This window comes from Hypomesus transpacificus, chromosome 9 (genome assembly GCF_021917145.1).
Source record: "Hypomesus transpacificus isolate Combined female chromosome 9, fHypTra1, whole genome shotgun sequence".
NCBI classification, from domain to species: Eukaryota; Metazoa; Chordata; class Actinopteri; order Osmeriformes; family Osmeridae; genus Hypomesus; species Hypomesus transpacificus.
In genome coordinates this window covers 17793795-17937973 of record NC_061068.1, presented here as the reverse complement: position 1 = coordinate 17937973, position 144179 = coordinate 17793795, and the positions used below count along the sequence as shown (strand labels likewise).

The window sequence follows — 144179 nt, the reverse complement described above, 5'->3', positions numbered from 1 at the left end:
GCTCCAAACACTCTAGTACATTCATCATTCTGTAATAAACATCTTTCACTCTTCCCAGGTCTCTCCTGATTGAACTTGAACTGTGCACTAGATGCGCCTGCACCTCCACATTTCCACCAGAATTCCATGATCAAAATATTACAATAACGAAACAATCGAAAACTACATTTTCCCTGTTTTTCCATTCTGGTTTTAAAACAGAAAAACCAAAAAACAAGTTTGTTTTTCCGATTTGGTTTTGAAACGGAAAAATGAAAGAACGAAGGGTACACGGATTCAGAAATCACTAGTTCTGTAGCGATTTTTCTGTTTCAAAACCCCCCCAAAAAAGTGGTACTGACGGAGTTAACCAAACTTTGATTCAATGTTTCCTTATCTGAGTAGTACGCTGGGCTGCAATAAAAATATTTCCACATGAAAACAAATTTTCTTCTCACAGTCATCTGCCACTTAAACTACTCTCAACCTACATGTTTAGTTTGATGCGCTCCTCTTCCAGTGACTGTGACTAACTGAGTCACTAACGCTGGCGGTATGTCTATGGCGGTAACAACATCAGCGTCCGACTTGTGTGTGGTGGTTACCATAGCGACTGTGCGTGCTGTTGACGCGCAGCACGTATGTCCAAACTCTCAAGCTCTTGGCTCTTCAAGTATAAAATCACGTTACGGTTTGTGGGAGACCAAGATCATCGTCCTGCAGTCAGTTTCACGTGTACTTTATTTTTAGTTTATATACCACAATTTAAACAACAAAAAAAATGAAATAAGAAAAAGAATACCGAGGACACGACCTCGGTGTCCTCAATGGTAGTTACGGCCATGACTTAGGTATTCATCAGGGAATTAAAGCACATCAAATCACATTCTTAAAATCGTCTCCCAGCGTATAACTAAGCAAATTTAATTTTGTTTGAGATTGCTCGGCTGAACCAGGAAATTATATGCCGTGTCTGCCAAAGCTATCGCGCTCATAAAGTGGGAGGGGATCGGTGGAAACGCAGAGTTTGGCATGGAAAACCTGCTAGCGAGCAAGTTAGTTTCACGGAATAAGTTACCATGGAACTTACCAAAAGGTTTCGTTACCTCTCTTTCTGGAACGTGGAACTCGGAGTATGCCCCTTTTCAGGGTAAAACAACTCAAAGTTTTCACTAAACCCGCTACCTGGAATACCCCCCTGTTCCGCACAGCAAGGAGTGTGTGAGAAGAGAAAGAACAACATGGCCCAACTTCTCCGACAGCCCTTTCTGATAGGTGTTCAATCATGGGAATTGGTTCCTACTCAACCCCCGCCCCCCCCATTGTTGAAGCAACCCAAGAAAGTTACTTCAACCACACAGTTTCTGCCTGAAGTCCATAAAAAGATAAATGGCAATTATGGGGAACATGATTGTCAACATGATCATCTGTTTGTTTGCAAACCAGTTCCAATAGCTGCATCACATTATATGGACTGCTGAGTGGTCCGTGATGGGATCATCTTCAAAACATATGCACGGTAGATTTAAAGGCATGTTAGAGTGCCCTGATCGATAACGCTATTGATCATCACAACACACAGCTCTATTCAAGTGAGGCTTGTCAGGGTCTGTGGTCTATGTGTGCTCATAAAAGAAAAAGTCAAGGGCAAGATGGGAGGAAGAGAGAAGAACAGAGCATTTGTCTTTGGAGCTGATCTTGTTGTACATGAAGACAACATAGAACTAATGCAGACTAATGAAAAGTATTTAAAATAAGACCCACTCACAGAAATGCAAATGACTATGACTTAGTTTTGATTTTACAAATGATTTATATAACACATAATAACACATACAAGCAGTTTATGGATCTGTTATGGATGGTGAAATAATATTTATCAAGGTATTATGAATTATTCAAGGTTTTATGTACTCTTATGCATACCCCTTTCAACAAGAGTGTTTTTACCCACCATGAAGATTAACAAAGCACATTGTAATCTCCATGATTTTACAACATCAACTACGTGGTGCATCAACTAAGAAAACGTGGAAAATTAAATCTCAAAGTTTTTACATTCATAAGCAGACAGACCATATCACGTTTGTATAATCTCAAAGGGGTGCATCTGTCAGCAACTAGTCAGTAACAGTGTTGTGTAACACTTATGAGCATTGGGGTTCTCTTATCTATTGATAGAAGGCAGTACAAAATGGTACCCACAATAAATGTGTTATAGCATATTTTCACGTAAAACTATTTGTCCCTTCCAGGCTTAATGTGCTCTACTTAAGAGGTAAAAGTGCAAGGCTGGAACAAGTTTGCCGTGTTGTCTGCCTTCATGGCTGCAACTGTACAGTAACTTTAAATGTGTAAGGTAGGCAGTGGGTATGTCAGTTTGTGCATGTGCGTGTGTTTGTACGTGTGTATATGACAAGTAACAGCATGCTGTGTATGACTCAGTCTACTAGCTGCACCAGCTGTGCCTAAGGCTAAAGATAAATAATACACACACACACGTCCTGATGTACAAGTCTTCACACACACATATTCATTGACCATTGAGTGTTCCGGGTGAGCCTAACACAGTTAAGCCAAACTCCCTTCATGTCCCTCCTCCACTCTCTTATTTGCTCCTTTCCCCTAATCAGCAGCTGATTGTTGCCACCCTTGTCTTGTCTGTTGTAGCGGGGTCTCGTCGTGTTAAAATAGAAATACTTAATTTATCATAAAGTTCGGGGCACCACCCTAATATTGGTTTAGGACATTAGGGAATCCTATATTTAACATGTAATAATCAGTCTCATCTTAAGGAATGAATTTGTTCTAAGTGTAGAGCCAATCGTAACATCAGTGAACACGCACGCCGAAATATCTTTACAATGAATTTATTCAAGTAAGGTAAACAGATCTTATGAACAAGTTAGATTATGGGTTTGATATGAGTTATTGGTTTCAATGAACAGAATGAAATGGACTAACTTAAAGAAAGACAGAAATGGTAAGTCAATGATTACTACATCCTTACAAATCATAAACAGAGCTCACGCCAATGCCAAGTCGGGGAGGAAAGAGCGTTAGCCATAGTTACGTTTGATCAGGGGTTGATCAATGAGGTTAAGGGCGGTTTGCGCCAAAGGTCCATTTGAAGAATCGGAAGTGAAAGCGCGGCTGCGCTGCCGGGTCGTGTGGCTGAATCTGCGGGATCTCAGTCAAGTCGCAATGATAATTGCGCTTTTGGTTCTTCTGTTGAAACGTCCAAATAGTGTTGCGATCACTATAAAGTTGAATCTCAGGAGAAGCTTGGAGACGTCCTTTGGATTGATGGTCCTTTCACATATTTATGCAGTTCAGAGTTCGAGGGAGGACCTGTCTGGGGTCAGACGTTGATTGGGGAAAGCTGGGTTCTCAACTCCCCCCTCCTTCCTTCACACCTACCCAAGGTGTGATCTGGTCTCTGGCTGGTTCAAAAGATCATTCAAATATTGTTCTGGACATCTTGGTACAGTTACAAAATATAGTTGAATGGATGTTTTATTATGAGAGCTTTGTATAGATACCAAGAATGACATGGTTATCTTTCAGGAAGAAGGATTAGTTAGAATCAAGATTTCAGTCAACACAACATTAAAACAAAGTAACAAACATAACAGAAATATCCCTCTCATAATTCTCCACCTTGTACTCTCGTGGTAAAGGTGAAGTCTGAAGAACTTTCCTCAAAAGTTCTGATTAAGGTATGTTCTTTGTTCAACTGCCGCCAAAACGGATGCAAATAGTTTCTGGAAACGTGTTGTCTCAAGCAGGCCCTTTGAAGCTTGCAAGCTAGCAGGAGGGCTGAGATTGGGGAGGTCCCCCCCAATTCTATGGTTCCTTTGCATCAGCGTTTGGTGGGTAATCAGCATACTGAGGGTCTCACAAAGGCTGATTAGGTTTGTCTGATGTGATTGAATCACTTTTCAGGTGTGGCAAGATGTTGGCTCTGTGTGGTCTTGCTGACCTCACTACACTGTTTTGCTGTCTGTGATGCTTGGATTCTCCCTTCTTACTCCCAGTTTGTCGCATTTCCTACTCCCCAGTAGAAAACCTAGGTCTCCCCAGACTTCCCACTAACAGGTGTCGTATCTTGATGTAGCGAGGTCTGCCAGACCACACCGAGCCGATATCCTTCCACACCTGTGGAGTATATGAACCTACCAAACGCCGATCCAAAGGAATCATAGAGAAGGGGGGTGGATCCCCCCACTCTGCATGTGATGCCCTCCTGCTAGTTTACAAGCTTCAAAGGGCTTGCTTGAGACAATGTGTCTCCAAGCAACCATTTGTCTCTCTGTTTGTGGCGGGAATTCAAACAAAGAACATACACTGTAAAAAAAAAACTGGAACAATCTCGCAGCTAGGACGCCAGATTACACCCATTAAATTACGGTAAATTTTCATTAACATTAATTAACCGTAAAATAATTGTAATTTTCTAGTACCAAAGGTACAAGATATATCTGTAATATCACATTACAGGCTGTTGTTTGCCGGTAAATATGACTTTTATTTATTAAACTTCTCTGTTAAAAAAAGCATTTTCAATAAATAAAAATAATCAATAAAGCTTAAATAAATGATCTTGATTTAACCCTGTAAGACCCCTTGGTGCAACATTACAACGTCATTTATATAGCTCCAAAAACACATTTTCTAAAAGGTTTTTGGGGAAAAGACCACATTTACATAGTCAATGGGTCCTATTGCATTGCCTTGCAATGCCATTGGATTGTAAATGTGTATATAGGTCTGGCCAGAAGGCCATGAACTCAAGGCTGATATATGCTTCTGCGTTTTTCGAAAAACGGACACATGGGAACGCCCTCGTCTCCATGGAACGCCCTCTACAAGCTCTCCGTCAGCCCTCGTAGAGCCTCGGAGAGCTTGACGTGCACCTCCTTAATTTTGTAACTCTCCGTCGTAGCTACGGAGAGCTACGGAGAGCTACGGAGACCCCCTTGGCTGTGATTGGTCAGTATTAAGTACCGCTTGCGTCAGGGGTAGGGGCGGGGTTGCCGTGATAGCAGGACAAACAGAATCCTTTGACCGCCATTGCTTGTAAAGTTTTTACAATTCATATTTCAGCTAAACGGTACATGTAAATCAGAATCTGAATTAAATGTGATGAGAAATGGGCAGTGTAGTTGCTGAAAATGTGCGTATTTTATTGATGGAACGGCTAATTTGTAAATTTGCTCCGACTTTTCGGTAACCTAGGTAAATAAACACTCAACGACGTCTTAACAAAAAACCGTTACGCCACCTACTCTTCTGGCGGTGAATTGTTTTCAGCACCCACAGCCTACGGAGAACCATAAACGCAGTCTTATCCGTCCGTATCCGTGCGCCCGCCCATCCGTAAACGGAGACGCAGAAGCATATTTCGGCCTTGACTCTACCTGCCAACTTTCCTGGAAGTGCATCTCCTTGTTTCATTTAACTGTATATCTCAACATTGAAGTAAGTACATTTCATGAAATATTTTTTGGGGTGATTGTTATAATATGTAGTTTATTTAAATATTAAGTTATTTTGAAATTAATGTATCACATTAGATTTTTAGCTTGTTATGTCATTCTTGTAATTTTGCAACATTGGGTGAAAAGGGTAGCTAAAATACCATGTGCACCTTGCACACTACAGGCACATTGCACACAACATTTCACTTCTCAAATGTTCAGATATAGGATAAATACTTACAGAAAATATAATGCATTTGATGATTCACACTTTATAAATGGGTTATTTGTTATAATTTCAAGTGTAGACCAGATTTGAATAATTCTATTCAATGTTATTTCTATGTTAGCAGTGAAATATACGGTTTTATATCTGGACTTTATTTGTTTGCCCAAATATGTCCTTGTTACACAAGCCAGATAATGTTTGTGGAATGCTTTGGAGGATGGTTGTTCAGGGACAAGTGTAAATGTTTTGGAATGTGGGGGTTGCATGTATGGAATCTCTGGCATGGTCTGTGACTTTGATGTGTACCAAGGCAGTGTCGATGGAAAACAAGCCAAATCCGAACTTGGAATGTCAGGTGACGTTGTGATGAAGCTCGCCTCCACGCTTCCAGGAGGTCAGAAATACAAGGTCTATGCAAACAACTTCTTCACGTGTCCCATTAGTAGTTCGGCTCCTTGATCGTGGAATTATGTGGGAACAGCCAGGCAAGTGTGCTTACCAACTGTAACCTTGAAGATGAGAAGATCTTGAAGAAAAAGGGCAGAGGAAGCTTTGACAACAGAGTGGAGGCAAACCACAACATATGCGCTGTCAAATGGTATGACAACAGGGCGGTCACACTTGTGTCATCCTTTTCTGGCACTGATCCTGTACAAAAGATTCAACGCTAGAACAAAGCCTCCAAATCCTACATTGAAGTTGAGAGACCTCATATTGTGGGAGTATACAACCAATACATGTGTGGTGTGGATTTGTTGGACTCTTTTGCAAACTCTTATGAAATCACGCCGCTGGTACAGTTACATCTTCTGGCACATCATCATCCTTGCCGTGATCAATGCCTGGCTCCTCTACCAACTGTACTGCAAAGCTCTCAATGTTCCAAAGAAAAACATGTTGGAGACTGTTTCAGGCACAACTAGCTTCTTCTCTCATCCTGACAAACACAGCTGTCACAACAAGGAGAGGGCGGTCATCTTCAGCCAGTAAGAGCCCTTCGATATCGATAAGAGTGACACCTCAGAGACCCGTGACTGCTCAGAGAAGACCATCCCTAGGAAATGGGAGTCCACCACATAGGGTCCCAGACAAGAAGGTATGTTAACCACCAACCGATGTGCTCAGGGACATGGTCGCACATCTCCCGGTAAAGACAACAAAAGGACGCGTGAAAGGATATTCCAGTGTGCTTTACAGAAAGTGCAATGTCTGTCTCTGCTTTTCGAAGGAAAGGAACTGTTTTTTGGACTACCATAATAGGCAAGTAAACACTTTTTTTTTCACAGTTTTTATAGATTTTTTATAAATTATGATTCATAAAAATTAGTGCTGTCAAACGATTAAAATATTTAATCGCGATTAATCGCATTGATGTCATAGTTAACTCGCGATTAATCAATTAATTGCGGAGTCGGATGGCTGAGCGGTGAGGGAGTTGGGCTAGTAATCAGAAGGTTGCTGGATCGATTCCCCGCCGCGTCAACTGATGTGTCCTTGGGCAAGGCACTTCACCCTACTTGCCTCAGGGGAATGTCCCTGTACTTACTGTAAGTCGCTCTGGAAAAGAGCGTCTGCTAAATGTAAATGTAATCGCACATTTTTATCTATTCTAAATGTCCCTTGATTTCTTTTTGTCCCATTCTTTTTTCAAATTTTAAAGCTCTTATCAACATGGAAAAGTGGTTTGGATCGCTTCGTGCAAATATTTTTTTATTGAAAACAACATTGCAATCGCCTGGCTTTGACGAGGGGGCGGAGAATTCGCATGAATCGCATCAGCTGTGTGCTTGGCCATCAAGTGGCATTTCAGACTGGACGTGCTGCGATGATAACTCAGTTTACAACGACAAAACACACAGATCACTTTGGTCTTGTCAATGGAACCATCTGGCAACTTTTTAAAAGTAAACTTTCCATTCAGAATCTTATTGGCATCCATTTCGGCGTCTCGTGCTCGCCATCCACTCAAAACGTAACATTAGCCTACTACCAGAGAATGTCTAATATCCGTAAATGGGCTCTGCTACTACTCTTTAGCCGGCTCGCAAGCCAAACAAGTGTGTGTGGCGTGCCTGTTGTTTTATTTCCGGTCTAGCTAGATCTGGTGTGGTGTTGTAGTCTTTCTAACGTCGGTAATTGTTGCAACAGCATGTGAAAAAAACTACAAAGTTTGCTAGGCCAAAAAGAGCGTTAATTGTGCGATAAAAAAATTGACGCCGTTAATTTGGGTTTGCGTTAACGCCGTTAATAACGCGTTAAACTGACAGCACTAATAAAAATATGACTGTTGGGTGATTATTATTAATGAAATGTACTGTTATAGTGCCAGTAAGCAATACACACTCCAAATTATCCAGCAGTTGTTTTGTGTATTTGTTCTGACAGTTTGAGAACAAATGCTGAAATTCTGCTCCCAACTAGGACCAAAGTTGCAATATTACAACGTTGCCCTAAAAACTTACATTTATTAATATTTTTTATAATCTTTCATTATCTTCATCAGTAGACTCTTACAACATCATCTCACTTAAAACAAATAGTTTTTTATATTATTTTCATGTTTGGGTCGTACAGGGTTAACATGTTCATTTAAACAACTCGTGTGCACTACACTCGGTATCCAGATGCTGTAAACAGTATCCAGACAGTAGAGATATTCCCTGTGCTTTAGATTTCACCTGTAGCGCCGGCTAACTGTATGAACAGAGGAAAATATCTCGCCACACGCAAATTTCAAAAGACAGTTTACATAACGATCTAACTGGACAACATTCACACTCAGGGTGAACACTTAATGTATTCAAACAACAGACCATCACATTACATATCAAAACAGAACAAACACAACAACAAAACTCCAAACACTGCTTATCTGACTAAGCTTAAACCTTTAACTCTGTAGCTTTTCAGCTTGCCGCAGGGCATTCTGGGTAACAGGCTTTTTCAGTTCCTCCTGGCATCTTTTCCCCACCCATTTTATTATTTTCGCACCAGATTAATCTTGCTAACTCCACAACAATAAATGATTGTTTAGGGTTGTATCCGTAGCAACAAACTTGGTACACGCACTTGTGTTTGAGAAAGAGAACATGCGCGTCAACTAAAACTATTAGCTTACTTATCAGTCGCACAGTAATTTAACACATCGTTTTATTCGGTTTGTGAAAAAAACTAAGAGGAAGCAGGCGATCTGCTGGACCAATTTAGGAGCGGGCAGAGCGGCTCACCGTGAATTCTCCCGATGGCCACAATATTTTTGGGGGTGCTATCGGGGTGCTTTGGTCTTTCTTGGGGGTGCTAAAGCACATGCTAGCCCCTCCCTAGCGCCGCCCATGCTCATCAACGGATCTGAAGTGGAAAAGGTCAGCTGCTTCAAGACCTCACCTGGTCTGTTCACACGGACAAGGTGGTCAAAGTGGCCCGTAAACGCCACTTCTTCTTGGGGAGACTGAAGAAGTTTGGTATGGACTCAGTCATCCTCCAGTGTTTCCCACACATGAGACTAATTTGAGGCGGTGCGCCACAGAATCAACACCGGCCACCACATATTGCGTTTTGTAAAAATATATTTTTTAACACTATTTGGATAAAAACACGCAGCGTATTCGTTCAGCTACATTTCCTTTCCCTGCTCTCCCTCCGTCTCTCTATGACTCGCGCGTCTTTCTCACATAAACACACAATCACTACGTCAGAACACGTTAGCAACGATGCATACATACGCCGTTCTAGTAAGACCGACAGCTATATCAGCATTAGTGCCGTAGCTAAAGGTCTTGGAAAGTTGAGGCTACTTTTTTGTATGTACCTGCGGACATGTCTTAATCGAAGGTTCCCTTTCGTTCTTTTGGTGAGAAGTCTCATTAGCTAGCTACCCAGCATCATGGAGCCGACCAGATAAATAGTTATTTAGCACTAGCGTCGCTACGTGCATATGCAGAAATGATTTGGTTGTTGTTGTTGATTTTGTGAATTTTTTCGACCCCCCCGGTCTGACATGAACCCCCCCCCCCCCGCCACAGATAGCTTTCTAATCTGTGGGAAACGCTGTCCTCACTAACTTTTACAGATGTCAGTGTCCAGTCTGACCTTGTGGTGTTCTATGTACCTGACAATTAAAGACTTGAACTTGAACTTGGTCTGGATTTTAGCATTGACGAAACTGAAAGTGTCAGAATAATTACAAAACACGTGTCAAAGTTGTCGTGTGTGAGTCTGGCCAATCATGAAATAGCTGTGTCGTCACTAGAACCCGTGCAGTTGTTCTTGAGAAAATGTGCTGGGCTACACAGCCAGCAGTTCTTGAATTGATCTCACGGTACTTTGATGGCAACGTCACAGTGACCTATCCTCGGCGCCGTCTCAAGTCGGACAAAAAGTCTAACCAGAATTCACTGTTTCAAGTCAGCCACCTGCAGCCGGCTGCAGCGCTGCATGAAGTCAGTCCATGTCGAACGCACCTTTTGACATTGACTGGTGCATGCTGGGATTGCATGACGTCAACTACCCGGGCTCAGTTCACAATTCACCGTTCCTATGTCTAAACCCAAAATTATGTTATTCAGTTATTTGTCCTGAAGGATTCAAAATCTTTGTGTCTAATCCAATATGTAATGATGGTAATCAATGACACAAATATGTGTTCTAGAAAGAGTGGTCTGGAGTCGCAGAGGTCCGATAATATCAGCTTTAATGCAGCAGTTGGAAATCAACAAGTACAGAGCTCTGGGGTTGTCTACATTTTCCTACCCGCAACAGAGTTTGGGCTGGTTCACGAAGTCCAACTGGCTATCTGTCCCTGCCCCAGCATATATTATACAGTGCAATTGAAACAGAAACATTAAAAAAAGGGTTGAGCTTGTTCTCTCGTGTATCAGGGAGTTTGTTCTTCCCCACGCATCCCACCTGCTCGGGTGCTGTCTCAGCCCGGTTTCAAGGTTGCTTCTGAAATGGAGAGATAACGACACAAAATACAGCCTGTTTCCCACACCCTGTGTGAGACACAATGTTTAAGCCTGAGCACACTTCTAAGTTCATAAGACATCAATTTAACAAGCACAATACATAACTTTAATACATGCATCCTTTATAAAGTCGTGCGAGCATTGTTCCCGTTGCTATATTCACTACGGCACAGTGCCCGTGATGCAGCCAGGGGCGGATCTAGAGATTTTCATTTGGGGTGGCAATGGAGTGGCAGAAATAAGTTGTTGGGTGGCCTCCTGGAGGCAAATCAAAATTCAAAATTAGGTTACAACATTGTAGTTTCAATTAAACACTAATATTATATTATTTATTGAATTGTACAAATTATATTTTTCCATGGTAAGATTGGGGTGGCAAGTATCCGCCACTGGATGCAGCTAATGATAACAGTTCTAGAATTGTATTGTCATGTATTATAAATTCTTTAGTACATGGGATGAAAGTTAATTTCTCAAAAATAACTAAATAAATGAAAAGAAAATTATAGCTAGTTTTGATGAGTTCTGAAGTGAAGTTATGTGTTTTAACAAACATTTTTGTGAACATTTTATTAACATTTGTAAAAAAACTGTCATTTTACTGTATTTTTAAGTAACAACATTTGGCTGTAATTCTTATGTAAAATAAAAAATGTACAGTTTGCCATTGTCTTTTTCTGTAGTACCTGTAATTCAGAAATAAACACGTATAATGTACAGAAAAAGTCTGGTAATTATTATTTAAAAAATTACAGTGTACCTTAGTAGAACTTTAAGGAAACTTCTTCAAGACTTTACCTTTACTACAAGAGTAGAAGGTTGAGAATTATAAGAGGAATATTTGTGGAGGAGTGGGGAGTTGAGAACCCAACCTGACTGAAATCACGCAGTCTCAGCACAGCGGCATTTTGACTTTGGATATTCTTCAAATGGACCTCGGATGCAAACAGCCCTCATTGATCAACCCTGATCAAGCGTAACTATGGATAATGCTCTTTCCTCCCCTTAGCATTGGAGTGAGCTATGTTTATGATTTGTGTCACGCTCTGGTGAAAAGCTTCAATTATGCTCTTAAACTCTTCGTATTTGTTTAAAATTAAAGTCTGCTCTTTTTGTGTGAAGTATGGCGCTCTAGACTTGTCCATGTTTGTAATTGGTTATATTTTTCAATCCCCCCTTTTTTTCAAACGCGCTCATCGCTCAATTGTGGAAACTTGGGTTGAGTTAAAGGGGTCATTGATTGCAAAACCAATTTTACCTTGCCATAATTGAATAACGACAGTTTGGTGGGTAAAATGGACATACAGTTAACCTCAAAGACCATTAGCATAGATTTAAATCATGTTGTGTGTACTTATATGTTATGACAGGTGCTTGCGTTGTCTTTTCTTAAGAATATCAGTGCCCAGTCTGACTTTGTGTTTTTCTGTGTACCTGACAATAAAAGACTTGGGGCCCGTTCGTCGTAAGGGTTTAAGCTAAGTTAAAACCTCTTCTTGTTCTTGTTAAATGTGCCTAAAAACGCTTAAACAGCATACCCAAAGTAAATTGACAGCTGTTCTTGAACCATTTGGAGTACATGCATGTAAATTGACTTGTTTGAAAGCTGACACTCTGAAGTTATGTTCCTTGTTGTCAGGACCCCTGTCAGTCCTACTGGTGTTGAGTAATAGAAGCTTGAACACAAGGAAAGTGAAAGTTTCTATTTCCGCCTAGATTTTGTTTTGAAAACAGAGGCCTGAAGTACCTACAGGTGGTAGGTATTAGCTGGAAGACAGAATTGGACCACAGGTTGAAGCCTTACCCAATTCATATCAAAAGTCAAACAAAATACCACAATATATTCATATTTGACACATGTTTTTATAAGAGTACATCCAGGCGTTTTCTAAAAGGGCCTTTTGGAGTTAAGAATTTATAATACATGACAATACAATTCTAGAACTGTTATCATTAGCTGCATCGCGGGCACTGTGCCCTAGTGAATATAGCAACGGGAACAATGCTTGCACGACTTTATAAAGGGTGCATGTATTAAAGTTATGTATTGTGCTTATTAAATTGATGTCTTATGAACTTAGAAGTGTGCTCAGGCTTAAACATTGTGTCTCACACAGGGTGTGGGAAACAGGCTGTATTTTGTGTCGTTATCTCTCCATTTCGGAAGCAACCTTGAAACCGGGCTGAGACAGCACCCGAGCAGGTGAGATGCGTGGGGAAGAACAAACTCCCTGATACATGAGAGAACAAGCTCAACCCTTTTTTTAATGTTTCTGTTTTAATTGCACTGTATAATATATGCTGGGGCAGGGACAGATAGCCAGTTGGACTTCGTGAACCAGCCCAAACTCTGTTGCGGGTAGGGAAACGTAGACAACCCCAGAGCTCTGTACTTGTTGATTTCCAACTGCTGCATTAAAGCTGATATTATCGGACCTCTGCGACTCCAGACCACTCTTTCTAGAACACATATTTGTGTCATTGATTACCATCATTACATATTGGATTAGACACAACAATTTTGAATCCTTCAGAGTCAGACCCTTGTAAACAAGGTCAAATTCTTAGGATAAAAAGGTATAATGTTTATCTCTAATGAAAGGTGGTACTTAGAACTATCATATATAATAGCTAAATCCCTCATTTGTATTACTGAAACACAAAAACTGAAGCATTGGAGTGCTTTATCTGATTCTCAGGATTGGCGCACAAAGAACACTGATTCTGTCAACCATATTGCACAATCGACTTTTATTTTGAAGGCTCCACAACACCTAGCAAATGGGGTATCGCCATTTACAGCTAGCGCTAAGCTACAAGGATAACTAGCTCATTTCAGAGCTAGTCGAAGCCAGTTCGAAAAAATTGTGTAGAGGGGGCGGGGGGGGGGGGACCCAGACCTAGTTGGCTTTGGAGGGCTGTCAACAGGGCATGGAAGCTCCTATTGGGTCAAACAGGGTGTCAATCGAAAGGTCAGAGTGTAGCGGCCATTTTAAGACTACCCCAGCGTTTGTGCCCGACATACATCTCCTCCTATGAGCGATAGTGCGTGAGAGACTGAAAAAAAAAATATTGACGAAGGAAGAATGAAGCAACAAGATCGTGGCTATGTGTGGATATAATTCATTATTTGGACAACTACTCGACATGGTTAGATACTTTGGACCTTTGGGAATGTAAGCAGATGAGGTTTTGATGAGTTGTGTGCATACCTGGAACATTCCAAAGTAATGGTAGGGAAGTAAAACTTTTTTCTCTGGCATTGTTGAAGGAACGGTCACCAGACAAAGACGTTGACGGTACTTGCTGTTGCGAGTTGAGCTTGAATTGGTTTATTTCAATGGAAGCACAAGAATCGTAGCTTTCCAACTATGTATCATATATTTTTTGTAAATTGAGTGCGTCCTCACTGAGGGAGGGGGGCGCAGTATTTCTATACCGCGGGCGCCTCAGGACCGAAAACAGGTTAATCAATTGTCCCCATAGCCCGCTAACTGAGAACCGCAAATATCGGTTCGTCGACGGCTGATCCGCATCCATTTTTTTTCTAGTCGATGTATGCAAAAAAAATGGAAGACGTTGAGGACCGGATACAAAAAAGAAAAAAATTGGGAGAAAGATCGGTGCAGGAGTGGAGCAGGTGCAGGGAGTGGTAGACCGTGGAAGTACGCTGCGGTCATGAGCTTCCTAGCTCCATTTATTGAATTTAGGGAGACAAGTGGCAACTTCCCCAGCGAGCCAGAGCCCCCAGCCAGCCAGAGCCCCCAGCCAGCCAAGATGGGCAAGACACCCAGGCCAGTGATGAGCCTGCCAGTGAGGCTGGAGTTTCCCTTGTGATTAGGGGCCAGCCTCCAGCATCCTCTCACAGTCAGGCTAGGAAGAGGGTGCAGAAGGAGAGGTTCACTAATTTTGAGTAGAGGATGCTTGAAGCTTTTCAAGCACCAGCACCTCAACCACCACAACAGGTGGACGAGGATGAGCTGTTTTTTTAAAGCCTCCTCCTTTCATTAAAGAGAATACCACCAGCCAAGCGTTCAGAGCTGAAATTTAACATCCACCGTTTGTTTTTTGAGGCAGAGGCTGAGCTGAGGGCCACAGAGTGACAGGCTTACTAAATAAAATAAAATGTCACTGACAGAACCGTGTGTCCATTTTATGTAATTGGTACTATGAATGGTTAGTATAATTTTAGTTTAAACATACACAAAGGATCTGTAATGATTGGACTGGAGGGTGTTCCGTATTGTTGTTCAGTATTTAACTATTTAGGAGCACATGTTCGCTACTACTTTTGTAACTGTCTTTAGAAGTGCAAATTAGATCATAAGAAACTACACAACCATACACTGATTTTATGAAAATAAAATTTAACAACTGAAGAAAAGAACCTTTGGTTTTCAATGTCACTGTCTATATGACATGTTAATGCCAGGGCACTGCAACCTCTGCATTGAAGTATGCAGTGAATGCATCTCTCAAACGAATGGCTGCACACGCAGCATTGTTGCTGCCCACTCGTTGACCCTCCTGAAGAGCAACAGACCCCTCCTGGCCAGGACTGGCTGCAGGAGATCCCCTGGCACGTCTCCTGGACCTCCGGATGTAATTGTGGAGGATGCAAGTGGCCTTCACACAAACCTCTGCTTTTGCTGGGTTGACACCAACGACACGCTAATACATTCTCCACTGGCTGGAGAGTATACCAAACGCCCACTCGACTGTCAACCTGGCACGGCTGAGGCGGTAGTTGAAAAGCCTCTTCTCCCTGGAGAGGTTCGTCCCAGGGAAGGTGCGCAGGAGGTTGCTCCGCAGAGGAAAGGCCTCATCATCCACAATGACTTGTGGCAGTGGTCCACGTGGCTCTGCTCCAGGGATGATGCAGTTCTCTGGGAGGTCAAGGGTTCCATCCTTCAGGGCCAAACCAAACGCAGAGTTTCCCAGGGTCCCACCGTCACTGTTGTGACCGTAACCCCCCACATCGATGACCCGGAACATGCTGTCGGCGTCCACAACCGCAAGGAGAACGATGGAAAATGTCCCCTTATAGTTGTGGTACAGTGACCCTGAGCTGTGAGGGGCCTGGATGACAACGTCCTTGCCATCGATGGAACCCAGGCAGTTTGGGAAGTTCCACCTCTGAAGGAAGCCTTCATCAATGTCCCTCCAGTCCTGTTTGGTCGGCACAGGCATGTACTCCTCCACCAGGCAGTCCCAAATGGCCTGAGACACAGCCCCAACAATACCTGCCACAGTGCTTGAGCCCACATGATAGCTGAAGTTGATCGTCATGAATGAATCCCCCGTGGCAAGGTATCTACAAAGAAATACCATACATTTAAAATAATGCATAGAAAATAACTACACTATATTTTAGTCTGAGAATACTGAAATAATAATAATAATTAAAGCTTACCGTAGACAAATAGCTAGGCGTTCAGCTGGGCTGATCGCCTCGCGGAACGAGGTGTTTAGCCTCGCTATCCGGGGTCCCACTCTGGTCAGCAGGTCATCAAACTTGGCCCGGTTCAGCCTGAAGTACCGCTGGAACAAGCCGTCGTCCATTCGCAGCTCCTGGAGCAGCCGGTGATGAGCTCCATTGTCTACGAATGGGAATAACCCAAAAGCATCGGCGGTGTCTTCTCTGACAGTAGAGCAAGGCGATGACAGCAATCTTCTGACGGTTGTTCATGATGAATAATAGAATATTGATGGAGAGCCACTATATTTATACCAATGTATTCCCTCCAATAATATATAATGAGCGGGAGGGAAAAAGATAACCTATTGTGTGCTGTAGATAAGATCATGTCAGATCTAGAAAGCGTATCGGATTTTTGCTTACAGTTTTTCTCAATTGGTTTGGCTCATTTCACGAAACAGAAATGACATTCTCAAAACAACACGTGCAAACCTCCAAACCGCTGGGCACTTGTTCACAACAGATTGGAATTGTTCATTCCTTTAATCAAATTGCAATTGTATTAGCACATCCTTGTAAATGACAAGTGCAATTGCCTACAGTTTGCACACATTTCAAATGATTTTGCACATCTTTGAAATGGTTAGGTATAATTGACTTCAATTAGGCCAACTATCAATTGAAAATATCTTGCTGGTCTAAACTGACTGTTATTTCTCAGTCAAGTGGTTGTTCTCTGCAAAACATATTGGCATAATTTCCTTGTGTACATCATCAGCTGCACAATAGTTCACTCCACTGTCAAAATCTTTCAGGCACATAATACCATGAAAAACATAATAGTATATACTGTAATATGGATCTCTTGGATCATCAACTTACAGTCATTGTCAGGTGCAACTAGAACTTTACTAAACAAGGGGACACATCCGATCACCAATCACACAGTAAGTTTAGTTAGCTGACAGGAGCTATCCAGGAGTATAAATCCTTCCATCAAATATTTAGAGCTTGTCCCAGGCCAGCTCGGGGGAAACATCACTGTTTTTGCTGCCATTTCAGAGAATGGTGTAGTCACCCACATTCCCAGTCTTGGCCCATACAATACCCAGACACTCCTGGTGTCCTTGGACTGCCTGCACTCTGATCTTATCCCTCTACATGAGACCACTTTCTTACATTTGTCATTGTGTGGGACAATGTAAGCTTCCACCGTCACCCGCTCATCAGGATTCACTGCCCATCAAAGAATGCTAATGGTGCTCATATCACCTAACTCCCCATTCCTTAAACCTATCCAGGAGGTTTTTTCTGCATGAAGGTGGAGGGTTTATGAGCATCGGGCTCAAAACCAGAGGTCCCTGCTCCAGGCAATGGATGCTGCTTGTGATGATGTCACAGCAGATCAGTGTAGGGGATTGTTGCGGCATGAACAACAATTCTTCCCCTGTTGCATCGTAAGGGAGAACATCAGATGTGATGTCAATGAAATCTGTGGCCAGACAGACAGTGAGGACGACAACTAGTGAAACTCCAGCTTTGCTTTACTTTCTTACTGTATTTGTTTCCTTCTTGCCATGAAATGCACCCTCTGCAACTCTGACTAGGAGGGGGTCACTTGCCTGAAACTTACTGTGGTTACTCATACTACTAGTGTAGGTTATACATAATGTTAGTTTTGATGTGCTTATTGTATGAAAGTATATTGTGCTGTACACATTTCCTGTAACAGTAACCATGATGTATGGCAATTACAGTAACAATTTCCATGGCAGTGTAAGTGCAATATGTGATGTGAAACCTTGTAGGTTACTCTTGAATTACTGTAATCTTTTTTCTGTTTGATACACATTTACATTTTACATGTATTCATTTAGCAGACGCTTTTATCCAAAGCGACTTCCAAGCTGTCTGCTTTACAAAAGTGCATAGGTCAATGGTCCTAAACAATGAGATAGCCACAAAAACATTGTGGTTAGCCAAAACATGAAGCATACATTACAGTATTGTTGCTTGCTTTTCTACAGGTGCACTCTTGCACTTTTGAGGTTCATTTTGTTTAGTTGTAACTTGTTTGGCTACATGCTCTTATGGTTCTTCTCTTTGGCACTTTCTGTATTTGGGTTTTTCACAATGTATGCTTCATGTTTTGGCTACCCGAAATGTTTGGGGCTATCGCGTTGTTACTGTATGATCAGTGACCTATGCACTCTTGTAAAGCTCTCTTGGAAGTCGCTTTGGATGAAAGCATCTGCTAAATGAATAAATTTACACTGTAAATGCAGATTGAGACACATTGTATTCTGGAAAGAAAACATCTACTACAGTAACTGTAGCACAGTGCACATGAGGGATATTTCTAAGGTCCACTGCCATACTGACAAAACATCTAAACATTTTGACCTGCAGTGTTTACACAATGCCAAAGGGACTTTTCATTTTGGGGGCACTGACTATTTGTATGAGAGAAGGATTTAGTTTTGACTGATAAGTTGTCTGTTTTAGGAAAGAGATGACCCTTTGCAGGTGTTCCATGGTGTTTTGCTGAACCATCTGGGTTATTTTGGCAAATGTATTTAAAGGTTTGAGAATGTTCAATTTTTTCGAGCGATGAGCCAAAGCAATCGAGAAGGAACTTTTCATTTTGAGGGCACTGACTATTTATATGAGAAAATGATTTGGTTTTGAAGCATGAGTTAACTGTTTTGGGTGAGATATGACCTTTTGAAGGTGATCTATGTAGTTGTGCTGAACCATATAGGCTATTTTGCTAAATGCACGTGGAGCTTTGAGAATGTCATTTCTGTTTCAAGAATTGAGCCAAAGCAATCGAGAAAAACTGTAATTTGTGTAAGAGTTGTATTTTGTCTGCACATTGGCCATGACATTATACGAACTACAACAGTGATTTAAGAGAACTACAGCTCTGAATTAAACTGTCTGACAATAAGCGTGGTGCACTGTGGGAAGGCCAGCGGTGCAGAGTGGTAAAAAACGCTGCAGTGTGAACGCACCGTAAGGCAGAAGTCATAGAGTGAGAGGACACTTCTCGCTCAGTATTCGTTTGTACAATTGGCTGTCAACTGTCGATGCTGCTGATTGGCGGCTCACTGGCATGTCCCGCCTCCTGCCAGTGGCATGTACTTCCGATGCCACATGCTATGTGTTGGGAAAGTTTACTAGTTCAGTTCAGAGTTCACACACTTTAAAATGAACTGGTTCAGTTCATAGGTCATAATTCAAGATTTTGAACTAAATTCACAGCTCCAAAAAATGAACTAGTTCAGTTGCAAGCTATAATTTTTCTAAATTATTTCCACAGCCAATATAGAACCACAGACAGCAATTATTTTTTTGTTTAAGGCTGAAACTATGTGTCAGATTTCATCTTCATATCCAATTTAAATCCTTATCCAACCAGGATACATTCGCATACAAATTCTTTATTCAACATCAAAAAGGTACTTAACAGAGGCCTGTTGGAGGACACTTAAGTGTCATTCAGCCGAGTGATAAAAACCCTTTAGACAAGACTTTAAATTCAAACAAAACGTTATACCAACGTAACCATCATCGACACACAAACAAAAGACAATAACACAATACCACCTGCCCATGAATCAGATGTCATCAGAAGTAGTGCACGCCCAAACAGCGTCTCACAAGTTCTGACCATGAATCCGATGGGATCAGAACCGGAGAGCAACTTGCAGAAGAAATTGATGCCGCTGAGGTACACGTGGACTGTGGAAGTGCGGATGGAGAGGTGCGTGTGGGCATGGGAAATTAAGCTGGTAATGGAAAACAGGTTTGTACAAGGGGAAGGTGAGGTTGTGAGCAGTGTGGAAAGACTTTGAGCACTTCCAGGCTGTCCAGTAGGTAAAGAGTGTGAGGGGGGCCAGACCTTGGAGAATGGCGTCTTGGGTGTATAGTGGGAAGGTGAGTCCGCCTCCGGTGCCAAGCATCTGAATTTCTGGAGGGAGAGACGGGAGAGGGAGTCAGCAATGGTGTTGTGGTGACCGGGGATGTTAGCGGCTCTGATTATATACTGGTGTGTCACGGAAAGCCAAGTGAGGCATGAAGGGCATGGCGGAGAGTCTGAACGGACTTTGATGATCCAAGAAACAACGGCAGTGTTGTCAGAGTGAATGAGGATAGATTGGCTTGTCCATTCGTGGCCCCAGCATAGACTTTGTTGAGTGCAGATGAGGGGGTTTGTGAGGGAGAAGGGTAGAAAGGGAGCTCGGGAGGCCATGGGGAAGCGAATCAGTGGCCGTTGTAGTTGCAACCGAAACCAGAGGAGGGGGTGGCGTCTTTGAACATTTGCATGTAGTGGGGATTGGATACCATTTGTTTGTAGAAGAAAGTGATGCCGTTACAGTGTGACAAAAGGTGGTGCCATAGCTCCAATTCCATGAGCAAGGAGGTGTCCAGTGTGATGGTTTGGTGGAGAGACAGATAGAAGGGGCTGCAGGGTTGGTAGGGGCAGAGGAAGGGAGGCGGGAGAAGGCGAAGTGTGTGTGGGGGGGGGGGGGGGGGCGGGGGGCAGGCGCGGTCCCATTAATGTACCATATTACATTTCAGCCAAACATGTCAAACCCGGCCGTGCCTTTAGTTTTCCCCACTGTTCCTCCATTGGTCCTTGCCTACTTCCCCTGCCTGTCCTCCTGCCCTACCCTGCCTACCTCCCCTGCCTGTCCACCTCCCCTACCCCGTCATTAAATACCCATTAAATACCTTTTAGATCCCTTCATCCTGAGTGCCTTCTCCTGCATTTTGGGACCACTTACTGCTACTCCATAACAAAAATGTTTGGTCTTTGTCATGTACTGAATATGATGCTGTACCTTTAAGGGATAGTGGTTATAGGAGAGCAATAAAGACATTCAAGTGCGTGTTTGTGATACAACGTAGATAAAGCCTAATTTATGGAATAAGGTGAATGAGAACTATGAAAGAAAGCACAAACATGACAGTCTTGTTTACAGATAGCTCGTCTCCAGAAATGTTTCCCTCCTCACAGCTGATGAATTGTTACAGAAGTGCATCCATGGAGGAAAATAGATATACACAACACTGTAGTGTGTTTGTCTCATGACCTTCGACTGGAAATGCAGACAATGTGACTAGAATTTCACACTGTTTCTGCTGTTGTGTAGTCCCCCTGTGGGGTGAATATCTCCATGCAGACAGACAAGCTGTTGGTGTGTTAATGTAATTATTGTTTGAGCTTACTGCTTGTTTTTCTGTGTGGTTTGTAATGTTGGTTGAATCTCCATGTTTGTTTGTCTTCATCTGTCTGCCTGTCTGTCTGTCTACCACTCTGTCAGTATATCTCTTCCTCATAAATCCCCCCCCCCCCCCTTTGAACCTATCTGTCAATCTCTATCGGTCTAGCTGACAGTTTATCCATCTATCCATCCACCCAATATCTTATTATTATTAATTTATTGACCCACCCATCAACCATACCGCCCAAATTTAGTAGTTTAGGGTAGGCAAATCAAATTACCCTAGACAACAGTATAGATTCTTCATAATTACAAATGCTTCTCTCCACCTTTAACAATTAATCTGTGTTATTTGCTGTTGATATTAGTAGAGGAGTAGGAATAATAAAGTGGAGGGGAGGGCACCGTGTAATGTAATTACTGTTCATTTGTCAAGGGTGGGGAATGTCATGCAGCTTTAGCCGAGCCTAAAAGCCACGACTGAGGCCACAGTCACTATCTATCAAGGAGGGGCCTGAATAATTAATGTCACTTAAAGTGTCTGACCAGAGAGGAAAGGGTGGCGGGGGGTGAAGAAAAGAAAAAGGAGACATAGATGAAGAGGGAGAGAGGCAGACAGAAACAGATCCAAGGGAAGGAAAGAAGCTCAGAGGCACCTTGGGAGAGAGGGAGAGGTACACAGACACACAAAGAGAGGTAGAGGTGCACAGAGAGAGGTACAGAGAAAGTCTCAAGAATGTAAGAAAAAGAAAAAAAACTACCCTTACGCATTAAGTAAATTAAATTAAACGTACAAATAAAGAGGGTACAGTTTCAGGGTAAATTGTGAGGTGTGCTTGCATCGGTTGTAGATGGGTCCGTTTTTTCACTTACATTTTAAAACGGATATTTCTGTATATTTTAACCCTTAGTTCTACCGTGAGTTCTAAATATTTCTAAATACTCACCCCAGAGTGTGAGTTATTTTTCCAAAAACAGGAGCTAGCTAGCTTTCGTTAGCTTCTGGAATAACATACATAGCATTATACTCGTAGCAACCTCTTCATTGGTACAAGCCATACTAAACCGTTTGTCCCATAGTATTTGTCTATTGGAAAATATTCAATTGGAATGTGAATAAAATTGCATATGTGTGACGTTAATTCCACTATTGGAATTCACACTGGGTGTAACCCTGGTACCTAGTCCATCCTCACTAAAAATCCACCACACACACATCGGACATTAATATTTTCATTTTGAATCACAGTATATCATTAGTTACCATGCAGAGGAGCTGTTATCTGGAATAGCAATTCAAACAGGACCATCTGCAAATAAAAATTATGCCCCCCAAAACGTTAATCTTGAAATATATTCTATAACAAGTTTACTAGAAGTGATCATTATGTGTCAGTATCAACACCCCTGTCTGAAGACGTGGGGTCATGTAACCCGGCTATCTGCGCTGTAGGAAAGGTAGGGAAAACCGCCTGGCGCGTTTTCTTGGGTAACAGCTAGCAGACATAGTACCATTATTTATGCTCACCTGGATGACACTGACTGCAATTGAACGAAGTTATATAGTTTTGCCATTGTACCTGCCACTCGTAGACTGATAATACAGTACCTCCAGGAAGCGGTCTGGAATGGAAGACTAAGCTGGCTAACAAAAAGCTGAAAAATATCTGAAAAAACTAACAGGGGCACAGCGGATGAATATCCTTGAGTGGCCCAGACTTGAACCCAACTGAACATCTCTGGAGAGATCTGAAAATGGTTGTGCACCGATGCATCCAAGCTGATGGAGCTTGAGAGGGCCTGCAGAGAAAAAATGGAAAACCTGCCCAAAAATAGGTGTGCCATCAGTAGCATCATACTCAAAAAGACTTGAGTCTGTAATTGCTGCCAAAAGTGCTTCAACAAAGTATTAAGCAAAGGCTGAAAATACTTAAGTACACGTTATATTTTCGTTCTTGATTTTTGTTAATCTATTAAAACCCTTTTTTACTTTGTCTTACTATGTGGTATTGTGTGTAGAATGTTGCGGAAAAAAAATATTAATTATGCACTGTAGGTAGATTGCATTTCCATTTGAGTTTTGAAATCAAAAGAGTGTGATGGTGACAAGTGTTAATGCGATTGACTTGAGGGTGCTGTTTCACTGCCACATTGAATTTCCAACAATATTGTTTCATTTGAAACAATAGGTTTGGAGGTGACATAGTAGAAAACTACCCCAACTGCAGCAGCTGCAGGCATACTTCAAATTTTCTCCAGAATTTCACCCCCTTTCATTTGTATTACTTTATATTATTATAGGCACCCTAACTCCTCCCACAGTTTTTACATTACCGCACAAAAGATGTAAAAATCTGTTTTGCATCAGGGCACACCTTCCTAATAGGGCGGGGTATATAGCAGGGATCCCAGCACTTGCATTGCTAGTGCAACACAGACGCTCTCGGTGTCCTGCAGCCTCCGCCTCCCCGGCCTCCACCCTTTGTCTGTGTCCTTCTCTTTTCTTCTTTCTCAGGGGGTATGCGTTCACTGCTCTCTGCCCGGATGTCGGGACGGTGTCTCAGGAGACGTTGTCTCCGTTGGGTGCGGCAGGGAGCCGCTGCAAGCACAACCATATGCCAAATCAAATATTACAATAATGTATTGTATCCTGTTAAATAAAGTATCAAGTAAACAACACTACTGAATCCTCCTGCCTGAACTTTATATTGTTTTCTCCAAGGCTCTGTTGCACTATTCAGGAAATATTTAAGTTTTTTGGCCAAAACATTTATCATGTACGAAGAAAGATGAAGTGGAGCTGGGGGGGCTTCCTGAGTTGGAGACTCCTTGTCATTATTCATAACTCAGCTTTCCTTAGTCCATCTCTTTCTACACCTTCTTTCCTCCTCTTCTGATTTCATTCTTCCTATATATTTTTTTGTCTAAAAAAATGTAACTACTCTGTCATCTCTGCTCTTCCATCCATCCCATTCTCCATCTGTTCCGTCCATCCATCCCTTCTTCCTCCTGCTCCCCATCTGCCCCCCTCTCTTCTCTTTCCTTTGTTTGTCCCTTTAGCTTCTCTGGTTCCCTTCACATTGACACAGTAGTTGAGAAGCTGAAATTCTGGGGCGGAACAACACATGTTGGTGCTGGTTGAAAGATAGTAAAGTTAAAAAAGGACTATTGTAAAAGCTATAATATGATATGACACCACATGCAGCTCTTTGTTGCTTGCTAAATGCTTTCCCCCCCTCTTTTACTCTTTCTTTCCTTTGCTCTTTCTTTCCATTGTTGTCAGTCCCACCTTTCTTTCTTGATTTTCAATCTCCTTTTGCTATTTCTATCTCTTTCTCTCTTCAACCATCTTTTCAGAGACCTCGGAAGAGTGACTATTTAATGAGCTTGCTTGAACACACAACACACACACTAATAAACACGCACACACACATATACATGACAGATGCCGACGGATGGTCATTAGCTCACTTGACAGAGATAGGAACCCCCTCCCTCTCTGTCTCAGCCCCCCTCCCTCTCTGCCTGGACCTGTCTCAGCCTCTCCTCCCCCCAGCCCCACGGTGCCGCATGGCTAGCGTGGCTCTTCTGAGGCTGGCCAGACAGACAGGCCCCCCTGCTGGGACCCCCTGCCTGTCCCACTGTTAGAGATGTGGATGCTGGCCTGCTAAAACAAGAACATATTTTATTCATTTGGAGAAGGGGGGAACTTAAAATGATCTTTATTAATCACACAAATATGCATATCGGCAATGCCCTTGTCACTATGACTTGATCAGTCTCGTCCAAGGGAGAGAATTGAGTGGATACTCAACAGCTTCATGCATCTGATGTCATTTGGAGTCCCATGTTAGTGTGAGGTTAAACAAAGATCATGGATCACTATGCTTATTCTTAATACAGGGTGGCCGAGGGGCCTTAAAAAGTCTTAAATCAGTTTTCCTAAAAACAAGGCCTTAAAAAGTATTAAATTGTCTTAAAATCAGATTGGATGGGTCTTGCATTTTTTTGTGTCATGTCACTGCAAAAATGCAGGCAATCTGTTCTGCCAGGTTGAATATTTTTTTTGTAAGCTATATGTGCTGCGTTGTCTATGGTTAGGTCAGGGCATAGCCTACAGCGCAGATTTTGATGACATAAAGCAACGGCAATACAGGTAATACAGCAATGGTTGATAGCCACTCAACTTAGAAACATGGGGAAATTAATGTTCAATTACAAATGGCTTGAAAATAACGAGTATTCTTGGTTAAGGTTGGTGCCTGGAGATGCTTATGAAGCGAACTGCGTGTCGGAAGAATTTCAAACTTGGGACAGTGGGGATCATACCTGTCAACATTTGAGTTCCAAAATCTGGGACCCCTCAGAACAGGGGGGGTTCAGAGACAAAGGATTCCAAAGGCAGGCTAAATACTCATAAATAAATACATCATTAATACAAATTATTACCGTATTTTTCTGAAAATACCCCACATTAAAGTTAAATAAGCCCCACCAGAATAGTAGATTTGTGTTTGTAAATCGGAGTACAGGCCGCACTGGAATATAGGCCGCACTGTAAACGGGCTAACGTTGGGTGGAACAATGCTCATGACTATTAATATACACTACACTACAACAAAAACAGACACTAGTCACCATATTCCCTCACGCCTACATCTCATTTTTATTCACTATCCATAGAAATTATCAAATAATTTGAATAAAAGGATAACTGCAGATTTTGTAAGGGGAATTGTTCTTCTTTGCATAATGCTAATGACATGCTGGATCCAATGTGGCTCAGGAGGGGTTGTATTTTCAATTCCGGCTCTGAATCAAAGTTAAGTTTAAAATGCCCTTCACAGAGGATAGGCGATGGGATCCCGCACTGGATGCAAGGCTGGGGCCAAGGGTGTTGGGGCCAGTGCAGGGCTGGAGGTTGCTGGGACCAGTGCAGGGCTGAAAGGTGCTGGGGCCAGTGCAGGGCTGGAGGGTGCTGGGGCCAGTGCAGGGTAGAAAGGACTGGGACCAGATATGGGTGATGACTGTTGAATATTTCACACTTGACCCTTTTCCAGAATACATTTATTGTAAATAAAACCACAAGGTGGAGATGTGAAAGTACACTAGTGAAAACGTGCCTCCAATGATCAAAGGCTCAAACTAGTAGGTTGTGCACGAGAAATGATGTTTGATAATTGAAAGCTTTGGTTTATCCTGTCAACAATAGGCCTGCTCATACATGTTCTTTAAAGTCTCTGTTAAGTACATTTCTTTATCAAGTAGTGCACAGGGTCGATGAAGTCAAGGAAGTTTATTACTTGCAGCATAGAGCATGTGGAGGCAGAAGTCTGTCACCTTTGAATGTAAGCTAGTGAGCGCCTTTTGAGCACTTTCAGCGTGAGAATTCTGTAACCTGAATGGGAATCATACATTCTAGCAATACATTCTCATCCGTTATTTTCCGTTGGTTCCTTATTGATAGCTAGCTACTATGGCGAATAAACATGCAATTACTTGCTTTAGTAAAAGCAAAGTAAATGTAAATGAGCAAATGTAAAAAAGCAAATAGTAAAAGTAAATGAAAGTTGTAGAAAAATATTTAAAAGTTTTACGATAAGTAGCCTATGCCTACAATTGTTGTAGGCATAGGCTACTTATCGCAAAACTTTTTTATATTTTTCTCATTTGCGTCATTGTGTAAAGTTACTGTAATGAGCTAGGTTTGAGGAACTTTATGCTACAAAGCTAGCGCAAAGGTACCCCAACCGGCTAGGCTAGTTCTGGTCAGACATTTTACAAAAATTTAGCTAATAGAGCAAAATAAACATAGACATGTTAGTCAAAGTGTTGTGTTGTAATAAGTAACCTAGGCCGACATACACATAGGGTACTACATTCTGGTTTAACAGTGATATTTTAGATTTATTTTCTTCTTATTTCGGCAGTTAACTAATGTAACCATGGCAGTCAAGACATTCAGACTGGGCTGCGGAGACCAATGGAAGACACAGAACTGTAGGCAAAGCTGTATATTTATGTTTTCTCTGTTCCATTGATCTCTCTTTTCTGTGTTGGAGTTCTTTTAAGAGCTTGATGGCATCAACATCCAGTCTGATAATAAAAGATCATTAACTTGAATTGTGTCTCTTCATTATACCACACACAGAAAATCCAGGTTGACTCAAGTAGCTAGCTACTGCGAATAGCCCATTGTATGCACACACCCCCTCACACACACCCCAACACACACCTCCACCGACCCTCACACATACCCCCACACACACCCTCACACACCCCCTCACATACCTCCACACACCCCCTCACACACACCTCCACACACCCCCTCACACACACCCCAACACACCCCTTCACACACACCCCCACACACACCCTCAGACACACCCCCACACACACCCCCTCACACAGTTCAAAAACTTTCTTCATGTTGTAAATTGTATACCCTTTTTGTCACTGCGATATCAGTGCTTTGTCGGCACAACGGCCAGCTAGCAAAACAAACCCAGCCCGCCAGAACGGAAGTGGATTGCATATAGGGGAGCAGTTCAGGAAGTAGAGCGGAAACGGCTCAAAACTTGTCTATAGACCAATTATCACCCTACGTCACACAACTGTCAAGCAGACTCAACTGTGCATGTCGGTTGCAAAAGACGAAGGTCTCCCCGGTCTATTACACTCGGAGTGTCGATCTGGTCATCATATATCTCTGGCCACTGGATTGCAGGGCTTGATATAAACTTTTTGAGGCTCTTGGCCTTTGGACAAAAACATTTACGTTTCACTTGTCTATGCACAAAAGTCACTTGACCCCGATACCCTTAAATAGAATAGAGTGAAATACAACATTGTGCACACTGCCAGTGAGCGAGTCTGACAGAGGCTAAAGTCAAAACTGTGTAACAGAGACGCAGTCTCACTCAGATTGCCAGTTTAAACGAATCAGAAAAATTATCGGACCAGCTGGCTAAAAGCAGAATTCCCATATCTCTTGAAAGCTGCCCTGCTCGACTTTTTAGATGTAGAATTGACTGTAAAACTGTAAAATTATGAACTTTGTGAAATGACTTGAAGACAAGGTTGCCACTCGACTATGCGGTCTGTACCGGGCAACATTCTCACTCAAATTTCAAGACTTTTGTGACCCAAATCAAAATTCTGATGCGACAGATCAATGGGTAATCGCTTTCTCTCAAAAGAGCGATTACAAAAGACACGGATAATACAAAAGAGCGATTACCGAGGAGGCTGTCGTCCTCAACCTTTTTGGTCTTTTTAAATCTAACTATTTGTATTATCCGTGTGGTCCTTTTGCCATTTAAAATGCTATCCTTTCCTGGTTTTCTGCAACCACATTGCTCGCGCATCCCGAATGTTTACAAACAAATAATTGGTCTATACGTCGGGCCGACGTGTGCTATGTGGGTACTCTCCTCGTCCTGATTGGTCAGCTGTCAGAAAGGCGCTTAAGGCCACCCAGCGCTTTTATGAAAAGTTGAGAAAATTGAACTCAAAAAGGCGTTGGGCGCTGCGCTTTTTTGGAAGTTTTTAAAAGGCGGCCGCTTTTTAAAAAGGCGTCCGCCTTTTTCCTTTTCCCATAGGGTTGCATGTAAAAAAAGTAAGATGAGTAGTGGAATTGTTCTCCACTGGATCTAACAGTATGCACACTAAACAAGGTTAATTATTATAATTATTTAAATCCGAGGATGTCTGTTATGGCAAGCCGTTTTATCATTTAACCAATGAATTGTTGATATCAAGAATTCAAATTGTTGATATAAAAAATACAATTCTAACTCTTTTTTAGTAAGTATGACAAGTCGTTTTATCATTTAACCAATGAATTCTTGATATCAAGTATTCAAATTGTTGATATCAAGAATTCAAATTGTTGATATCGAGAATTCAAATTGTTGATATCAATAATTCAAATTGTTGATATCAATAATTCAAATTGTTGATATCCAGAATTGAATTCTCGAAATCCAAAATTCGAATTCTTGAATTCGAATTTTGTATATCAACAATTCATTGGTTAAATGATCAAACGGCTTGCCATAGTCTGTAGAGTTGATGTGAACGCAATCACCAACGATTTCTCATAACTTCATTAACACTTCAAACACGGAGTGTTTGATCTTAAATGCGATTCCTCTGATCCTTGTGCTTTTTTAAGGAATCGCATTTGAGACAACTCTGGCCGACTTACGACTGCTATTTCGAGTTTGGAGATTAGCTGCTTGCTAGGAATGCTGAATTACTTATTCTAACTAGGTCAGAGGTTAACCAGATTAGCTGTTTGTTAGGGCCGGTCAGTCATTTAATGAATTGATAGGCCATGGCTTATCTGGCGCTGAACTATGACTGATTGTGACATCCTTATAATTCCTATTGAAAGCTGCTCCTATTGACTTGTCTAGAGAGTCAAAATATAGATTAATGTATTTTTGGTAGTTAATTAAGTCCTTAATTAGACTGGTTTACTTTCTGTACACACCCTAAGCATATTAGCATTTACTGAGCATGACTAGCAGTTTTTACACTACTGTATACTGTACAGTAAAGCGCATATCTTCCATTCTTTGTATTTTGTGGTATCCTGCTTTTGTAACAGTGCAATTTCCTTCTGTATTATACCGTCTACTTATTGCCCCCCTCTTTTCCTGAGTCACACTGTGTGCCTCAATTTCTACTTCTCTCCATTTCTGTTTCTCAAGGATCAAGCAGAGTTCTTTTTACTTCTAGCTGTAGGAAATACATTGTATGCTGTTTCGTCAGTTTGCCTGACGGCTCAAGTCCTCGTCCAACCTCTCCTTACTGAGAGGCACCAATGACGATCGCCTGTGATGCCATTGATGTATTCATTACCAAGTGTCGTTAGTCACATTGTTAAGCTTATGGAGCTATATCAGGGCCAAATGTTTTGTTAATTCGAAATAAAATCTAAGGTTGAAAGCTTGACATTGAAAATGTACGGTTTAGTCTAAAACGTGAAAAATAAAACCATGTATTCAAATAAAAATTAAGTGTAAGATTTTTTCTACGGCTTAATTTATGTATTTTATTTCAGTATTTCTTTTTTTAGTTTTTTTTTTTTTTTCAGTTTCAGACTTTTGGCCCCGATTTGCGTAGGGGGCGAGGTTTCAACTCAGAGGCGGGTTAGTGAGTGACAGCGTAACATAGAGGCATAAGACTAGGCAGTCGGCATGGCGTCCGCTCCGCCAACCCAGTAGGTGTGTTCGACTTCATGCAGCGCCGGCGTCGCCTGCAGCCGCCCGGCTGACTTGAAGCAGCCAATGGCATTCTCAGCTTCAAGTCAGCCAGGCTGCAGGCGCTGCATGAAGTCAGTCCATGTCGAACGCACCTAGTGTCATACTTCTGCGTATCTATGACACGGGTTCATTATTCAGACTCTGATTTTACGGATATCACTAATTAGATGTGTGTGGTAAATATTACATGAATAAATGTAAATGTAAATATTGAGATTATAGTTTTTTTATCTCCACAGCCCACCCTTCCATAGCTGGCAAGAACCTGGCCTGTATAGACTACACCTTATATTGCCTGTGTGCATAGCCGCAGGAACATATTTTATCAGGGGGTTGCTGAGGGGGTGAGGCTTAATGTTGCGGGAAGGCAACATTGGGAGTAAAAATAGGCCCTGGACTTTGATCCAGACCGGCCCACCAGAACTGGCCCCCGTCTACGAAACCACTGCTGCCCTGCTAATTCATGCACCTTCTGTGTTTGATGTGATGCTAGTTCGGGTGTTTGATACTTAATGCGAGCATGCGTAGAACAAGCTTTGGGCCTTTATTTAAGCGCAAAATAGTTGAGCTTAATGTAAAATAAACAGCCGTTTTTCAATTGGTAAAACCTTGTCTAGTGAAGGTGATGTCTTTTTGTGTCTTAATTGTTCAGCCCCACCCTTAAGTTTCTTAGCCTGGTTTTCCATCGTTATTCTTCTCCCAGTGCTCTCGATGGCCAGTCTGCTACTGCGGGGCTGTGCCGCGGCGGTGGATTTTTAAGTCATGTCATAATTTTTTATTCTCGTGCTGTCAGGGGGTGCTGCAGCACCCTCAGCACCCCTAGTTCCTGCGGCCATGCCTGTGTGTGATAGAGACGCATTTTCTGTTGATAGAAATGAATGGGAGGAATTTGCGTATTAACTGCATGCAAAACAGAGATTTGGCGTATATATATGGAACGCTAAATACATGTGTAAACTCGTGTCATAGATACGCAGAAGTATGAGGCTGGGTGGGCGGAGCGGACCACATGCCGACTGCCTAGGCTTCTGCCTCTTTGTTAAGGCCGATTTATACTTCTCCGACTCCGTTACGGACAGACGCACGGAGTCGGACGGATTGGTTGAATTTATACTACTCCGACGGCTCTGCGTGCTGAAAGCAATTCACTGCCTGAACAGTAGGTGGCACTGCACTGCGATGCTAGCTAGGTTATCAAAAAGTCGGAGCAAATGTACAAATTAGCCGTTCCATCAATAAAATAAGCACATTTTCAGCAACTACACTGCCCATTTCTCTTCACATTTTAATTCAGATGCTGATTTACATGTACTGTTTAGCTTAAATATGAATTGTAAAAACAATGGCAGTCAAAGGATTCTGTTCTCTTGTTGGTCACGGCAACCCCGCCCCTGACGCAAGCGGTTCTTAATACGGACCAATCACTGCCAAGGGGTGTCTGTAAAATGACGGACGGACGTATAGTCAGGAAAATAAATGATTTTACGGATTTTAAATGACGGACTGACGGACGGATAGTCAGGAAAATCAGGAGGTGCACGTAGAGCTCTCCGAGGGCTTTGGAGAGGGCACGGAGAGGGAGTTCCTTGAAGAAAAGGGCGTTCCCTGTGCGCGTGTCCGTAAAAACGTAGAAGTATAAATTGGCCTTAAGTCACTCACTAACCCGCCTCTGAGTTGAAGCCACGCCCCCAATGCAAAATGGGGACCAAAAGTTTAAAAAAAATGCTTTCAATCTGAAAACATGAACCGTGAAACTATGTGAAAATATGAAAGTGAAAAATGACAATTAATAACTTATTCAAAATAATTCCAGAATTGAATTAACATTTTATTCAACCTGAAAAAAATTGGTACACTTATTTTTTCTTTGAATACGTGGTTTTATTTTTCAAGTTTTAGACCAAAACTTACATTTTCAGTGTCAGGCTTTAGTTTTCAACCATAGATTTTATTTTCGAAATTAACAAAACATTTGGCCTTGATTTAGCTCCATATAAGGTCTGCTGTCAGAGTTCAAATGAAACCTTTCTCTGGAATAAAGGAGGTCTGTCGCGTGCTCTCCGACACGTGACCTTAGCTAATCGTCATGGCCATGAGTCTCTCTTTCATCTGATAATCAGACGCCAAGAAGTTTGGATACGCTTCTCCACGCTGCCTCCTCTCTTACGAAGAGGAGGTTGTGAGGATGTTTCATCTCTAGAGTTGGCGCTGTCAAACTTGCAGTCGAGGGTATGAGAAATACTCTCTCAAACAAAACCTTCTATGATTTAGACAGTGGAGAAGCTTGAATGATGATTAATATAGACTTTTTAGTAGGTCTTGGCTTGTTACCATTGGATACACTATGTATGTTCTTCAACAAAGCCATGTTAATTATTTGGTACCCCACACACAAACACACAAAGCAGTCTTGGTGAGATGAACCATTAGCTGTTCATTCCACAAGAATACCATCTCCCCCCTTCTTCCCCCTACTTTGATGGATTAATGGTACAGTTCCCCCATATTCTGTCTGTCCAGATAATGGAGTTAATGGGTCCAGTCCCTTGGGACCCATCCACCCTGAGTTAAAATGGGGAGGGGGATGGTTTTGAAGATGGACAGCTCTAGACGAGAGCCTCATCTGTTGCGGGCAGGTTTACCCCGTCCCCCCCCCTTGAAATTTAGATCCTGTACATAAGTAGGGCTCTGTGCGTCCCCCCCTCTCAACACGGACAAACACACACACACCAACATGGACATTTTAGGCTGGGAATTCAGGACTGGCTCTTGGCACTGCTTGAAATATTGCTGCCCACATCCTTAAGATACACAGCACTGCCCTCATCCTTAGTTAGGATTCACTGTACTTCCCTCATCCTTGGTTAACATGGAACTTGGAATTAACTAGAACAATAACACAATCAGTGTATGTAACATTCTAAGGAGCAAAACTTGAAAACTAACTGAAATCCCACCCACTTTCATGCTTGGCTCAGTGTAAATCCAGGGTACTGCTTCAAAAGTTTTTTGGGCTGTGGTTGCAGATTTTTTTTTAGGTGACAGAAAGAGACTTGTATTTGGAGAATGAGAAAAACAAGCACAAGCGACGTGCAATATTCTTGTATTCTTGCCTTCCATCAGGACACCTCTTGAAAAAAGGATGTAGATCATGAAGAGCATGAAAAAAAGACTATCTACACAGGGCATTCATGAAATCTCGGCAGTTCTCTATCTTTCGTGTGTGTTTGTGTGTGTGCAGTTGCATTTCAGTATGAAAGACAGCCCACACAGTGGGAAACTAAGGTGTTGGTGTTGTTTTTTTGTTCCGCATGGTTTGGCCCAGGTGTGTGCTGACTTGATACCACCCATCAGACCTGAAACACACACACACCCCCAACCATATGTCTCCTAGGCAGATGGCACGGTTGGCAGTGCCAGCGTATCCACACATGCAGCCCACTAAAGGAGGTTCGCTTCTCAGGGTGGAATAAGAGGTCGGACAGTGAGGATCTTTCTATTCTAGGTCTGCTTGTGACATACACACACTCTCTCTCACACATTAGTGCCAGTGTATGTAGGTTTTTTTTATATCGTTACAGACTTATGGTTTTAAATCTTATCTACTCTATCATGATTATTGTAAATTGTAGACAAAGGGAGAAAGAGGAGAGCAAGGATAAGTAGAAGCTGAGAAGGACCTCAGGAGAAGAATCTAGAGAACAATTCTTCACATTCCCTTTCTAACCACATTATTATCTATAATAACAACCAATCAGAACACATCTTGTTGAACACACTGAGGAGTGAGAATGATCATTAACCGTGCGTGTCCACTACAGCGGAGTGGCGCGGCGCGGAGCGTCGGCTTCCAATCCATTTTCAATGAAACCGGGCGTTGACGCTCGTGTAGGGCATTGTGGGAAGGCAAGCGGGGCGTCGACGCTCGCGTAGGGTATTGTGGGAAGGCGAGCGGGGCGTCGAAAGTTGGATTTTCTTAACTTTATGTAAATGAGGAGCGTGAAAACGCTAGCGTTGGCCAATCGGGTTGGTTTCTTGTTTCTTGTAACGTAGCAACTGTTGGTCATGGTAAACAGTTGTAGGTTTGACATTTCAAAATGGAAGAGCAACTCATCGTATGTGTGTCTACACACTCAGTCTTGTTTTATACGCCTCTGTACGATTAAAGAGACGTATACAAAAAATGTGTACCTGACGCAGGGTTGCCGAGGTTGTCGGTGTCCCTGGTGTGTTCAATTCAGTCTTGTCACTTTAGCTACCTACAGTACGTAACCCAGCTCTAACTTTCATCTGTGCTAGCTGCATACTGTACTACTACTAGTCAAGCTAGTAGTCTAGTTTACCTGGCACATGATTGACATTCAACGTTGAAATGCTGGTTGGCAGTCACTCGCTAGCAATACAGTAAATGTGTAGTGGCCATAACCTAGCGAATGTTACTGAAGTGCTGTACAGTAGCCTATAGCCTAGTTGACAAGATCATGCAACATCTAGTCAGCGTATCTGATTCCTTGCATCATGCAGTGTAAAAGCTGTATTTGATCGAGACAGGAGCACCTACTGTATATTATATCAATAATGATCGATATTGTAAGTGCATGAATCCAATTCTGCACACTTGTCCATGACACCGTTTTACACAAACTACAACAGTGATTGTAGAGAACTACAACTCTGTATTAACGTTTCCAACACACCCCAAGCGGTGCAAAGCGTTAAAAAACGCTGTAATGGACACGCACGGTAAGGTGCAGCGGCGCGGCGGGCGCGGAGCGGCGGCTTCCAATTCATTTTCAATGAAACCGTGCGTTGACGCTCGTGTAGGGCATTGTGGGACCGTACGCGAGCGTCAAAGCCCGGTTTCATTGAAAATGGATTGGAAGTCGACGCTCCGCGCCGCTCCGCTCCGCTCCGCTGTAGTGGACACGCACGGTAAGACTCGTATCACCAGTCCTGTTGTAACCGAATGCCGATGGTATTTAGTATCTCTTAGAATGTCCTACAAATTAAAAATATTGTTTGTTTAACATGCAAATCATCAGAGCGTGCTTATCACTGCCTGAAAACTTGCAGCATGCAAACTTACGTAGAAGCTGAGTGGGGAACGGTGCAACAGAGAAAGATGTTGTTGTCTTGACCGGAGAAGATAATGTTATACGATTTGGATGTGATTATTATAATAGGCATATTAATTTTTCAACCCGCGCGTTAGCATGAGCGAAGTAGGGCTAGGCCAACTTACGTTTTTCAGGTGGTAGGCTACATCATATTCAACGTCGAACTATGAAAAATAAACCGTTGTTGGCAGAGTTTGCATTCAACGTTTTTCGAGTCACCTGGTACTCTGTAAATCTACTTTAATGAAATGCTGCCATACAACAGATTTCTTTGCCATTTTGACTAATAACACCGACAAAGTTATCAAACCAAAACAAAGCGCAGATTAACGAAAGGGGAAAACAGTAACACCTTTTATTTTAAATTATATATTTTTAGAGTTGCTTTATTGTCTTAAATATTATAATCTACAATTTCTATTGAACATTTCGTTAATTCAGCAATGATGACTCAAACGGGAGTCAGATCTTGCACTGCAGCTCGACTAATAAAATATTAGTCGACCAAGAGCATATCGACCAGAAAATCGACTAGTCGACTGAGTGGGGACAATTCTGACACACATTTGTACTAGTGTGCACACTCACACACATTAGTATTAGTGTGTGGTTCTTTGTTGGGGTTCAGCTGTTAAATGTGAGGTAAAGAGGGAACAGTACCTTCTGAATTGTAATTGTTTTCTTTTTTCTATGATCTACTTCTTAAACATCCCTCAACAGTTGTTCAACAGTGTTAAATCAACTGAATGATTTTTCTAGGGCTTCCCTCTATCTTCCTAACTGTACCTGTGAAAGAACACAGTCTGTGACAGTGTTTTGCTGACATGTTTTTTGACAAAGACTGATACCTGCGGGGGCATTCAGCCCAGTGCTGCTTCTCATCCCTGCCCCAGGATCCAGAGGGGGCTGGGGCTGCTGGCCAGCCACGGGCTGTCATATTTTGGGCTCTGGAAGTCTGCGGCCCACTGTGGAGCTGCTGTGGGGATCCCTAGGTCTCTCCCATGTGGCCCGCTTGTAAACAGAGGTGAGTGACATTGAGGGAGGGAGGGATCCTCAAAGATCTAAGTTGTAGACATGTCTAGGAAAAAGGGTAGGAACAGAATAAAAACACAAACAAAAAAAACAGATATAATAATATATAGATAATTTGCATGCTTTGCAGGGCAGTATATTGCACAGGTATGGAATAAGGGAATGGAAGGGTGTGTATGTGTGTACGTGGTGTTTGTGTGTGTTGTGTGCTAGTTTTTTTTACTCATAGAATACACACACGCACACATTATAGATAAACCATTTATTGAATCTGACCAAACACAATTTAATTCTGCCCTGAAGGCACACGACAATCCTCCTGTATTTTTGTAGTCTGGGCTGTGGTCATTTCTTCATGAAATATTTTCCTTTCCTCTCAACCTAATTCCCTTTCCTCCACCTTTGTCTGGAAGTGAAAATGACATGTTCTCTTTTCCCAATCTTCTAGCCAGTGCTCAGAGGATAGCAAAACTTTATATTTTCCTAGATGGAAGCTTGCTAGTGATAGTAGCAAGTAGCAATCTCTTTAGTTAGCTACCACCAGGGCTTCAGATAACCAGTCCCAGACTGGTATCTATCATGGCCCCAAGTGAGTGAATATCTCTGTGATGAGTTGGCTTGAAAGGTGAGCAGGGTATGTGGGTCAACTGACTGTGTTGTTCAGTTGTAGTTAATATTTGGGAGGGGAGAGGGTCATGGAAAGGGGTTGTGTCTTGTCGGTCGCTTCCTGGTCAGTAAAGATAATGAAGCGAAGTTACAGGAAATTAGGTAGATAACTAATTTGGAAAGTGTTATGATAAAACAGTGATGACAGTGGTCCTCAGTCTAAGGTGTCCATGGTCCTCAGTGTCATTGGTCCTCTGTCTGAGTGTCCCCGGCCCTCAGTTTGAAAGTGTCCCTGGTCCTCAGTCTAAGGTGTTCCTGGTCCTCAGTGTACCTTGTCCTCTGTCCTCAGTGTCCCTGGTCCTCAGTGTTGCTGGTCTTCAGTGTCCTTGGTCCTCAGTATGAGTGATAGCCAGGGGGTGACAGCCTGGGCTGCCCCTAGGCAGGGAGACATCTCCAGTTTCTCCAGGCCTTTTAGAAATCATTAGGAATCACAACTATTGATCCCCTCTATCCCCTCCCCAGCAACAGATGGCTGCAGCCTCAGCACCAGCCCCAGGGGAGAAGTCTTTCCGCCAGCGCCCTGGGATTATCCATTGATTCCGTCCAGTATATTGTGATGTAGTCGTAGCATGCTGTGTATGCAATGGCAATATTTCATTCAGTGTGAAATGTCTCAGTAGTGTGGAAGGGTAAGCAGTGGCATTGTGATTCTCTGGTAAAACAGGATTCTGGTGACTAGTTTTCTATACCAACCTAACCAGAAGTAGTTTTTTAGTTTATAGTATGTTTTACTGTGATAGCAGTATTGCTATCACATGTTGAAGGCCATGTCAAGGGCAATCCTATTTACTGAGCCAAAAAGGCATTTATGTAGGTGAAATAAATCAATTCTGTTCAACCATTTGGATTTAACACTAGACAAGCGATAGAAGAACAAATTATATAAAATCTTATTAACTTCAATAAGTAAATTATTATACATTGATGCACATATAAAGTGCATATATTTGACTCTCCAAATGAATAGAGGTGTGGAGATGGTTATTTAGTGTGCAGCAGCTGAACACAACCTGCTCTCTAAGTAGTCTTTGTGCGATCTTCTTAATATAACCCATGGTAGCACGTTAAATGAGCTCTAGAAATTAAATTGCTGATAAAAATACATTATGGGAATGTACGTTAAAATTTCCCAACGTGGTTAGAATGGTGTATTCAGTACATTTGTTTTCAGTGCTTGAGTGCCTGTCAATGTTCGTGAGTGAGGAGAAAGGAGGAAGTGGGGAAGAGGGGGTATCTGGGCCACGTTCACGGAAGATTTAGGTGAACTTTAAAGAACAAAGCTTAGTACATTGGTTTGAAATTGTTCACCAAAAACACATTATTTGACATAGTTTGTTTGGTCATTTCATTTTGTGCGTTGTAACTTAATACATTACCTAACAGTTGAGATCATATGACAGTTGAAGGTCCAGCATGGGTCAGCCTTAAATCTATGAGAAATTCTGTTTCTTTTTTTATTCAATACACTTTAGAAGGATGATAAATTGAATTAACAATAACTTTAAAAAAAAAAATTCTAACCACATTCAATCTCTTTATTGTCTTTTTTGTTGATTTTGGTGAAGATTTATGATGGATGTTTAAGCATGTCTCCTCCAGAGAATTATATTGAGCTTGCAATTGCAGTAGTGTGAGTGCTTTGGGTGTGGCAAGAATATTGTTATCAGCGAAGCCAGTAAGCTTAGTATGTATGTAAACTACCACGAGCCATCTAAACAAACAGGGGCGGAATAGGGGGAAAAAGTGGGCCGGGAGTTTGACCGTTAGACCGTCCCACTCAATACAAGGCGCGTGGCCCACTCAGTACACGGCGCGTTGCCCACTCAATGCATCGCACGTATCGACCAGTCAGTGGCCTACCTGGAAAAATCCATACACTTAACATTATTTTGGATGATAACAAATAAATGACATCATATATATATTTTCTTACGTTGAACTTCCGAAGTCCGTAAGAACACATTTCAGAAGACACTTAAGATCATTTTCGAAAAATAGGCACCATGAGTGTGACTACAGATCACGAGGAGGAGTATAAAACTCAGTCAGTGATTCTAGACTCCTAATTATCTTAGAGCAAATTATACGTGTTCAAGCTGGGTAATATAGAAAATACTTGGAGGTGCCGGCAATGTCAGATGGCCGGTTGGTGATGGAGTTGGGCCGGTATTGGACCTTCCCAACCCCGTCGGCCCACCGTATCCCCGATGGCCAGTCCGCCCCTGTCAACAAAGTGTTAAGTCCAAAGTCATGTTTCTGAATAAACTGAAATAATATTTCCAGATATACTATTACACGTATTTACACATGAGAAGAGTACATTTTTAACAGACTATAAACAGGTTGTCAATACATCCCCCCCCCCCCCCCAAAATTTTTGCAAATTGTATTTTAGAAGAAGCACTCAGTATAAGTAAGGGATAATGCCCGACGAAGTGTACAATATCACCTGATAATGTACGATGCGGAGGCGTGAACCGTCCGATGCGCAGCGGAGGCTTCCGAGGAGTCCATGGTCCCGCTTATGGTCACTTCACTTGCCAAAATGTTTTTTTACAAACATTAATTTATGTTTTCAGGCGTTTGCAATTCAATGTTTTTTAACGTCAGCCAACTCTGATATTTTATAGTCCGCTCAGCTCATAGAACCAACACCGGCTTTCCCTTGGTTGAGCTTTTAGCCCGAAAGCTAACCTTATGCTAGCAAGATTCAAAGGCAATAAATAAAATAAGTGTACGGTTGACAAACAGTAAATATAATTTTACAGTAGCCTATGTTTGACAAGAAGATTAGCTAGCTAACCAGCCATGTCACTGTACCAAAATCAATATCAAGATTTTCACAAACAAAGTATCGGCCATATTGGCCTACTAGTAGCCTACTTGGCTACAGTAGTACGACCGCAGCCTGTGGAGCGAGTTGAATAGCTAGCAAATGGATGTGAGATGACCGCATCAAAGTTGACATATTCTCCAAACAGTAATTATAATTTGACAGTATGTTTAACAACAAGACTAGCCAGCTATCGAGCCATGTCATTGTCCCCAAATAAAATCAAGATTTTTAAGAAGAAAATAATCGTCCATATGTAGAGTTGCTGCTACTGTCCTGCTGGACGCAGCCTGTCTGAAGTAGATTGATTAGCGAGGTGAATAGTAGTGATGTGTCGTTCGTGAACGATTCGTTCATTTTGAACGAATCCTTATAAGGACTCGGGAGTAACGAGTCCTCTCAACGAGTGATTCGTTCATTTCCCGACTCGGTCTTTCTACGAGTCTTTGGATCATTTTTCACGTGACCTGCATAGGCTCTGTAGCTAGAGGAAACGAACGATTCGTTCCTTTCCCGACTCGGTCTTTCTACGAGTCTTTGGATCATTTTTCACGTGACCTGTATAGGCTGTAGCAAGAGGAAACGAACGATTCGTTCCTTTCCCGACTCGGTCTTTCTACGAGTCTTTGGATCATTTTTTACGTGACCTGCATAGGCTCTGTAGCTAGAGGAAACGAATGATTAGTTCCTTCCCCGACTCGGTCTTTCTACGAGTCTTTGGATCCTTTTTTCACGTGACCCGCATTGTATTTTTTAGTAGAGGAAACAGTTTCCTTATTCCCTTTCGCGTGGCCGCTGTTTTAGTAAGACGTGAATGAATGATATTCGCTCAAGTCATCATACTGACTGGTTTTGTTATTTTCACTTTACATTTACAGTTTAGTGCAGTGTAATTGTGATAGTGTGATACGTGATAATTAAATGCTAGTGTGATAATACATGACCAAATCATACAAACTCATGATACATTATTTTAATGCAGGAATTTATTTTGAAATAGTATTTGCTGGTGCACATGTCATGCACTAACCTACAGTGGACGTATAGGGGCTATACGTCCTTTGCAGTGGACGTATAGCCCCCAACCCCCCCCCCCCCCCCCCCCCCCCCCCCCTGAAATGAACAAATGACTCGAAAAAAGATTCGTTCATTTTACTGAACGAGATTCAAAGAACCGAATCAGTAAAAAGAACCGAACTTCCCATCACTAGTGAATAGCGAATGGGATTTGAGATGAGCGGTTACGTGAAACTGACAAAGTACATTCAGAAAAGTTAACATTTTCAAATAGGTCCAAATAAATATTGAAGTCACTCATTGTTGTAAATAGTCTATAAGTTAGCTTGTTAAAGTCTTTCAAAATTGTAAATGGAGCTTTTGACTCCGTCCCTGTTGTTATGGTTACTTATTTCAGACACTTTGTACAGGCTCATATACTATGTAGCCAGCGCAATAATTTAGAACGGTGAAAAGACAGTTTTGCTGCAATTACGTAGTAGGTGTCCGTATATAACCTGATAATGGACACCCCTGCGGCCAATCAGAATTGAGTATTCACCCAAACCATGGTATAATGTATAGCTGTATACCCCAAAAAACTTCAGCAAATCTCTCCTCTTTCTCTTTAATATTTGGAGTTTCATTCAAACGCAGCCACTCTTTACACCTAATAAGATTGAACAGCTTGCCCAGTCAGACACCCATAGAGTATAGTCTGCTCTGTTGCACTACCTGTTTAGTTATAGGTTTGAATCCCCCACACTAAAAATCTAATTGGCCACAGTAGCACCAAACATAATCTGCAAAGATTATATTTTTTTAACATGCATTTAGGTTTGGCACAGATATAGTCACATTTATTTAGTGTATTTACAGTATAAAGGTTTTACATATGGGGACACACCCTTTATTTATATACTTTTTTTCAAGCGCTGGAACTCAACCTAGCATGTCTAATTGGGGGCTGTGACATGCTGGTGAGGACCGGGGCCCTTTGTGTTGTGTCTGAGTTGTGCGTCTAGGAGCGCAGGTGCGCAAAGGGGGTGTAATCGCTGTAAGAGGAAATCATTAGGGAAGGTCGGCCGTGGTCCCGACGCGACAATGAGATTGTGTGCATATTGTGGCATGAGATGTTCATTAGTGGGGCGTGAAGGGGGGAGGGGAGCGTGCTCTGCCCACCCGTTCGGGAGGAGCAGAGAGAGATACACAGAGGGAGAGAGGGGGACGCTGATTCCCGAACTAAAATGAGCCACATCCGAGTAGAGAAGCAGGTCACAACAAAAGCAAGGCAAGCTGCTGCCGCTGTGGTTTGTCTGCTCCTTCACGAAGGACATTCATGAAGGAGCAGGTGCGTGTGAGAAAGGAAAGTGGGATGTTGTGTGTCGGTGTGTGTGTGTGTGTGTGTGTGAGAGAGAGAGAGAGAGAGAGAGAGAGAGAGAGAGAGAGAGAGAGAGAGAGAGAGAGAGAGAGAGAGAGAGAGAGAGAGAGAGAGAGAGAGTGTGGTAAAGCATATCTGAATGCGACAAGAGCTGCATGTGGTAGTGAATTGCGTTGCGCAGACGGGCCAGAAACTGTGCAAGGGGAGAGGGAGAGAGGGAGGGACAATGACAAAGATCCATCAGATGAGAGACGTTTCTGTTATCTGAAAATCCAGTGTACCTTCTCTCACAGGGGTAGCAGCATCAGTCTTGCTTCTTGCGCATGATCAGACGTCCACGCATCCCTTTAACCGGGAGTCAACACAGCATATTTCCTTCGGAAGGAGATCCGTTCTCTACCGCTATAGAGGTAAGAAAAAACGCGTTTTAATTCCTCTCCCTAAAAGTCTAGTATTTAAAAGGTCGAGTCCGCAACATTGGTATAAAGTGATGTTATGCTATTTATCCGTTGGAAGGTGAAACGATGTTGAATGCTCGGTGATTGCTTCATTGACCGTTATGAAAGGGATCCCCTCTTCCGTTAGCCTATTAATGTTGACGCACTAACTGGGATATAATTATTTGGGGATTATTTGGAGCCAGTATTGTTTGTGTAGGGGTTCACCCACACTTTAGTCTCCGGGACAAGGGCTGCGCTTCTTTCAAGCCCATGATTCAGGCTAATCTGTAAAAAGGCAGCTTGTGTTTTGGTATAGTGACGGGTCGTTCGCGAACGACTCGGTTGTTTTTGAACACATCTTTCAAGTGAACGAAATTATCTGAATCCTTCCCCCCCAAAAAAGATTTCTTCGGTTGAGTCTCCGTCTTCCGCCAAAAGCTAACACCTCTAGAAGTCTTTCGCAAACCGATGAACGAACCTAAAGAACTGACAGATTTTTGCCCACAATTCCTTTAGTTAAATCAGTTATTTTAGAGTTATTGTTACATTAGCCTATACGACATAATACATGCATGAATCGAATTAAAAGATAAGTAACCTATTTTAAAATATCTAATATGATCCCGCCTACAATTGTCTACAATTGACAATAGCAGTCGTGTCAAATAAAATGCACAATTATGCATATTGTCTGTTCAAATATTTTTTTTAAATATTTGGGCATTATCCTACTTTTCAAGTTTGCACACTAGTTTTCCTATAGGCATTGGCTGTGTTGTAAGTCCTGATGTATTGTGCGTAAAATCTTAACATCTGGGCTGTAAACACACGGTATTGCTTACCTGCCGAGTGCTGTTAAGGTAAGAAGTTAGACAGTACAGGGAAAAATCCATGCAGAAGTAAGACAGACATTCTGATCCTAAATGTATAATGTTGCACCTCTGTAAATGTCGTCCCTGGTTACAACCCTCAGTAGGCCATGTTTATAAACACCTTTAGTCACCCCTTCTTCTAACATTAGTTAGAAGGACACATGAATAGGTTGCAATTTGGTTATGTCTGTTGTTTTTATTCAAACTATTTTCATTCCAAGCTTTTAAAGGGCCCTCCCATCATTGGGGGCCTGCATAGTTTGTCCCATTTTTCCCCACACTTCGATGCTCCAGCAATCTATACTATAATGCAAGAAATCTGTGTCTGTGTGTATGTCTGCACGTTTTATAGTGGGACTTTAGAGGAATGATTAGTTCAAGAACCAGGCACTTTGCAAAGTTGTAATTTTGAGGGTATCTATCTCAGGTTGGCATTTATAATAAAATATAATAAATATAAAATATATATACAATTTCAAAGGAATTCCCATCACTATTTTTGTGTTGAACTCTTGGCTTTCAACTGACTAGTACCTTGCCATACTGCTCTGACCCAAAGTCTAGTTCACAGTCTATAGTGCACCCGAACAATGTCCGTCTAGCATTAAAGAAGACATGAAATGCTGTTTTTTGATGCTTTTATATAGGCCTTTGTGGGCCCCTAATACTGTATCTGAAGTCCCTTTCTCGAAATTCAGCCATGGTGCAGAATTATAGCCACTACGAGTAGTCCCACAATGACCTTTCCTCAGAACACGCTGTTTTGGTGTCTGTAGCTTTAAATGCTAATGAGGAGGAGAGGGGCGGCAACATGCGTTAATGTTTACAACGGATGTATCGCAATGGCTCGTAGCCCCCGTTGCTGTAAGATGCCTCAAATTGAGAAATTCTCATCTGATCACCCTGGTTTGCAGAGGTGCACACTCATAGTCATTTCAATGAAGAGAAAGGCGGATATCGCGCACCATAACACCAACAGCAGAACGGTTATCCAAATAACAAAGAAGTGTACAACACTGGCGTTACAGCGTTTGTATTCACACACACACTTGATGCCATCTACCTTTAAATTAGCAACAGTAACTCAGCTGTTAGCTGCAGAGCTAATGTTACAGCCACATTCTAAGGGTAGCAAGCTAGGTAACCATATACAGTAAAGCAACAAAATGATATAGCGTTAGTTAGCTTACTGTTCCAACATTTGTAGCTTGACCAAGGAGAGTTAGTAATGATCCAGAATTTTATTTCAGCAAGGCCAGTTTTGTATTGGCTCAAGTTGAGGAAACAGTTGAGGCTGAAATGTTTGGCGCAGACATACAAAACTTTGTGAAGTTGTGTCGGCGCAATTCCAGCGAAAATCTAATTAAGATACTGGTTGTGCAGAAGCTTGGATGAAGGAACTAAAAAAATACTTTTGATTTGATTTGCACATCCAAGCAATGAGCAACTGTTATGCTTCGTTTGTTTGCTCGCCATGATGTCTCTCCAGGAAAAAACGATATCGCACTCGCCCTTGCACGGTTGCAGCTCAGTTTCTCATGGGCGGGCCAGATGATCTGAGCGGGCAAAGCAGAGAAAGGGGAGGTAACCTTTCTTGTATCTACGTCACTTGGAGGAGATTTTCAAACAGAGCGTTTGAGCCTTCATTTTGTCAAAGGCGGAGAAGAACACGCAGGGCTTGGTTTACACTTATCGAAAATTCTAGCCACTGGGGGACCAAAGGCAGGCTAGGGGAACTCATATTAATGTTAAATAACCTCATAAAATGAAGTTTTCATGTCATGTCTCCTTTAAGCACGGGCAGGTGTTACATGCATTGCAGGTGGTGATTTGAGCTTATGGGCAGGTACTAAAGGCATGCATGTATGTTGTAGGGATTCCATAAAATAATACATTGCCCTGGGACCAGTGTGGGAGAAACAGAAAGGACACAACCGCAGAGCCACCACAAGAAACTGATTAGACAGCATGCACAAGCTTGCACTAGCTCGCTGATTTCTTGACAATCTTACTCTGCACATGCTTGTATCTGTTCCGTGTCCTTATTCAAATCCCAGCACTTAGTATAAGATACTCAGCTATACCCACATGATATCAATTTAACCCACATTGCATGCAAGTATTTTTAAATTACATTTAGTGGTTACTCTAGTCTAAATTGTGCTCTTAGGTGTCACAGTGTAGAACGTGCCTGTCGTCTCCTTAACATGTGGATCTGAGGGGTTCTGAGTTTTCTATACTCTCTGGCTGCTAAGGTGTATAGGCCCATGTATATCCACAGAGGAGCCTTCTGAAAATATGTTTAAAAAAAAGATCCTTTCTTTGGTAAAAATAAATAAATAAACGATTCAAAGTGCCACCCATGCTGAAAAGGGTCTTTCTGGAAACCTTTCCAGTAAGGCGCTTTTCCCGCTAACATTGTAAACGGTTCTACATTGTACCCTTTTGTTTTTGGAGAGCACCAGCTCTGGATTAAAGTTAAGGACATAATTTGTCATTACAGGCTTGTTTTTGTCTAGCTTTATCCATGTCTTATTTTTGCATTTTTGAATCATCTTCCTTTTGAATACTTCAAAGGTTAGCTTCCTTAGCAGCTTCAGCAACACAGTATCAACTTAGTAGTAACAGTTGCTGCCCTCCACACCCTCCCATTTATATTAAGTATGATCCATATTAGCAGAATAGAACTTGAAACCCTTTATCTGGATTTTCCTGTAGCATAGCCTCATTCACTGTTGGTTTCAGCTTCCTGTCCCCCAGGCCGTCAAGCTCAAAGACCTCCTTATCCTCCTTATCCTTACCATGGCTCAAACTGCCATGGTTGGAGCTTGTGTCAGATTGATAAGATGATAAATGGCAGATAGATTTGCTTGGAATTCCTTTGTTCCAGTCTGGATTCTCCCACGTCGATCTATGGGAGGGTTAGGGTTATAGGGAAAAGGGAACATATGTGAGATTTCCAGATAGGGAGATTACATAGTGTCCAGCTTTCAGGGACAGGCAGTACATTGGATAGTGGTTTTCTGTCAATGGGTCAGTGTTAGATGGAGAATGCCAAGATTTCCTGCCATATAAGCCTAATTGTGTTTTGCATAAAACAAGACCAAAGAAATGTAGAGAGAAAATACATGTTGTACTTTATATTAGCATTTCTGCTTAATGCTAGCAAAAGTAATGTGATTTGGATGGCCTTTCATTTGTTTGGAGTGCTTCACAGATTTGCTGTTCCGCTGTCTCTCTCCCTCCCTCTCTCCCCCCGTGTCTTATTACTCCTCTTGTGAGCTGCATCTACCGCAGCAGGGGCCCTGGCCAGAGGGAGCTCTGCATGGCCGATCCCACTCATTATCGCTGCTGTTGAGATGAATGGATCATGTGGATCCTCACTCCATCTTTTCTGCTCTTTTCACACACACACTCACACACACACACACACAGCATTTTTTTCTTCCCACACACATCTCTCTTATTAAAGCTGTCCCAAACTTTGCTAATGTGGTGTTGCCGAGCGGCCCAGTCCAGTTACACGTGTTCTGCAGAGCCAGCGAGGCGGCGGAGTAGAATAGTGGAGTGAGGCACGTCCCCGGATGATTGGCTGTGACCTGTCTAGCTCCCATCTGATTTAGGACTTCCAGGAAGTCCAGGCACATCCTGAAACATTACTGGATCCTGCATGTTGTGTGTGTGTAAGCATGTCATTTATGCGTTGATGTGTTTGTAAAAGTATGTATTTTGTAAGTATATGCAGGTCGAACAGAGTGTATGCAGGCTATTAATACATGTGTGTTGGCTTCAGAGTATGTGTGTGCATGAGTGAGTGTGTGTAGGACAGGGTTTTCTGGAAGGGCCTCCGAGTCAGGGGACTGTCAAGGTAGCTGATTGTGGCCCAGCAGCGTCCAAGTGCAAATTAAAACTCAGTGAAGCGCTAAAGGATAACATGTATCAGACTACTGATGTTGGGACAGAGCTATATGGGGACTGTCACACTGCTAACGTTGAGACAGCTAGCAGGGGATTGTAACACTGCTAATGTTGAGACAGCTAGCTGGGAATTGTAACACTACTAATGTTGAGACAGCTAGCTGGGGATTGTAACACTGCTCATGTTGAGACAGCTATCTAGGGATTGTAACACTATTAATGTTGAGACAGCTATCTAGGGATTGTAACACTATTAATGTTGAGACAGTTAACTGGGGACTGTAATACTGTTAATATTGAGACAACTATTTGGGAACTGTAAAGCTAATGTTGAGGCTAGCTCGGGACTGCTAATGTTGTTTTAGCCAGAAAACTCACGGCAAACAGATTACTAGCCCCAGCCAGCTAAGTGACTAACACTGGTGCTTTGCCAAGTCATTGAAAATAGAGGCATAGCTCTAGTCAGATAATCAGAATTTCCAAGGTAGAGCAAGCCAGCTAGGCTTTAAATACTGTTACTGTTAACTGTTACTTGCCAGCTGTTCATTGATTGGGGCAACGGTAGACAACATTTTCTTTGCGAAGGCCAATTCAGTGGCAGCCAGTTAATCATTGATAATTTTGGAGTAGCTCAAGCCAGGTAGTGGAGTGTCACTACAGGCCTACAGCTTCACATCAGGAAAAAACATCAACAACAATAGTGTGGTGAGGGATAGATAGAGATACACACATTCTGGTTCTGCCTCTTTCACAACAGAAACAGGCAGAACCAGAGAGAGGGATAGAAAGAGCCCAATGAGCAGAGAAACATACTATAAACGAAGCGAGCAGAAAAGAGATTCTGCCAATAAGTGAAAGAAAATGTGTATTTTAATACCTACATTAGGCCCACAGTCTAAAATGAGCTGACTTGCCCATGATTGTGAAGAGGACACAACATTCTCTTTCTGCGCTGTCTTATAAACACTTACAGTGCCCTCCAAAAGTATTGGAACAGTGAGGCCAATTCCTTTATTTTTGCTGTAGACTGAAAACATTTGGGCTTGACATCAAACGATGAATGTGAAACCAGAGATCAACGTTTCAGCTTTTATTTCCAGGTATTTACATCAGGATCTGATGCACAAATTAGAAAATATCACCTTTTTGTTCGAACCCACCCATTTGTCACGTGAGCAAAAGTATTGGAACATATGACTGACAGGTGTGTTTTGTTGCCCAGGTGTGTCCTATTACATACATTATTCAATCAATAAATACCACTGAATGTCTACACTCAGGTTCAGATTGGGTAAGATAGGTTTTGTCTATGCAGACTGTATTCAGAGGTGAAAACAACATGAAAACCGGAGCGCTGTCTTTGGGTGAAAAACAAGCAATTGTGAGTCTTAGAGAAGATGGAAAATCAATCAGAGCCATTGCAGAAACATTGGCCATAGCCAGTACAACCATTTGGAATGTCCTGAAGAAGAAGAAAACTACTGGTGTACTAAGTAACAGACGTCGAACAGGTAGACCAAGGAAAACATCAGCAGTTGATGACAGAAACATTGTGAGAGCTGTAAAGAAAGACCCTAAAACAACTGTTAGTGAGATCAGCAACAACCTCCAGATGGCAGGAGTGAAGGTATCACTATCTACTGTTCGCAGAAGACTTCATGAACAAAAGTACAAGGGCTACACCAGAAGATGCAAACCACTCATTAGCAAGAAGAATAGGAAGGCCAGGCTGGAATTTGCCAAAAAGTACAGAGATGAACCTCAAAAATTCTGGGACAAAGTTTTATGGACTGATGAGACAAAGATTAACTTTTACCAAAGTGATGGAAAGGCTAAAGTTTGGAGAAAGAAAGGAACTGCTCATGATCCCAAACACACAAGCTCATCTGTGAAACACGGTGGAGGTAATGTCATGGCTTGGGCTTGCATGGCTTCTTCTAGGACGGGCTCATTAATCTTCATTGAGGATGTAACACATGATGGCAGCAGCAAAATGAACTCGGAAGTCTACAGAAACATTTTGTCTGCCAATTTAAGGAAAGATGCAACCAAACTGATTGGCAGAGCCTTCATCATGCAGCAAGATAACGACCCAAAACACACTGCCAAAACAACAAAGGAGTTCATCAGGGGCAAGAAATGGAAGGTATTAGACTGGCCAAGTCAATCTCCAGACTTAAACCCTATAGAGCATGCATTTTACCTGCTTAAGAGGAGACTGAAGGGAGGAACCCCACAAAACAAACAACAACTGAAAGAGGCTGCAGTGAAAGCCTGGGAAAGCATCAAAAAGGAAGAATGCAAAAGTTTGGTGACGTCAATGGGTCACAGACTTGCTGCAGTTATTGAAAGCAAAGGATTTGCAACTAAATATTAAGTCTTATTCACTTAAATATGTTTTAAGTATATCTGTTCCAATACTTTTGCTCACATGACAAATGGGTGGATTCAAACAAAATGTGATATTTTCTTAGTTGTGCATCAGATCCTGATGTAAATACCTGGAAATAAAAGCTGAAACGTTGATCTCTGGTCTCACGTTCATTATTTGATGTCAAGCCCAAATGTTTTCAGTCTACAGCAAAAATAAAGGAATTCGCCTCACTGTTCCAATACTTTTGGAGGGCACTGTATATACACTGTTCCAATCACTCTCTCATCTGTGCAGCTCACCTGAAATCATTTAAAAATAATGTAGGCTGCAGGCCAAGCAAAGACAGGCCTTCAGCTTTATCAACACAACACCCTAACCTCAAGACCACTGATTGTACGAACCCTAACCCTATCTATAAAGAGGCATTCACACCAACAGCAACGCTAAGTGATGATTTTACGCTAGCATTAAATGAAATCTCATGTTAAATGTTACCTTTCTGTTCCTCATTCATAATTGTCCTTCTCAACTTTTTTAAAAGGAAAGAAAAAGGTGCAGTGGTCTCTAAATTAATTTCCAGAGTTGTATAATGTAATATAATATATGTATCTATTAAAAAATCTACAATATAGTGGAACCTGCCTATTTCAAGGGTGGTGGTCTACCTGGTAGTATGCCCGAAGATTCTGTGTGGTCCTCCACTGTCCTGTCTATCATTGTATGAGCATTTTCCTTCACCTCCTCCCTCTGAAGCTTCAATATGCTTGTTCCGTTTGACATCTAAAGTCTAAACCAAAGTCTAAAATCAAAGAGTTTGATATATAAACCATAGCTGCCTTGGCCAAGTAGTGGGCTCTATTCTTCAGACAAATCACTGGTCTGATAATTGCTTGCTTGTTGGACAGCCATAGCACTTATCTTCAACTCACTTCAATCCCACCTCAATGACAGTATCTCAAAGCTGCAGTTTGTCCTTGTCTAGGTCTGTGTGTGTGTGTGTGTGTGAGAGAGAGAGAGATAGTACACAGATAGACACCGAGGGTAGACAGTAGGGGTGCAACAATTCAACAAGCCCACGGTTTGGTTTGTTTTGCGGTTTATGGGTCACGGTTTTGGTTCGGTTTGTTTAGCAAATTACGGGGAAGAAAAAAACATTACCATCAGTGTTCTCTCTGTATTTTCTCTGCATGAATAACATTGTCTTAGCATCCAGAGATTTGATTAATCAACTTGATTTCTTAAGCAAATGTTACTCAGGCTATTTAAAGCAAACATAAATGTTCTTCATACTCCGGTTTTTCCTTCCATTAACCTTTAGACGCGTGAGTTATAAATATTTCCGACGTTCCCCTCAGCGTAAGTTATTTTTCTGAGAACGGTAGCTAGCTAGCTTTAGTTAGCTTCCGGGCTAAGTTAGCTAGCATAATACCCGTAGCAATGCTACTACCATGCTAGTGTTACTTGTTAGCCTTCTCATTAGAACATTTTTAATCCATACTAAAGCGTTTGTGGCATAGTTTTTGTCCATCGGAAAATATTAAATTGGAATGTTCGAAATCGCATAGATGCGACATTACGCTGTGAGACCCGCATTTGAACGATCACATATGTGCAACGCTACTCCTTAATTGCATAAATAACTTTCAAACTCTAACAAAATGATAAAATAACATAAAATAACAGATAATCTGAACACTTAGCTCTTTTAGTACTCTCCAGGAAAGGGTACGGGAAAGGGGAAGGACAAAGGGTGTTAGGTTGTGTTTCTCGTAGATCCGAAAAACCGCGGCTTACATGTAAAAACCGAACCATGGTGTTGAACAATTGATTTTTTTCCTGTTCGGTTTTGCACCCCTAGTAGACAGAGAAAGAAAACTAAGGTAGACAGAGAGCGAGCTAGGACAAAGAATGAGAGCTTTATGACTGTGACAGAGTCAGTTTTTGAGGTGTCTAGGCTTGAGCTTAGCAGGATATAACCAGAGCCCGTCTACGGAGAGTCTGACCACTCCCTGTTAAACCCCATGTACCGAATTTGGCTACAGTTCCACCAGAGTTCCACTGGGGGTGATCGCAAACAAGTGCAAAATGAATGGGAGTCTATGGAGTAAACGGCTATATTTGTCTTTTTCGTCTGATTGTCGTTGAGAAGTCTCAGATTTGATTGTAGTTTTTTGCATGTTCAACATGAATTATAAGTCGAAAGTTGAAAGAACGAGTACTTATGTCCTTTCGATTTCTTACAGATTGAGTCGTTTTTGCCCATAACATGCTAGCATTCTGCTAATGAATGCTGATTGGTTAGTGAAGGACTGATTACGACCAGAGATCCCGCTTGAAAGCATCCGAAGCGGAACCAGAATGTCAGAGCATTAATAACATTAGCAACAACATTAGCAAACCAAAACTCTTTCTAGCATGTGTATTTTCAGAGAGAGCCTAAACTGTCAGCTGTGTTATCGATGCCTCGAAAGAAAAAAGGAAGTGACCAGAGCTTGCCGTAAAGCAGTATCTCTGGTCGTACGATGTGTATGACGTCATTGACATTTTTTAAGTCTTAAGACAAAAAGGCGACTTTAAAAAAATCTACCATCCAGCAGTGTGTATTTTTTTGGCTCCCCTTTCGAATTCAACCTTCAAATTCCTGGACAAAAAATTCATACACCTCCATTCATTCTGCACTCGCCCGTTAGCACCCTCATATGGAACTATAGTGGAACTGCAACCAGTTCAGAACCCGGAAGTTTCCCGAGATGGGCAGTTCTCCCCATATTAGACATTCTCAGATACAACATAGCTCTTGGGTTTGATCTACATGTAAAGATGGACAACATGACCGCTCCCCGAAATTGAAGTCAAAACATCTCGATCGCTCCCTGGTGACTGGCTGCAGTATAGGTCATAAGATAAGTCACGCCCCCTGTTATCGGATAAGCCAAACTAAAAATGTGCACGTCTAAAACAAATCCCCAATAATAGTTTCTGTCATTTGAGGTGGTTCTTATCACACAATCGCACATTTGTACGGATCAGTTTGTATTTAATTAGTAATGTGACTATATCAAAAAGGAGTAAGACGTCATGAAGTGACTACTTCACTTCAGTCCGCGGAGGTACCTGCGGATTGTGTGTTGCATTGCTAACTACCAGTTGATAACATATTGAATGTATGTGATAACCATAGACTGTGATTCTAATTTAGCTAAAGCATAACCTATTAGCTAAAGATAGATGATTTGGCTGTTCACCAAGTTGTGACAGTTAGCCTATGTTTACATTTACATTTATTCATTTATCAGACGCTGTTATCCAAAGCGACTTCCAAGAGAGAGCTTTACAAAGTGCATAGGTCACTGATAATGGTGGGGAGTTGATTCCACCACTGGGGGGCCAGGCAGGAGAAGAGCTTATGTTTAAATTAAATCATAGTAAAATTACGCTACTTACTTTTTTAGAAATATAGTATGTTAAGATGTGTGTCTATACCTTATTTTAACAAGTCTTCTGTTGTGAAAGAAAATTCTAGCTGGACTGTGTAGATTTGAATAGTTGAAGATGGCGTTTCAATACAATTTATTTAGATTATACAATTACGTAAGATTAAACAAAGTACTTTGTGATCAGTCATTACGAAGGGTGCGCTAGTCACAAATCGTTCGCAGGAGTGATAGAGAACTATCACACATGCACTGCCTTATATCAACTTTAGATCAAATGGCATTCTATAAGGTCAATCAATCAATGTAGCAAACTCTGTGATTGGCTAACTCAACTCAGTGACAATTTGAAACAATACATTTCCATACCAATTGTCTCACAGTTCTTTGATGTGGCATCTCTTTCCAGGGCAGTAGATAATAAAGCCCTGGGAGTTGGCCAGCCAAATGGTCAACTGTCCTTTGTGTCCGGGGACGAGGGCCTGAGGGACATAAATCATGGGTTTCTTATCTAAAACCCTGCTGGCCACTGGAAATGTCAGTGAGTTGTCCAACTTTGAAATTGCTGTCTGCACACTTGACGCTGTCTGATTCATTTATTATTTTGAGACTATAAATGTCCTGAAGTTTGTACTGTATATCTGTGCAAGCTGTGCTGGAGAAACAGTATTTCTAAATGTTAAATGGTGCTGCAGATTTATCCATGTACCTTTGCAGAAATTGTTTTGACTTTTGGAATACATTCAACAATGTTTATTATAGGCCATCATCCAACAGTGGATCACAATCACCCTACAAAATGATGCCATGGTGTTAGATCGGTGGACTATGGCCCTGCTACACTCCAAAGTAAAGTGCTTACATGCTTCACCTTGCATTGGATTTATAATCACTAGAGGCTAGCGAAATAGCATCATAGATGGACAATGCTAATCCATTAACGAGAGACTTGGGAGGGAGTGCTGTCCAAGTGGTGGTAATATGGAGAGAAAAGGAGATTCACATATTTAAAAGGCAGAGGTAGTTTAAGATGCTATACAGTACAGTTGACTGTTATGTTTGTTGGTTCAGTAGATGAGCCTGACATAACCATCTTCCACAGCCTCAACAAGCTGGTTCTGGTTGATGATTATTGCAGTGTTACCTGTCATCTACAACTAAGAAACAACAGCACAGTGGGAGTATGAGGACGGAAGACAGCCCAGAGAAGGACACTCAAAGAAAGGGGATCTTTTTCACTGTCTGTAGTTCTGAAGTTTTGGTGTAGAGCAGGCATTCTTACAATTGTGTCATTGAAATGTCCTGAACTTCTGTCACCCCTTAAGAAGTGCAGATGCCATAGCCTTGGGTCAGCTGTAACTCATATCCCATCCACTGGCCTTCTGTGGAGCCCTGTTGTTCCTGAGTGGCGGAAAAGAAGCACTCCAGTCAGGGTGGGAGGTTTAATGGATAAAGGTCAGAGGTCAGGGGTCGCAGCATTTCACATTGATGATAAATGCACACAGACATCCTCACACACACACAGACACACACTCATTCACGCACTCACGCACTTAGACAGACACACACACGACCATGTCTATAAAGGTTGTCCTCCAGTAGAGCGGTTATGTGGAAGCAAGATGTTGAGTTAAAGAAAAAAAAGAGACATAACGTGTATGTGTGTGCAAGAGAGAGTGAGACTATATTTACGTTATCATAGATTTGTTCCATTAACGTGCATCCATTCAATGTTCCCTAGGTGTGTTAGTGTATGTTTGAGTGTGTTTGTGTTTGAGAGTTTGCCAAAATGCATGTGTCCTTGTGTGATTCCCTGCTATAAAAGCAGAGTGCTCTTCAGTAAAGAGCTCACTGTTTAACTGGAGCAGAAGGGCTCTCATATCATCTCTGTTGTTTCCCATTGAACTGTAAACACACACACACTTTCATGTCCCTCCTGCACACTCTCTATATTTCTCGCTGTCTCTCTTTCTTTCTCTCCCTCTCTCTCTATTTTGCAGTTTCACACTGTATATAATGGGTCTTTCACTGCAGCCCAAGTGTACTCCACAGATGAAGTCACACAGTTGGTATCTACCATCCAAGCCCTCAGTCATCTTCCACATCACTGTTATTTACTCCAGAAGTCACACACTACAAGGGCATTGTAAATAGCAAATAGCAAAAAATACTTGTTTTTACAGTAAGATGCCACAGGGGATGTCGCTTTTATGATGGACACGGACTATAGTTATTGTTTGATTGGCACTTCTCCCATAAAACTTCCATGATTCTCTATCTGTTTGTGTGTTTGTGTGCATGTTTAGTTTTTGTATCTCAATTATCTTGAGAACCGGGCACTGTATGAAGTCTTTGTCTTACACAGGACCCAAAAACTTAGTACGTGAAATTGTTTTGATGAGCTATTCACAAAAAATACATTTCACCAATACGCTGCCTGAATCAGTTTTTAATTCAACAGATCACTTCACAGCAGGGGCGGTTCTACATGGGGGCCTACAGGGGCCAGGGCCCCTGTTAAAATTTCCCTGGCCCCCCCTGTGGCCCCCCTGAGCTGACTGTAAAGAAAAATAAGTTACAAAAAAAAGTCTAAATTAAAAACGTTTTTCTTCTTCTAGTAGTCATTGTGAATGAGGAAGGGACATTGCAGCCTTTTTTGCCCTAGTAAATACAAAAGTTAGAGAAGCATATCAAGGTATTGAGAGAGCTGAAGAGCTGGAAGAGTGAGAGCCAGAGCCGTTTGTATGATTTTAATGTAAAGCAAAATTTAAGTATTTAATGTTTAAATATCATTTGTTTGTTTTTAATGTGCCCCCCTGATTAAACACTGGCCCCCCCCCCCCTTGGCCCCCCCAGTAAAATTTGTTTAGAACCACCACTGCTTCACAGTATTATTAATAGTTTTACGCAACCGTCCTAACTAAAAGCAATACAATATAAAGTGGATAAACATGTTTGTTAATAATCCAAGTGGATGTGCAGTAATGTCTCTAATTGAACTGTGAAAATGCGTGCGCACAAACTCCATCTAAGTTAATACCAATTCACTTATCCAACATCTTAATCACCAGCTGCATCATGGGCAGGGAAATCAATGGCACTGCACTAGTTGGGCAAATTAAATGTTTTCTGACTGGAAATCTGTTGACTCTGTGAAGGTCAACAAACAGTTATGAGCAAACACAGGCATGAGAGAGAGAAGAAGTGAGAGAAGAGGAGAGCAAAGAACAGATGACACACACACAATCACAGATGAATGCAATACGTTTGGTAAGCTACACCCACAAACACACATGCACAGACACATTAGCATACATACCCCTGGTTTGCCCTGTCCTCAACATCAAGCTTTAAAGGCCCAATGAGACAAAGCTTACCATTGTGATATTGACATTTTGAAGACATGAATATCAGACCTTGCCCCTTAGCAGTCACTCAAGTACCCCATAGACACTGTTTTTGTTTGTGTCATTTGCACTACCTTTCCTATCACACCCACTAAAAAGCAAACCCATGTCAAACTCAATAATGGGTACCACACTTGAAAGGTTTGGTCTAAATCAATCTCTAACAGAGAAAGAAAAAGCTTGTTATTCCCTTTCTTGCCAAGTTCAAACTGAGTCAATCCTGGAAGTAGCCCTCTCTCCCCTCTGAGCACGGCTTACTGGAAGAAGTTTGAGTATCTTTCCTTTGTTTTTACCTTGATGTGTGTCACTGTGTAGAAGGGTTTATGAACAGAATAGTTCGGATAACCACCATGACTATCTCCATGTCTACAATCTCAGATAGTGCTAGTTAGGCTTAGGGTTATCACAAGCTAGCAAGCTCAATGTACCTTAAGCATCAAGCTCACTGGTAAAAAAAATAAAATACAAATAATACATGAGTTTTTTAATGTAAAGTTTGTTAATAATAAAGGTCCAGAGTTTTATGCTGTGCTTTCTGAAGGGTATATTTAGAATAATGGATAAAGGATAGAATCCCCAGGTGAAGACAGCCACCCCTTTTAAAACCTGAATGTTTGCTCTGAATGCAAAATGATCTCTCACTTCGTCTGTTTTTAAAGGTCAAGACTATGAACAGCCTTTTTCTCACTCTCGTCTTTTCTGAAGGTCATCTTGGCATAACCGCCCTTCATGGAAGTTTTGGATACCTTACCTTGTTTTGGCCATCCATCAATCCATCCACACACAAACACACACACACACATACACACACTCACACACAGATACACAAACAGGCACACAAAAATCCAATTTACACATGCACATGCAGACACACAGACTAGCAACATTCAGAAGTCTGGACTTCAGTGTCTTTCATAGATGGCTGGACCGTAGCGGCTCAAAGAGGTTTGGACCGTGGTGTCTCCTAGACGTCTGAACCTCAGTGTTTGTCATAGACACCTGGGGCCTCATGTATAAACGTTGCGTACGCACAATAAGATAGCGTACCCTGGTTTTCACGCACACCTTGTGATGTATAAAGATTTACTTGACGTGAGAATGTGCGGGCCGTCACGGAAAGTTTTGAGCAGACTTGAGAATGTGTGGACCGTCCGCAAAGTATTGTCTGGCTCTGTAACATGGCGAACTCTAACTAAAAAGTGCCGAACTCACCAAACATTACAAAATGAAGTTTCCACTACTACGTTTATGACGTTGACTATTCAAAAAACATAAAAATAAAAGTCTTATCATTAATGTGGATGATCACATCAATATGCCAAAACCCAAAACGGGAAATGCTATAGTCTTCTGTTTAATCCACCACTACTTTATAACTTCTGTTAAACTTGAGGGTGTCAAACGAACGAATCACTTAGGAAATGCATGTTACGCTAACCCTAGAGCTGCCATGCTGTTACGATGCGCCACCACTCGTTTCTTCATTTAAAGTTTTACATCGGACCATTTCTTCTTAATTTCTGCCATGGTCCGGTTCTCTGAACCCATAGAATTTATGGCCCTATAATAATAATAATTTTATTTGTAATGCACTTTACATTTAGCTAAATCTCAAAGTGCTACAGGTTAAAAAGAAGAAAGGGCGCCAATAGTGACAGTTTTCCACTCCGCCGTCTTTCTTTGGTCGCTAATACCTGATGACAGGCTGCCAAACAGGAGACATTAGGTACGTTCGACTTCATGCAGCGCCGGCGTCGCCTGCAGCCCGGCTGATTTGAAGCAGCCAATGTCATTCTCAGCTTCAAGTCGGACAAATAAATGACTTCAGGAGCACATTTATAGTCCATCTGCATATTCATTTATGGGAGGAGGCAAGGCGGGGTCAGTGGCTCGTTCACGTGCGGTCAATCTCACGATGATTGTGATTTATAAAGGAAAGGTGCGCAGGACTAGCCTGGCTGCCAGCCCAACTTCTCCCCGCCCCCAAAAAATTTGGTCGGGAAGTTGGGTCTGGAGGGTCTCGTATTGTAGCCTGGCTGCCAGCCCAACTTCTCCCCGCCCAAAAAAAAATTTGTTCGGGAAGTTGGGTCTGGAGGGTCTCGTATTGGGGACCAACTACAGAAAACCAGAATCTGGGCGAACCAATTAAATTGCCGGGCGGGCTTTATAGGATGATGGACAGATGATCAACAGTAACGTAATCACCCACGTCACAAAAGAGCGTTTAAGTTGAATTCGTTTTGAACAAACATGGCTACTGCTGGAGATCTGGGATGTTATGATTCTGCCATCGAGTCTGTTTTAGAAGACATCAACAGCGCATTAATTTTGAAAGAGAAACAGAGAGACGCAATCAAGGCATTTGTCAATGGAAAATATGTTTTTGCCGTCCTTCCTACGGGATTCGGTAAAAGTTTAATTTATCAGCTGGCCCCGATGGAGTTGTAATCCTAAACGGAGAACTTGTTCGTATATGCATTGCCCTTTATTGTTTCGCTCAAAAAGGTTAACCGTGTGAACAACTACTCTCCCTACCGTTAAATTAATTTTACAACACCGGCAAAAATCGTTTGTATTCATTCTTCAAGCATACTTCAAGTCTGCTTGTAGTTTAGTTCTGTTGACAACAACTATGCGGTGCTTAACATACGTCACATACTCTGTTGCTCTGATTGGTTGTAGATCTATCCAATTGAGCGAAGAGGCATTTGTTTTCCAGGCTCGTTTGAAACACGCCCTGTAGTCAAAGCCCAACGGAGAGTTCTCAGACTCATATTCTGACTAGAATTATGAGTATGACAACGTCAGGCTAGAATTATGAGTATGACAACGTCAGGTTAGCGCAGGACCTGGCGTACAACCGGTTTTATACATGTGAACATTTCTGTGCGTAGGTACTTTTCGAGTTTTGGCCGTACCCCATCTTCTAGTATAAAAGCTGCGCAATCCTTAATACATGAGGCCCCTGGAATGTAGTCACTCCTCCTCCCTATGAAGGGTGTGGATGAAGCCTGCAGATGAGGCAGAAGATACTCAGCCATTCATTAATGCACACATGGCTGAACTTTGGCTCCTACACCAACTCTATTGTACTGCCGTGAAGACATTATTAGAATAGCCATATTTATTTGGTTTTGGTGTGGCTTCCACAATATGATTATTACTTCCAAGCTTTTCTTTCCTCTAGTCTTTAACTTTATAGTCGTATATGATCAATGGATGTGTAGTGGGCACTGAGTGTGTGTGCAAGTGTTTTTTGTTTAAACTGGTCAAATGCTTTAATTTTCAGCTGCTGTCCCGGTTCCTGACCTGTAAATAATGCATGGCTAGTTTTAGACTGTGTGGGTTTATGTGTGTGTGTGTTGCCTCACACTTGGCCAGGCCCCCGTGTCTGTCTGTACCAGGACTAGACTCATAGAGCATGACACACAGATGGCTTTGCCAACTGTGATGGCATCACCCAGCGTAACGCTTTATGAACCGACAGAGGTGAACTGAGGATTGCCTCTTAAGGGAGATTGTTGCATCAAGTACCTCTCTCAGTTTGTTTTAAAGGTCTTGAACATGATAGTATTGACTCTGCAAAGCAAAACTCTGTAATAAAGAAGGTGAGTAGAGGAGTTTTAGACAGTGTTAAGTCTCTGAGCAGCATACCTCCCTGCTTGTCAAACAAAACTGGTAACAACAACATAAGCTGGTGGGTGTGTGTGTGTGTGCAGATGTGTGTGGGTTTGTGTATGTGTTCAAGTGTGGGCGTGTGTATGCAAATTTGTGTTCGTGTAAGTGTTAAGTTGTGTTTGTGTGAGTGTGTGTGTTTAGGTGTTTGTGTGCAGGTGTGTCTTTTGTTATTCCAGTCATGGTGGTGTTCTTCCTTTTTCCTTCTCCAAGCTCTGTCTTCAAACGTCTCGATCATTGAATAAACAGAGGTGTGTGTGCTTGTGACTGTTTGTGTTTATGTATGTCTGCCACATGTATCTGTGTGTCTGTGAACAATAGAAAAAGATTCAGCTGGATGTTAATGTTTGGTGTGTGTGTGTGAATGTTTCCCCGTCTTCTGTTTGATGTACACACAAAGAATAGTCGGGCTGCCTCCCGCCCTCATCAACAGAGCAGATTAGGAGATGTCATTCTAATGCTGCGAGTGGCAAACTGTTCAGTTGGATACACACACACTCTCACATAGGTGTGTGTGTGCGTGTGGTTGTATGTGTGTTTCGGCCATCCTACTTCTGAGGGTCTCCTGCTGGTCAGGGTGTTAGCTGCTCAAAAATGTCATAGAAATATGAAGAGGATATGCAATTCCTCTGACACACACATACAAATAACCATACACACACATGCACGCACGCACACACAGGCACGCACACACATGCATACATGCACACACACAAGCACCAACATATATACGACTAAACACCCATACTTGTGGGCACTCACCACCTCCTCTTTCTGTGTGAGTGTGTGTGGGCCTGTAGGGAGTTAGGGTCCCATCGGCAGATGTCTGGGCAGTCCTAAAAGCACCATGGCCTCGGGCGCTGCTTTCCTCCATAATGGAGCGCGATGGCTGTGAGGTGTGTGTGTCTCAGAGCGTGTGTGTCTGTGTGTGTGTGTCTGTGTGTGTCTCTCTATGTGTCTGTGTGTCTCAGTGTGTGTGTCTTTGTGTGTGTGTGTCTCGTGTATGTGTGTGTGTGTTTTTGTGGCAATGGCAGTGAAAGCTGGAGATATGGATTTAGGGATGAGTTGGTGGACAAGGAAAGAGGGTTTTGAAGAACATCATTTTCTGCCTTGGTGTAAAACTACCCTCCAAAGATCTAAATGAGGAGGGGGAGGGGGAGGGGATTTTCATCCAATAATCAAACCCCTTCTTATCCACTTGACCACAGGGTCCACTCACACACATACACACACCCGGCAGGATTTATTTTGCCTTGATTTAAACCCACTCATCTGCACTGCTGGAGGAGTGTGTTGATAAATGTGGATAGATAAATGAGGGCTTTGTAGTTATACTAACACACTCATACACACACTACACAGCTGTAGATTAATCGCTGTTTGTGGTTGTTGTGTGCATAAGTAGCAGTCTCAGTATAAAGGATGTATGTGTCAGTATTCTACAGTGTCCTATGGTTTTAAAATGTATTGGTTAAAATACATTTGTATGATTATTAATCTAATACCACATTATGGTCCAAGCAGGTTACACCTACTGAACATGATCAAAAGCAGTGAAGAGAGTGTTTGTAGAGAGCTTGCAGCAGCTCTCTGGTCAGCTGTATGACCAGAGAACAATAGGATATTGTCCTCTGTTCTGTTCCTCCATAGTCCATTAAACTGGAAGATGATTTGATGAGCTGATCTGTCTTCTCTTTCTCCTTCTCTCACTTTATTTGTTTTGCATGCTTTCAGCTCACTCAGTCTCTCCCCCTCCTCTAACTCTCCTTTTAATTGCTTTACTCTATCTCGACTTCTCTTTCCCTCTGTTGCACCACTTAATTCAGTTCAGAGGGTTTTCTCTCTATCTATTTCTCCCTCTGCTCCCGCTTCTCTCCTTCCACCCCCTTTTCTCTCTCCCCTTCTTTTCTCCCTGCTCTCTCTTTCAGCCCCATCTCTCTTCCTCTACACCATTCTCTCTCTCTTTCTCACTCCTCTCTTTCAACCTACTCTCTCTGTCCCACTACCCCTCTGGTATATATAACAGTGTAACAGAGGGAGGGGTATGTACCCCCAGTGTAACCCTCAGAGGATGGTATTTACCCCCAGTAGACCCAGAGGAAGGAGTATTTTTCTGTCTCCTCTTTCTACGTAGGACTCTCTCTCTCTTGCCATACAGAGATCCCGCAAATCTGCCCAAAGGAAGACCCTCATTTTGCCGGCTTTGCTTGTGTGATCTTTACAAACAAGGCCAGTATAATGCTGGTGTGATTTTAGATACTGTAGCATTCCAGCATTCTAGAATCAGAGCTCTGACGTCAGCGTTGTTGCTGGTAGTCCTGCCATTCCGGCTCTCCTTTTACACAGGCGATGCTTTTGCTCTGTGACTACCTTTTCTGGTACAACAATGACCCCCCATTCCGTGTTTGTACCTTTTACACAAAACTGCGAGGCGGCATTAAGGCGCAAAATTCCCTGTGTGAAAGAATCTTGTGTCTCTCACTCTGCTCTCCCCCCTTCTCCAATCCCCTCGCAATTTCTCCCCTCTTTCTCTCTCTCTATTTCTTTCTCTCCATCAGCATCGCAACATGATTTAGGGATTCTATTGAAAAAGCCAATTGAAGCTGTATGTATGCACACACAATCATGAAATGAGGGAAGACTTCCAACAATACTGTTAACTCCACATGAATAGAAGTTGCAGTGGATGTTAGCAGTTAAAGAAGATAGTTTGTACTTGATTAAAGTTTGAGTTGAGGAATGGATACAGTATATAAATACTTTATGTCAAAAAACAACCACATACAATGACATACAATAGTTGGTGTTAAATAATAGAAAGAGAATAGGAAAGGTTTGTCTCTAACATGTTATTCTGTTTGGGTTCCACAGCCCTTTTTTGTGTCTGACCTCTGAAGGGGTTCTGATCCAGTCTCATCCAGTTCTAAAGTGGTTCTTATCCAGCTTGATCCGGTTCTGAAGTGGTTCGGATCCAGTTCTGGTTCTGAAGATGGGTCTGCTGTGCTTACTGGTCCTCAGTTCTGCCGCTCTCAGCTATGCTGTTGGTGAGTTATTTATTTCTTATACACACACATACACACACACACATATACAATGTGGCAAGCCACCAGAGAGACACAGGGTTGAGATGCACACAATTCAAACCCTTACTTCTTTAGGCATTGCTCCCTGCCTCACACCTTTCTCTGTCTCTGACCCCCGTCAGCTCAGCTTTAGTGGACCAGTCTACTGATTGGCAAATTAGTCGCAGCCATGCGGGCTGCTGTTAAATAAAAACTGTCCCTGGTACTGATAGGGCTAACCCTGGTGCTGGGAGGGCTAACCCTAATCCTCACTCTGGGGCTACCACAGTACACATACATGCAGACACATACAGACACACACAAACACTTAAAAAACACCCACACATGCACACACATGCAAACACCCAGACTCATACACACAAACAAACAGACAGATAGAAAAATACACGTACACACACAGGCAGACAGACAAACACACAGGCAGATAGACAGACAGACAGACATCATGCATAATTTTATTGTGGTTATCAGACTGAAGAGTTGAGGAGGGTTTTGGTGTAAGTAGGTGAAAGGGGTTGAGGATAGTGTTGGTGTGTGTGTGTGTGTGGTTGCAGTTGAGGAGCATGTTGGTGTGCCTGGAAAGACTAAGTGGGGTGCTTCACATTTAGGAGACTTGGAAGACTACGATGTAATGGTGTTATTTTTGTCCAGGTGGTGGAAGGGAATATAGATTTTGTGATTTTTTTCCACTCAATGTCTAAATTACAATAATTCAGCAATCTCATCGATGATTGATGGACATGTAGCCTTTGTTGGAATAAACAACCTCAAAAAGATTGAGGATTTTTCTCTTTTTTGTGGTGGGGAATTTTATTGGTGTGCTGGGATATCTGTCTTGTAAACTCATCTGACACTTAGACACACGCATGATAATTTGAATAGCCACTAATACATTTCTACAACAGTAAATTATACTATTTTAAAGCGACCCTTAGTCATTGTCACATTACTCACATTGATTGAAGTGAATCATTTCTGAATAAATTATCCTGTTTTTAACAACTATGTTTACCATTAAACTGAAGATGGTTATTTTTATGTTGAGCTCCATGCTTCCTGGGTGGAAGGCAGGTTGGAGACATAGAGCTGCTCACAATGAAGGGAGTCAGTTCTCTCTCAGTATACAGAAAGGATGGTCCAGTAACTGGAGTTTAATAGTAAATACACATCTACACACATACACGCACTTACACACATACACACACCCTGTGACAAACACACTGAGGGCCTCATTTACTAACAACGTTTACGCTGTGTCTCTTTTTGCGAGTTTGGTAATAGTGCCCGCTATGCTTCCTCATTTTTGCAGTATTTATCCAACCTGACACTCATCAGGCAATCAGCGCATACTCCGCCTTCAAGCGTAATTAGCGCGCCTCTAAAACAGTGGTTCCCAACCCTGGTCCTCAGGGACCCCCTGTCCTGCATGTTTTAGATGCTTCCCTGCTCCAAAACACCTGATTCAATTTAATGTTCATAGCAGGCTTCTGCAAAGCTGGATAACGACCCATTCATTTGAATCAGGTGTGTTGGAGCAGGGAAACATCTAAAACATGCAGGGTTAGGAACCCCTGCTCTAAAAGAACAATGGGCCCGCATGTTTCTATCATGGATCAATTCCTACAGGAAAAGAAAGCGGAAGTGTACATTTAGTGACGTGCATGAAGTAACAGCAAACTTGAACATATTACATGGCAGAACATTTACATTACATGTATTCATTTAGTAGACACTTTTATCCAAAGCAACTTCCAAGAGAGTTTTACAAAAGTGCATATGTCAATGATCATAAACAACAAGATTCCCCCCAAAACATTGCGGGTAACCAAAACATGAAGCACACAAACATGAAGAATGGCCTATGGCCTATGTCCTCGCCTTGCTCGGATCACTGCTGCCATTGAATAAGATAAATTTGTACACCCAGGAAAATGCGTTCCTGGTTAAGACCCGCAGAATAGAGGCGCACTCTTACTAGCAGTCTTTGTAAATCCAGCTGAATATATAATTAGGTGCACTTTACGCGTATCCTCCCACCTTTTTGGGTGGAACTCCCACTTTCCCCATGACCCTCCCACAAACGGATATTGAAAGCGCAACTTGCCTGTTCTCGCTCATGTGGCATGCAATCTGCGATTTTACCTAAGTGCGCCCTGTTTGTAAATAGCCTGCATCGGTTAAGTCAATCTTTGCGAACAATTAACGCCTGGGAACAGGCGTTAATCGGAGTCAGATGGCTGAGCGGTTAAGGAATGGGACTAGTAATCAGAAGGTTGCCAGATCGATTCGTGGCTATGCCAAATGACGTTGTGTCCTTGGGCAAGGCACTTCACCCTACTTGCCTCGGGGGGAATGTCCCTGTACTTACTGTAAGTCACTCTGGATGAGAGCGTCTCCTAAAATGACTAAAATGTAAACAAATGTAAAATGTACACGGCTTGATAAATGATGCCCTGAGACTCATAAGGGTGGCAGATAGGTAGACTGACCCTGGTAGACTGAGGGTGGGTTTGGCACCGCAGTACATTTAATGATTGTAAAGGTAGAACAAACGAACAAACTCAAGCAACCCAAAGCTCAGGGTCGACATTGCCTCTGAAAGTTGGGCTTCCCGGGGTTGGGTAGGTTATTCCTGTTTGGATCACTCACGCAGGTAGGAAAGGTTCATTTTGGCAGCCTCTGGGCTCCAGCTCTCACTCATCAGCATTACTGGTCGTGTTTCCCCTCCCGAGTTGCCTTGAATCTGCTGTCGTAGCCATTTAGGCCGATGACATTGGTCGAAACCGAAGTCATATTTTTTTCAAAACTCTTCACAGTCCTCTTCAACATGCAGGTGGGCCAAACAGTTAATCTCTCCTTCAAAACTCACTTAAACCACCAACACACTTTATACATGTCTCAGAAACAGTTCTCTCAGAAGCATACATTGTCACTCACAACACACTACAACGGCATGGAACGCGATATAGCCAATCACAATCGAGGATGGGAACAACCAGTTTTAGAATGATATTTATATAATATCAATGATATGTCAATTGCAAGAACAAAAAACAACTAGTATAGTGTAATCCTTTGCTGTACAGTAGGCTACTGTGATGGTTCAAGTTCTCCCTCTCTCCTGCCTTATCTCATCAGAGACCTTGTTCTTGGTATTTCGCTCCCTTGTCCTTCACACCTTCTCCCTCTCCATGCCTCTCTTCTTTCCCCACCAACCTGTCTTCCTTGATCCATGTTTCCACACTTCCAAAGCTGTCCTCTTTTGTCTGTTTGGTTATGACACTAAAAACTGCCAAAAATTGCAGTCAGCCTTGTTTGGAATCATTATACTGTATATTCTGCTAATACAATAGTATGTTTTATAATTCAATCTGGCTGCTGCAGAAATGCACAACATTTGCCATCATTTGTTTCTGAAATTGTTTTGAACAGTTGGTAAAAGTGTGTTAGCATTTGAAAAAAAATTCCACAAAAACATCGTGTTTTGAGGGTGGTGGGAGTTTGAATGAGAAAAGAGTTCATGGATTTTGGAGAATGTGGTCATTGAATGCATTTTGTGTGAAAGCAGTGAAAAATGAATCACAGTTTTGTCCACGTACACTTCTGTTTGAAAACGTGACTTCAGTTATGACCAAAGTATCGAAGCAATCGGAAAAAAACTGTACTTAGCTGCAGAGCCAGAACTCTATGGAGAGTGATTTGGATGTTGGCTGGTGGCGCTGTCCCTGGTGCTGAAAGACAGGTTGTTTGGGTGATGGCTGGTAGTACTGTCCCTGGTGCTGAAAGACAGGTTGTTTGGGTGATGGCTGGTAGTACTGTCCCTGGTGCTGAAAGACAGGTTGTTTGGGTGATGGCTGGTAGTACTGTCCCTGGTGCTGAAAGACAGGTTGTTTGGGTGATGGCTGGTAGTACTGTCCCTGGTGCTGAAAAACAGGTTGTTTGGGTGATGGCTGGTAGTACTGTCCCTGGTGCTGAAAGACAGGTTGTTTGGGTGATGGCTGGTAGTACTGTCCCTGGTGCTGAATGCACCAATGAGCCTCAATTTCAGTAGGGTTGCAACCCATTCACATACAGCTACTCACGCACACACACACATCTACACACACCTATAAATATACACACATATACACACATACCTACACACACACATACCAGTTATCACTCATCTCTCTCCATCTATATTTACTAGTTATTCTCTCTCTCTCTCTCTCTCTCTCTCTCTCTCTCTCTCTCTCTCTCTCTCTCTCTCTCTCTCTCTCTCTCTCTCTCTCTCTTTCTCTCAAATCACATTACATTACATCTAATTCAACTAGACACTCAGTGTTTCCCACACATAGACTAATTTGTGGCGGTGCGCCACAGAATCAACACCGGCCGCCACACATTGCGTTTCGTAAAACTTTTTTTTTTATCGCTATTTAGGTTAAAACACGCAGCGTATTCGTTCAGCTGCATTTCCTTTCCCCTGCTCTCCCTTCGTCTCTCTGTCACTCATGCGTTTTTCCCACATATGCACACAGTCACAACGTCAGCACACGTTAGCAACGATGCATACATATGCCGTTCTAGTAAGACCGACAGCTATATCAGCGAGCCTTCAGCATTAGTGCCGTAGCTAAAAGTCGAGGAAAGTTGAGGCTACTTTTCGCTAGGTACCTTACTCACATTTACATTTAGTCATTTAGCAGACGCTCTTATCCAGAGCGACTTACAGTACTTGAAGTTTCCCCTTCGTTCTTTTGGTGAGAAGTCTCAAGAGCTAGCTACTTACTCAGCGTCATGGAGCCGACCAGTTAAATAGTTGTTTAGCACTAGCGTTGCTACATGCATAATGCAGAAATGATATGTTAGTTGTTGTTAATTTGTGAAGGTGTGAATCATTTTGGATTAATATTTAATGTAACAAATTATTAACAAATTAACTGTGTAACGAATTATTAACGAAGGAATTATTACGCCCCCCCCCCCCCCCCCCCCCCCCCCCCCCCCCCCGGTCTGACAACCCCCACCCCTCCCCGCCACAATTAGATTTTTAATCTGTGGGAAACACTGAGACACTAATGCAACGGTTTGCAAACAGTCATATTAGTTTAGTAAATTCCACCCTTTCTAAATTTGAATTTATTTATGGTCAACTCCAAATTATGATCCATAAGACAGTTTTTGTTTGTCACAAAGTTTATAAATGTTGTTACTAGTGGTGGGCTGTTATCGGTGTTAACACGCTGCGTTAACATGAGACTCTTATCGGGCGATAAAAAAATATTGCCGTTAATCTATCCTCAAAGTTGGGTTGGGAGCTAGGTCTATACTACGCAAGCTATGATGACTTTCATCTTGATATTTTAGCGCGGATGTATACCTAGCCGAATTACAGTGTAGGGGGCAAGAACGAGTCTTTGAACGTGCCTTGTGTATGAAATTATCACATCAAACGTGACGTGCTAACATGGATGCAGCTATGAAACCGCCGGGTTTGCTTCAGGGAACATTTATTAATAAGAAGCTTCCCAATGGAAACCTCGACAAGAGTAAGGTTGTTTGCACCTTGTGCTAAGCGGAATTAGTTTACTGTAGGAGTTCTTCCAGTCTCAAATACCACCTTAGCGCAAAGCATCCCTTAGCTAATGCGGAAGATGCCGGGTCAAGTGTTCAGCAACTTATCGATAAGTCTTTTTTGTTTGTGCTATGTGTTTGGAAGCTTTTATTTATGTTTCAGGTAATCTTCAGGGCTAAATTTGGTTTGATGGTTGATGACTGGTTCCTGGCCTCTTTTATGTGATTGTGTGTGTGAGCAGGTGGGGACGTGTGTGTGTCGGGGCACGACAGTGGGCCAGTGTTCGAAGAGCAGCCCAGCAGTGTGGTCTACCCTGAAGGTCTGAAAGAGGTCTCTGTCACGCTCAGCTGTCGGGCCAGGGCCAGCCCCGCAGCCTCCTACAGGTAACTTAACACACATTCTATAATACAGCTCCATAACACACGCTCCATAAAACACATTCTATAACACACACTATAACACAGCTCTATAACACAAACTCTGTAGCACACACTATAACACTGCTATATAACACATAAAACAGCTTTATAACACACACATTACATTTACATTACATTTAGTCTTTTAGCTGACGCCCTTATCCAGAGCGACTTACAGTAAGTACAGGGACATTACCCCAGAGGCGAGTAGGGTGAAGTGCCTTGCCCAAGGACACAACATAATTTTGCACAGCCGGGAATCAAACCAACAACCTTTGGATTACAAGCCCAATTCCCTAACCGCTTAGCCACCTGACTCCCTGACACACTATAACGCATTTTATAACACACACTCTTTAACACACACAATCTATAGCATACACTATAAAACACTCCACAACACACAGCTCTATAACACACAGCTCTATAATATACAGTTCTGTAACATACTGTTCCATAACACACAGTTCTATACCACATACATGAGACATTTGTGCAATTTATGTCACCGTTATTTATATGCTGTAATGTAAACATGCTGTCAAACAACTGTCAAACACATGGTGGGATGGAAAACTAAGGCATAGAAACAGTACTGGCAGGGCATACTGTGGATAGGGACAAGAACATGATGAACATAGCTGTGACAAACACAATGTTGAAAAAACATGATATGACCTAGACATGTTTAGAGTAAGGCCCTGTAATCACTGCAATGTGAAGATGCACACATCATGACCACCCAGAGACAAGACACACAGACAGCACACACGTGCATGTTTCTTAACCATGAACAATGTGTGCCTCCTCTACCCACCAGGTGGCGTGTGAATGGTACAGAGGTGGAAGTGGGGGACCCCCACTTCAGGCTGGTAGCAGGGAACCTTGTGATCAGTGGGCCCCAGAGCGGCCGAGATGGGGGCTCCTACCAGTGTCTGGCAATCAACCGCTGTGGGACCATCGTCAGCCATGCCGCCAACCTCAAGTTTGGCTGTAAGTGAGGACCATGATCCATGTTTAAGGACCATGGCCCATTTATAAGAACCATGACCATGAAATGTGTAGAATATGTAGATAAAGTGAATTATATATAATTCACTTTTTCTTCAAGTTTTGAGAAAAGATGTCCCATAAATAAGGACTTTGACCCATTAGCTAGTAAATAAATATTTTAATAGAAATATCTTATTTTTCAATATAATATTTCTAACATTAATATTATAAATATGATTAGCATATTATTGTAGATAAAGAGTCTCTGTTTTCAGTGTGTGGATCTTTGTACTGTTTCCTCCCCAGACCTCCAAGACTTTCCTCCAGAGAGTAGAAGCCCTCAGACAGCTACCGAAGGGACGGGAGTCTTCCTGACCTGCCAGCCCCCGGCACACTACCCAGGTACACACACACATACATAGACACAGACACACCCTTCCTTAAAGTCCACCTCTCTTATACACACGTTTCTTCCTGTCTGGTTTTCAAGAATTCTGCAGAGTTCAACATTTGAAGCCTCACTGACGTCAACAATGGATAAACACATATTTCTTTCCTCCTTTCTCTCTCCTCTTTTTAGCATTGTCCTACCGCTGGTTTGTTAACGAGTTCCCCAGTTTTGTTCAGCCTGGGGGGGGCAGGGCATTCGTGTCCCAGGTAACGGGCAACCTTTACCTGGCCAGCTCCGTGCCAGCAGACTCCGGGAAATACTTCTGTTTCTCCACCATCACCATGGACATCAGCACCAAGAGCACTTTCAGCAGAGCCACCCAGCTCACCGTACTTCCTGACGGTACAGTACTGTGTGTGTGTGCGTGTTTGTGAGAGAGAGATGGTGTGTATTTGTGTTTTCGCATAACATATTTTCTTATTTCCATAATAACCTTTTGTGATAATAGATAACAGAAACGTCTGTGTGTGGGTGTGTGTGCGTGTATGTGTGTGTATGTGTGTGTACATGTGTGTGTGTGAATGTATTTGTGCCTGTGTATAACATTCTGTATCTGTCCCACAGTCAATTCCAGGAAGTCAGCCCCCAGCATCAAAGTCCGTTTCCCCACAGAGACGTACGCCCTCGCTCGCCACACTACACAGCTGGAATGCTTCGCCTACGGAAAGTAAGTTATTTTAAATGAGAACCTTACTGTTGAAGGACAGGGGCGGTTGCACAAAACACATATGTTTTGTCCTTACAGGACTCCAGACTAACTTTTTCCCTTGGTTGCACTGGTGCGCCTAACCTTTTTATTTAGGTGTACCAACACAAAATTTAGGTGCACCCCAATTTTTCCTTGCGTCGCCACAATTTCAAGGTCACCTTTTTATCACGCTCCATACACATTCATATATATTATGTAAATGATCTTAAACAAGAATAAGGTGTAGGTAAATATTGGTTTTATTTGAAGCACAATTAAACTGTATAAAAAAATAACAATCTTGTAATCAGTGCTTCACTGAGCTGCCAAACTAAAACATTGCAAGCAAAATAAAACATTTCAAAATAGAGTGCTACTGACCTAACATTTCATGGCTCAAAGTCTTATAGTGGGTCCCCCCTTGCTGTCGCATGCCCTTCAGATGGCCAACACCTGTAATTTGGCTTTCTTGCCCTTTGGCCTTGGCTAAACCAGCTTGCCACACTCGCATTAAAACCCAGCTCCATGGGTTACATTTACATTTACATTAAGTAGACACTCTTATCCAGAGCGACTTACAGTAAGTACAGGGACATTCCCCCGAGGCAAGCAGGGTGAAGTGCCTTGCCCAAGGACACAACGTCATTTTGACACGACTGGGAATCGAACTGGCGACCTTCTGATTACTAGCCCGATTCCCTAACCGCTCAGCCACCTGACTCCCAGGGTTAGCTCCATGGCCCAGCTCCGGAACTCAGGGGTAGACAATTAAGTTTGATATGGTGCCACATGAGAAACATGAAATGTGTTGGAGGGCCTCATCAACAATAACTTGAACTTAATTCTGCTCACTATTCATTTCCCCCCCATTGTAAAAAGCAGTAAAGTATATATTTTGATTAGTTGCTACTGGTTATCAGAAGAATAAGGATATTCTGTAAATGTTTATATAAATATTTTACATGTTGGTCAACTAGGAAAAGACTATCGAAGTAACAGTAAAAACGAAAATAATAATGACATCAGTGTTTCATTTGATTTGTAACTAGTTAATCTTCACAAACCATGAACAGTTGTTTTGCAGTATGTTAAAGATATGCAATTGATCAACTTAATACAAAAACCAATACTTTTTTTCCAGTTAATTTTGTTCTGTGAAAGGAATCCAGTGGGCTTTAACAAGTGACTCGAAATCTGGCTGAATGTCTGACATGGAAACCACGTCAGACCATGGTCCGTTTTTTCTGAAAGTCTGGTTCGTTTGGATAGGTGAGAACACGCATTCGAACTCTGGTACGGACCAAACAACCGAACCATGGTCCCCCTAAAAAGACGGGACTCGGTCTGGTTCCAAGTGAACCATGGTTCGGTTCGCTTTAGGTGTGAACGTAATCTGACATATTATTGACCTATTCCAGGAAGCAAACCAAAACGTAGTGCATTGTGAGAAAGGATGTTGACTTGACAGAGACAGCCGTGCCACAACACGGTACAGAGACAGTGACACGGAAAGCAAGCTTTTAAATATAGCTGCAAGCATTAATGGTGGATTCCTCCTTCAAAATGGCAAAATGTTGTAAAATGTACATAATAGAAAGTTACAGTGGGATGAAACAGAAGACTTTAAACTGTAATTTCTGTCAGAATAGAAAGAAAAAAAATTATACCCCTGACTGGATTAGAACCCACCACCTTTCACACATCAGCACTGTGTCTCATCCTACAAAACCATTCACAGACTTAATCATTTGAATGTTCAGTTTTTGTATCAGCCAATAAGACGTTTCTTCAATGGCAAGCATTATCAGATTTGGGTAAAGTTCAAACAGCTGTAATTTAGTCATATCATATATGGGACATAAGAACGGGACAACGGGATGACTGATACTGATTCTAATTCTACTCGTAGTGCTTTAAAAACATTGTTTGGGGTGCCATAACTTGCCATGGAAGGGAATTTTAAATCATGCCTAGCATCAGTGGCGATTTGTCCTGGCTTAGGTTACTGAAATGAATTTGCGCAACAGGCAAGGGATCCACCTGAACAATCAATATTCTTCATTAAAGCTAACTTGGTTGTGAATCTGACACTACCAAGCGTAGACTACAAGTAGCTAGCTACTGTGGTGAACCTGCCTTGTTTTTCAGTGGTTTACACAGTCGCGCTAAACAGATGATCGGAGTGTTGTGATAATAAAGCTCAAATAAACACTCATTGCCATATTTTACAACCGGAGGATTGACTGGAAGACTAGAAAACGTTCTGTCAAAAAAATTTTTTGCCTTTGAACCTATTACCCTTCAATTACCAGCACAACATCCCATCCAATTGAGCCATTCACAGATCTGGACTTTACCATGTTCAGTAATAAAATAAGAAGTTTCTCCGATGGCACGCATTGTCAGATTTGGTCCAAGCTCAAACAGCTGTAATTCAGTCATAATTTCACATATCAAGGTAAAACTTTGCAGGGTACTTCACAGGGGTGTCACTCTAAAGCCTGTTAGGTATGAAAAACCATAATTCTAAATGATAATTGATTTAGTGACACAAACATATTGAGGCAATGTGGACATTTACATAAATACACCCCTTTCAGCCATTTTGTATTTGATTCGACTGTCTTATGTAACATTTGTAAATATGTCAATAATACATGTCTGTACAAAATGTCACCTTTTTTGTAAGAGGAGATCGATTATGAAGGTTTTCCCAAATGATCACTGTACAGGAAAATCCATCATGGCGGACCTTATGGCTCCTTGAGGCTTTTTTGTTCCTCATGAAAAATGAGGCATGCACACCAAGTGTCAGAAGAATTGGAGCAATGGGGTGGAAATTCCATCACTTTGTAAATCAGACTTTTGGACGTTGCCTGTGATGCCTACCGGAGGAAACCTAAATACTAACAAAACAATAGGTTTCCTCCTACAGGAGCAACCCTAATAATAATACCAACTATTTCAATAGGGTTCCTCCTGACGGAGGAATCCTAATTAAAGCTCACGAGCTACCATTGTGGTGCCAAGAGTTGTAGGCTTACGAGGCTAGCTACTTGACGCATGGTCACTTAGGTTGTTTTTACTTATCAGCTGATCCTGTTACAAACCATTCGATTAGCTAACAAGAATTTACACAAGTTCTGGTTGGTTGGAGAGTTAGGTAGTTGAGAGAGACGATTGAAGTTACCAACTTTGAACTAAGCAAAATAATTTTTGGGGGAAGAATAGGATGTGCCAACAAACGAAAATGTTTTAAGAAAAAAAACGACGTTGATAATATCAAAAATCCAGCTCCCCTACCGATGGGGACAGGGCATTTCAAAAACGAAAGCAGATACGCAAGATCGGCCCACCCATAGCCTTTATATATATCCATGGGCCCACCACCTAAAAAAAAGAAAGCACACACTAAAACGTGAAATTTGACTGCAAACAAAAAATAACGAATGTAGGACGAAATTGCATCAAAAATAAACTGAAAAAGTTTGGTGAAGTGGTCAATTCAAGAAATAAAAATATAGCAACGCTAGCTATATGATAACTTGACTGTTATGTCCAAAAAGAGAACCAATTCCAGGAGAGTCCAATAAAACTGGTGATATCAACTTTACTTGTAGATGAGAGCTAGCTAGCCTACTTCTTAGGTAGCTCTAGATCAAAATGAGATCAACAGTTACACTGCATTTAGCGGCGTGAGTCTAGGCTAGCTACTTTATTTATATTTGTATGGTCATTGACAGTCACTGATCTGCAATTTTGCACCATTGTACTGTACTCCACCTAGGTTCGAATAGGTTATAGGGTTGTAATAGGTTTTATGTGCATTTAGGGTTCGTATAGTGTATTATTTATTGTTATCTGTATAGACCAATTATCACCCTACGTCACACAACTGTCAAGCAGGCTCAACTGCGCATGTCAGTTTCAAAAGACGAACTTCTCCACGGTCTATTACACTTGGAGTGTCGATCAGGTCATCATATATCTCTGGCCACTGGATTGCAGGGCTTAATATTAACCTTTTGAGGCTCTTGGCCTTTGGACAAATACATTTACGTTTCACTTGTCTATGCACAAAAGTCACTTGACCCAGGATACCCTTAAATAGGCTGTCCAAGTGATCGGGCAAAACTATCCTGGCTAACGGAGGTCGCTTTCTCAGGCAAATGACGAATAAAACAGGCTTGGTTAAAGAAATCCGAGATGCTGGCTATCTTCATCAGGCTCGTATCTACATTAGGCAGTCCTCCCTGACGTTTCTGGTGTAGAATGGAGTGAAATACTACATTGTGCACACTGCCAGTGAGCGAGTCTGACTGAAGCTAACGTCAAAACAGTGTAACGGGCAATCTCACTCAGATTGCCAGTTTAAACAAATCAGAAAAATAATCTGACCAGCTGGCTAAAAGCAGAATTCCCACATCTCTTGAAAGCTGCCCTGCTCAACTTTTTAGATGTACAATTGACTGTAAAACTGTAAAATTATGAACTTTGTGACATGAAGTGAAGACATGGTTGCCGCTCGACTATGCGGTCTGTACCGGGCGACATTCTCACTCATATTTCAAGACTTTCGTGACCCAAATAAAAATTCTGATGCGACAAATCAATGGGTAATCACTTTCTTTCTTAAAGGCTGTCCTCTTCTACCTTTTTGGTCTTTTTAAATCAAACAATTTGTATTATCCGTGTGGTCCTTTTGCCATTTTAAATGCTATCCTTTCCCGGTTTTCTGCAACCACGTTGCGCGCGCAATCCCGAATGTTTACAAACAAATATTTGGTCTATATTTAGGAAGTTTCACTTATTTAAGCTCAGCGTAGATGTAAATTTGTTCCGTGTACTTATATTTTATGTTATGCCAGGTGCTTGCGTTGTCTTCTCTTAAGAATTTCAGTGCCCAGTCTGACCTTGTGTTGTTCTGTGTACCTGACAAATAAAAGACTTGAACTTGAACTTTATTTACAGCGGTAGCCAACGCATAAATAGCCTTCATGTTTAGACTGCAGCACAGTAACCTAACAGAGTGCTATAGGTGTGGGATGGGTTCATTTATCTCCATAAACTCAGCCATATTGCGGTAAAGAATAAGACATAGGTACCTTAAGTTTTCTTCCTTACTTTGTTTGCTAAGGTCTTTTGTGCAACGCTTTAACAAACTTTAAGGGAATCCTTAAGTATACAACCAAGATAAGGAGAAAACCTTAAATACTTAAGGGACCATTTAAGGAAACCTTAAGGAGACTTAAGGGTGCTTTGTGCAACCGATTATATTTTTAAGGAAACCTTAAGTCTGACTTTAAGGAAAATCTTAACTTAAGGTGTTTTGTGCAACCGGCCCCAGGGAACCTAATTCCCATCATAGGCAATGCCAGACATAGCATTTTCACTATATCCTCATCTCATCTACCTCTCATCATATCCTCTCCATCTTTCTCTCGCCTCTCCTCCGCCTCTCCATCCTTCTCTCTCATATCCCTCTCTCTCTTCTTCTCTCCTCACCCACCACCTCCTCTCCCACTCCCCTAGTCCAGTGCCCAAGCTGCGCTGGAGGAAGGTGGACGGCCTGCTGCCTTCCAAGGCAGAGGAGAGCTCTGAGGGCCCTGTCCTCACGCTGCCAGACGTGGCCTTTGATGATGAGGGCATCTACGAGTGCGAGGCTTACAACTCTGAGGGCCTTGACACGCACCAGGGACGCGTCACCGTGCAGGGTGAGTGGACAGTCAGCACACACATGCAACACATACACGCGTGTATGCTGTCACAGTACACACACAATACACACAGCCACATCACCATCAAACACACACTCACTTACATGTGCACAGTCGTGGCCAAAAGTATTGGGAGCAACATACTTTTTTTGTTGGCAAAGGTTGCTGCGCCTTGGCATAAAATGACTGCTAACATAATTTCAGTAAGTCATATCATCAGCACAGGGGAAAGTTTGAACTAGTTCTAGCCAGGTGAAATCACTCCATCATTCTGATTGGATTTTAAGAGCAGATTGACTGCTGTAAAAGGAGGGACTATATGCATGTATTAAAAAGGTTCTTCCCAAAAAGGCTTACAAAATATGAAATGTGTCTTATGTATTCCAGTATTCTATAGTAACGTGAAACATTTTTCCTCAAATTCTGAACCAGCAAACTTTGCAAAACATAACATTTGCAGGGTTTCCCACAGAAAATGTGTTGGTTAAGGTGGTAGGGTGGGGTTTGCAGGTGGTGCGCGGGGGGGGAGGCGCAAACGTTTTTTCTCCAATGCGTTATGCAGAGAAGGGAGACTGGCGTTGGTTACAGTTTGGAATGGAAGGGAGAAAACAGGACAACTTTAATTTGTATGCCGTAGTTAAGGCGGCAGGTGTGTGTTGCTTAGCTGAAGGTGTCGCCTTAACTGAAACTATGGGAAACCCTGATTTGTCATTGCCAAAACGTATTGCAATGACTGTACATCAGTGTGTGTAAAAGTTGCACGCTGATCATGAACACAGTAGCAGACACACACCACAGATGTATTCTTGAACTTGGGAGCGTGTTCACACACACACACTAACTATGGCTTGTCATGTGTCCCAGCCCAACCAGAGTGGCTCCAGGTAATGAGCGACTCAGAGGTGGAGATCAGCTCAGAGCTGAGCTGGAGCTGTATTGCTTCAGGCAAGCCCAGACCTTCCATCCACTGGTTACGCAACGGGCAGCCTCTCAGCACACAGGTATGAACACTCCCTTAACACGTCAGCCACAATACCTTCAGCCCCTCCTGTACACAACTGAGCCTTATACAGTCAGGTCCATATTTGGACATTCACACAATTTTGATCATTTTGGCTCTGTACACCACCACATTGGATTTGAAATGAAACAATCAATATGTGCTTTAAGTACAGACTTTCAACTTTAATTTTAGGGTATTTACATCCAGGATGTAGGAATAATAAGAATTGTTGTAATGTAGGAATTACAACAACTTTTATATGTGCCCCCCCCCCCTTTTAAGTAAGTAAGTAAGTAAGACTTTATATATATAGCACATTTCATACAGGAATTGCAGCTCAAGGTGCTTTACATAAAATCAACAAAAACAATAATACAAGTGATAAAAGTAATAGATCAAAACATATAACAACCCAGACTAGCCGCACTCTATCTGCGGTCTCTCGAATCTGTCTTGGATCCGAGCTGCCTCGTGCAGTTTCCACACATATAACAACCCAGACAAGCCGCACTCTATCTGCAGTTTCTCGAATCCGTCTTGGATCCGAGCTGCCTCGTACAGTTTCCAAACATATAACAACCCAGACAAGCCGCACTCTATCTGCGGTCTCTCGAATCCGTCTTGGATCCAAGCTGCCTCGTGCAGTTTCCAAACATATAACAACCCAGACAAGCCACACTCTGTCTGCGGTCTCTCGAATCCGTCTTAGATCCGAGCTGCCACTTGCAGTTTCCACACACATAACAACCCAGACAAGCCGCACTCTATCTGCGGTCTCTCAAATCCGTTTTGGATCCGAGCTGCCTCGTGCAGTTTCCAAACATATAACAAACCAGACAAGCTGCACTCCATCTGCGGTTTCTAGAATCCGTCTTAGATCCGAGCTGCACTTGCAATTTACATTTACATTTATTCATTTAGCAGACGCTTTTATCCAAAGCGACTTCCAAGAGAGAGCTTTACAAAGTGCATAGGTCACTGATAATAACAACAAGATAGCCCCACAGCATTGCGGGTAGTCAAAAACAAGAAGTACATATTGTGAACAACCAAAAAATAGTGCTAAAGGGAAGAAACCATAAGAGCATGTAGTTAAACAAGTTAAAATTACACAACATTAATCTCTAAGTGCAGGTGTACCTGTAGGAAAGCAATAAAAATAGGATTAACTAAAATTGAATACAACAGTTTAAATCAGCTACCACTAACCAACAAGAGCAACAGTCTAAGCATGAGTCATTGTGATCCTTGAGGAAACTAGCGTTGGGTTCAGCAAACCATTTCTAAGTACCATTGTACTCCCGGAACAAGTGCGTCTTGAGCCTTCTCTTGAAGGTGGAGAGACAGTCCGTGTCTCTGATGGAGGTGGGGAGTTGATTCCACCACTGGGGTGCCAGGCAGGAGAAGAGCTTGTGCTGGGACCGGGCGGTCTTGAGAGGTGGGACCACCAGGCGGTTGTCTGAAGAAGACCGTAGGTGGCGGGTGGGGGTGTAAGGCTGCAGGAGAGACTTGATGTAGTCGGGCGCAGTCCCGTTCACTGCTCGGAAGGTCAGTACCAGGGTCTTAAATCTGATGCGGGCCGTTATGGGTAGCCAGTGGAGGGAGATGAGGAGCGGGGTAACGTGGGAGCGTCTGGGTAGATTGTAGACCAGACGGGCCGCTGCGTTCTGAATCCTCTGAAGAGGGCGGGTTGCGCATGATGGGAGACCGGCGAGCAGCGAGTTGCAGTAGTCCAACTTGGAGAGGACAAGTGCTTGGACAAGCAGCTGGGTGGAGTGCTCACCATATAAGAGTTTCCAACCATATAACAAAACACATGCACTTTTGCACAGTCTTTGTGGTTTCTCAATTAAATAAAATACTAAAATAAAGTACAATTATAATAATAATAATAAAAACTACAGAATAACAAAATACAATAACTCAACAAAATTGATAAAATGTAACACATAAGCAATAGTGCAAGTCAAACACAAGCCGCAATCTTTGCGGGAATACAAAGCAAATCTAAAAAAACAATAATATAACTACTACCAGTTGTAAGGCCCTTCTGAGATAAACATTAGTTAAATGTTTTGGTAAAAAGGTAGGTTTTAAGCTGTCTTTTAAAAATGTCTAGCGTATTTGCTTCTCTGATATTTATGGGTAATTTGTTCCATAGTTTTGGGGCGTAATTGGCAAAGGCAGCATCACCAATCTTCTTATGGCTGCTTCCGGCGACCTCTAATAGGCCTGCATTTGATGATCGCAGTGTTCTAGCTGGTGTGTAGTTTATAACAGAGTTAGCAATGTAGCTAGGTCCTTGTCCGTGTAGAGCTTTGTATGTGAGGAATAGGACCTTAAAGTCAATTCTGAAGGTAACAGGGAGCCAGTGTAAAGTAGCTAGGACAGGACTAATGTGTTCTCTCCTTTTAGTTATGGTTAATAATCTAGCTGCAGAATTTTGAATGAGCTGTAGTCTTTCAGTGGTTTTTTGGGGAAGACCAGCGAAAGTGCGTTACAGTAGTCCAGCCGGCTGGATATAAAAGCATGAATTAACTTCTCTGCATCATTTTGGTTTATAAATGGTCGTACCTTTGCTATATTCCTCAGGTGAAAGAAAGCAGTTTTGGTCACTTTATTAATGTGGGAGTTGAAATTCAAATCTCAGTCCAGGATTACACCAAGACTTGTCACCTCTGGTTTAAACCAGGGGGTTAAACTTCCCAGATTATTAGTAAGCATCTCTCTTTTGGATTTGGGGCCACATATTAGGACTTCAGTTTTGTCTTCATTTAATTTAAGAAAGTTATCATTCATCCATTTGTTTATTGCCAACAGGCAGCTGGTAATGGAATTGATGGCCGTTGCATCGTTGGGTTCAGTGGATATATATAGTTGTATGTCGTCCGCATAGCTATGGAAATTCATGTTATGTTCTCTGATTATGTCACCGAGTGGTAACATATAAAGAGAAAAAAGTAATGGAACTAGACAGCTTCCTTGAGCAACCCCGTAGCAATTCTCATGTTTCTTAGACCTATGGTCTCCTAAACTAACATAAAACTTCCTTCCTGTGATATATGATTTCATCCAGTTCAATACACTATCCCTGAACCCAATAAGCTTTTCAAGTCTATTGATTAGGATGTTGTGATCAATGGTATCAAATGCTGCACTGAGATCCAAAAGGATAAGGATAGAGACTTTATTTGCATCAAAGTTTAGTCTGAGGTCGCTAATTATTTTGGTGAGAGCAGTTTCAGTACTGTGATATTTCCTGAAACCTGACTGCGAGACTTCCAGAATGTTATTTTCTTCAAGAAAATAATTTAGTTGCACTGAAACTATCTTTTCCAGTACTTTACTAATAAATGGAAGGTTTGATATTGGTCTGTAATTTGCAAGTAGACTGTTATCCAATTTGGGTTTCTTTAATAGGGGCTTTACAACAGCTGTTTTGAAGGCATCTGGGAAGACGCCAGTTCTAAGGGATGTGTTTATAATCTCTAGCACCGGACCTGAGACACTATCAAACACTCGTTTAACGAATGTTGTGGGTATAGGATCAATATCCGAGGTTGTGGAGTTAGATTCACTGACAATTTTTGAAAGTTCACTAAGTGTGATACAGGTAAATGTGCTCATGGTTATGTTGCAGAATCTACTGATGTCAGTTTCGACCCCACTATTACTAGTACTAGCTCTGATCAAAGTTATTTTGTTCTTGAAGAACAAGGCAAGCTCTTCACATTTAACTGCTGAGGATGGCGGGGGGGCAGGGACAGTGTTTAGCAGCTGGTCAATGGTGGAGAAAAGAACTCTGGAGTTTCTGGCATTTTCTGTAATAATGTTGGAGAAATATTCTCTCCTCACTAGACGGATGGTTTTGTTATAGGTGGTTAGTGTATCTTTATAGATATTGTAGTGAATAGTGATCTTTGTTTTTCTAAATTTTCTCTCTGCTGCACGGCATTTTCTTTTAGTTTCACTATCATTTTTAATTCTCAGCCATGGGGAGGTTCTGCTTGTGGATTTCTTTTTGGTTTTCAGTGGTGCAACAGAGTCTAACACAGATAATAGTGCATCATTGAGGTTTTCTACCATTTCATTCAGAGAGCAATCATGATTAGTTGGTTCATATAGAGCAAATTGTTCAGAAAATGTCATCATAGCTGTATTGTCTAAATATCTTCTTTGGACTAAGAATTCTTTTGTGGTTTTTGTTAGGATAATTTCCACATTAAAAAGTATACAATGATGGTCTGAGAGGGGTAGATCAGATATTGAGATATTATTGATATTTAGTCCAGTTGTTATCACTAGATCTAGTGTGTTTCCGTGCCGGTGTTTTGGTACTGTTATGTGTTGAGTTAGGTTGAGACTGTCTAGGAGATTTAAGAGCTCAATAGTTCTTGGGTCGGCTTTTTTATTTACTTGGATATGTAAGTCTCCGTTTAAAACTACTTTGTCATATCTAGTGACACATAGTGATAATAGTTCAGAGAATTCTTGTATGAATATTGGCGAGTGCTTGGGTGGCCGATATATAATGACAAAAAGTATTGATTCGGTTTTGAGCTCTATAGCAAGATATTCATATGAGGTGAATTCACCTAGCTCTTTGAGCAATAGTTCAGAGGAGAAAATAGCTGCGACTCCTCCACCTTTTTTGGATTTCCTAGAAACTTGGTGGAAGCTGTAATCTGGCGGACACGCTTCTATCAACGTTGCTGTTGCCGTGTCGTGGTTTAGCCAGGTTTCTGTTAAACGAATGCAGTCTAATTTGTTTTCTTTGACCAAATCATTAACTAGAAATGTTTTGTTATTTAGTGATCTAACATTTAGAAGGGCCAGTTTCATCTGTGGGGTATTAACAGATAAAACAGGGGTTGATAAATCTGTTTGAAGAATATGGATAGTTCTGTGACTTCTAACACTAGTTTCAGGTTTGTAACCATGCATTTTACCATGCCATTTTCTGTTTGTGATGATGACCGATATGTCTAATGAAATAGCATGGTGGCTGTCCTAGCGTAGCTTTTCTTTGGGAAAGTCTATGTCACTGAGCTGTTCCATTACAAGGGAATTCATCCGGGGAGATCTGTGCAAGGCCCATGTCCTTGCAGGAGGCTGTTTGAATGTTCTGTTCTGTTCCATGGGAGGTTGTTTGGGATGCGTCAGTCAGCTTAGACACAACAGGGATAGGGGCAGCAACTTGATTTGTGGTCAGGAGCACGTGACTGATGTTTGCTGTTAGTAGTTGACATCCTCTACGGTTTGGGTGGAGTCCGTCAGCTTGAAAACGGTCTGCACAGTTCCAGAACACATTGAAATTATCGATAAATCTCAGTTTGTGTGCCAGACAGACAGATGCCAACCATGTGTTGAAAGATAGTAGGCGATTGAAGGCTTCTTTTCCTCTTCGAAAGCATGCAATTGGTCCACTGATGAATACATCTTGATATCTGTTGAGTGTGTTCAGTAGCTGGGTGAAATGTTTTTTAAGAATCTCAGTGCCTGTTTTCTTGTGTAGGATATCAAACGAGCCAATGTGGATGATAATCTTAGGGTTGTTTGGTTTGTTGTTGAAGATTGTTAGTACCTCTGACGACAGTTCCTCGACAGATGTATCGCTAAGACAAATATTTTCTGTCTTTGCCAGTTTAACATGTGCTGTCATGGCATCTCCAATCAAGATAGTGGCAATATGTGGTGTTGTGTTTGCATTTTTAACGTTTGCCTTATTTGTAGCTGCAGAGCCAGTTCTTATCTTATTTGGGTTAGCAATGATAGGACCTTGTGCTAGACCAAGGTCAGCCACTGTGTCAGTGCTAGCAATAGATTCTATAGTGCTAGCAGCGTTAGCTCCTCTAAGAGCTGATGGGCTATGGATAGTCTTAGCATACCTTGGATCTTTACAATCCTGTGATATTGTTGTCTGATTTGACTTGATAGGGGGTCGAACAGGGCCCCGAAAGGGGCTTGGAGTAAAATGGGGGACTCCCGGTCATAGCAGACGATGATATGTTGGATTTGCATGTGTGTAGTAGCTACCATCATGGTGTGTCGGCAATCCGGGCTCTTCATGTTGGTTAGCTGCGTGGCTAGCACTCCTGTGCCTCTTCGCCTTGGATTCCACACACAAGGGAGAGAAAGTCCCCAGTGGTTCAAATCTGTTCTGAGTGGGACAGGAGGAGAGGTGATGTGGGAAAAGTTTCTGCCTCGCTTTTTTGGCTTTTTATCCTTGACGCCAGTCCCATCTCCGATGAAGGTAGAAGCAGCGCTAGGCCTCTTTGGCTTAGCGCCGAGAGCAGGCCATGACTCATCTGGTCGATCGGCCGGTGGAGAGAAAGCTGGTTCCAAGGGTGGCTCATTAGCCGGTAGCTTAGCCTCCGGGCTAGGTAGCATGGAATCTATAAGGTGTTCGGTCTCTCTGATATCTAAGAGGGTTCTGACTCTTAACTCCAGTTCGACTATCGTCTGAGTAAGTTGTTTGCAGTCGTTGCAAGCCATAGTTCTACAGGGAACACGCTTTACCTTGCTTGCCTGTGGTCAGTCTAGGAGAGCAGCCCAAAATACTTCTGTTCTCCTTGGGCTTCAGTCCCTCAGGTTGTTCCTTTTTGTGGTTGTAGTCAATTCACTTGATTTTGAATAATATCATCGAAAACTATCCAAATTACTGAAACTTCAGAGGATTTCTCCGTGAAGCCAAGCAGGGAAGCAAGCAGGGAAGGTCAGGGGGAGGAAAGGGAACGAAAATGCGACTGCCTTCGTTGAGAGCAAAACTGAGAAAAAAGTAATTGGACCATTGGCTGCTCAGCTGTTCCATGGCCAGGTGTGTGTTATTCCCTAATTATGTAATGTACAAGGAGCAGACAAAAGGTCTAGAGTTCATTTCAAGTGTGGTATTTGTGTTTGGAATCTGTTGCTGTCAACTCTCAATATGAAGTCCAAAGAGCTGTCACTATCAGTGAAGCAAGCTATCATTAGGCTGCAAAATCTAAACAAACCCATCAGAGAGATAGCAGAAACATTAGATGTGGCCAAATCAACTGTTTGGTACATTCTTAAAAAGAAAGAACGCACTGGTGAGCTCAGCAACACCAAAAGACCCAGAAAACCATGGAAAACAACTGTGGTGGATGACAGAAGAATTATTTTCCTAGTGAAGAAAAACCCTTCACAACAGTTGTCCAGGGGTGCGTTTCCCGATAACGATGGATCGTAGCTGTTACGAGGGTTCTCTACGATCAAAATAACGATCCATTGTTATTTCTTACGTGCGTTTCCCAAACATGCTTGTAAGGAGAACCATCGTACATGTCTCTTAAGTTTCACTTAACAAGACGCTGTCCATTGTACTGAAATGTGATTCTTCTGACGCAACTTTAAGACTTTAAAATTTAAATGTTAACCAAAATAATTGACGAATTACGGTACACACATTTTTTTTTCTGTCGCTACAGAAAACGTTACATTTATTAGAGGCTACTTATTTTATTACTTACATTTATTATAGGCTATTTATTTTAGTACTTTTCAATGTAGGCTACATTGTATGGTGCTACATGAAGGCAAAGACAATGTGAACGTGCAAATATTCTGCATCTGAGTTCTACACCGGTGTCAGGACCCTGCAATCAGCGACACAGGACGCTAAATACCAAGAGGAGGTCTTGGAAATTAAGTGGGCTCGTCTCCAAATTGAGGTGAGGAAGCTCTTGTTTGAATAGATGAAGTTCACAAGGCCCTCCATTTCTGTGCCTTTTCTTCTGCCCAATCAACAAGGTACTGTCAAATTTAGGTTACCTATGCCGAAGCATACAATGTTTAATTAAATTAAGTAAAGGCTAAATTGTGTATTGTATCATATATTCAGTGTTGCCTGTCCAGTCTTTTCATGTTTACCTTATAGATTCATGTGAGGAGCAGGAGCAGGGAGAACAAACTCCCATAAAACAACTATTTCTCAAATTACTTGTGCCTTGGTTTTTAACTCTTCTTGGTACTCCACTTTCCAAAGTCAAATATATATATGAGTCCTATATTTACTTCTTGATTGAACTACAAGGTTAAAAACCATGCATATATATGGTATCACACATGGCATGTCCCAGCTAGCAGCCTTAATTATTCAATTAATTAATGTACAAGCATCTCAATTCTACATATTTACTGTCTTATTTTCTAGTGTTGACTATATCTACAATCTTGCATTGGCCATCAGCTTTCCAAGATCATGTTTGCAATCTCATGATTCTCACATATTGGTCACAAATGACATTGTGACAAATGAAAAACACAGTAAGTAAGTAAGTAATGAATACCCCATGTCTTCAACATGGAATCATTGTTTCTGACATGAATAATCAACTTTACTTTAATTGATGGTTGATCAATTATACTCATTATGAGTGTAAGATATGTCAGATGACATCATGATATCACGATGCTCCTGAACCTCATAGAACTTTCAGAACTTTGTATTGTATTGTGTTGTCTGTACATAGTCTGTGGTTGTTGTGGTATGAGAGCTGTGAGAGATACCTGAATTTTCCCATGGGATTAATAAAGTATCTATCTCTCTATCTATCTAGAAGCAGACCTGCAGAGGCTAACAAGGAGGTCATTTGCACTGACCCCTGAAACCCTACTGGCAGTGTTAGTTTTAGGCCACTGGAAGTTTTTTGGAGTTTCTTGGAGATAGATTTGGGCTCTCCAAGGCCTCAGTGTCAAGATATGTGCAGGCTGTCACAACTGCATTACTTTGCCACATCCCAGACCACATCCAATTCCCCACAACCAGAGGTGACAAGTGTGTGGTGCAGAACTCAGGCTATCTTCAATGGCTTTTATGATTTTTGTATGAGTTTTCACTCCCTCCCAGCCCCTTCACCATGTGTGACTTTCCAGTCAACACTGTGGAGTCCTTTCATTTTCTGGGCGCTACCATCTCCCAACATCAGGCTCGGCTCTGCCACCAGCCTCTTCATCCACCGGGCTTGGCGTACTACCAGCCCTATAATTCTAATAAACATGTTCAATTGTTGTTGTGTTATTGCACTCGTAATACCGTTGCGTTAATGCATTTCTAGTTACTATTGCACATTACAACCACCATATTTCAATTGTATAGTATTTCGAATAAGACTGACATTTGTTTGTTAAAGGGGCAATTGACTGCAAAACCGATTTTACCTTGTCATTGTTGAAAAACGACAGTTCGGAGGGTAAACTGAACATACCGTGAATATCAAAGTCCATTGACACCTCTTTCCTATTCAAATCTCAAAAAGAAAAAAATTGGCTGTAAAACGCTAGCTTTTCAATAAAGCCACCGGTCCTACGTAGGACCGGTGATCGCCCTCTTATTGGATCTGGTCTGTATCTTTGTCACGCCCCAGAATTTACATCCAGACCAGCCAGAGGTAGCGTCTATCTCCGATACTAGTTTAGCTGCGCGCTGCTCTGTGTAGGCTACTTATAAGGAATTACAAAGAAGAACGTTTTGAATTATAACAAGGATATTGATTATGGACCACGGTCGTAAATGCTGTGTTCCAGGCTGTACAGGGAAGGCTAACACTCACATTCTTCCCAAGGAGCCAAACATTCAACAGGCATGGCTGCTGTTGTCTATGAGAAGATCCCGGCGAAGTTCGACACTTAATGATTGAGTCAATCATTCATTTGCTCTGAACATTTCACCCAAGACAGTTTTGACAACCTTGGACAATTTCAAACAGGATATGCTAGGAAGCTGAACCTGGAAAGAGGTGCTGTTCCAACCGTATGCTCATTGCAACCGCAAGCTATAAGGACAGTATGATGTTGTGCTAACAGTTATTAGCAATGCTAACGTTTCCTGTATATAGCATACCAGGTAGAATGCTAAATACGTTTCTACACACATCAAATGACTCTAGCTAGACTAGCTGTAGTCGGCATTAGAAGGGAAGCTTCCGAAAAATAGCCAGAAAACGAACTGCAGTCTGGCTTATTGCTAACGCCTGTCTAGATAATCTATTTGAAAGAACTGGAGAAAGGCAGGTTTTAGATACAGGATACGTTAGCATTGCTAGTAACTGTTACTAGTAACACCTAGACTGTAGGCATGTAAACAAGTTTAGCTTGCTAGTTAATGCAAGAGCATAGAATGTGTGATAATTTAGCCTAGTTTATTGGCAATGGGGCTAACGTTGATTCATGTTCCTGACTGTGTTTCATTCAAATAAATAACCTGTGTAATGAAAATCTACAATTCACGATGCATGTTTGTCCAGATCTTTGTCATGTTATTTTACAGCAAGATATCTAGAGCTAGCCTAGCTAGCTAACTGAAGCCGAGTAGAATCACGATATGGTTTGGTTGCTAAGCTGTAGCCTAACGTTCTACCCACTTAAGTCAATCCAGTTTGCTTCAACAACAGAAGTGGAAACAAGTAATGTTATCATTTCAAATTATATATAGTCAATCTGTTGAAAACAGTGTTGTGTAGACACAATAGATTTATTTGCGCATTTTTATTTCAAGTCTCCAACTTCGGTGTTTCAGCGAGTGCTGCTATTGGCCTTGTTGCGTTTTTGCTCCCAGCTTCACTCGTTGATAACCAACCAATCAGCGCGCAGCTTATCTAAATATTAATGAGCATACCATAAAAGGAGAAAAGCTAGTGTTTTTTCCCGGGAACATTTTAGAGGATCTGTCAGAGGGCATAGAACAGCACCCGGGCCATTTTCAACCCAACCAATGTTACATACCCTATTCGGAGACCTTAAGGAACAGTGTGAAATACCCAAAAAACCCAGTCAATTGCCCCTTTAAATCTCCCGTCATAGCATGTGCCAAACCCACCAAAGTAAATTATTTTGTGTAACCAGAGGCGTTGTTAGACATAAAACTCTACTGGGGCACAGGCCCCTAATTCATATCCCTTTTTTTATTTCAAGCTTGCTGCGCTCAATGCATTACTACTAGGCTATAGAAACTCCCCTTGCTTAACCCTTGTGTTGTCTTAGGGGTCAAAAATGACCCGTCACTGTGTTTATCAGCAGAGAAAACCCCCTAAATGTTATTTTTTTTACCAGAAAATGTATGACTTTTCCTAGAATGACCCCAACATTAGAAAAAGTGAAACATTGTCTTTGTTCACATTTCCATGAAAGCTGTACACCACTAGGGTACAAAGATTGTCTTAGGGGTCATTTTTGTCCTGGCAGTTATAAAACCATTATACACACCACACAAAAAATAAATTGACACACATACACACACACACACACATACACTCACACACATACAGTCAGATAATTACATTATTTGTGCTACTGATTGAACTCAGACAAAGCTAAAACTTCCGTGTGCAGGTGCAGCATCTCCCCTCCCTACATGACTCAAGCTCACAGACAAAATAAAAACAATTTCAGACAAACTAAACCAAATTTCAGACAAAAAAAAAAGTATTCAAAGCATTGTTTACTAATGGGGAATGCAGTCAGAGGCTACAAAGGTCCTGCAAATGACAGTACCCCCAGTATTCTTTGCTGAAGCCATGACTGCATATTTCAGTGCCCAACAGGGTTAGGGTCTCAGCTCTCAGATCTACAGGTTGTAGATCTGATATTTTCAGATGTCCAGAAGGAACAACAGTACAATGATTTAGAAGAGGAGGTATCTGAAGAAGAACATGGGGAATAATACAACCCGGAGCATGAAGCAATAATACACCTCTACTTTAGTAAAGAAAACAGTTATGACAGGTCTGCTGTAATAAAAACGAATAGTTGTCCACTGATTAAATGTAGTCTTTCTGCAATGTGAAAAGGTCAAACCTGCATATTCACAAATGTTGTGATGAAGTACAGGTTGTTTCTTCATGCAAAATAGATTAGGAGTTTAAAATTCAATAAAGGTGCTTTATTTTAGGGGTTTGGTGAAGGTGGGTCATTTTTTACCCTTAGGACAAGGGGAGTGTACAGAATGTTAAGACAACACGAGGGTTAACCCTCTATACAACAGTTCAGGGACGCAAGTTTGATATCAGCTTTGGCAGGGACATCAATGGCTAATGCAAGCGCTCACATATTCTTCGCATTCATTTGAGGGCAAATACTTATTTTTTGCTTCATGTAATATTGTTTTGATGTTTTAGTCAAAATAAGATGATTGGTAGGCCTATCATTTAGAAACTCTCTTTAGTTTTGTAATGTTTTCTTAGCCTACCTCAATTCTGACTTGTGTGCTGAGTCCGAAGCAGGTTATGTGACATACCAGGGTAAGTTAACTCCCTAGCTGAAACCCAGCACAACATTGCAAACTTACCCAGTTATGTTGCATAACCTGCTTTCTGGAATACCCCCCTGGCGTTGATTGGGATACTGTGTTCATTTTTTCTGGATTATCAATCTAAATTAATGCACTGACTAATGAAGTAAATAGTTACAACTCAAACTTTAGATTTTACTGGGGCACAGCTGATTTAAACTGGGACACATGCCCCAGTACAAAGGGTCTAACGACGCCTCTATGTGTAACCTAAATTTACTTGAGAATAAACCGGATTCAGATATTTTGTAGGCACTTGAATTTCGATGTTTCACTAACAAATATCCCAGTTCCATCGTAACTGGTGTAAAAAGAGAACCAAAATAATCGTATTTTCCATTGGAAGTAACTTTCAGCATTAGTCTAATGTAATTTTCATGGTCGGCCTACGTGTGTCTCCACTGAGTCTCTGTGCTACGATACACTTAGCGTCTACGACTGGTCTGGAGCTCTCGTTAATTTACGAGGATTTTCAAGTGCCTCTTTAGCTACGACGCTTTCTGGAAATGCAGCCCAGATCAAGACACTCTCCAGGAGGTAGGCGTATCTATGTCAAAGTCAACAATCAAGAGAATACTTCACCAGCGTAAAAACAGAGGGTTCACCACAAGATGTAAACCATTGGTGAGCCTCAAAAACAGGATAACCAGATTATAGTTTGCCAAAAAACATCTAAAAGAGCCTGTACAATTCTGGAACAACATCCTATGGACAGATGAGACAAAGATAAACTTGATCTTGAATGATGGGAAGAGAAGAGTATGGAGAAGGGAAGGAATTGCTCATGATCCAAAGCTTACCACCTCATCAGTGAAGCATGGTGGAGGTAGTGTTATGGCGTGGGCATGTATGGTTGCCAATGGAACTGGTTCCCTTGTATTTATTGATGATGTGACTGCTGACAAAAGCAGCATAATGAATTCTGTGTTTCGGGCAATATTAACTGCGCTTCACAGTGCAGATGGACAATGACCCAAAGCATACTGCAAAAGCAACCAAAGAGTTTTTCAAGACAAAGAACTGGAATGTTCTGCAATGGCGAAACCAAGCGTCTGGTGATGTCTATGAGTTCCAGACTTCAGGCTGTCATTGACTGCAAAGGATTTGCAACCAAGTACTAAAAGTGACGATTAAGGTCTGCATTTAAAGCATACATTGATTGTTTCATTTCAAATCCATTGTGGTGGTGTACAGAGCCAAAATTATGAAAATGTTGTCAATGTCCAAATATTTATGGACCTGACTATAGGTAGACAGCTATAAACAGGTATAACTAAAGTCTCTTCAAATCAGTACAAATCAGGATTGTTGTGGAATCTGTAGATTCTGATCTTGTGATTGCAGGTACCAGGAATGAAAAACTACTTTTTAATAAGCAGATAAAAGTGAAACAATTGCACACAATTGGAGAGGATCTTCTAGCTCCTCTGAGTCCTCTGAGAGAACTTCAGAGAATGTTGATGTCCTGTTCCTTTTCTCCTCTTACATTGTTGACTGCGCCTTATCACAGTTGTGTACCTATGTTACAATCCTGACTTCTTTCAATTTTTCTCTGTCTCCTCTCTTTATCCTTTACCCTCCCCTTCCCTTCCACTCCAGGACAGAGTGGAGGTCAACGGAGGTCGTCTGAAAATCCTCAGCCTGTCCCTAGAGGATACTGGGATGTACCAGTGTGTTGCTGAGAACAAACATGGCACCATCTTCTCCAACGCCGAGCTCAGGGTGCAAGGTAAAAGTTCACACCCAGCAGAGAATCAATCGAATTTGGAACAATATATATAATTTCTTTGGCTAAATGGTTTTAATTGAATTCTGCTTTATTAGTTCAAGAAATTGCTTATTTTCTGTTTTCCTTCATTCTCACTACGTTTAATTAATTTCACTCAATCTTATTTTTCTCTCTATTTCATTCCTTTCCCTCCCTTCATCTTAAAATCTTCCAATCCCTTCTTTCTTCAATTCCTTCCGCTTTACTGTCTCCATACCTTTCCTCCTCTCCTCTCTTCTTCTCTCCTCATCCTCTCTTTTCTTCTGTTCTCCTTTTCCTTTGTCTCACTCCTCTCTCCTCATCCTCTTCTCCTCCTCTCTTCTCCCATTTTCTCCTCTCCCCTCCTTCTCATCTCCGGTCCTGCCTCCAGTCCAGGCCCCAGACTTCAGACGCCACCCGGTGAGAAAGCTTGTGCCGGCAGCCAGAGGGGGCCAGGTGATGATGGAGTGCAGGCCGCGCGCCGCCCCCAAGCCCACGCTGTTCTGGAGCAGAGGCACGGAGCTGCTCACCAACAGCAGCAGGTAAACATAAACACACACGCACCGCATCATACCCCACACACCATACCACTCACACCAAATACCACGCACACACACCACACTTGACAACACAGTGACACACACACACCACATCATACCACACACATGCACACCACACTTTACCACACACACACTCTCACACTCACACACACTTACCGTATCATACCAAACACACACACACACACACACACACTTCAACAATGCAATTACAAACCATAACATCAGTGTATGGAGGGTTTGATTCACAGAAAATGTAATATCACAAAGGAAAACATCAAACCCACAACCAGTGTCCTATCGGAATATTGCTGATATTGCCGACGTAGCTGTGTGTGTCTGTTTCCAAGCATTGTTGAACTGTCAGTAAAATAAGGTCTAAGATATTTTATCTGAAGGGAAGGTGTGTAACATTATACTTTCTTGATGATCCCCCTTCAGAAGCAAATGTAAAAGCATTAAGGATGTTTCACCAACAAACAAAAACAAGTACATTTGAAAAATGTCTCTGTTAGCCATGGTGAATTGAAAGTTTGATTATATTTATCAACCTCCTGAGACAGAACTTTGTTGTGCAACAATATCATCTGTCAACACTATATTTTCACACCAAAGACTAAGTACTTAACACAGTGTTGTCACACAGCTAACAGGTCGATCAATTCAATTTAAAACACCACAGACACATTTCATGTTTCCTCACTTAAAAACAATGAAGAAACAATGTCTTCCTACAAAGCCTTGTTGAAACATTATGTAGCAGGGTCAGGGTAAACCAGATAGAGTTAGCTAGTTAGCCAGATAGTTTTCTAGATAAGTCGGATAGAGTTTGTCAGGTAAAGTTTGTAGAGTTACCCAGATAGAGTTAAAAAGATGGAGTAAGTCAGAATGAGCTTGCCAGATATAATTAGCCACAAAATGACTGTCATGAATTCCAGTCTTCATTCTCAAACGTTCTTTCTCAGAGTGACAGTGACTCCAAATGGGCAACTGTGGATTCACAACATTAGCCGTGCCGACGAGGGAAAGTACACCTGCTTTGCTGAGAACTACCTGGGGAAAGCCAATAGCACTGGACACCTGTCTGTCAGAGGTAGGTACTTGCTTAGCCACTCATCTCCACTTCCTCCCCCTACCCTAACCCATCTTCACCTCTTCTTCTCTCACTCTCCCTCTCTTCCTGTAATTGTCCGACAGTGTCTCTATTCCCTATTCTTTGTTTCTCTCTTATCCTTTCAATCAGTTCTCTTTTTCTCACCCACTCCCCAGACGCCACTAAGATCACCCTGGCCCCTTCCAATGCTGACATTAACCAGGGGGACAATGTTACCCTGCAGTGCCATGCCTCGCACGACCCTACCATGGACCTGACCTTCACCTGGGCCCTGAATGGAGCCCTACTGGACCTGGAGGACCCTTCCGGGCCCTACCAACGCATAGAGGGAGTGAGTCAGTTCATAATGGACTGTACCAATATGAAAAAAGGGGGTAGTTATAGACGTACATTTTTCTGCGACTTAGTTATTGAAAGACCATTGAAGATTGGACAGAAGCAAGTTATGAAGTGATGATCTCCCTGTACTGACTAAAACAATTATTTCACGAGAAGATAATATACATTTTAGAGCCTGTTTCACAAACTGTGAGACTCACAACTGTCTCAACATCTTTATGGCTGCTTGTATTAAAGTTAGGATAGGTAAGATTTGCAAACATAGCAATTTTTGCTAGTTTGAAAGGATTCAAACCAAAATATCCCACCCCCTCCCTTAAAAGCCATTCCTTCAAAACACATGAACTGTCTTGCCTGACTACTGCCGGGTGGCAGACAGACTGAAGTATCCCGTTCAATCAATGGATTCAGTCAGAATGCCATCCAATATTTAGTGCCGGTCCGACCTTAATTATTGAACGTGTTTATTACAGTCTTCAACGCCCACAGATATTGGATTTATTTATTTTTTTATTTATGGTCAACCCTTTAGATTCTTTAGTTATTTCAGTAAATGTAAAAAATGCTTATCAACAACATCACCTACCCTGCCTTTAAAGGTGATATTTTCCATGGCTGGGACTTTTTGAAGCCCAACCATCCTTAAATGGGTAGTTAGTGCTTTCACTCAAATTTTATAATTAGATAAATGTTCAAAGTTAGCTTGGATAAAAATGCTATCTTATGAGCTGTCAAATGATAGGAATACCTATCTCTTTTTTCTCTCTTCCTCCTTTTTATTTATAATGCCCACCCTTGGTCTACCCTTCCCTATGGAACTTCTGTCTACCTATTTATCTTTCTATCTTAGTCACTATCTCATCCTCTCTCTCACACACAGAAGGAGACGATAGGAGACCTGTTGATAGTGAATGGTCAGCTTGGCCAAGCAGGCCTCTACTCCTGCACAGCCCAAACCGTAGTGGACAGTGCCTCTGCCTCTGCTAAACTGGTCATCCGAGGTAGGTCCAGGAGACACCACAGCTCCAACATGCTGCTTGTAGCATGTAGCATTATGACTAGCTCTATTTTTTGAGCAAGGCTACGGCTGATTATTGTACTCGGATTGCTATCACATCAATGCCTTAGCAGTGGGAAATACAAGGTACCAGAGCAGCAGCTAGTTAAGAAATGACTCAATGTTTTACTTGTATTTTATTTCACACAGGCTTAAAGCATTAAGGAAAGGATCATCTTGATGAAGGGTTGATTTTAATGACTGTTAGAACTGATGAGACAGTTTAAATGTGAAGCCAATGGCAAGGCAACTGTTTTAAACTGCACTTTTCTATGCATTGTACAAATTACGTGGGTATACTATCCCCATAGTGTCCATTGTCCCCAAAGGGCAAATTAGGTTCAGTTATAGTCATGATAGGCACCTTTGACAGGCATATTTGTATGAGAATGATCATGTTTTAGTTTCCTGTGACATAAATCTGTACGATGGTTCTAATCTGTGGGCTGACCAGGCCCCCCAGGCCCTCCTGGTGGTTTGATTGTGAAGAACGTGGCAGACACGTCGGTAGAACTCCGTTGGAGTCGTGGCTATGACAATCACAGCCCCATCGGCAAGTACGTCATTATGGGCCGTTCCGCCCTCACATCAGGATGGAAGAGGATGAGGACAGGTGAGTGTGCTACTGTGATTGGACTTGGATCTTTGACATCTTAAAAATACCAAATTTACCTTACTACCAGTTTGTCCTCTCAGAGCCAACCAACATCGAGGGAAACGCAGAGTCGGCTCGTGTGATTGGTCTGCTGCCCTGGATGGACTATGAGTTCCACGTCATTGCCAGCAACATCCTGGGAAGCGGCGAGCCCAGCATGGCCTCTCACACCGTCCGCACCCAGCAAGCAGGTCTGAGGGCACAGGTCACAGGGTCAAGCACACCTCCATATACAGTCATGGCCATAAGTTTTGGCAATGAAAAATGTTGTGTTTTGCAAAGTTTGCTGGTTCAGTATTTGAGGAAAATGTTTTCACATGTTTCTATAGAATACTGGAATACAATAAGGCACATTTATTTTTTTGCTTTTTTGGGAAGAACATTTTCAATATATGCAAATAGGGGACTCTTTTACAGCAGTCAATCTGCTCTTAAAATCCAATCAGGATGATGAGTGATTTCACCTGGCTAGAACTAGTTAAATCAGGAGAGACCTGGGATGAGTAAAGGGATGTTTATTTACCGAATGATAAATGTACTACAAGTGTTTGGAGCTTAGACCTCATGGGGAATTATTGATCAAAGGGCGCCTGCCCAACATCCGAAGAAGAATCCCCCATGGAGTCCAGTGGTGGCGGCATGGAGTCCAGTGGTGGCGGCAGCCGACGACTCAGCCAGAGGAGTCGAAGAACAGAGACAAGGCACTGGGTGGCGACAGGGAGGTGGAGGGTCGCGCATTGATAGCATGGACAAACTAAACAGGGAGAGAATTGTATTAAAGGCAACGGATCATAGTGATAGGCTGACAGCTACGAGGAAGAATTGACAGCGTTAATTGATAGACGGGAGCGCTAATCAAACTGAAACGCAGATGACAGCCTGACATAGGAAAGAGGGAAAGAAGAGCGTTCTTAGAGGGGGGAGTAAGTAGTGAAACATTATCGGGTATGCCCGAGTGCAGGGATCGGTCTTACCTGACAGAACTTGCGCTAAGCTTCATTTCACACTTTCACCTGTGCTGATGATGTGACTTACGGAAATTATGTTAGCAGTCATTTTATGCCAATGCCCAGCAACCTTTGCAAACACAAAATGTATGTCGCTCCCAATACTTTTGGCCACTGCTGTAGACCACTAGGGGGAGGCTGGGTAGTACAGGATGAATCACATCTCCATATAGGCCACTAGAGGGAGGCTTGGTAGTACACGGCATGATAATCTGCAATAAATATATGCCTATAATGTATGCACCCATGTCTTAAATCTGAGCAGCATTGGAAGGCAGAGAATTACCTTTAGCACCTCAAGGCGGCAGTGTCCTGTATATGCCAAAATATACAGAACCAAGGGCTTTGGTCTAAAGAGATAACAACAAGGGTCCAATGACTAAACCCTGAAGAAAACCAGTGGTTACAGTGTATGCTTTCGTCAGTAACTGAAATTGAAAAGAAAAAACAGAATGTGAGACGAGTAAAGGATACAAGGTTGTCCTCCATTTCTCCTCTGCTGCTTGAAACTGTTCTACAGGGCGGCAGAGACTGGAGCAGGTGGAGATAACAAAGCTGGCCTAGTAGCACGTAGGCAGATAAGGTTGTTCTGAGGGGGTAAGAAGAGAACGATACAAAAATAGATAAGAAAGATACAAAATTATGGTCAAAGACTGTGGCAACAATATAGGTGATTGTCTGCCTTGTGAGTAGGTGAAGACAGAACGAGGAGAAAAATGTCTCACCTAGGGAACCTGGCTGTATGCCTTCCTCAGGTATAGTGGGACCCGTGATGATTACCCAGGTGTAGTGGGATCAGGGAAGCTAACCAGTGATGATTAGCCAGCTGTAGTAGGACCAATGAGGATTACCCAGATGTAGTAGTTTATGCTACTCCCACAATTCAACAATTATCACTTAAACAAAAACACGAATAACACTGAAACTATGGAAATGGATCACAACAAGCAACAGGCAACTCTCAATTACTTTATGCTGGGTACACACCACAAGATAATCGGGCTGATTTTGGGCCAATTTCCCCCTTCCGACAATTCTAGGTAATGTCCCGACAATCCTAGGTTATGTCCCGATTATCTACAGATTATTTTATCAGATTTTCCCTTGGTGTGAGGTGTGTTAAGAGTGACCGAACTTGCTCGGAAGAACGTTGGAGCCTCCCCGATCGTGAACCGTGAATATTGAATATTTACGATCAGAAATCCTGATATGTGGGGGTAACCCCGAGGACAAACACCACACACTAGGAGCAAAAAGGTTAAATCTAGGATTTTTTTCTCCTCATGTTTCTCACATTTTGAAAATCTTAAAAGATTTTTATAAGATTTTGGTGTGTACTCAGCATTAGTTAAAATTATAAAGATGTTCAAGTTATCCACTCCTGAAATTAGACAGACATGTCAGTGTTGGAGACTAAATGTCCACTGTATAGTGTGCTAGAGATAATTCAGATGCTAGCGTGTGCTAGAGATAATTCAGATGCTAATTGGTACTAAGGAGAATTCAGATACTAGCTTGTACTAGAGAATTTAGATGTTTGTAGCAGTTTCCTTTGGTAAAGTGCTTGTGTGACTCTCTTGTTGTGATGCATCTGCTTTTCTAGCTCCCACAGTAGCCCCTAGTGGCCTAGGAGGAGGCGGAGGAGACCGCAACGAACTCATCATCACTTGGACTGTGAGTGTGTGGGATCATCGGCATAAGGAATTTGTTTTGCCGTTGTGTTGTAATGTGTTGTGTTGTATTGTGTTTGGTTGTGTTTGATGTATGTATGGTGTTAAACTTTCATGCTAATGAAACATTAAATTCTGCACAAAACATTCTGCTGTTAAATCCTCGTAAAATTTTCTTCTATGCATCCAATTCTAGCCAATGGCACGGGAGTACCAGAACGGAGATGGTTTTGGATACATCGTGGCCTTCAAGAGGCGGGATGCCGAGACGTGGACAATGGTGCGTGTGCCCAGTGTGGAGTCTTCTCGCTATGTTTACACCAACCAGAGCCTGTCCCCATACAGCCCCTTCGAGGTGAAGATCAAGGCCTATAACCGGAAAGGAGAAGGCCCTTTCAGCCAGATGGCCCTAGTGCACTCTGCAGAGGAAGGTAAGTCTTTTAGAAAGAGCTAAAAAAAGACAAGAGCTACACATTTGACCATACTTTTATTGTGGTTATTGAAAGTGTCTGATAAGATATTCAGGACCTATCACACACTGTGCAGTAGTGATGTGTGTTTGTGCACGTATCTCTACTGTGCTTACTCATGGCCCATGCCCTGCCTTTACCCTTCCCTCCTCCCTCGCTCCTTCATCCTCCCTCCTCCTCGCCTCTCCCTCCTGCCTCCAGAGCCCACAGTGGCACCATCTAGCATCAACGCCACGGCACTGACGGCCTTTGAGATCCAGGTGTCCTGGCACCCTGTTCACCACCACAGTTCTCATGGCATCCTGCGGGGCTACGAGGTAGCCCTTAGCCAACAGGAGCACCCATTTACACACACAAACATACACATTATCACACAGTGCATAATCATATACACACACATAAATATGCACACACATACTCACACACTGTGCACACACACACTCATATACACAAACACACACAACACATACACACAGTGCAGATACATACACACACACGCAACACACACAACCATATACTGAGACACACGCGTAGATACACATTCACACACATGCATACATATAGACACATATTCACACACACATGCGCACACATACACTTACACACACACATACACACTCATATAACTTTATACTTCCAGAGTTGCTACACTTCCGTAGGGTCACACTAACAGTAATACAATCTAAGTGGGCAGGTTGTCGTTATGTCTAGATCAATGAGAGGACTGACATCTCTTTTATCACCTGTCTGAGTCTTAAGCTGATAAAGTTATAAATGTTTGTTGCATGTTGCCACAAGGTAGGGCAAGACATTTATAGTTTTTTACAATCACTTTGACACTTATTTCAAACCTTGATTTGAAACCTTTTTCAAAACTCTAGATACAAAACTTGAAACAGTCATTACTTGTAACACAGACTGTCCTTATGTTCAAAGCATAGCATTGTATATTCATATCTTTAAAGACTCCTTGCGCATGTAGAATCATTAGTTCATATAACGAATTTATGATGAAATACCATAGGAACATTCACTTAGATGAGGGGTCCCCAAACTACGGCTCGCGGGACGAATACGGCTCGCCCACGCATTTGGACCGGCCCTCTAAACAATGCCAGACAGAAAAATATATATATATATATAAACATTTAAAAATCAGTTCACACTGATTAACATGCATAAGTAAGTAAATGAAAATGAAAAAAGGTCATGACGATGGTAATAATGCTCTTTTAATAGGCTAAATATATGTATGGATGTACGGTGCATAACAAAATTATAAACTTATATAGCATAATAAATACATTTAAAATCATAATAAAATCTCCACAATAATACTGGTCAGGGGCGGTTTTAGGCACGGGCAGACCGGGCAGCCGCCCAGGGTGGCATTTTTTCATGTCACGTGGGCAGCTCTGCCCCCCTCTCAGGCAGCTGCAGGCACCCCTGCTTGCTGAGACGGTGTCGTGCAGCATTTTCCGTCGTTTGTCCCGCCAGGTAGCGGTCCTCGTTCCGTGTACTGTCTGCGTGGTATGGGGCCCGCACAAGATTTCTTCGCCCCAGGGGGGTGCAAGTGATAAACTCGCCCAATGCGCCCAATGAGCTAGGACCGGCACTGATACTGGTAGTCACTATGGCTCATGTCATTTTTTGTCACAGACCAATCCGGCCCCACATTAAAAAAAGGAAAAATATCCTGGCCCTCGCAGAAAACTGTTTGGGGACCCCTGTCTTAGATTATCCACACACAAGATAGCCTACCTATAGTTTCACCATGTAGTTGTTTGTCCAATCATTAAATATTGTACTACAAACTAGAGAGGGTACAGTAGGGTGTGCTTGCTTGCGTCAGTTGCAGATAGGTCAGTTTATTAACTGTACTTTTTACAACTGATATTTCGATTCAAACAGTACAATCTTCTAACTGAAAATATGACCCCGAGAACGTAAATAAGCTTCACATTTATTTAGTGGGAAATGGCTAATTCAAAAGAAGTGTGCTGGAAGCGATGAGTTTAAATACATAATTTAATGTGACATCGTAAACCATGGCACGATACAATACTTGCTGTGCAACAGTCTTACTAGCACATCTATGCACGTCGTATCTATGCGTCGTAGCTAACGTGTGCTGAAGTTGTGACGTAGGGTTGCACTGAGTTTCCCATTGTGCACACAAGGCACTTTTTGCCACAAACACGTTGTAACCTCCTAAACCGTTCAACGGAATGTAAATAAAAATACAAGCAACACAATCGCTAACAAGATGAACCTTTTGACACCGGCATTGTCTATGTAGTCCAAATATTGAGGGATCCTTAGGGGTGGGAAAATAAAGAATAAAGAATACAATATATATGACAGAGAATAATGGTTGTGTTCGCCGAAGGCTTGAACACATCCAAATATGTGATACATGTTTGATAAGATACTACATCACCATAAATAGACTAAGAGAGAATACTACACCGTGGAATCATTGAGCAAAATCTGAAATTTCTTGATGAAATACAATCAAATTACAATATTTCTTTGTTTTTTGTATCAAAGCAAACATAAGTAGCTACAAAAGAAGTGTTCCTCACTTGGCTCAAAAAACAAACAAAGCAAAACAAAGGATTGCTTACTCTCTTACATTTCCATCAACCCTGTCTTGTGGATTTGGCAACAAGTTTTCATCCACATTGCAATAGATATTTTCATTTGACAAACATCTCTGAAAGAATCTCCAGGCATGGCGGATCCAGGCCTGACACTGGTCTGCCGCATGCCTCATCCATGGCCTGGAGAAGGGTAACTTGTTCATGAGGGTGCCTATCGTACACCTTCCACCTCCATGTGGAGAAAAATCCTCAATAGAGTTGAGAGAGGGAGAGTATGGGGCAAGTACAAGGCTGTAAATTGTGGATGGGCCTGAAATCATGCTTGCACCAATTGAGTATTTTGTCAATGAATCATGTTATACTGAAACTTTCATGTTCTAAACTTGGAATATTGTTTGTCAGTTTCTATAAAACTATGCATTGTAAGAGTAATGCAACAGTTACTTATAATTTTGAGCAGTAGTGTCAATTGACAATTACATCATTGTAATGTAAGGAAATTACAGACATTTCAGATATCAGTTGTGCTATTTTGAACAGATGATTATAGTTCAGTGTTAGCGTTGAAAAAAGTTTTGATCATCAGTTGTGAGTTTTGTGTCTAGAGTTTTGAAAAGGACATCAAGGTTCTGAAATTAGTGTCAAAGTGATTGTAAAAAGTAGGGCTGTGAAAAATAATGCGTTAACGCGTTATGATTAAATTACAGGATTAATTCGTTATTTTTGTTTAACGCATTTAACCTAATATAACCACAATTCCACCCAATCTTCTGGATGAAAAGTTTGTGTTCCAAAAAAACTAAGATGGAACCAAAGTGATATGCACACTCTGCGGCAGGGCTCCAGACTGCAACCAAATGGTCGCATTTTGCGACCAGTTTTTGAGACAGTGCGAGCATTTTTTACAAGCACTCGCGCATGTGCGAATTGATGAATTTAGAATTCATTGGGTGTGCACAATGTCAGCACACGTTAGCAACAACGCATAGATACGACGTTCTAGTAAGACAGCGATATCAGCTTTCCTTCTGCATTAGTACCGTAGCTTAAAGTCTAGGAAAGTTGAGGCAATTTTCGCTAGGTACCTATAAACCTAGCTAAAAGTCTTGGAAAGTTTAGGATATGTTTCGCTAGGTTCCTACGAACATGTCTTATTCTGCCAGACAAGTGGGTGCCCCTTCGTTCTTTTGGTGAGCAGTTTCACCAGCCCTTCTTACCCGGCGTCATGGAGCCTAGCAGCTGAATACTTATTTAGCACTAGCGTTGCTACTGTATCCCTGCCTGTGTTTGAGCTGTTGCGCTGTTATACTCGGCAAGTATCGTGTTGTGGTGTCGGAGGAGGACTGATCGAAAAGTGCATCATACATTTAAGTCATTTAGCTAAGACTTGCATGTACAGTACGCAATGTCACATTAAATAATGTATTTAAACTCAAGCTTGTGCGTCGCAGGGGCGATTCTAGGATCAGACCTTTAGGGGTGCTCAGCCCCCAATGAGAATTTGACATGAATACAGTGCCTTGCAAAAGTGCTAAATTTAAACTAGCCTGACGTTGTCATACTCATAATTCTAGTCAGAATATAAGTCTGAGAACTCTCCGTTGAGCTTTGACTACAGGGCGTGTTTCAAACGAGCCTGGAAAACAAAAGCCTCTTCGCTCAATTGGATAGATCTACAACCAATCAGAGCAACAGAGTATGTGACGTATGTTAAGCACCGCATAGTTGTTGTCAACAGAACTAAACTACAAGCAGACTTGAAGTATGCTTGAAGAATGAATACAAACTATTTTTGCCGGTGTTGTAAAATTAATTTAAGGGTAGGGGGAGTACTTGTTCACACGGTAACCTTTTTTGAGCGAAACAATAAAGGGCAATGCATATATGAACAAGTTCTCCGTTTAGGATTACAACTCCACAAAAGAAAAAGAGAAACCACAATGGCCACTGGGTTTTCATTGTGTCCCATCTTCTTCGCGACCATCGGGGCCAGCTGATAAATTAAACTTTTACCGAATCCCATAGGAAGGACGGCAAAAACATATTTTCCATCGACAAATGCCTTGATTGCGTCTCTCTGTTCCTCTTTTAAAATTAATGCGCTGTCGATGTCTTCTAAAACAGACTCGATGGCAGAATCATAACATCCCAGATCTCCAGCGGTAGCCATGTTTGTTCAAAACGAATTCAACTTAAGCGCTCTTTTGTGACGTGGGTGATTACGTTACTGTTGATCATCTGTCCATCATCGTATAAAGCCCGCCCTGGCAATTTCATTGGTTCGCCCAGATTCTGGTTTTCTGTAGTTGGTCCCCAATACGAGACCCTCCAGACCCAACTTTCCGACCAAATTTGTTTTGGGGCGGGGAGAAGTTGGGCTGGCAGCCAGGCTAAATTTAAACCCCCTTGCTAATATAAATCCCTAATTTCACTGGATAACAATTAATACATTTATGTATTATTATGCAAAATATTGAATGAAAAAACTAAGGATGTCCCTTCATGAACTACCAGCATCAAATGATAATAAACAATATATTTAAGAAAATATTTAAAAAATATTAGGAGTGCTTGAGCACACGCAAAATCAAAGACGCACACTAATGACAAAAATTCGGAAAATCGGTAATATATGTAATTAATCATGATTAATCCACAGAAACCTGTGATTAATTTGATAAAATGTTTTAATCATTTCACAGCCCTAGTAAAAAGCTGTAATAGGGAGCTTCATAGGAAGTTGATCAATATATTAGGGGTCTATCTTAGGGCACGTCAAATCAAAAGTGCATTTTATAAGATTATGGATGTGGAATAGAAGATCAGTTAACTTTTGTGCAAACTGTGTATGTGTGTGTGCATGCGTGCATGTGTGTGCGTATGTGTGTGCGTACATGCGTGTATATGTGTGCGTGTGTATGGATGCACACAGATTCGATACTGGAGGCAGCATGAGAGGGAGGCGGCGGCTGACCGAGTGCGGACGGCGGGGCTGGAGATGACAGCCCGTGTGGCGGGGCTCAGGCCCAGCACCCGCTACCATGTTGCTGTGCTGGCCTACAACAGCGCTGGGACGGGGCCAGCCTCGCCTCGGGCCACAGTCACCACCAAGAGACCTCGTATGTACCCTCACACATCACTATTACCAGAGTACTTTTTCCTCACACCACTAACAGCAGAGTACTTTATCCTCACACCACTATCACAGTATGATCCATACTGGAATGGAGTAGTGATTTGTCTCAATGACGTGAGCACAGCCCATGCAGTGTCACTCTTCCTGAGAAAAACAGGAAGAACCCTTTCAGCCAAGGGCCCCCGTAGGGTCACACCACTCCTGGGAGCGGGAGAGCACATTGCAGTTCCTCTGTCAGTTGGGCTTTAGGGTGTAAATAGATTCTCGAGCGCACAAGACACTGTATTTTATGTAATTCCAGCAGACCCCTCCCTGAAAGAAGTTGACAGTATTGTGAAAATATATTACCAGTAACCAACTAAAAACAACCTTAGTAACAGATACATTTCCAAATGAGTTCTCCTTACAGCCTACGATGGACCTTCGTGCATTTCCACACCAATGGTGGCTGGAGACTCAAAAAACTGGGTAGGACAGGAAGAAAAACAACCCATGGCGTGTCCCAATAATGCTCTGTAGATCCTATTTTATGATTGGATGGACAGCATGTGAACACATACTGTATAAGCATTGATTGGTTGTATCTTGGTCATAAATACCATGTGTGTCTATGGAAGGGGGTTAGTCCACCAGTCTCCAAAGTTTTGTATTGAAGTCAATATAACCAGAGGAGAGCGGAGGCTAGCTGTCCTCTGGCTGCACCATGGTGCTACCACTGTGCTGTTGAGTTACTTTAGCCCTTCTTTGCAAAACAGTTTTTTTTTATAACATTTGGTGACAAAATAACGTATTTAAAGTTTAGTTTTATCTTCTTTTTGTCACTACTTATATTTTATGAAATTTCCCTGAGGATGACAGTCCTCACCTTCCTCCTCTGAGAAGCCTCCACTGGTCCATAAGCGTATTGGGAACGTTCCTGAGGGATGTAGCCATGACTGTAGAAGGAGTGCTTGGGTTGATTCTCGCCAATCCAAAATCAGGTTGTTTCATCCTTGTAGCTCAACGTCATGGATGACCTGTGTGTATTTGCAGCCCCTAACCGGCCTCCAGGCAATGTGTCCTGGAAAACCGAGGGATCCTGGGTGACAGTGCGCTGGGACCCCGTCCGGGCCCTGCACAACGAGTCAGCCGTGTCAGGATACAAGGTATGTGAGTGTGTTTCTGTGTAGTGTTGTATGTGTGTTTATGTGTATCTGTGTAGTCATGTACAGTCAGGTTCATAAATATTTAGACATTTACACAATTTTCATCATTTTGGCTCAGTACACCACCATGGATTCGAAATGAAACAATCAAGATGTGCTTTAAGAGCAGACTTTCAGCTTTAATTTGAGGGTATTTACATCCAAATCAGGTGAACAGTGTAGGAATTACAACACATGTTATATGTGCCCCCCCCCCTTTTTAAGGGACCAAAAGTAATTGGACAATTGGCTGTTCAGCTGTTCTATGGCCAGGTGTGTGTTATTCCCTTGTTATTTACATTTATGCATTTAGCAGACGCTTTTATCCAAAGCGACTTCCAAGAGAGTTTTACAAAAATGCATAGGTCCTTGATCATAACAACAAGATAGCCCCAAACATTGCGGGTATCCAAACATGTAGAATACATTGTGAAACCAAATAAGTCCCAAAGGGAAGAACAATAAGAGCATGTAGTTAGACAAGTTACAATTAAACAGCAAAAACCTCAAAAGTGCAAAAGTGTACCTGTGGAAGAAGCAAGCAACAATAATATATTTAACAGCGAGTACAATAATTTTAAGATAGTTACAACAAACCAACAAGAGCAACAAGTCTCTCAATAAGAGTCATTGTGATCCTGGGGGAAAACTAACATCCAGCCTTGTTTCATTTACAAGAAGCAAATAAAAGGTCTGGAGTTCATTTTAAGTGTGGTATTTGTGTTTGGAATCTGTTACTGTCAACTCTCAATATGAAGTCCAAAGAGCTGTCACTATCAGTATCGAAACCCATCAGAGAGATAGCAGAAACATTAGGTGTGGCCAAATCAACTGTTTGGTACATTCTTAAAAAGAAATAACGCACTGGTGAGCTCAGCAACACCAAAACACCGGGAAGACCACATCTAAAAGAGCCTGTACAGTTCTGGAACAACATCCTATGGACAGATGAGACAAAGATCAACTTGTACCAGAATGATGAGAAGAGTATGGAGAAGGGAAGGAACTGCTCATGATCCAAAGCAAACCACCTCATCAGTGAAGCATAGTGGAGGTAGTGTTATGGCGTGGACATGTATGGCCAATGGAATTGGTTCCCTTGTATTTATGGATGACATGACTGCTGACAAAAGCAGCACAATTGAATTCTGAAGTGTTTCGGGCAATATTATCTGCTCATATTCAGCCAAATGCTTCAGAACCCATTGGACGGCGCTTCACAGTGCAGATGGACAATCACCCGAAGCATACTGCAAAAGCAAGTTAAATAGTTTAAGGTAAAGAGGTGGAATGTTCTGCAATGGCCAAGTCAATCACCTGACCTGAATCCAATTGAGCACGCATTTCACTTGCTGAAGACAAGACTGTGTAAAATGCCCCAAGAACAAGCAGGAACTGAATACAGTTGCAGTAGAGACCTGGCAGAGCATCACCAGGAATGAAACCCAGCATCTGGTGATGTCTATAGGTTCCGGCCTTCAGGCTGTCATTGACTTCAAAGGATTTGCAACCAAGTATTAAAAGTGACAATTTGATTTATGATTATTAATTTGTCCAATTACTTTTGGTCCCTTAAAAACGGGGGGCCACATATAATTGGGTGTGCTCACGCCTTCGGCGGGGACAACCATTGTTCTCTCACATATATATTATTTATTTTTGCCCCCTAAGGATCCGTCAATATTTGGACTACATAGACAACGTTGGTGTCAAAAGTTTAGTCTTGGTAGCGATTGAGTTGTTTGTATTTTCATTTACGTTCCGTTGCACGGTTTGGGCTGTAATCAAGTTTTTGTGGCAAAGAGTGCCTTCTGTCAACAAAGAAACTCAGTGCTAGCCTACGTCACAACGTCAGCACACGTTAGCAACGACGCATGGATACAACGTGCATAGATGTGCTGTTGCACAGCGAGTATCGTATCGTGTCGTGGTGTACTAGTATGGAGGATTCTAAGGGCCAAAACTAAATAAATAAATAATTGAATTGCAAAATACTTGAAATATTGAAAATAAATAAATAACTATATAATACAATTATTAAAAGAAACACTAAATATATAAATGTTACATGTACTCGTGTGTGTGTTTTTATATATATATATATATATATATATATATTTACATTTTAATTTGTTCACATTTATTTATTCATACTTTCATTTATCCAGTGTTTGCTGCAGCAAAATAAATCTTTTGTCACCAGTCACCAAGTCAAGGGGGGGTTAAAGCCTCGGCAGCACCTATAGCAGATTCAATGAATTAAATATTGCATGCTACAGTGGTCGAAATGTTGGCGGTAGCTGAAGAGATGGAGGCAACTGCCAATTCACTTTTTTTCCATCATATTGAGAGCTTCACTGAAATTATAGCAATGATATCGGCCCTGACTGACACAGACATCAATGAAAATGTGTTCACGGTCCTCGGCGAGATGGTACAGCATAGGGGTGGGCGAATCGATCTCAAGTAGGCTATTGATAGTATCGATACCAACGTTGGTATCAGTAGCCTATTGATTTATACTGGCGTAATGAGATCGATGGTTAAGTTTCAATTTCTGTTCTCTATATTCAGTAAACAACTCCCTTCACATCATAGTGGTTGTGCAAACACTGCTCCTCTTACTTTGCCCCTCCCCTGCTAGGCTGTGAGTTGTTGCCGGCGTGCACGTGGAGTAACGCGACTCAGTATTTTTGACAAAACTCTTTGTCCTGTGTTTTATTATGATCATAATCATGAACAATTAATTAAAGGAAAAATCAGTCAATGATCATGAAAATGCAAATTTTGTATTTTCATATTGATGATGCATTTACTTCATAGATTATGAGACATTGCTTTCACCGACACGAAAGTAGATAAACTGCTTTTCTAAGTAAAAGTATCAGTATTGGTATTGGCAATACTGGCCCTGTATTTACTACTTGGTCTACCACATTTTGCAGTATCGCACACACCTATAATGAGGCTGCAGATTGAGGGACCCCCTGTCCTGCATGATTTAGATGTTTCCCTGATCCAACACCTGATTCAAATGAATGGTTCGCTATCCAGCTTTGCAGAAGCCTGCTTATGACCGTTAATTGGAATCAGGTGTGATGTAACAGGGAAGCATCTAAAACATGCAGGACAGGGGGTCTCTGAGGACCACGGTTGGGAACCACTGCGATAGAGGATCCCTCTGGATCGAAGAGAGCTTGATCGACTGGTTGAGCCTGCCTGGTGTGTAATACTGTTCATTCACCAATCAGAGGCTTTAACCCGCCCCCTGACTTTTGAGGGGGGCCGAAAGATTTATTTTGCTGCAACAAGTTACACCGTGGATAAATGAAAGGATAAATAAATGTGAACACATGAAAGCGTAAATATATATACACAAATATATGTAACATTTATACATTTAATGTCTCATTTAATATGTAATGCATACATTTTGTATGTCAATTAGGCATTAAATTATACAATTAGTCATTTATTTAAGCTTTGTATTATTTCATTATTTATTCAAGTACTTAACCATTTAATGATTTGTTTATTTCGTTTTGGCCCCTATAATCCTCCATAAACTAACAGTGTAAAACTGGTAAATTGGTGTTAAGGACTGTATAGGTTCAGATATGGTGGTGTCGCCCTGGTGTGTCTATCAGAACACCTCTGGAGTCGGATTGCAGTTTTATGGGATTACGTGGCTATTGTAGGCAGCACAGCAATACACAGGACTCAGACAGGCATATTCAGTGAAACTCAAAGATCTTTTATCTTTGTGTTTGTGGTCTATCAAAAGGAAATCAGTTACAGATTATACATTAGTATGCATACATAACATTCACATACAGGCTTAATATAAACTTCTCAGACACACAACAAATTCCTAATAACAGTATTATAGTGGTGATTACTATGTAATTATACTGCCATCTACTGGTCATTCACGTCCGTTTTCAAGAGTGTATGGCTGCAGCCTGCAGCCTCCCACATCTTGCCCTCCCGTCTCATGCCCTCCCGTCTCATGCTTCTACTTCTCAAAATAAAAGCTTGTCTGGTCCGCTATTTCTCCTTCTTACTTTGTTGTACGTGTTTTTTGTTTTTGCTGGACTACAAACAAAAACTCTATTCTACGGCTGCAGCCTGGGAGGCCCGGTTGAGTTTAGGCCTCACAACAACGGTTGAGGTTAGGATTAGTTTAAGGCCAGGAATCATAGCAGAGGCACAACCACCACGGTTGGGGGACAATGATGGTCGGTACAGCACACCGTGCATTTTGTCACCTGCGGTGTTCTTTTTTTTTTTAAGACACTGATGTGTGACTTAATGAAAATCCCCCGAAAAAACATCAACATCTGCAACCATAAGTTGCTCTAGGTAACGTTAGCTAATATTCGCTAACAAATGTCACCATAAAACGCTGATGCGGTTTTAAATGAAGGTCATCGTCATCGCAGGTTTCATCAAATATACGTTAACATCATGGACAGAACAAAAACATCCAGAAATCAGCAAACTATATGGATTTAATTAAATCAAATTTAAATTTTGTCCATTTATTGCAACAAACGTGCTCACGAACTTACCTTTAACTCCATCCTTAAAATAATTCGCAATTTTCTATTTTTGACCCTCTGAATTTACCACTGGACAGCTTGGGCATGAGACGGGAGGGCATGAGGTGGGAGGCTGCAGGCTGCAGCCATACCCGTCTCTCCGTTTTAGTAACCTATAATTATAACCTATAATGGCAACTATGATGCAATTAACGTGCATCCTTGCGGTTGGAATAGAATCCTCAGTCACACTACAAATAATAATACCAGAAAGCTTACACATATTACACAGGTCTAACATACTCACTAACATTAATAACAGTTCACCTAAACTGGTTTTAGAGTAGCCAGACATACAGCTATAGGTCATCCAACGTCAATCATTGTCCACTGGCTTCGTCATCAGGGATCTCGGGTAGAACGATGAAACAAAGAATGAGCCTGGTGTACACTCTGTCCTTCACCTTTACCTCAGCTGTCCTCACATAACGGTTATTGGGACCTGGAAACACTTTCACCACCTTTCCAATCTGCCAGAGAGACAGGGGTAACTGAGGATCCACCATCATGACCACGGATCCAACTGTGAGGTCAGGAGCAGGAGTGCTTCACGAAGGCAGTCCAGAACCTGTCTGCAAGCACCTGAGAATGTCTCCACATTCGTCGACGTCCAAGGGACTCTGATTGTGGGTAAACCACTTGAGGTAGGGAGCTGTCACGCGCCTCATCAACAAGTAGTTAGGTGTAACTGGATCTAAATTGGCAACATTGGCTGAAACGTAGCCGAGGGGTTTGGAATTGAGTATGGACTTGATTTCAATGAGGACAGTCCTGAGAACCTCTTCACTCACAGTCTGGGAGCCAATGGTGGGGTGTAAGACAGCCTGAGCGGATTTCTCGCTCTCATGCACCACTAAAGTGGGGAGCAGCAGGAGGATTAAAGTGGAATGATATCTGCTGAGGAGCCAGCTGCCGCTGGAGGTCAGGTCCTAAGTTGGTAAAGGCCTCCTTCAACTCCTTCTCACCCCCACGGAAATTGGTTCCCTGATCTGAATATAACTCTGCTGGTTTGCCTCGACGAGCTATAAACCTTCGAAGGGCCATCAAGAAGGAGTCAAGGTCAATGGATGACAGCACCTCCAAGTGTACAGCTCTTGTGGTGAGAAACTTAAAGATTATACCCCTTCTTTGTCCTTCTGGCCTGCTGGTTTGGATCTCCATCGGCAACACTCAACGCATCCGCGCTGGTGACGCTTTACTGCCTCACGGCCTCTTAGGATCCACACCAAGCGTCTTAATTCTGCAAATACTCGTTCAGGTCCAGGGTGACACAACTTGGCATCGTACTTCTGGATGAGAAACCTTGTGGAAGGGTTACTAGGGTCAAGTATGATAGGGTGGACAACTGCTGGATTGAGTCCCTCCACTCTACAAAGCTGTCCTCCCACTCTAATGACTTGATGGGTTGTATTGAACTCAGGTGAAAGGCATAGGAGATGGCTACTGGATGCCACAGGTTTACCTGCCTTGATGTGTTCGTAATCCTCTGCAAAGCTCTCTTGCTGAACATTCCTGAATGCCAGCAGCTCCGCAGTCTCATATGTACTAGCTGGCGGTTGTCCAGACAGGCCAGCTGCCCCATGAAGCTCCTGAGCAAGAGAATCCACCAGCTCCTTCCAGGTCTTAAAGCTAGGCCTGTCCGTTCCCTGTAGATTGGAGGTCGTACTTAGCCCACAGAAGGTGGAACGCTTGAGTCGTTCTGTGGATGAAGGATTGGACACTCTTCAGGAGATGACTTTAAGAATTCTGGTCCTTGACGCCATCTGTTAGGCTTCACAAGCTCTTTCAGGGTTTTACCTCTAGTGAGGTAATCTGCCGGATTCCTTGAAGAATCGACATATCTCCAGGCCTGGAGGTCAGTGAGCCACCCTGGTGCCTACAAATACTTTGAAGCGACATGACTCAGAATGTAGCCAGGTAAGTACTGTGGTTGAATCACTCCAAAGCACCAGGTGTGGGATCTCAAAGGTGAGCTCATTCTTTTGCAGCTTTGCTAAAGAATGCAACCGCAAGTAGGCAACTGATCCGTAAGCCCTTTCAGAAGCATCACAAAAGATGTGTATGTCTCTTTTGGTGTCTGGATGATCCATGTCAGCTGGGGCCACTGGGGCATCTAGGAAACTATATCTGAGGCAAGTATGCAAGCTCAGTTTCCCAGGTATGCCAAGTTGTCAGAAGCTCTTCAGGGATATTGGGGTCATCCCAGTCCCTCTGCTTCTCCCACAGCCGCTGGACTAGTACCTTTGCCTGTGTGGTGTAAGGAAGGATTAACCTTAGAGGGTTATACTGACTAGCTAACACACGGTAGAGTTGCGCATGGTGATTTCTTGATAGATGACTGGTCTGTGCTTGTAACTGAAGGTGTCAGCATCACATTGCCAGCTTAGCCCTAGCGATGACTCATGTGCTTCTGTCTTGTCTTGGGCCAGCCACAGCTCCACCTTATCTGATCTGGCATCTGCCGGAAAGTGATTGATGACTTCAGGCCAGTTACTGGCCCACTGGTGGATGTCAAAGCCTTCGAACGACAACAGGGCTCTTAGACTGTCAATCAACTGCCTTGCTTCCCTGGTAGACGGCAAACACTGTAAACAGTTGTCTGAATAGAAGCACATTAATAACATTTTAATGAAAATGTTATGTTAAAACACATAACTTCACTTTATCAAAACTAGCTATTTTAACAGTTATTTTGCAGATATTTACTTTCATCCCACGGACAAATTACTTAATAACATCATTTTTGGTTTAGACATATGAACCTTGAATTGTGAACTGAGCTCGGGTAGTTGACATCATGCAATCCCAGGATGCACCAGTCAATATCAAAGACTACAAAAACCTTTTTGCGGCAATCTCGTTGTTTATGATCATTGACCAATGCACTTATAGTAAAGCTCTCTCTTGGAATTCGCTTTTAATAAAAGCGTCTGCTAAATGATAAAAGTGTCTGCTAAATGAATAAATGTACAGACGCCAGAGTAGGACGAAGGAAAGTTGATTAAATAGTTGTGTAGTGGCAACACTCCTGTTACCCAGAATGCCCCGTGGCAAGCTGAAAAGCTACAGAGTTAAAGGTTTAAACTTAGTTAGATAAGCATTGTTTGGAGTTGTGTTCGTTCTGTTTTGATATGTGTCATGTGATGGTCTGTAGTTTGGATACATAAAGTGTTCACCCTGAATGTGAACGTTGTCCAGTTGTCCAGCCGATCTAACCTGTCTTTTGAAATAACGTGTGGTGAGATATGAGAGGGAGTCAGGTGGCTGAGCGGTTAGGAAATCGGGCTCGTAATCTGAAGGTCGCCAGTTCGATTCCCGGCCGAGCCTAATGACGTTGTGCCCTTGGGCAAGGCACTTCACCCTACTTGCCTCAGGGTGGGTCCCTGTACTTACTGTAAGTCTGGATAAGAGCGTCTGCTAAATGACTAAATGTCAATATAATCCTTTCCAATTCATACAGCTAGTCGGCGCTACAGGTGTATTCTGAAGCGCTGGGAATGTCTGTAGTAATTGGATTCTGACTACAGCATCTGTGTGTTGTGCACACGTGTTGCTTTGAATGAACATGTGAAATCGTTATAACTTATTTAAGCTTTATTGATTATTTGTATTTATTGAAAATGCTGTTTTTTTACAGAGAAGTTATATTAATAAAAGTCATATTTACCAGCAAAGAACAGCCTGTAATGTGATATTACAGATATATCTCGTACATTTGGTGCTGGAAAATTACAATTATTTTACGGTTAATTTATGTTAATGAAAAAATCTTTTTTTACCATAATTTAATGGGTGTAATCTGGCATCCCAGCTGCCAGATAGTTCCTGTTTTTTTACACAGTTTTTTTTTTACAGTGTATGGAATTCTGATCGCAGGTCTGAGGGGAGTTTGCGTAAGAGCCGTTCCACGTACGACCCACACTGGAGCTCCACTTGACTTTCATGCCCAAGGGTCTGCAGCATCCCTTGCTGGACACGCACTTGTAGGGCAAATCTCTGGAAAGCTTTTGAGTCTCCCTGCCATATGTCTGGAGCATTCACGATGGTGGCTATTTTCTTCATGGCTAGCTTCTGAGGTTGTCAAAACTTATCTGTCAAGGCAGCCATGGTATCTGAATAGGGTGTAGGTGAATTCAAACAGGCATCAGCCACAAGACGAGCCTCGTCCAGCTTTAGATGGTCCAGAAGAACCTGATAGCGGAAGATCTGTCGCATCAGAAGGTATGAGGTTTTCTAGTGCAATCTTGAGACGGGTGAACTCACTCGGATCTCTGTTGGAGAAGTTTGGTATGGTTGGAATCGGACCTCGATAAGTTCTCTCTCTGAGAAAGGATGGTGGCTGCTGTGCAGGTGCACTGTATGCAGTTCTACGTGTATCATACTGCGGATGAGGATGTAACGGCATATATGCCTGCGTGTGATTGGCTGACCGCCGAGGCACTGAAGTGGTTGCTTGTGGGTTACAGTTGAAACCAGACTGCTGTGGCTACACACTGCCGTAAGGCTGACTTTCAGAGGCAGGTGCATTGTGATAGTCTCTTCCATGAGACTGGTGTGTAGGTAGCTGACTGAAGTAAAGCTGCTCACCTGGATGTGGAGTAGGCGGGTAGGGGTTCCTTGGCATAGCTGCTTCTTGCTTGGTCTTTAATGCCTTGTAGCTCACTCATCATCCTGGTCAAGGAGTCCATCAGGAACTGGTCTCATGTTTGTGGGCTAGGCAGCAGCAGGATGATCGTAGGCTCTGTGTGCTACCTCTGGAATCACATCTCTGCGATGATCATACAAGTGTGGCATGTAGGGCTGAGGTGCAGAGTAATGCCTGTGTAAAGGCTTACTTAAACTCTTAGGTTGTTGAAACACAGGCTTTGAAGAAGGAGACCTGTAAGATTGCCAAGGAGGAGCTTGAGCGGTGACCAAGGGAAGCTGACTGAGTGAAGGTGAAATAAGGTGAAAACCCTGTAGGTCTGTTATGAAGCACTGCTTGTGCCCTTGGAGGCAGTGGCGAAAATCTGTATCAACTTTGGGGGGGACAATTATATGACATTTTATCAAGAGCAATTTCTGAGGGGGACACCAAAATGACTGCTGGCTGTTACACAGCCTACATTGTAATATGTTAAATGTATTTTGAGGAACCATAATTAATACTCCTGGAAAATGTATAGTTAGTAACTGAAGGGTTGTCTCAACTTGTTCAAATGTAGTTATAGTAGTGTTTCTTATCAGTCAAGTATGAATGCAGGTGTGCAGTTTATGTAATTACAATGGGCATGGTGCAGTCCCATCTAAAATAATCTCATTTGAACCATCATAAAGTCGGGGGAAATCGCGAAACATTTTCTCTTGAAATGTCAACACTTTGTTGGCAAGAGTCTGCGGTTCTATAAATTGTGGGTGTGGCTGATATGGTTCTGTGCCACCACTGAGGTGACTAGACAGTGCTGTGCCACTGTCTCCTATACTGGTTCTGCTGGCAAAAAGGTTGACCCCCGGTCCTGCCATGGCTGTGACACTGTCATCTGAAGTCTCTCCCTGGCTCTTTCCCTTTCACCACCCTCACTGACTCACAGTCTGTCTCCTAGAAAAGAAATAAGGTGTTTGCCATCCACCAGTAACCAATACTACACAATTAATCACAACAACAATACCATTGCCTCAAACTAATCTTGGTTCAGTCACCAGTTTAAGTAGAGTGGGGGTATCCATGGCATTGTCCAATTATGTCCCTATTTTACAAGTCTAAAGAAGAGATCCTGTCATGTTGCCAAACAAGAGACTCAACAAACTTATTTTAGCACATTTCACCTCATTTTTATGAACATTTTATCAACTAGTCTTTGAGATTAGGCCACTAGGGTTCTTTCTTTGCGTTTTGGTGTCCTGAAATGCTCTGATGTTCGTCTTTTTTCTGCAATGTTTCTACCAAGCTGGCAGCACACACAATGTGCAGGTTATTTACAGTAGGAGATGGGCTTCTATCATTTATTACCAGTCTTCTAGAATATGCTTCTATCTACCAGGTAGCTAGACAGTCAGTTAGGAAAGGTGAAACGGATTGCATTGACAAGGATTGACAGCTGTATGAGTTCACCCTTTACACAACGCAAACTGCAACCTTTTGTCATTTTAATATAATTCATGTTTTGGTTTTATTTTAGCTTGCTTCCCAGAATAGCTGAATTTGCAGAGCTAGCGAGCCCCAATTTCGTTTGTGTGGTATTTGCCATCATCTTTGCTATCGCCAGTTTACTCCAGATCGGCACACAGGTGCTTCAAAGTCCCTAGAGACGATTTAGCTTTTGCAATGAGACCATTTAAGATAATTATGACAATTGTAGAATATAGTATAGTTCTGTAGCCTGGCTGCCAGCCCAACTTCTCCCCGCCCACAAACAAATTTGGTCGGGAAGTTGGGTCTGGAGGGTCTCGTATTGGGGACAACTACAGAAAACCAGAATCGGGATGGACCAATGAAATTGCCAGGGCGGGCTTTATACGATGATGGACAGATGATCAACAGTAACGTAATCAACAACGTCACGAAAGAGCGCTTGGGTTGAATTCGTTTTCAACAAACAAAATATTACGTTGCTCTGATTGGTTGTAGGTCTATCCAATTGAGCGAAGAGGCATTTGTTTTACGAGTTCGGTTGAAACACGCCCCGTAGTCACAGCCCAACGGAGAGTTTTCAGACTCATATTCTGACTAGAATTATGAGTATGACAACGTCAGGCTAATAGTTCTGTTCGGTATTGCTAAACATGGCAAATGGATTTCGAAGAACTACAATATCCGTGCTAGTCTTGGATTAAATTGACGATAGCAAAGTTTCCATCTTTTGACGACGCCAAATGGATAGGTGCTAGCTAATGTTTGCTCCATCGGTTTGTTTGCTAGCTATGCAAATGCTGCTAGCTTAGTGTGTGTGAACCCTGCCAACGTAGTGAAATCGCTATGGTGCGATAAATTGGATTAATTTCATGTTTGCTACGTGCATTTCAGATGGTAGACACTCAAGTCACCTTGTCAGATAACGAACACAATACTGCATAGCTTCTCTCAGTCACTGACTCTAATTCAAACAGCTGGCGATGTTATTTAGCCAACCAATGCAGGGAAAATGGTGACAGCTATGAATGTTTTATTGTATTGAGTGGTACAAAATAAATTGTCAAACCAATCCTTTCTTACAACTACTTACTGGACATCAGCTTCCAACGACACAAACAGACACGTCCAATATTCACACACGCACCTGCATCACTGCTGAAAGCTGGGGCTGTGGATCAAACCATTGTGGGACCAAGGGCGGGGTTCGCAATCTTTTTAAACTTAAAAAAGCGCCATTGTGTCCATAATCAGCAAATTGCTTACATTGCATATTATCAATGTTGAAATTACATAGTTATGTTTACAGTGATTTATTGGAGGGGACAAATCATATTTTTCCCAGGATTGGGGGGGTCGTGTGTCCCCCGGGATTTCCGCCCATGAACAGAGCCAAAATGATGAAAATTGTGTCAATGTCCAAATATTTATGGACCTGACTGTTACCCCTTTTTCACCAATGCATTGTGGGTGCCGGTTCGGAGCCGGTGCCTAATCGCGATCCAGTTCTTTCTCTTTCGACAGACTGGGAACCGGAAAAGTGGTTTGTACGTGGTTCGTACGTGGTTCGCAAACGAGCACCACTTCGGAGCTGGTCTAGTTTACGAACCAATAAAGAACCGGTTGGGGTGGGGTTACCGTGACCAACAAAACGCTTTGGCCGCCATTGCTCTAAGTTTTTACGATTAATATTTAAGCTAAACGGTACTTGTAAATCAGAATCTGAATGAAAATGTATCGAGAAGGGGGCAGTGTAGTTGCTGAAAATGTGCTTATTTTATTGATGAATCTGCTCATTTGTAAATTTGCTCCGACTTTTATTATTCTCGATTGTAATGTAAACATTCGAATGCGCGCGCAATGTGGCTGCTAGAAAACCTGGAAAGGATAGCAAAAGGACCACACGGATAATACAAATAGTTAGATTTAAAAAGACCAAAAAGGTCAGCCTTTAAAAGAGAAAGCGATTACCCATTGATCTGTCGCATCAGAAATTTAAATTTGGGTCACGAAAGTCTTGAAATTTGAGTGAGAATGTCGCCCGGTACAGACCGCATAGTCGAGCGGCAACCATGTCTTAGTCATGTCACAAAGTTCATAATTTTACAGTTTTACAGTCAATTTTACATTTTAAAAGTTGAGAAGGACAGCTTTCAAGAGATATGGGAATTCTGCTTTTAGCCAGCTGGTCCGATTGTTTTTCTGATTTGTTCAAACTGGTAATCTGAGACTGCGTCCCCGTTACACTGTTTTGACGTTAGCCTCAGTCAGACTCGCTCACTGGCAGTGAGACAATGCACAATGTTGTGATTCAATTTTACACCAGAAACGTCAGGGAGGACTGCCTAATGTAGATACGAGCCTGATGAAGATAGCCAGCATCTCGGATTTCTTTAACCAAGCCTGTTTAATTCGTCATTTGCCTGAGAATGCGACCTCCGTTAGCCAGGCTAGTTTTGGCCGATCACTTGGTCAGGCTATTTAAGGGTATCGGGATCAAGTGAATTTTGTGCATAGACAAGTGAAACGTAAATGTATTTGTCCAAAGGCCAAGAGCCTCAAAAAGTTAATATCAATCCCTGCAATCCAGTGGCCAGAGATATATGATGACCTGATTGACACTCCAAGTGTAATAGACCGGGGAGAAGTTCGTCTTTTACAACCGACATGCGCAGTTGAGACTGCTTGACAGTGTGACGTAGGGTGATAATTGGTCTATACAAATGGCGAGTGAACAAACACGTCGGATGCGCCGTGTTTGGATACCGATGTAGGTTCGCAAAACCATGAGCAACAACAGCAACGAAACGTCCGCCATTGTTGATGTTGTGTTTGGCGCTACCGCGCTAGCGTTGCTGGGAAATATGAGACGTATACAGTGACGTAATGACGTGGCTCTGTGGTGGCTCTCGCCCGTGGAAAAGCAAACCGGTTCTTAGTAAGCTCCGTTCTTGAACCAGCTCCGAACTGGCTCTAGCACCAGCTCCGAAACTAGCTCCCGGTTCACTTTGGTGGAGAGGGGGTATGTATGTATGTTTCTGGTTATTCATGTGTATGTGTCTGCATGTGTTTCTGTGTTTTATGTATGTGTGTGTGTTTTTGTGTATTTATATAGGTGTGTATGTGTTTCTGTGTATTCATGTATGTGTGTGTGTATCTGTGTATTTGTGTACGTGTGTTGTGGAAAGCCACAGAGAGACCCAGGGCTGAGATGCACACAATTCAGGAGACTGGAGACAAGAGGAGGGTGAACAGCACTTGCATGCATTTTATTACCAAAAAACAACACTTTTAAACAAAACAAAATAATCCTCCAGGGAGCTTGCTCCAGCCGGGTTACAGCTCATGACCATGCGTGAAGCAACAGTCAATATTTTGGAAATCGGCCAGTTGTAGCTGGGTGGCACCTGCACTCTTTTTCCATCTCAAGGTGTACATTCCTGCTTCGAGGATTGTTGAACAAGTTGCAGCTGTGTGGCTTATTTGCCGACAGGGAAACGGAAAAGCACTTTAAGGGCCAGGCGCACGGATTGACCATGAGGGGGCTTAGACTGCTTTCCCTGGTTTTGGGAGGCCTGAGCAGGCACAGTCTCTCTGGGGATGCCACAGTGTTCAATTATAAAGATAATATCAATGAATCAAGGTGTTGTGCTGTAACATGGCCTTGAACCTGGTACTGAACTGGCAGAACACATAGCATAGCAACACCATAACATCAACAGTGTGTAATGTTGCTATGCCATAGACTTTGTCGGTGGACGTAGTACATGGAAACTAGGGCCTAGATGAAATGGGGCTCATCCACCACTTCAAAGCATACTGCACCTTCATTAAAGTATGTTAAGTCTGAAATTTTCTTTCTCTTTCTTTTTTGTGTTTCCTTTTTCACGTTTTTCATTTTAATTCCTTCAAAAAATGTCTTCTTGTACATCTCTGTACTGACCTGTGCTCCTTCCTGTGGCCAGGTCCTGTATAAACACGAGGGCCAGACCGCTCTGAAGGTTCTGGATAAGAGCAAGACATCTGTGAGCTTGCCGCTGCCCCAGGACAACGGCTACGTGGTGCTGGAGATCCGGTCCTGGGGGGAGGGGGGCGACGGAGCTGCGCATGAGACCATTGTGTCCCGAGACTCAGGTATTGAAGCTCACCTGAGGGTGGTCACCTGCTTAGACAGAAGAGAGAAGGAGCAGAGTTCATCAGAAATCAGCTTTATTGTGGAGATACATGTTACCTGGCACCATTGTGTTGCACATTTAGCTGAGGGTAGACTATCAGGAGGAATATAGAAAAGATTTCAGCTCGTTTGGGAAAATGGCTAAGCTAGCACCTGATTTTTTGGTGTGTACTGTAACTACAAAGTGCAGTTTTTGTATACATTTGCCACCAATCACCACTCTGAGCTCCATTCCTACATAGGTCCTTACTACTGAGTCTCTTCAGGGGCCTGTCTGAACAGAGAGAGTTCTCCGACCTCACACCTTCAGGGGCTTGTCTGAACAGAGGGAATTATCCTACCTCATACTCATTACTGTTCAGGAGTGGTGAAACATCTGTGCTGTGATAGGTCTTACGCATCCGTACGCATTCACATACATTTACAAATACACACACACAAACATACACAGGAGGGCGAGAGGGTTCAGGTACACCTAAGGGGAAATCTACTGGTGTTCATGGCGTCCCCGGTCTGTGACAACCATTTTTTTTATTGTCTTTACATCTTCAGCAGTCACACTCCACATAGTGCATTACAAAGTAATGTCCAGTTCCCGCAAGTACTTTTTTGTTAAATGCAATTTACTAAATGCATTTCTACTTTTACTTTGGTTTTGTCAATGTGAGTAAAATGGCCAAATCCTCTTATTTTATTCTGGAAGTACAGACAGCTCAAAGGGCTGTTGGGAGGCTAGGTTGATTAGCTTGTAGTCACACACACCAAGAGCACTAAGTGAAACCCCCAAAATTGGTAAATTAGTGGCTAACTTTACCCTGCAGCTATACACTGCAACTAACTCTTAATTAACCATGTGTCAGAGCTATGAAAGATGTGCTACTGTCAGTCACAGGTAGCTGGGACTGGTAGCAGTCCTGATACCTTGCAGCGGGTTGGTCACTATCAACAGCAGTCAGTTACATTTTGTGTGGAGTCAAAGTGTTTCCTTAAGTAGACAGTGTGGACAGTATAACACAAGGTACTCTTAACAGCTACGTAGTCATATAAAAAAATATATGTAGCAATTTTAAAACAGTTGAAAAAAGTTACAAATAGGGGCTGGAATAGCAATAAAACTTATAGCTTGGATGAATGGGTTCTCATATGTGCTGAGATTGGCATTTTTACTGTAACAGGACCATGGCCTGGAGCCGTAGGTGGATAGTTATAGTCCTTTAAGCCGCATATACATATATGTACAACAATTAAAAATCTAATGTATTGTAAGGACAATGATTTAAGAATAAAGAAACAATTTGTCTTCTTGTTTTTTCTGGTAACAGGAACTGGAATGATGGTCCAGAGCCATGTGAGTCCTACTGGGTTCCACCACATGTCTCTATTGCTCGGTATTACATTCTCCATCTTCACCACTGGTTCACTGGGCCTGTGATCTCAGCCTGACCCTCCTTCCTCTCCTTGGATAGTACATTTCATAGCCAAAGCCTATGGTCACCCAACTAGATTTTGGGAGTTGGGTTTGTATTTGTATTGCAGGGAATAACGTGCGGGGTAAAGGGATGAGCAAAGGGAGAATGGGGGGGGGGGGGGGGGGGGGGGGGGGGGGGGGGGGGGGGGGGGGGGGGGGGGTTGCGGAAGGTACACCACCACTAAGTGTCCAACAATAATTTTAATGTTGTTTTTTATAAGAAAATCAATAAATGATTTGTTTTTAATTGTGTGAGTGGGAGCTTTCAGCGAGGGGTCAGACTACTTGATTGTGTACTTTCCTGGTGCCCCTGGCCTTATGGGGAGCATGCTAGCAGCTGCCTCTAGCCATCTCCAATATCCCCTGGCTAGCAGCCGACTGTTTATTACACTTGTAAATACAGTCCTGTAGAGTGGATATCTCAATATTCATGGTTCAAAGCCTAAATACGGAACACATTTTCTCTGCCTTTGTGTGTGTGTGTGTGTGTTTGTTTGTATGTATTTTTTATTTCCAGCTGTAATTATGGCAGTGTCAACATTAGCTTATGATAGCTTCACTTGCCCAAATGAATGTGTACCTTTTTGAATGATACTGTACAATATAATATGCTTTGTTGTGCAAGGAAAAAAGTATTCATAGTTTTTTGGTTTTAACTTTCTTTGTGTCTGCATTTATGACAGTGTTTTGCCATGGGGCTAGTTGTGTAGACTATCAAAACTCAGATAAAGGTAATAATTGCCAAAGGTATCTCAGAGAACAGTGTTATCAGTTTTATTATTACCGGCGTCATTACATGTTCTTTTTTATCAGCATTTTTTCAAAATATAAATCATAAAAACAAACTTCACTACGTTTACACAAGCCGCTAGCTATAATTTCTGATGTAACTTGTCATTAATTAACTGTCAGTACCAAGACAACTTCAGTTGAGCCGAAGAATACGACTTTCAGAAACAAACCTTCCTTATGGCCTGATAATAATGATAGTTTGGTTGTCACAGCTAATCATCAAACAGTTGTTTGTTAAACTACTTCTTTCTTGTTCTTTAATATCTCCAGCACAATTAAGTAGCTCCAATCTTGTGCTTTAAAAGCTCTAGCACAATTAAGTAGTTCCAACCTTGGGCTAAGCTCTAGCTCAATTAAGTAGTTCGTATCTTGTGCTATTGATCTACTTCATTAAAAAAAATCTGTATTATATTTCATTACTTTTACTTTGTTGCATGACTTATTGATCAGCACAGAAGTGACTGGTGTGGGAGGAGTCAGGGCAATGGACGTCATTAACTAATTAATAAAAGTATAAATACCCATGATCTAATCATATAATTAGTCTTTTGAGTGAGTGGCCTCTTGATCCTGGTACATTATTGATAAAAACACTAGATCTCACACTAAACATGCATTGTAAAGAGAGAATTCTGTATTGCTAGATAAAATAAAATAAAAATACAACACACTGTTTAGTCAAACATGATACTGTTGGAAGATTGTTACGTCACCTCACAAACACTAGTAGGTTTCTTGCTGCTTCACGGTGTGAATTATGGAAAAGGTTCATGGGAAGATTTAAAGGAAGTAATGGAACATTTTACCTATGTGGGGTTATGTACTTAATGCAAGCTTTTAATTTATTTTTGTGTATGTGTATTGTAACCACATGCCTTTTCTTCTTTCATGCCTTTTTGCAGAGAGGACAGTTGAGTCACTACCATGCTACTCTGTAGAGGGGAAGGTATAGTCACTACCATGCTACTCTGTAGAGGGGACAGCAGAGTCACTACCCTACTATGCTACTCTGTAGAGGGGACATTGGAGTCACTACCATGCGATTCTGTAGAGGGGACAGTAGAGTCACTACACTACCACGCTACTCTGTAGAGGGGACAGTCGTCACTACACTACCATGCTATTCTGTAAAAGGGACATTGAAGTACTTACCATGCTATTCTGTAGAGGGGACGGCAGAGTCATTACCATGCTATTCTGGATAGGGGACAGTAGAGTCTTTACCATGCTACTCTGTACTGTATGTCACTACCATGCATCTCTACAGAAAGGACACTAGAACCATTACCTTGCTACTGCACCTCTGCAAAGGGAAATCACGGTCCAATCACTGTTTTCAGAATTTTACAGCTAAACTGCGCGGGGATTTTGATTGGCCGGTCCGTCTCTCACTTCCTGGATTTGAAGCAAGTTTGTCTTTGGCCTGAGGATGGCACTTGTCAATATTTAATAAACACCATGGGATTGTATTTAAGAACCACTTGACTGGGTATTTTGTCATTTTTGCAAAAGTGTCTTCATTATGCACTTGGTAGAATGCAAAGAAAAAAATCCACAGAAATATTGTATAATGTGAAGCAACGTCTAATGACATTGGTCATTAGCCTTTCAGGTTGGTTGTGAAACACCAGTAGGATCAAGACAGCCCTGGTTGTTGGTCATCTATGAAACCTATCACAAAATGAAATCAGCCTAGTTTCTGACTGATTAGTCTTGACTTGCCCTTTGGTACCTATTAGCATTATTAGTGAAGAAGTATAAATCTGCAAGGACACAGACCAAGCCTGCATTCACCCTTTACCACTGCTTCAGACAGGTAATGTTTTACAGTATGTGAGATAGCTTGTGATAATACAGTAGTTAAACACTGAATATCATATTTAGCCATATGTTTTCCTGCATGGAATTTCTGTTTTCATAGGTGTATGTACAAACACTAGTTTATGTATGTATCCAAGGATGACATTAATTCACTTTTTGAGGATGGTCAAATTATAACTAATTATTCATTATTATCTATTTAAGGTGTATCTGATACAGAGGTAAAGTACGTTGTTACCCAGGTGAATTCTGTTATCATTTCAACAATATGGCAAAACTGAGTCTCCTCACAGGTGAGAGCTGATTCATTCACTCTTTATTTATTTTATATTCATATATGTTTGTTGTTTATTTATTTGTATCTTCATGTATTTATTCTTCTGAATTCATGTATGTATGCATTCATACATTCTTTTCATTGTCTACATTTGTTTATTTTTTCACTTGTCCAACAGTCTTAACCTAACCCTGTTTCCTCCTCTCCGTCTAACCTATCCCTGTTTTTGCTTTTCCATCGACCCTAACCATGTTTCTGTTCTGTGTTTTTTTTAGCCCTGGGGCTTCTGCTGATGCTGCAGATTGGTAATAACATGGGTCCACTCTATTTCATCAGTCCTTTATAAGATGACAGCTGTAATTAGTTAATAATACTCATCATCAATGACAGTTTGAATAAATGCTGATAATGATCATCAGAGCACACCAAAAATAAAAGGGGGAATTACTCAGGTATTCCATGACTAAATAGATGTCCTTTATGCCCTCAGCCTCCTCCACCAAACTGGTGTGCCACATGACCAACTGGGCTCAGTACCGACCCGGCTCTGGAAAGTTTGGCCCAGAAAACATAGACCCGTTCCTCTGCACCCATGTCATCTACAACATGGCCACCATCAACAGCTTCAACCAGATAATCCCTGTGGAATGGAATGATGAGACCATGTACAAGGATCTAAACAAGCTGAAGAATATGTAAGTGTATTGGTTGTTAGAGATGTAGATTGTAGTTAGGTTTTTGCTATCTGTAGTGTTTACAGTTGAGGGGGTTACGCTCTCGTTTTGTGTCTTCTGATGCATGTGGTCTTTCATGTCTGAAAGCTTTGACTTATGTTTTTTTTTTTTCCCTTGTTCCTTTCTGCTGCAGTAACCCAGTGATGAAGACTCTGCTGTCTGTGGGAGGCACACTCAATGGAATCAGCCCGTAAGTTAAATGAAAAAGTAATTTATTATATTCAAATATGTAAATATACACACAAACATTCACACTACAATACGACAACAGAGCAACATAATGATTTGACTTTGTAAATTGAGTAGCCAAGGATCTTCCACTAAGTTATTAGAGTTCTGTGTTCAACTGCCCCTAACTTAAGGTCCCACTTTGACCATTTAGATTCATCTCCATGGTTTCCAAGCCTGAGAGCCGTGCAGACTTCATTAAGTCCTCCATTAGCTACCTACGTGCACACAACTTTGATGGTTTGAATTTGGACTGGCAGTACCCTGGACAGAACGGAAGCCCATCTACTGACAGGATGAAGTTCACTGATCTTGTCCAGGTTACTTTCTCATTCCCTCTACAACAAGTATTTAATAGCAGCGTTTGTGTTAATCAGATGGGCTCTTTCTTGCACATGTTAAAGGACACTATAAAAGTTGCAAACATCTTTTTCTTTTACGTTGCCCCTTCCAGGAGTTGGGCAAGGCCTTTGAAGATGAGGCAAGAGACACCAGGAAGACCCAGCTACTGCTGTCAGCTACTGTTGCAGGCCTCGTCCCAGTCCTCAACACCAGCTACGATGTTCCTGAGATCTCCCGGTACGACCAACCAAATTAAGAGAAATTGTAACTCATATTAAGTAGTGAACATCAGTGATGGTGAGAATTATGGTAAATTTAGTCAAGTATGCAGCATAGTATTTTTATATAAGCATAGCCTTTTCCATTGTATTCATTTATAAGAGGAGAGAGAGACAGAAAAGCAGGGAGAGAGAGCAGGGAAGACATGCAGAAAATGGCCTGAGACAGTTTTGAACCCAGGCCCCTGCATTAGGCATTTGCCTCAATGGTACACACTGTTTACCCAGTTGTATCCAATCAAGCAGCTTAGTTGACTATGTTGCCCACAGCCACCTGGATTTCATGAATGTGATGACCTATGACTTCCATGGCCACTGGGAGTCTGCTACTGGACACAACAGTCCTCTGTACAGAAGCAGTCTGGACTCAGGGTCTCACATCGACCACAATGTGGTAAGAGATTCAAGTAAACACACACACAAAGCCATGCACCATTCACACACGTTCTGAAACTAATACCATATGGCCACGATGGGAGATGATCACATACAACAATACTACTGGGAAATAAGATCCTCCTGTTGTTCTGCCCCCCTGCAGGATTCCTCCTTGTCCAAATGGCTGAGTCTGGGTGCCCCTGCTGAGAAGCTGTTGATGGGGTTCCCCACGTACGGCCGCACATACCGCCTCACCACCCCCAACCACAGCCTGGGAGCCCCCTCCAAAGGCCCTGCCGACGCCGGCCCTTACACTCGCACCGCTGGCTTCTGGGCCTTCTACGAAGTAAGGAATTGAACCCCCTGACCTCTAAACCGTCCCTTGGTGTTGATGAGCCAATTCAGTTAACTGCAGATTTCTGCATTGCCAGGTGTGCTCCTTCACCTCTAGTGCTACAGTGGGCTGGATCGACGAGCAGAAAGTGCCCTACGCCACCCAGGGCAGCGCTTGGGTGGGCTTCGACAACAAGGAGAGCTACGCTGCTAAGGTGCCCACCATATATTAATAGGTCGAAGAATTTGGCAATTGTTCCACAATTAAGTTTAGGAAGACCTCCCCTAATGGATGTGGGACCTCCCCTAAAAAATGGAACCATTTTTGTATCGACATACATTTATGGCCTTCCTACAGAAAAAAGAAAGGGCATTCCTCAAAACCCTTTTGGCCAGGGACATGTACAGCAGAACGATCAGTTCCATATGCATTTATATTGGGGTTATTTTTACTGAGGGAACCCATCTGTGCACGGGAAGAAGATGCTGCACTCACAAAGGACACCCACGACTCACACATAAAGGCCCGGGAGATAGCCCAACTGAACTCAGGACCTTTTTGCTGCAAGGCGACAGTGCAGTCATGTGGATTCTTTAACTGAGCAGTTGTAATTTCAATCAATTGCCAGTGGTGAATGTTAGCAAACCATCTCGCTCATTTCTAAGTGTTTGTGTCACTGAGTTAAATTGGTTTAACTAACTGGTCAGTATAAAGAGCATTTATATTGCTAGTTTTTCAGATAAAGCAGTGAAAGAGAGTCAGTGCGTGTTTGAGGTAGACAACTCTGGATGAAGCCCTGAGAGGGCTAATGAGGGAGGATACTGACTAGCCAAACAAGGACATGAGTGACGTGTGCCCCTCCCCTCTTCACTCCTCAGGTCCAATGGCTGAGCACCAACAAACTTGGGGGAGCATCTGTGTGGTCGCTGGACATGGATGACTTTGGAGGATCCTTCTGTGGTGACGGAGCTTACCCTCTGGTCAACCACCTACGGAACTCCTTGGGTAAATGAGCTATAATGGAAAATGTTGGATTCCGGATGGAATATATCTAAAGTAGAAATCAAAGATAAACTTTTGAAATTAAGAATGTATTAATAATTAACTGTATTGTAATTACAACTGTAAAATGTAATTACATTTACATTACATTTATTCATTTAGTTTTTATCCAAAGTGACTCCCAAGAGGGAGCTTTACAAAAAGTGCATAGGTCAATGATCATAAACAACGAGATAGCCCCCAAAAAACATTGTGTGAAGCCGAAACATGAGCATACATTGTGATAAGCAACCAAGTGCCAATGGGAAGAAACATAAGAGCAAGTAGTTAAACAAGTTACAAATTAAACAACATGAACCTCAAAAGTGCAAGAGTGTACCTGTAGGAAAGCAAGTAAAAATAATATAATTTACAGCGAGTACAAGTAGTTAACTCAGTTATAACTAACCAACAAGTTACAACTAACCAACAAGTGCAACAAGTCCCTCAGTAAGTGTCATTGTGTTCCTGGAGAAAATAAACTAACATTGGATCCAACAAATCTTTCTTGAGTACCGCTGTACTCCCGGGACAAGTGCGTCTTTAGCCTTTTCTTGAAGGTGGGGAGACAGTCAGTATCTCTGATGGAGGTGGGGAGATGATTCCACCATTGGGGGGCCAAACAGGAGAAGAGCTTGGGTTGGGAGCGGGTGCTCTTGAGAGGTGGGACCACCAGACGGTTGTCATAAGAAGACCGTTGGTGGTGGGTGGGGGTGTAAGGCTGGAGGAGAAACAACCGCTCGGAAGGTCAGTATCAGGGTCTTCAATCTGACACAGGCTGTAATAGGTAGCCAGTGAAGGGAGATGAGGAGCGGGGTGACGTGGGAGCGTCTGGGTAGGTTGAAGAACAGGCGGGCTGCTGTGTTCTGAATCCTCTGAAGAGGGCGGGTTGCGCATGCTGGGAGACCGGCAAGAAGCGAGTTGCAGTAGTCTAACTTGGAGAGGACAAGTGCTTGGACTAGCAGCTGGGTGGAATGCTCAGACAGGTATCTCCCGATCTTCCAGATGTTGTAGAGGGTGAATCTACAAGACTGGTAGACTGCAGCCATGTGGGCCGTGAGGGAGAGCTTGTCATCCATGGTAACCCAGAGGTTCCTGGCAGAGTTATTATAAGGAATTATTATGGCTGGAAAAATGTATTGAATATAAACAACAACAAGAACATGTTTTAAAATGCAAGCGATGTCAAGAAGAGTGGGCCAAGGCTGGTCAAGCTGTCCTTCATTCTTCCTCCATCCCCCCTTTCCCCAGGCTTCGCCCCAAAGCCCACCACAACGCCAGGCCCCACCACCACTGCTGACCCCATCTCGACCTTCTGCTCTGGACGCCCTGATGGCCTGTATGCCAACGCCGCTGACCAGACCACCTACTTCCAGTGCTTCAGGGGAAACACTTACCTGCACAGCTGTCAGCCTGGCCTGGTCTACCTTGACTCCTGCAAGTGCTGCAGCTGGCCCTGACCTAGTCCTGGCCTATACTAAGAACAACCCATTCATCTGCTAACTAACATTTGACAAATCCTAAAGTCTAATGAAAGGATTTTATCAGTTGATTTTATATTAGTCTAATGTACTATTAATAAAAATATTCAACATATTTCATCAAAGGACTGGATCATTAACTGTACTTTAATAGTTTATTCACTCAACACCTTTATTCTTTATTCAAGGTCATTATTTATGTAAATTACTGTATGTATTGTTGTACTGTTTGTACAACATACTAGGAACAACTTCAGTCTGTCTATAAACATCCCCCCTTTACAATAAACATAAACTGGGGACTATAAGGGACTATGGTATAGCTGTGGATAGTCCCCCAGGAACCATATTGGTATGGCCAGTAATCCAGGAATCACATTGATATGGCTAGTCCCAAGGAACCATATCGGTATGGATAGGAACCCTGGAGCCATATTAGTATGGATAGAAACCCAGGAGTCACTTTGGCATGGATAGTAACCCAGGAACAATATTGGTATGGATAGTAACCCAGGAACCATATTACCTTAAAGGCAACCAACATTATTATTTTAACGTATTTTTCCTATAAAGCTGGATAAGTCAAAGGGTCCACATACTTTCATCTGAAACTGAGTTTATTGAACATACCTTGGGGGTATTCCAGAAAGCAGGGGGGTTTTCCATCAATGTCTATTAAGGAAAAGCAAGACTTTTTTCGCCAAGTCTCGCTTACTTCAGCGAGAGTTCCGTTCCATTAAAGTGGCTTATTCTAGTTCTAGTTAAACAGACGGGCTCTGGCTAAACTAAGATGTGTTGCAAATAATTTCAAACAGGCAGAAACAGAATCTCAAAAGACAGTTCCGTCGAGTAAATTCCAGCGCGCAAAGCACTTTGTTCGGAAACATAAGCGCAGACTTTTAGAAGTGCAGACATGAATGAATTTACGTGTTTACTTCATCTCCAAATAATTTATTTATTTAAATAAACAAGTTAAGAAATAATGTAACTTTAACTGTTTATAAAAGCCATTGGTTAAATGACATAAAATAAGGCCTTAGAAACTAAGGAGAGCGTATAGACAAGTTACAATCAATGGCCAAAGACGCTTTCCCTTGCCCTTCTCTTTGTTCATTCTACTCCTGGGTGTCCAATGTGTACTACCTTCAGGTATTCCGGGTGCAGGGCAGCGGGCACGACCGCCCTGTTTCCTTTCATGATGATTCTGTCTTTGATGGTGAGAAACTGAAGAATGGTCTCGCCTCTATAGGTACGCTGCATTGACGCCTTGGCCAGCCCCGTTGAATGAAACAGGTGAGTTTCTGCAGCACTGTGTCTGCAGCAGTGTATTGACGGAGTTCTTCAAGGCGCCGTGGGGATATTAGCTGAACTGTCATCACCTCAAACTCTAGCCGTTCTGCCCTCTGGGGGCTGACATTGCATCTCGGTGCACGGGACAGGGTGTCGGCCAAGTAGAGATGCTTTCCTTTTTTGTATGTGAGAGTCAGGTCGAATTTTTGCAACTGTAACATCATGCGTTGCAGGCGAGCTGGGATGGTGAGAAATGGCTGTTGTGAATGGTGACCAAGGGCTGGTGGTCAGTCTCAATCACAACCGGTGTACCGTAGATGTAGTCATAGAACTTGTAGCAGGCGAAGACCACTGCTAGAAGTTCCTTTTAAATTTGTGCGTGTCTCGGTCTGGGTCAGTGTGTGAGACGCATATGCCATGGGATTCCCCTCTTGGAGGCAAGCAGCCCCTAAACCATATTGTGATGCATCGTAGGTGAGTGTAACTGGTTGTCTCACATCATAGTACTGGAGTACAGGTGGGCTGCTGACTGGTTTTGAGCCTGTTAAAAGCATGCTGTTGATGCTCTGTCCAATTCCACACCACGTCCTTGTGAAGCAGCTGATGTAGTGGTGTGGTAAGTTCACTTAGGTTTGCTCAAGTAGTTTACCATTCCTAAAAAACGCTGAAGAGCTGGCTTGTCCTCTGGGGGTGGTATTTCACTGATCGCTTCTATTTTGCAAGGGTCTGCCTTTAGTCCTTTATCTTCGAATGTGTGCCCAACATAGCTCACCTCGTTGAGTCCAAACTTGCATTTGCTGGTATTCAGTCACATTTTCACCTGTCTTGCACAATCCAGTACCTTTGTCAGGTTTCTTTTATGCTCATCAGGGTCTTTGACAGCAATGATGATGTCGTCCACGATTATAGCGCATGGATATCCTGCAAAGATTTGTTCCATGGCTCTTTGAAACACTTCTGAGGATGTGCTAATTCCGAACGGCATCTTTAGAGCTTGAATCGGCCATACAGAATTGTGAATGTCGTGCAGAGGGATGAGGCATCATCCAGTTTGACTTGCCAGAAGGAACTTTTGGCATCAAGGACGGAAGTGGTGAGGGCGCATGAGGGCCTTGTTTAGGTTTCTGGGATCTATGCAGATGCGAACGTCACCAGTCTCTTTCTTGTGTGTGGCCACCAAATTCAAAACCCATTCTGTGGGCTCATCCACAGGTTCAATTACTCTCAGAGTTTGCATTCTTTGGAGCCCTTGTTCCACTTTCTTTTGCATTGCAGCTGGGATGCGACGTGGAGGCTGACGATCGGTGTTATCTCTGGATCTACCTTCATTGAGTATGTTACAGGTAAGTCGCCGACCTCATCTTTGAATAAGTCTGCATATTCCTGAAGAAAAACAAATTGTGACAGGGTATGACCCTTTACACAGTCTAGATGGAATACCTCACTGCTGAAGGTGACCAGCTTCATATGTATGCTGTCCTGTAGGCCAAGAATGGAGTGGACGTAGGTTGTACAGCTGTTCATTTAGCTTGCATGGTAATGTCACTGTGCCAATTGGTTTGATCATAGATCCGCCAAATGCTACAAGATTGACCTGCTTGGTCGGCATGTGCAGTTCTTCAGTGTGCCTGAAATGTTTGTATGTGTGTAGGGACATAACTTTAAATTTTTCCCCTGTATCCACTTTCAGGTTTAGTTGTTTGTCATGAACAGTCACAAAACAATGTCCTTCCCTGTTAATTTTCTTTTCACCATCATGCAAGGACAAGCCTTCAATGGTGAATGTGTCTTCATTGTCATTGCCAGAGTCTGTTTCGGCATATAGCTGGTTTACCTGTTTGTGTGGTCCGCTCGACTTGGCAGACTTGCATTGGCTCTTGAAGTGGTTCTGCTTCCCGCAGTTGTGGCACTGTTGGCCAAAAGCTGGACACTGGTCACGTTTTGCTGGATGGGTTCCCCCACAATATCAGCAGCTGGAGATTGATGAATTTTCTTTCATGGTGCGCTTCATTTTGCTGTAGACTTTTTTTAGTTTTATTTGTACAGCATCCGCACATACCAGTTTTTGGCGTGGAGAGGGTTTTGCTATGTTTTTCAGTGAGTTCGGCAATTTGGCAAATGTGTATTGCTTTGGACAGTGTTAGGTCAGTCTCTTTTAGCAGTGTGCGTCTGGCACCGTCTCTACTTATTCCACAGACCAGTCTGTCTCTTACCAGTTCATTTTCCAGTGCACCAAAATTGCAGTTTATAGCCTGATTTCTCAGTGTACTTACATATGCCTCAATTGTTTTGCCAGGTTTTTGGTTTCTGGAGTTGAAGTTGTGCCTCTCCATTGTAACGTTTGTTTCAGGGTTGCATATTTCTTGAAACACTCTGGGTCCTCTCTGGATTCTGCTGTAATCACGATGTTACCATCTTCTCCTAGTATCGCGGGCGCATAGGTGAATGACCCCAGGTAAAAAAAAAAAATGCTAAGTATACTAAATCTTAGCATACTTGAGTATACTTGAAGAGTGATTAATCACCAGTATACTTCAAGTTATTGAATGATTAGTTAATTTGAAGTGTGCTATTTTGGAACAACTTATTTTGTACTTAATATATTTAAGTTGTAATTAAATTGTACTAAAGCACAATTTAAAGTATATTAACTGCACTTTTACGTGCTAAAGTGGAACAACTTCAAGTATACTTAGTACACTTTAAGTATACGGCTATGTCCATATACTTAAAGTGTACTAAGTATACTTGAAGTTGTTCCACTTTAGCACATAAAAGTACACTTAATACACTTTAAATTGTGCTTTAGTACAATTTAATTACAACTTAAATACATTTAATACAAAATACGTTGTTCCAAAATAGCACACTTCAAATTAATTAATCATTCAATAACTTAAAGTATACTTTAACTAATTAGTCTTCAAGTATACTCAGGTATGCTATGATTAAGTTTCTTAACATGTACTTTTTTTACCTGGACCCTGGAGGGACATTTCGTCAAAGTCAGAGCACGGAGCGCACTGGAGTACAAATCGCGCTTTCAATGCAAACGTACCACTGTGTAGCCAACGTTGAGCGAGTGCAATTCACGTGATAGATAATTTGCAGATGCACTGATTGTAACGGGTAGCTATCTAACTAGACAACATTTACAATCAGGGTGAACACTCAAATTATCTAAACTATAGACCATAGCATTACACATATCAAAACAAAACGAACACAACAATAGAACTCCAAAAAATGCTTATTTAACCAAGCTAATGCCCTTAACTTAGTAGCTTTTCATCTTGCCGCAGGGCATTCTGGGTACCAAGAGCAATGCACGATTGTCGGCGATCTTACAGCATTGTAACATACTTCGGTTGTGGATACTAGTATCTCCAGACAGCCAAGTCACTCATTTAGTGGAAGAATCCATTGTTATGTCTACGAAATTATTTTTGTTAAAGTTTAGTTAGCTACCTTGCAAATCATGAGGATAGCCTATTGTAGCAGACCTTTCTATGTGACAAAGGACAAGGGTGTTTTGTCCCTCGGAAGTTGCTTTAGGCTTGATGCTGAAACCATTAGCGTTAGTTCACGTGAAATCAGTGAGGGCTGTTCGAATGGTTGTCAAGAAGAGCAGTGGTAAAATACAAGTTTTGAAAAGATACCGCGTCCGTGTCTCATGGTCCACACGATCATATACAATTATATCTAAAACGAGCTTACAAAGAGCTTGTTTACACTACCAAAGTTTAATTAGTAATGTTAGCGATGCTAGCGTTAGCTTGCTAGCTAGCCTATAACATTTCACTGGGTCTTGCAGCTGTTTGATTAACTGAAATTATTATGAAATGTTATGTTCTACTAGCCATTTGCCTACTTTAGCAAGTCACTGTATTTCCAAGCCCTGATAGTGCAACTGAGACGATACCGAAAATAATTCCTCAAGTAATAAGCCCCCGTTCAAGTGTTGAGCATTAAATAGAGATCTTGAAAGAAGCCACTTTTTTGTTCTAAAACCGGACTATGAGCCACTTCGAAATAGAAGCCGTACAAGCACAATAAAACTGTAAAAAAAAGAGGTACTTTACTCTACTACACACTACAGTACAGCAAATGTATACCAGTACACTGAAGGCTGAATTGATCAAGGGACTTCGAAAGTAACTTAAAATATCCTAACATTTCAGCATATTAAAATGTTTATTTTTAAAGTAAGCTTTAAGTGCATTGTTACAAAGATAATTTTTAGCATGCATTTTAAAATATACAAATAATATGTTTTCTAAAAAAGTTCCAGTAGTACACTTTAGAAATTACATATACATTTTATTTAAAGTACATTTTTATATAATATATTTACTAAAAGTGTACTGTAGTCCAATTTTTTTTTAAGTGTGTTAAAAGTATTAACGTTAAAATTGGAAAAAGCATGATGGTAGTATACTTTTTATATATTCACAGATAATACACTTTTTTAAAGTATATTTAAAATGTATTATTGAAAATGTGAATATGTTTGAAATACACTAAAGTATACTTTTTTTTTACCTGGGACCGCTCCCTCATATAGAGATAGCCTCTGGCCCTGCGAGGTTGAGGAGTATATATCGGGCAGGTTTATCGCTGTCTGCGGCGGCAATGAAAATATCATTATCGTTCAAACTTGCGCAAGTGCTCTGCCACATTCTCGTCGAAAACGAGAGGGTCCGGACGTCTCAATCCATCTGCCATTTTGATGTTGTCGCTTACCGCCGTCGAGACTTCCAAGTTAGCCTGGGCTGCTTCCTAGGGATGAAGCTGTCCGACTGGTGTCTTCAGGAACGATATCCCACTTCTGTCACCATGTTGTTTGCGTAATGATGCATCCAAATGTATGTTAAGACGTTCTTTATTTATGACCATTATTTACCACGAGAATCTATGTGTCTTGAGTTGCAGCTAACAACATAACCCCACACGTGAAGTTAATTCCGCGAGACCCACTCAAAGTACGGTAACACTTTAGGGTCAAACAGTTAAACAGTACAGCTATCTACAGCCTTCTTCAGTGTTTTGAATGTTATCCTACAATTTTCATTGCTGCCACGTTCTTTTTGGGGTCTCTATTATTTTCATAGGCTACAACATTAAGCCTAACAATTGCACACAAAAAAGTACAATTGCAAAACTAACCTAAATCCATAAACTACATCTATATTCTCCATTTTTCTGACACAACAAATGTTATAAAGTTAGGCTACTGGGTAATGTATAGATAAATAATAGGCTATTTATTTAAAACAATGTCAAAAAGTCAATTTACATGTGTTTAGAGGGTGTCTGTTTTTTAATCAACGAAGTAAAAGTCTAAAAAAGGACCTCAACCTACATAGCCTATCGTTCACGTCAATCATGGCGTGTCGTTTCATTTTGATGAAGCGGTGGATGAGGGAGCTGTCACAGTACAAAGCTTAAAGGGACGGTTCTTTCTGGAAGAAGTCACGTGGCCTTGTGCATTGCTTTTGCCGTGGTGGATTGTGTGATCCATGTTTTACCTCTCGGGCTACTTAAGAATAGGGTGCACGGGCAATTCGCTTGACTACTTAAATCTGACTTGAATTAGTAGGACTGTGTGAGCTGAAATTGGCCTTCATGGAACCGCTTTAGCCCCACTTGACTTGTTAAGCTAATTCAAGTCTGGTTTGGGACTTTAAGTCCAATTTATTGGAGCGACCTTTATGGAACAGGCCCCTGGGGCCCATTCTCCGTACGTTGCTTATTACATCCAAGATCAAATGACACATCCAAGATGACTTCATCTTGCTAATTATGATCTGGCTAATTCGGTTCTTCGAACACCCATGTTGTTTATAATTAGTATAGTTAGATTGAGTTATGCATTGGTCTAAAAGGGGGTATGTATCGATAGTAGAAAACCTTGATCAATAACGCTGCTATTGGCTGCTCACATAGCCAGTGTTCAGAGGCCAGTGAATCAAGAGTTTTACTGGCCCATTGTCTATTTTTACTGGCCCTGAAAGAAAGCGAATAAAACCGGTTTTCCATAAAATTGTATTTATTTAATATATATAATGATTTGCCTGAACATTAAACAACGGATTATATTCAAATCAATGCAAGCTCCTTCGGTCTGCCTCCTCCACCTCTTAACTCTTGGCATGGGGTTAAAGTGCTCCAAGTCGGGACCCTCCAAGATGAACACTCAGGTTGCTCCTCAAGTCAGTCTTGGTCCACTTCATGGCACTGAAGCCTCTCTCGACTGTTGCTGTGGACAGAGGCTGGACCAAGATGAGGTCCTGCCACGCATTCTTTTGTAGGCCCTGTGGTAAGGACTTGATCAGAACCTTAGCACCAGGCCACTCCGCACGCCGTGCTTTGTCACGGTCACATCCTAAGCGGTCAAGGACATCGGTCAAGGACATCGGGAAGGTGCTCTCAGACTGTGGCAAGGTGGTCCCTGCCATAGCCGGCAAGCTCTTGATTGTCAGCAGACCACCATTTTTGCTGCAGTTTGCCAAACCTGTTGTGACTCAACCCCCTTGAATCGGGACTGTAGTCTGGCAACCACACTTGACAGGAGCTTCCTCTTCACACTGAAGGAAAAATACAATTAATTATAATGTCTGACAATTTACCCCCTTAAAATTCTCTCTCATCCTTCCTGTTTAAATGTATAACTGTCAAACTCTACCCCTGCTCTCCCTGAACCTCAACAGCTCTACATTATGGTAGGTTCCGTTCTGTGTTTCTGCAAGGAAGCCCTCCACACACTCCCCTGCCTCTGTCTCCATGGCTGTCAGTCTAAGCACTGCTGTCTCAAAGGCAAACAGAGCTTCTGGCAGCGTAAGCCCATCTTCTTGCAGCTTAAGACTTAGACTACAAGAATCAAAACATGACTCAACTCAGGTACACTACACTGCAACTTACATTTCAAATTAACTGATCAGACAGATACATTTAATAGAAACTTACCAACTCAAGATTTTGATTACATCTTGGACCAGCATGATAAAGAGAAGGTGTTGAAAGTCCTTCAACACTTGAAGGCACTGCTTGGCTCGCCCAATCATTTCAGCACTTGTAGATCTGTTTGACGTAAACAACCACATAAGGATTAATGTTGACAGAGATTATAAGTCTGATTACCTAGGAAACAGGGATTTATTACTAGCCTTGTTTCCACTGTGTTTTCCATCTGGGCAAGGAACACTGGGTAGTTTTTCAACATAACGCCTAGGGCCCTCTCCATGTGCAGGAGCCACCGTGTCCCCTCCCCCAGGTTGGTTGGCTTCCAGACCTTAGCATTAAGCACACCTCCCAGATCTCTCAGCTCTCTCCACGCTTTTGGAGAGTGATGGTACTGTTTATACAGCCCCTTCAGTACGTCCATCACCTGCATAAGAATTACATAGGATTAGGATCATTATACAAATTAGCTCAAGTAGAACATGACAAATTGGGTTTATGTTGAACATGGGTTTGTGTAGAACATTGTTTTCCCAACAAGCTAGTTTACTACGAGGAACAGGCTGTTCCTTGCCTTTCTCATCCTTTCATGCTTTTTCATTGCATCCATGGCAGCCAACTCCAAGCCATGGCTCCCACAACTCCAAGCCATGGCAAGTCCACTGCTCAAGATCCTGACAAAAACCTCTTCCAGGTCTCTGCCACTCACATCAGTAGACAAGTCTGACAGGACACATAAAAAATGTGCCGCTTTAATTTCTGCAGCATGGCCCTCCCACAGCTCATTAAATATGACATTAACAAATCTGAAAACAAACAAAAGACAAGTTAGGACAGCTACAATATTGGGGGTATTTAACTTATTCACTCACTCACTCAGTGTTTATTCGCAACGGACACAACACAGTCTCGTAAATTAGGTATCTAAAATTAGCTAGCTAGCAACTAGTGTAATGTTACCTGCTGCGCTGCGCTCTCGGCAGTTGGTTATTATGAGGCTAGCTACTATAGCTTGGCTGGAAACATAGATAGCTAGCTAATGTGGCTTGGAAGGAGAGCTTACTGTTCACAATGTGGTAATTAGTGTTGACTCAATCTCCCTCATGACCAGTGTTGGGAACGTTACCGAAAATTAGGAATTAGTTACAGTTATTAGTTACTTATTTCAGAAGTAACTGCATTACTTTACTAGTTACTGCATAGAAAAGTAATTAGTTATAAGGGAAAGTAATGTTTGCATTACTTTTAATTCCCTGCTTCTATTATCCAATTAACGCACACAGATAGTTATACTATTTTAGTGTTGCAGTGGCACCGTGTGGGACACGACAACTGTCAAATGTTATATCATTGTATGTTGCTCATTAGTTACCTGAAGGCAACGGATTCAACTGTTGACATAGTTTGCATATCTTGACAACATACCTGGCAATCAGACTGTTTAGTTCTGCCTGGCTTAGAGACTGGAAATACTTCTGTTTAAAATCAAGCCCGGGCTGTTTTGATGAAGTGGCGCCAACTGCTTGATCAGCGGAGCTAGCACTGGGTTCTTTCACGATTAGCTTTGTAGAAGCATGTTATTTTACTAGGTGCTTGTGAAGATTATCATTACTATTCTTCGCAGTGGATAAAGTTTTCGCACCTGCACACAAACTACAACTAACCTGTATATTTGTTTCCTTGATCTGGACAGGGGAAACATTTCGATATTTCCATGACACAAAGCTTACACGGTCCGAACTGTCGGCCATTGTGTGGGCTGGTCTAAAATGCGGAGTGATTCATTCATACACTGCGTCACCGTAAACTTGTTTAAGTTGGATAAAAAACAGGAAATTGGGGAATTCATGCAAGAAAAAAGTAACTAGTAAGAGCCCATTTAAATTTCAGTAATGTAACTGCATTATTTAATTGAAAAAAGTAATGAGTTACATTACTAGTTACCGCCAAAAGTAGTGGAGTTACAGTAACGTCCTGTGCTTACTTTGTAACGCGTTATTCCCAACACTGCTCATGACACACTTGTGTCTACCATCCTTTGTGAGCAAAGTTACATTAACATCATAGTTACCTAGCTGAGTAACTTACCTTTGACATGCTACATCAGTGAGGTACTGTGAACCAACGTCTTCTCCGTTCTTCTTCTGAAGTGTGACCGTTTTCTCTTTAGTGGTAAAGGGGTGCTCACTGTTCGCGATGTGGTAAGCAGTGTTGATCAACTTCACTATCCGCTCGATTGTGTCGTTGTTTGACCCTTGTGTCCAGTTATGAAGTGGCCCAGCTGATAGGTTGTCCGCGACCCGCTTTGCCAGCACACACTGCAAATGTTGGCGGCTCTTGTCGTGTGCATCTAGTGCCTGTTTTCGGAAGTTCCTTGTTCCCTTGAAAAATGACCCCCCTCGGTCGGCCTTGGCAGGGAATTGCTGGCAAACTATGCAGTACATGCCATCTCCATCATCGCCTTTCTCCACCCAGGTGTACTGTGTTTTCCAAGACACTAGGAAACCCCTCTTCCTTACACTAGCTTCATACTCCTTAGACATTTTATTTTTTACCAACGGCTGAAGTGAACATTTGAAATGTGATCTGATTTCTTTCACGAGCTTCGCGCCAGTCGCTGCTGAGCCCGCAGCGACTGGCCCGGACGGGCCAACGACTGGCCACTCAACTTGCCCGACATACTTTTTTACTGGCCCCAGGGCATCGGGCCATCGCGTTTGTCGAACCCTGCACATAGCCTAAGTCTATGGCTGCTCACCGTGGCCAAAAAGAGCACCCCGTTTTTTACGTAACAGTGCCAACAGAGCAACAGCTTGCTCGAAGGTTACTCCAAATTTGAAGATTTTATAAGAACGTCAGGGAACACTAGCCTGGTCCTAACCAGACCCTCGTACATTTCATTTGTACAGAGGGTCTGGGATCTCTCCATTGACAAACGTAAACTTCCTTGAAGGCGGGTCCTCTGTTGTGGCCCTTCTCCCGTGGGGAGAAGGGCCACAACATCATGGCCACCAACAAAACTCAGCAAGGAATGTTCTTGCTCCGGCTTTAACCTATGGATATTCGGCAGCGTTGCCACAACTGCAGAATACTTTCGCTCGCATCTTTCTCCGCAGCCATTACTGAACTACTCAAACTAGTGCACGACATTAACGTCATCGTTCTCAGCCACTCCCTCTGTTCGCTGATTGGACCTACAAACAATTTGTTTCTGGAAACCGACTTCAGAGCCGAGCTCCCAGACCTAGTACAGAAGCAAAATCCAAATTGAGCGGAAGTACGTAGGAGGGCAGAGCCAGGCTAAGGGAACACCTCAATGTCTGCAAAATCCAAGAAAGAGGGCTGGCAAAAAGTAGCAGACCAAATTAAATGTATAGTGACCACATAAGATGTTTTATCGCTTATTACAGTAGCTAAGCTAGGCCTATGTTTTTTATTTTCATACTTTGTTATCATCTTTAATGTCGTATAATATGGTTTCAACAAATGTATGATGTAAATGACACCCTCACAAAAAAACTATAGGTTATCTCTCAAAAAGTATAGGCTAGTAGCATATCGCGCTGTGCTCAAGGATCTATATATCACGCAATGAGCAATTAATTTGGTTTCATGTTAAATTCAGCTAATTATTCTTGCCTTCCGTCGTAAAAACGGACAAGACATGTCTGTGACAGTCGCAATCAAATCTTGTTTACATAAAATAAGCCTGCTCCCGAACAGGTTTAAGCTAAAGGACATGTTGCTATGACAACAAGTCCAGAATGAGCTTCGAAGAACCGAACAATCCAAGATAATGATAATTCGTCAACAATCAAATCCAGCTAACTGAGTTAGCGACGTACTGAGAACTGGCCCCTGCTTTTAAGACGCAGAATAGAAGGGCACTCTTACTGGCAGTCTTTGTAAATACCGCAGAATATATAATTAGGCGCACTTTACGCTTATCCTCCCATCTTTTTCCAACAGTGTATGGCTGCAGCCTGCAGCCTCCCGTCTCATGCACTCCTGTCTCATGCCTTCCTGTCTCATGCCCAGCGTGTCCAACGGTAAGTTCAGAGGTTCAAACATACGAAATCGCTAATTAGTTTCCGGATGGAGTCACTTTTTTTTTTAAACTGTTATATTTACAATTGTATCCATACATATAATTTGCTGATTTCTGGGTGTTGTTGTGTCCCTGATGTTAACGTCGCCTTGTATTTGATGAAACCTGTGATGACTTCCATAAAAAAATGCATAAGCGTTTTATGTTGACATACCTTGGCGAATATTAGCCAACGTTTCCTAGAGCAATTTATGGTTGCAGACTTTGATAGTTTCTTTCTGTAATTTTCCCTAAGGTACACATCAGTGTCTTTACAGAAATAAACATGTTACACTCTTTCCAAGACTCCTTTTTCTTTTTATATTCCATATTGTTTTCACACCTTACTGGGAAATTGCTGCAAATACATTCGCATCAGCAAAGCGAGGGCATGAGACACGAGGCTCCAGGCTGCAGACGTAGATTTTATTCATTTGTATGATTACCGTTACACTGTTTAGTAAAAAAAAAACACCTAAAAAAACAGAAAACACCAAAGTGTGGCCGAGGCCCACCTGGCGGCCGAGGCCCACCTGGCGGCCGAGGCCCACCTGGCGGCAGCCATATCCATCTCCCTTTTTGGGTGGAACTCCTACTTTCCCCACAACCCTCCCACTTTCCCCATGACCCTCCCACGAACGCATATTGAAAGCGCAACTTGCCTGTTCTCGCTCATGTGGCAGGCAATCTGCAATTTTACCCAAGTGCGCCGTGTTTGTAAATAGCCCACATTGTTAAGTCAGTCTTTGCAAACAATTTACGCCTGGAAACAGGCGCAAACGGCTTGATAAATGAGGCCCTTGGTCAACTATACAAGTGGCTGTCACAGCCTGACACTGGTGTGCTCAGAAATCATGGGATATACTATGAAAGAAGAGAACATTTTGGATTCTTCAAATTACATGCAATAGCAAAATGGTCCTGGATTTCCATTGTTTACACCCATAGCTTTTATAAATTGTTACTGAAGACAATGTTTTTTTTCCATCACAATATTATGTGTATTCTATGTTAGTCTTATGTATTTATTACAGTATTTAGGTTTATTTTACATTAACCAAATAATTCATCCCAATAAAGGGTGTCCAAAACAACTTGAAAAGTCCAATCTATTTTTTCCATGTTGTTAAAGTGTACCCATAGTATGCAAAAAGTGCTTGTCTTAAAATGATTAATACATTTTCATAAATCCTTTTATACAACTGGAATTTATGAATCATTTTAAGACAAGCATTCTTTGCGCCATGTTCTTACATAAGGGCAGTTTTGATAAGGTGTCTAATATTCATTGATGATTAGCCAGTATAG

At 42.1% G+C, this 144179-nt stretch overlaps 2 protein-coding genes across 2 annotated transcripts; both read left to right on the top strand.

Annotated features, from left to right (window-relative positions):
- Positions 1 to 42927: 42927 nt before the first annotated feature.
- Positions 42928 to 122916, top strand: cntn2 (contactin 2). Its single transcript, XM_047024585.1, has 23 exons — positions 42928 to 43009; positions 63591 to 63763; positions 69601 to 69742; positions 70599 to 70771; positions 71078 to 71173; positions 71352 to 71564; positions 71787 to 71889; positions 77443 to 77624; positions 78492 to 78628; positions 92537 to 92666; positions 93076 to 93226; positions 94207 to 94334; positions 94511 to 94686; positions 95575 to 95695; positions 96206 to 96364; positions 96448 to 96597; positions 99017 to 99087; positions 99280 to 99514; positions 99755 to 99870; positions 105089 to 105275; positions 106325 to 106437; positions 121152 to 121320; positions 122683 to 122916. The coding sequence occupies exons 2-23, from the start codon at positions 63709 to 63711 to the stop codon at positions 122790 to 122792; spliced, it is 3117 nt and encodes a 1038-aa protein (XP_046880541.1). The 5' UTR covers positions 42928 to 43009; positions 63591 to 63708; the 3' UTR covers positions 122793 to 122916.
- Positions 122917 to 125669: 2753 nt separating this feature from the next.
- On the top strand, positions 125670 to 130654 carry chia.1 (chitinase, acidic.1). The gene is made up of 11 exons (XM_047026425.1): positions 125670 to 125734; positions 125994 to 126023; positions 126209 to 126413; positions 126586 to 126642; positions 126835 to 127000; positions 127135 to 127259; positions 127571 to 127694; positions 127842 to 128024; positions 128110 to 128226; positions 128891 to 129017; positions 130305 to 130654. The coding sequence occupies exons 1-11, from the start codon at positions 125710 to 125712 to the stop codon at positions 130511 to 130513; spliced, it is 1368 nt and encodes a 455-aa protein (XP_046882381.1). The 5' UTR covers positions 125670 to 125709; the 3' UTR covers positions 130514 to 130654.
- The last annotated feature ends 13525 nt before the right edge of the window (positions 130655 to 144179 follow it).

Excerpts from the sequence above, each read along its gene's own strand:
- cntn2 (XM_047024585.1), top strand. The coding sequence starts at position 63,709 with ATGGGTCTGCTGTGCTTACTGGTCCTCAGTTCTGCCGCTCTCAGCTAT. Across the intron at positions 77,625-78,491 it reads GGGACGCGTCACCGTGCAGG|CCCAACCAGAGTGGCTCCAG; the intron begins GTGAGTGGACAG and ends CATGTGTCCCAG. Across the intron at positions 95,696-96,205 it reads TGCTAAACTGGTCATCCGAG|GCCCCCCAGGCCCTCCTGGT; the intron begins GTAGGTCCAGGA and ends TGGGCTGACCAG.
- chia.1 (XM_047026425.1), top strand. The coding sequence starts at position 125,710 with ATGGCAAAACTGAGTCTCCTCACAG. Across the intron at positions 126,643-126,834 it reads ACACTCAATGGAATCAGCCC|ATTCATCTCCATGGTTTCCA; the intron begins GTAAGTTAAATG and ends TTGACCATTTAG. Across the intron at positions 127,260-127,570 it reads GATGTTCCTGAGATCTCCCG|CCACCTGGATTTCATGAATG; the intron begins GTACGACCAACC and ends TGTTGCCCACAG.